At 45.2% G+C, this 144179-nt stretch overlaps 3 protein-coding genes and 1 pseudogene across 5 annotated transcripts; all 4 read right to left on the bottom strand.

Moving 5' to 3' along the window:
• Positions 1 to 38948: 38948 nt before the first annotated feature.
• On the bottom strand, positions 38949 to 57403 carry MAB21L3 (mab-21 like 3). Of its 3 annotated transcripts, none has more exons than XM_074860841.1 (8): positions 57343 to 57403; positions 54003 to 54180; positions 52000 to 52140; positions 49825 to 49896; positions 46955 to 47246; positions 43924 to 44105; positions 42965 to 43159; positions 38949 to 40134 (listed from the first exon to the last, which is right to left on the bottom strand). In XM_074860841.1, exons 2-8 carry the CDS (start codon positions 54048 to 54050, stop codon positions 39901 to 39903), a joined length of 1164 nt encoding a protein of 387 aa, XP_074716942.1. In that variant the 5' UTR covers positions 54051 to 54180; positions 57343 to 57403; the 3' UTR covers positions 38949 to 39900. The 3 variants fall into 3 exon arrangements, with proteins under 3 accessions (XP_074716942.1, XP_074716943.1, XP_074716941.1); XM_074860842.1 differs by lacking the exon at positions 57343 to 57403 and adding an exon at positions 54335 to 54373; XM_074860840.1 differs by lacking the exon at positions 57343 to 57403 and having other exon boundaries at positions 54003 to 54439.
• Positions 57404 to 66778: 9375 nt separating this feature from the next.
• SLC22A15 (solute carrier family 22 member 15) lies at positions 66779 to 109071 on the bottom strand. The gene is made up of 12 exons (XM_074853234.1): positions 108955 to 109071; positions 95606 to 95818; positions 92338 to 92470; positions 91154 to 91318; positions 90035 to 90164; positions 88110 to 88325; positions 86652 to 86792; positions 85793 to 85878; positions 83631 to 83751; positions 82597 to 82669; positions 79106 to 79294; positions 66779 to 76015 (listed from the first exon to the last, which is right to left on the bottom strand). The coding sequence occupies exons 1-12, from the start codon at positions 109039 to 109041 to the stop codon at positions 75929 to 75931; spliced, it is 1641 nt and encodes a 546-aa protein (XP_074709335.1). The 5' UTR covers positions 109042 to 109071; the 3' UTR covers positions 66779 to 75928.
• Positions 109072 to 123338: 14267 nt separating this feature from the next.
• Positions 123339 to 124692, bottom strand: LOC141939974 (endogenous retrovirus group V member 2 Env polyprotein-like; annotated as a pseudogene).
• Positions 124693 to 125079: 387 nt separating this feature from the next.
• Positions 125080 to 127946, bottom strand: LOC141940063 (uncharacterized). Its single transcript, XM_074860839.1, has 2 exons — positions 126619 to 127946; positions 125080 to 125263 (listed from the first exon to the last, which is right to left on the bottom strand). The coding sequence occupies exons 1-2, from the start codon at positions 127339 to 127341 to the stop codon at positions 125180 to 125182; spliced, it is 807 nt and encodes a 268-aa protein (XP_074716940.1). The 5' UTR covers positions 127342 to 127946; the 3' UTR covers positions 125080 to 125179.
• Positions 127947 to 144179: the final 16233 nt, after the last annotated feature.

The following is a 144179-nucleotide window of genomic DNA, read 5'->3' as shown; positions in this document are numbered from 1 at the left end:
TTGTGTCTGTATGTCTCAGAACACAAAGTGGCATTGCCCCTAAAAATACCAACGCAGTACCAGTGCTACAGCGGTACCCCAGTAGAGCAAGTGTCATCTGGGCTGGTCTTGCCAGGCTGGACCTTCTGAATTGCCAGGGACCTCTGCCTCTCTGCAGAGCGAGGCGAGGTAGGCTTGTAGGTGCTGCTCATGGCCTGCGCTGAAGAGTGTTCCTCCTCCCCCAGTGGACCTGGTGCACGAGGAGACTATTGGGTCACCTACATGGCACCTCCCCTGCCCACATCAGTGGGGCCAGGAGTGCTGGCCACATGGGTCCCTTTGCCTGTCCCATCCCCAGGGACACCAGCTCCACGCTGTGCCCAGCCCTGTCTCTGCCACTGATTCCTCTCTAGCCCAGAGCAAACATCTCAGAGCGACCAGGTCTCCTGTAACCACCAAGGGGCAGAGGGGGGATGTCCTTGGTCAGTCCCCATTGTGTATCCTCCACCTCTTGGGTGCAGATGGCAGAGAGACGCCAGTGCTCTAGAGGACAGTCCTGGCAGGTGTCACCAAAATCAGAGCCTTTCTGGGCTACAGGTGGTTGGACTCCACTTGCTCCCTTTTCCCAAACCCTAAATGGAGTCAGCCCTTACCCTCAGAAGATGTTGAAGGACACCAGCAGGACTGCTAGCTCCATGAGTCAACTCCACAGCCCACAGAAGCAGCAGACACGGCCATAGTCACAGCATGGTTTATGAGGTCCCCAGACACAAATCCCTTCTGCAGCATGAGAGAGACTCTGTCACATATGCACCTGGCATGCCCCAGCCCCTCTCCCATCTCCCCTGAGGGCTACATGTTTTTCTCCCCACCTTTCTGCTCACACCCTCTCCACCAGTGGCCTCACTGTGTCACACCTCAGCAGCCTCCTCTTGGCCCTGGTCAGAGCTGACCACCTGCAGACCCAGGAGGAGGAGGATGAAGAGGGGTGGCCACAGTGACTATTTCTCTCCCCACACTTTGGATGCTCACAGGGAGATCTGAGCATGAATGATGGGGCTCTGCTCTGTGTCCCCTCCTGGCTCCCTGTTCTTGCACTTTTAACCCTCTGACCTTTATCCTTTTTCTCCCATGAATTGTCCCCATTTCTGCTGTTTTCCTTTATGCCCCCCCATCCCAAGAGCATTATGATTTAGTTAGGATCAGCTGATACCCAACCTAAGGGGTAGGGTTTTCCCCAGCAGTCCTTGGCTGGTGGCCACATGATTAAAAGCAGCAGGAGAGCGGCGGTGGGAACCCAGTCTGGCATTAATAAGAGCGAGAGGTTGTTGTGTGACTGGCTGAGCAGCAAAAGCCTGGCCAAACAGCGGCATAACAAATGTCGCCGTGTGTAGCAGAGCTCCTCATTAGCATAACACAGATCTCAGTTACACCAGGGGCGCTCCGTCTCCCAGCTCTGCCCTTTCCTAATCAGCTCTCTTGCATAAGGGAACATAAAAGACTGGAGTCTTTTCCTTGCCCCCCCGCAAAAGATGTCTTACATTTCTACTTTAGTTGTGTCTTGCCCATCTCTGGAGCTGACCAGATGGAGCTGGTCAGGCTAAGTGACCTGGGACTGGGTGGTGTGTAAGAGGGCTATCTCGCTTCTCTTTGCTGGGAGCCCGCTTTCCCCATCAGCTGGTGAAGCTGGCAAGGTGTCCATGGGCAGGGAGGACCAGGCAGGATGCGAAGAGTTGTTAGGCTTTGCTACCAAACAGCTCTCACTGCATGGATCTGAGCCTTGCTTGGACTTTGCAGGACTCGGTTGCTTTGGGACCTGCCTCTGCGGCCCTTCAGACCACAGAACCTTTATGCTTTCTTCATGCAGGTGCTTGGTGAGGCTGATTTCAGGCTGCTAGCTGCAAAACTCTCTTGGCTGGCCACTCTCTTGCAAGGTCTGCATTCAGAAGCTCCATCTCAAGGTAGGTCAGTGCTATACTGTACAACAAAAACCATGGGGCTTTACACCATTTGTAGTTTATTTCAACTTCTCCGTGTACAACACAGCAGGGACTTGCTGACACAGCTCAGTAAGCAAAAGGTCTTGCTTCTTCACACTGATAGCAGATGTAGCGAAGGCCTGGTCCTAAAGTCCCCGATGTGAATGTGATCAGAAGTAATTACATAGTTTAGCTATTACTATACCCCTACACACAACAGTCGTCCCCAACTGGAAGCTTGGAGGCACTCCATAACCTTTGTGCAATCTTGGGAACTGATTGCAGTCTGAGGAAGCCGCCGTCTATGCAGGCCAGAGACATCAAAACAGGGTATTGCCCACAACATGTTCTTTGCACGGTATTGTTAGCTAAGGAATGACATATAATATGTGGTCATATCTATCATCTGTTTAGCTACACCAGCATAATTCATACAGTCAAAGAAGTTATGTCAGTAAAATTTCCCAAGTGGACAAGCCTCATCATGGTTTTCTGACAACCACATAATACACTTTCACACTGCTCAGAGCAGCCATCAGACCTGGCTTTCAGTGTAAAAAACCCTCTGAACAAAAGCAGCATGTTAAAGGGTAGGTCACCATCCAAGAGTTTTTCTGCCTTTTCTGGAATAAGGAAAAGCATGAACAGTCTCTGCCTTTTAAGAATATGACTTCAGAATAATTTTTGCCAGGGACTTCAAAAATCATCATTTGGAGCTGGGAACCCAACAAGACAGGCGGTGTTTGGTCTGTATTCATCAGGAGAGTTTGTACTGGCAACTGTATTTCCGCTGTAGAGATGTGACTCATTCAGACCCCAGGTGGAAAGCAGACTGGCACAGGAGTTTCCACAGAGCATGTCTGTTTGCACAGATCTCCACTGGAAACCTCTTGTCTCAGGGCAGGGACTCCCACTTGTGCCCTCAGTAGAAGTAATACATGATTATTTATGGTTCCAAGGATGTTTCTTTTGTGTGCATCCTGAGCAGGGACCTGTGAGGTCAACCACAGCTCCAAAGACAGTGAAACATTTGCTCTGGGGATGAAGGTGAAGCTGTTCAGCGCTGAGAACAGAGAGGCCAAGCTGTCAGTGGCACTGCTGCGCCTGTTGCTGAGGACATGGTGTGGTCCTCATGTGTGTCAGTGACCACCATGCTGTTGGGAGAAGGCACCCAACCACCAACATGAAGCACACCATGATTTGCAGCACACAATTGCTCTGGTTGTGAAAAGCGCTTACCTGCTCTTGAAAGCTTGTATGAGTATGCACGGGGGGGAAATTACAAAAGGTCTACTGTGCAGTGACCACTGTATCCCAGCAAAAGCCCCAGCGCAAGGGACCTTGTACTGGCTTTGCCTTCTACAGGCAGAACCTCCCCAGCAGTAGCACTTCCATGTTAGCATGGATGCTCTATCTAGCTGCACTGGCAAAACCTTTTCTGGTAGAGGCAAGGAGCACCTGGCAGAGTAAACCCTATAGCTGGGCATTTCCCAGGCCACCTGTATGACCGAACCCACCATTTCATTACCACACTGTTGGTGGGTCAGAGCCTCCTCTTTCTGAGTGCCTGAAGAGGATGATACCAGTACAAGAACATGTAGGTGATACAGGCCACGGTCCTGGCTGCAGGAGAAGCACAAGGCGTGCCATTAGGTATGTCTGTGTGGTGGCAGGAAGGCTGCTGTGACACTGCACTGCAGCTAAGGGGATGCCTTTGCAGGACGGGGCCCCAGTGTTAGGTGCCATCAGCATGCCAGAATGAAGGTAACTGCACTTAGTCAGCCAAACACCTTAAACGTGCCCTAGGCTTCAGCCTGGCTAAGGAGACCTGTTGAAATGTTACCTGCAAACATGATTTTGTCTTGCTGAATACAGTGAGACAATATTGCACTCCACTGCAATATTGATGGGGTGACACTGGGTCTTAAGTGTAGGAGGGTTAGACAACAACATTAGAGTGTGTCCGTGCAATAGGTTAGATATGGAGCAATGTCCTGTCAGAAAGTTTGGCCTCACCTACGTAGAAGGGATCAGCCTAGGTTTACTATATTACAGCCTTGCAGAAACCATGGACCAAATCCTGACATTTCATTAGCTTCAAGAGTGGCACTGACTCAGAAAATAGTTAAATGCAATTCTAGTTCTCTGTGGGTGAAAAGGATTGATTTTCCTGTAACATGAGAGGAGCACTGTACCTGGCTTCTAAAGGGCTATGGTATTTGCAGCAGGGATGGGACTTTGGCAGGCCAAGGAGTAGGAGGCAAGAACAAGCCACGAGCTGTATGTGTGAGTCCACAACAACAGATGGGGCTGGAGGCAAACCATCCAGATGAAAATTGGCCATGGGTGAAGCAAAGACCTGCTTGCAAAAAACCTGTGTCTGAACTTGCCCACGCAGAGTGGGTGTTTGAGTCTCAGTCCAAGTGTTCCTGGGAGCTCAGTGGTGTAAGAGGTAAGAGTCAGAGAAGAAGAGATCACAGGGTTCATATCAGTAGAAGGTACGGACCAGGTAACAGAGTCCAAATCCAGCAGCTCCTTTGTCCTGTGAGTCATGAGGAAGAGGGGGGTTTTGCAGAATCATAGCTTCAGGCTTTTGGATGGTTTGCAAAAAGGCATTTTGGTGCTGATGCACGTGAATTGCTCTCAAATGAGCTCAGTGAGTACAGAGCATGGGTGGCATTCGACCTAGCCTAGTTTTATCCACTCCCTCTGTATCATCACCATCACGGACAGTGGAAGAGTTGCCCAGCTGCTTTCCCATCACAGCTCCCGCCGACTGCAATGGGGTGTCTAGAAAGCATGGGTTGTGTTTTCAACCAATCTACAGGAGACTGAGAGGAGCCACAGTAATAGTCTTCAAACATGTGAAAGGTCACTGCAGAAGGCAAGGGAATACCCGTTCTCTTTTGCCACTGGGGAGAGTCAAATTCACGTGCCTAAAACACAGTGAGAAGATCCAGGTCAATACCATGAGCCATCTCTAAATAATAAGGTGAGTGAATCACTTCCTGAGTAGGCTGGAGGGTTGGAGGGCTGATAAAGACATGTCAAAAAACATCTGTCAGGCATGGTCTAGGTTTAGTTAATCCTGCCTTGGAGAGGAGGATGCGTTAGCTGATCCCAAGGTCCTTTCCAGTTCTGTGTTCAGTGAGTTTACCAATCCTCACAGTACCCAGGGACCAACTGCAGCTATTAAAAGCTTTGTAAGATTCCTACTGGTTTGTGTTTCTTCCATTAAAAAAAAAACCAACAACAAAAAAAAAACAACCAACAGACTCACCCATGGTTTATTTAGGAAGGAAATAGTTACTCAGGGAAGGAAAACATCCGCCATTGACTCCATAGCCAATACTTAAGGGAGGACTGTGAGATGAACCAGGTCCTGCAGTGCTTTCCAAAAGCAGGCAAAACTTCTCCTTTGGGAACAAAAAGATACACCACAGCCAACACAGCCATCTCTCCTGTAAGTGCCTCCAGTTTCTTGGACTGGTGGCTTTCAACCCTTCTGATTATAGATCTTCACAAGATTTTCTCCCTTTGAAGATTCAGGCCCCATACAATGAGTTTAAACTAGCCAGCAAAAGGCTTGCTCTCCTTAATTACCTTTCACAGACCTTTCAGAAATAGGGGGTCTGCAGGCCGCAGGCCAAAAGGTCACTTTGCTGAAGAGAGTTCAGATTTAATCTCTTTAAAACCAAGTGCAAGGGATCAGGCATCTGAATGTGATATTGCCTGGGGCCCTACCTTGGATTAGGCTTCCAGGGAGGATTTTGTATTTTGAAACTCTTCTTCAGGACGGACCAAAAAGCAAGCCGTTCAGTGTCGAGAGGACTGTGGACAGGCGGAGTGAAAAAAAAAAAAAGTATCTTTTTGATTAACAGCAACAGACTGGGTTATAAACCCCCTGGGGCTCGTCAACAACCTCATCGTAACTGCCTTGCCATTTCTCACGCACTCGGAGACGTAGCTAGCTGTTTGCTCAGATGCTGGACGTGGTGTCTTCCTAGGCCATTCACAACCCTCACAAAGTACCCTGATGCACACATCTCAGCATGGTGACACCCCACAGCTCTGGACTCAAGGTAAAAGTCTTGTGGCGGTTATATGAGTTCCTCACTGCTGCATTTCCCGGGGGGTGCCAGGGGTTTCTGTTTCAGCTCATGCCCCGGAGGGCTGGGACATGCTGTAGTGCAGCACGGAGCATTGTTAGCAGAGACCGAAATGGGTTGTGCTTGGCAAGAGCAGTGGAAAGGAAAAAGAGGTGACCTAGGAGCATTGCTGTTCTCACTTCATTTTTCCATTGCATCCGCTGCTTTTTTTTTCTATCAAGCCCAAAGAGAGAAACAGAACAGAAACAAAATATAAACAGGTTCTCTCAACATAAGGACTACAGGAGGGGAGCACTGTCAGAGAGTCGAAAGCAAGAAGGTCTGGGTTATAGTCTCCATCCTTCCACTCACCCCCTCTTCTGTCTTTCATCCCCCCTGGACTTGCTTTCTCACCAGCGTCCCACCGCCTCTGCCACTCGGGGTGCTGAGCTGATGTTTGCACTGATGCCTTGACAGGGGACCAAAGAACTATATCACTCACAGGCTGGCTCTGAAGACACATTTTTGGAAATGCCTCAGCTCTCCCCACAGCGTATTGTCAACAGATACAATGGCTCAAATACGACAGCAATTGAAGGCAACAGGAATGTTATTGTTGTCTGTGTTGCTGGGAGCAGCTTCTGGCTGCTCAGAGGGGCCAGGCATCTTTGTGAAGAATCAACAAGCCCATTGCTCAAAGCTCAAACCATATAGAAGGTGCCCGTCTCCTGCGGCACCACCTCCAAACCGCCTTTGGCAGAAGCTGAATGTCACTGGCATCTTCCTCCCCTGACGAAACCCAGCCCTTGCCAACTGGCTCTACGTGGCCCCTCTTTTGGCCAGCTCAGCTGAATGGCCAAGGAGTGAGTGGTCCAGACAGGTCCTGTCCTGCAAAGGAGCAGGCATGGGGAGAGGTTGCTTTGCCACCGCCTGGCCTGTGTCCTACCTTCCTGAGAGCTATGCATGCAGTGTAGAGCTCAGGGATAGAATCACAGAATCATCTAGGTTGGAAAAGCCCTTGAAGATCCTCCAGTCCAACCATTAACCTCACACTGACCGTTCTCAACTCCACCAGATCCCTCAGCGCTGGGTCAACCCGACTCTTCAACCCCTCCAGGGATGGGGACTCCCCCCCTGCCCTGGGCAGCCCATTCCAACGCCCAACAACCCCTTCTGGAAAGAAATACTTCCTAAGAGCCTGTCTATATGTCCATCAGGCAGCCTGCTTTGCCCTTCTGTGCCAGAAGCTGTCCTGCACCACCGGCCTCCTTCCATCGCTGGGCAGTGGGAGAGCTACAGCACGTGGTTTATCCATGCTCCTCTCCAACAGTCCAGAAACTTCAGCTGCCCATTTGCATGACAGTATCATGGTCCGCAGAGAAAGGTTTGCAGAGGACACGATACCAGGAAAGTTCCTGGAGTAGGTCTGTTTGGAGAAGTTTCCCTTTTGAGCCAGAATCTCACCCACAGGACCCATGATGACCGATCTGCCCTAGAACTGGATCCAGGGAAAAGGCATTTATTTTTCTGCATTTGACTGGCAATGTTACTGTCCTGGCAACGGGCACAAGGCAGACCCCTGAACTTGGCTCCCCCTTTGCTGGCAGAGCTGCAGCGGCTGAGGGAATTGCAGTTCCCACAAGCCTCAGAGCAATCATGTGCTTGCTTGCAAGAAAAGCCTTGAAGCGGGAGAACCCTTTACTCAGACCTGGAAACAGAAAAGCCTACATTTCTTCCCTCCATAGCATGGCTCTGAGAATAACAGTCACCACAAACCGCCTTGAAATCAGACTGCAGCCAAAAGCACACTGGTCCTAATGCCGGGGAGGAGGTTGTGTTTACACCCTGCTGCTGCGTGTAACCTCAGGCAAGTCACCGCCTCGGTTGCCTGCACCTCAAACCTGCTAAAAGTAATCTTTCCTGATCTTGCTTTAACTCTTCAAGAACGTGGATTCCTCCAAAAGCCCAGCACATACCAGTCTTTGCATTTAGCTGGGAGATTTTGCAGCCGTGCTGCTACAAGCAGACCCTCTGGGGCTGCGGCCGTGCCCCTTTAAATGCTGCGCCTTTATTTCAAATGGCTCCTGCAATCCTCCTGTAACCTGAGCAGCCAAAATTGGTGCTGGCGCTGGAAGGCAGTTACACAATATGTAGAGGTGAAACCCTTTTGGCAGGGGGATGTGAAAGGAGATACAGGTGGGAGGCTCCGATTGCTGGGGCGAACACCCACAGGTCCCCCGAGGAGCCTGGGAGAGAGGAGATGGACAAATCCACTTGAGTGACTGTCTCCCTCACGGCTGTTGTTCTCCCAAACCATCTCTGCCATGAAGCGTGGACAGATCTGGACAACAAGATGATGACACTGTTGGTAAATGGGGCAAGCCAGACCTGTCCGAGTCCAAAAAGCCACCACACAGGAGACCCGCACAGATGCTGTTCACCCTGCACGTGCTTCAAGCATCACCTTTTGGTGTCCAAAGTTGTCCCGTCAGCCATGTGTTCACCAAATTGTATCGCATCTTCCCTCTCCCAATGCTACCCCAGCTGGGGGAGCGTGTGAAGGCCCCCAGGCAGAGCAGGGAAGGTGCTGGGCGATGTGCAACCTGCCAACCTCCCCACCGCATCGCCCCGGCAAGCGTGCCGTGCCGTGCCGCGCCACGGAGCCGGCTCCTCCGCCAGCCGGAGCCCCGCTGCTCCCAAGGGCAGGGTTTGGCCGCGGCAGGCCGGCTCTGGCACGTGTGAGTGGCACGGCACGTGTCCTGTGTCTTCGCACGGGCTCGCCGGCGTGTGCACCGCTGTGCGGTGGGACTGTACGGGCTCGAGCCGCTCCGTCTCCTCATGGGTGATGTCTGAGGCTGGTCCCACCCCTGCTGCCAGGGTAATTGCTCCAACCTGTAAAGGCAGGATTTTGCCCACAGCATTATTTTTCTCCAGCCATGCAAATTAATTTGCTGGTAACCGAGAAGCGTGATGTAACTGGTGCTCTGCACCATCTACCCATGTTGGAGCTGCTGGGATTCTTGTCCTCCTTCTCTCCCTTCTCAAAGCCCCACAGTTGTCAGCTCCCCATAGCTGCTTTCCCACCCCCAGCCGGAGAGACCCGGCTTCCAGCGCTGCCAGCTCGCCTGTGAACAAACATCCATCAGCTGCTTTCTGCTGCGTGAGCCATGCAAAATATTTGCACCTTGGCTGCAGAAAAGCACTGCACCCTGCTTCTTCCTCGCCCTTGCACAGAAGCTGCCTTGCTTTCCCCTGCCGGGTTGAGCACATTCTTTCCTCCCATCCCACTTCGCTCTGCCCTGCAGCAATTTCCAAAGCATTTTTGTGGCATGGAGACCCGGAGACAAATTCATGAGATGTGGAGATGTGGTTTGTGTCACGTGCCATCAGCTCCGAGTCCTCGCCAGTGCAGGGAGCGGTGGGGCCACAGTGGCGTGGGCACAGGCCATGCTCCTTTCCCGAGGGTCGGGGTGTGCTTACTGTTTCACAGCTGGCTCCTTTTAAGTGGAATTAAATTGCTCTCCGTGAGCTGATTGGGAAAATATTGTGTCTGCGCTCTTTCTCTCAGGTTCCTGACAGTCAAAATAATAATTATGTGGCCTGGGAAACAATGATTATTAACCATAAGCCTGGGAACTGCTTTTGCTATTCAGCTTTATGGGAATCCATACTCCTCCGGTGGAAGGAGATTATTTACCTAGGCCCTGAGAAAAAGCCGAGGAGCCCACGTGCTCCTTCTGGCTATTGTATTACCGAATGCCACGGCATTGCGGCCGGAGAGCGGCTTCCTCTAGCTGTCATTAATCCTTGTGTGCTTGACTGCCTCAGGACTCGGCATCCTTTGGGTCACCCGCCGCTGGGAAGTCGGGCCATTGTTTTGGGGCTTTTGTCCCAGATGGAGGGCTTGCTGGAGCTGAGGAGCCAGGCTTTGCAGGCGTCGTGCCGTCACAGAGTGACTGGCTCGCAGCCTGGCGGTTGCTCAGGCCCTTCCCAGCTCTGCTGCCGGGAAGCCAGCTGGATTTGGACCTGATTTGATGTGGATGAAGGAAGTAGAAACTGTTGTCCCACAAAGACGCTTCCTTATCCGGTGTGCAAAAAGCCAGTCTTACACACAGAGCCGAGATATCAGTTTATTCCATATTTGCACAAAGATGGGTGCTGGGTGGTAATTCCACAAAGCTAGCACACCACACAAAAGAACCTTAAGGTATTTATACACTTCAGACTACATGAATACACATTTACTGTAATGACCATTGGTTAGTTTCTTATCACTTTATCCCTCATTGGTTAGTAACATGCCTCGTCTGGATTTAAACTTACAGTGTGTTTTAATTTTTCTGCGCAAGCTCAAAGGGTGAGGGTCTTTATTTGGGCAGCTGTCATTAGAGCAGGGGGCGTGATTTCTGCTATTATAATGAGGGTAGTTTCTCCAAAGGACACTCTAATCTCTAATTAAGCTGATTTACGGTATACAATTTTACTGAGCTTCCATATTTTCCAGATCTTCTTCAAGGACAGTAGCTCCTGATTAGAAGTTCCTCGCTAAATCATTGCTGACAGTTTAAAGGACAGACTGACCTAACGGGTACATCCTATATGTCCTTGTACTTGATGAGAAACATTTGTATGGACTACAGTACGTCCTATATGTCCTTGTACTTAATGAGAAACATTTGTACGGGCTACTGAAGGACTGGCCCTGGGATGTCCCAGTATGAGCCGTGCTCACGCCGCATGAGCGAGCTTCCCTGCACGCCTGTGGCTGCAAGGGGGTGTCTCCACCACAGCCCTCATGGATGGGATGGGACACCCGGGACCCCCCACTTCCTCCTGGTCCCTAACTCCCAGCCTGGTCTTCTAGTATCTGCAGGGGAGATGCAAGAAGACCCAGTTTCAATTCAACACGTGTATTCCCTTTCTCGAAGAGCTAAAAGAAGGCTTGCAGAGGAGGCTTTTTAATAGGGATGGTGCCCACGGCATGCGTGTGCAAACACGTGCGTGGAAGGAATCAGGACATGCAGGGAAACCCAAACAGGCCCTTTGTTCCTTGCTGTGGGCTTGCAGAGCCCTTTGTGTTTCCTCCTTCTCCAAAAGACACTTGCAGTGGCCTTCAGGAGGTGGGAAGGAAAGAGGAAGATGTGGGAGATCAGTATCAGTGATTCAGCCATCATCAGACCATCACCGTCATGCACAAAACAAGTGGGCACACAGTGACGCTCGAGAGCAAGCCAGCAATAATAAAACTGCAAAACAAGTGGGCACACAGCGACGCTCGAGAGCAAGCCTACAATAATAAAGCTGCACCTACAGGTCAGCTGTCTGCAGGATCTCGAGCTGCCCTACAATAACCAAGCAGCGTGTCTTCTCCCAGATGCCATCAAACCAACCCGCTGCTTCCCTGGCCAGGCCAGAGTGAGCGGGGCTGTGTTTAGGAAGGGCCCCAGCTTAATAAAGCGTGGCACCAACCCTAGTGACTCTAAAACACCCGTACTGTGTTACAGCCTCGAGCTGTGAAGCAGCAAGCTCTGCAAATCGTTTTTACAGTGGGAATCTTAGGGAAAAGAAATCTGAGTGTTTTCCGAGTCAAGGTTCAAAGGGAGTTTATAGCTCTGATGGGAAAGTCTCTTTTCAAGGTTGCCTCTGCCTCAGCACAAACTACACTTTAGGGACAGCTCACAAGGAAGCAAGTTGTGATTTCTTCTGCGTGACGACAGCAGGTAACGCACCAGCGAGCCTGGAAAGAGCTGCCTTTTCTTTCTCTAGGTGAGACCCACAGCTGGGAATGCCTGCATGTGGGCAAGCCCCCATATTTCTCCCAATTCCTGTCCCTCCCAGGGCTGCTGCAAGGCCACAGAGCAAAGCACCCAGCCCCTACCACCCACCCAGCTCTGCCATCACATTGTGACTAGCAGCTCTCCTCCTGGGCTTGCGGCAGGAGCCTCCCTCTCCTGCCCTTCTTCAGGGGCGTTGGGTGCAACCGCAGCATTGCAAGTGGCAGCGGTGTTGTTTTGATGCTGCAATCACTCCTTTACAGTAACTCATTGCTTTGTGAGGTGCTAATGGATGAGGAGAGGGCTGAGAAAGCTACCTTTTATACCAGCCCAGCAGTGATGCCAGAAGCGCAGCCAGGATCTGGAGGTCGGTCTGTCTGATGAACCCCATGAGTGGAGCTGTGCTGCTGTCCCCCCCACTGCCACCCGGGCAGAGGACACAGGGAGAGTCTGTGGGTCTTCCCAACCCACACAGCATGGGGCTGCTTCAGAGACCCCCAAGCTGGTGCATCTCATGGCACGGTGCTGGTCTGGGGCTGTGACACACCAGCGTGGCTCCGTGCCTGAATCCCTGCCCACACCTTGAGTGTGGAGCTGCAGGGACCCAGCTGTGCAGCTTGCCCAGGCAGCCTCGATGCTTTGCAGGGATCATGAAGCACCAGCGAGGCCCAAGGGACCTGCCCAAGGTTCTCCTAGGAGCCTGTAGTCCAAGCTCCGACCCATCCAGTGCCTGGTGACTGCAGAGCCACCCTAGTCACAGAATCACAGAATCATCTAGGTTGGAAAAGACCTTGAAGATCATCCAGTCCAACCATTAACCTAACACCTGCAAAGCGGCACCAGCCTTCGCAGCACACGGGGGGAGCGGGGTGACGCTGCTCTCAGGCATCGATCCCTCCATCTTCTCCCTGATTTTGCCCAGCGAGCAGCGCGCAGGGGAGCAGCGGGACACCCTTTCCCTCCCACGTGCTCGGCGGATGCGGGGTGTGGTGGCAGCCGGACAGAGCCGCTTTCTCCAGCACAGTGCTGCTATTGTCCGGCCGGGGCTCCGGGGCCTCTCATCCCCACCAGGCAGGCACGGTCGGGACCTCGGCAGCCCTGCAGCACGGATGACAAGGCAAATGGGACGGAGGCAAGCGTCCGGAGAGGGCAGCCCACTTTTGCGTCTCCCCAGCACAGCCCCACCGCTTTTTGGACTTCTGTGCAAAAGATGGTGTAAGGAAGAACACCAAGGTGGAGGCTAACAAAAGGAAAATCTGAATGAAGAGAAAGGGGAAAGGAGAGGAGACAACACTGAGATACAAGGAGTGAGACAGAGCCAGCGAGGCAGAGCCGGGCTGGGAGCCGGGGAGGAAAAGCTGTGAGCCCCACGGGAGACGGGCTGCGGGAAGAGACAATGCGATGGAGGGGAAGGAGCCAGCTCCCGCTCTGGGACACATGAGTCCTGCGCAAGCCTGCAATTAGAGAGAGGAGACAGCGTGTCTGCCCGGGCTGGGAAGTCTCTTTCTGCCACGGACACAGGCTCGTGCAGGGGCTGGTGCAGAAACACGCTTCCAGCTCTGTGCCCCTCCACACAGCCCCTTTCGACTTGCACGCCCGGGGGGCCAAAAGCCCCGAGGGCAGACACTGGCAGTACCCGCAGAGATTTCCTCCGAGGTGCAGGGGACTTCTGTCTCCAGTTCCGGGAGGAGGTGTCCAGTGGTGCTTCGTGCTTGCTGTTGTGGCTGCACAGCCGCGCCAGAGCCCCCTCCCCAGGTCAGCCCCGCTCTCCTGAATGCCCTGGGCAGCCCCCTCCTGCCTCCTGAAATAGCTGGTCAAATACCAACATCCTCAAGGCAAGCAGGTCGCTTGACCGCCCGCCGCTTGCAGCCAGCCAGCTAGCTTTTGGGATTTTCCCAGATGAGGGATGCTACGGACATACACAACTCCAGAGCACAAGCTCTGGTTTTAGTGTCCTCCTCTGCACTGTGATTATCCAGCTCCCAGTGGAAAACTCAAGTTTGTTTGGAAGAAAAGTCTCTGGGTTTGGCTTGGAAAGGCTCAAAAAATACCATGCAGAGTCACAAACTTTTAACACAAACCGTGTTTGGCCGGGGCTGTACCAGAAGAGGGAGACAGAGAAGGAATAGGAGCTCACACCTTTTTTGCTACCACAAAGCTTGGTGGGAAACTGCTTTGCTCTCTCTGGACATAAAGGTCCAAGCAAAGAGTTAGATACTCTAAAAGGAAAGTGAATAAGCAGTTCAGCCAGAGCAACTGATTTCCAAATTATTTTTTTTGCTTTTTACAGTTTGTTTTCACTGTCCAGCCAAGAGGTGGATGAAGCAGAGCTCCTGCAACCTTCTGCTGGAGTGACAGCAAAGGGAGATGCTTGGAAAAAGCCAGCAGCTCATGGCAGGAAAAGAAGTGAGACAACAGTGGGTTTTGTAAAATTTCAAATAATATACTGCAGACTTGCAGTGGTTTTTGCTTCCTGCTCAACAGTTTTAAACCAACTCAACCGCTTTCCTCTTCTTCCGGTCATTTTAAGATCTTTTTTCTGAGGGGAAATTAAATACGAGGCGTGGGAGGAGACCTGCCATTTCCCTGCCGTTCTCACCTGCGTGGGAGCAGCGGTAGCGATGAGTTAAGGCAGCACCATGTATTGACTGACCTGTCAGAGGGAGAAGCGTGGAAGATTACCGCATCATATTTAGGGCTGTGCAGCAATAACAGCTAATTTGTTTTTGCTTAAAGAGTGGTTAGGGTTGGTTTTGTTTCATTTTAAAGACATTTGGACTCCAAAGGTCATTTCCGTGAAATAACAATGCTCCTTTCAGAAAGGGGCACCAACAGGGTCTCCGGTACATCCAGTGCACCCGGTCTGGTTTGAAAGACAAGGCATGACTCAGCCGGGCGAGCGTCCCCGGGGGTGCCCTGTACATGGTGCAGCAGCTGGCCACCCCCCAGTGTCCCCGCCACCAAAAGCACAGGAGCTCAGGAAGGAGTTTCAGCTTCTCTGCTGGGATGTGTGCAAGCACCCAGTGCCTATTTGTCAGTAAAATGAGGATGGGCTCCTTTTCCCCCTCACCCCAACCTCAGCTGCACCCTCCTGGGAGCACTGGCAGAGGATGGTGCATCCCCAGCGGGCAACCTACAGCCATGCGTTTCCCTCATCAAGGACGGCATGAGCATCAGATACGACCAAAAATACTGATTTTAAAATAGTCTTATTTGCAGTGTGTGAAGGTTTTCCAGGTGTTGCTCCCTTGAAATGGCAGGTGAACATGCCTCACTGACTCCAGTGAAGTCGGTACCGTGATCTGTAGCCATGCAGGTACGTTGAAGCGAGGTGATTTATCCAGCTCGCGCAGGAAGCTTTCAGCAGAGCTGGGAGAAAAAGCAGGTATCTCAGTTCCCTGCTCCAGTTAGATTACATATTTCTTTTCCTATATGCTTCCTAAATAGCTATTCACTCAGGCTTTCAGCAGGTAGAAAGCAATGGCGCTGTGAAGAAGAAAACTTGAGGCTCAGACTGTTCTCTCTCTTGCAGGCATGTATTTGCTGCAAATTTTCTCTCTGCTGCAGCGCAGCCCCCAGCATCACTTTCTCTCAGTCGAACAGTCTTCAAGTTTCAGGTCATTTTGCTTTAGAAGTAAATTATCTTTTATTCTGTGTGGGGAAAGAATCTGCAGAAAGAAAAAGCCTTTGGGTTAAAAAAAGCTCCCCTCAGCGAGCGCTGCTGTTTGTCACCCTCTTGGAAATTTGTAAACTCTTCTCTCTGTATTTATCTAACTTTGCTATTTTTGGATTTGCCATAGCTGTCTGCGCTGATGATGGCTGTGCAGAGGGGAGAGCGTCTGCGCTGCTTGGCTGGTATTTTTGGCCGGTGCATCAGTCGTTACTGGGAGCTTGGGTATTGCAGGACGATGCAGGAGTCCCGATCCCCAAATCCCTCTGCCTCCTCTTCCTCCTTGGAGAGCAGTGCTGCCCTGCACGCGTGCCCGCAGTGGCTCAGCGGTCCCCAGCCAAGATGGCCAGCGCAGATGCTGCCGGGAGTGCCGGGGGCTGGAGGAGAGGGGACAAGGAGGCCGGGATGGATGGCACAGCCGGCTGCAGTGGCACTGTCTGGACATCTCCCCACCCCAGCTCTCTCGTGGCTGCAGGAAGGCTCACTGGCAGCTGAAGGCGGTCTGCACAGTTTTGCCTCCCAGGGGCATGGCAGGACTGCGATGGTCCATAGGAGAAGGCCGTTTCCTCCTCTGCTCTTCCCAAAGCTGCCCCGGTGACTCCCAGCCAGCCAGCTCCAGCGTGGGAAAGAGCAGCACTGGACAAACACATCCACTGTGCACAGAAAGGAAAGGTCTTCATCAACCCACACCCCTCCACAGGGAGGTGTGGGTGTGCACATACTGTGTATACAAGTGTGTGTATGTACCTTAATACCCTACAGCTTACAAGACACTCATAATAGTTTTTATTTTCTTGTCTTGCCAGGCCTTTGCAAAACAGCTCCAGCTGTGGTTAACCCAGGCTGCCCTATGCTGTGCCCAGAGGTGGGCTGTGTGCGGGAGAAAGGAGCTGGTGGGAATGTCACCTCCACCCTTCGTTTGCAACCAGGATGCCCCAGCAACACACAAACAAATTCCCCTGTATCCCCTAAATAGCATCAGTGCGTGTTTGCAGCTGAGATCAGGGGTGAACCCCAGCACCAGGCAGCGATTCACTCCTGTCCCCTGCAGGCAGCGATGCCACAACAAGGAGCGTCCACCACGGCTCTCCCGTGCTGTCGACAGAGAGGTTTGTCCTACCCCAACCAAAGTCCTGGTCAGAGCCACCGTGCATCTACCAGTCACACTCAAAGCTCTTCCTGATTTCTTGAAGGCTTGTGGGAGCAATTTTTTTCAGATCCAGAGTTTTGATTAGGGCTTGTCTTCCAGTAGCCAGGAGGTCACAGTGTCTGGATAGATCACAACCTGAACATCTGCATCCTATTACACAGCACGGTGATTATTTTTCGACATTCCCCACGTCTTCTAGCAGTGACAGTAGTGATTAAAGCCTGGAGTGGATTCCTGAGTAGCATTTCAACTTCCTTTACTTTCGCATCCTGACCGTAAACAGGAGAAGAGGGCTTTCCTTGGGCACTAGGTCAGGAAGCCCGTGTGCCTTATGGCGATACCGATGCACTGATGAAAGCCCGGAGATGTCAACTGGTCCAAAGCAGCTGAACAAACCTGCCAAGGGGTGCCAACAATAGCAGGATGTCACTGCAGCTTGCAGGGAGGATGTTTCCATTCACTGATTTGGCTCCTGTGCCAAAAGCCGTCCACTGGTCCAAGGAATAAAGCCATTGTCTCCAGGAAGTGACCACAAGCAGACCTTGGTGGCTCAGAGCGAGCAGTGGGGATTTGGTTTCCCATCCACAGTGCCAGAGCAGTAAGAGGAGGAGGAGGTGTGTGAGGTGAGCTCTGGGCAGCCTCGTCCGCAGCTCTCACTTGGTCTGGAGCTCCTGTTACAAGGGGGCTCCATAAACCTCCTCTGTTGGAGACTGGGGCTTTATTGTTCTTCTTGGGGGGAGGGAGGGGAGATGGGTCGGGGAGATCAAAGAGCCAAGAGGAAAAGGATCAGTCAGGTCAAGGCTATAGCAAGAGGCTGAAGCTGCCAACCAAGTACTCCAGCTGGGAGCCAGCCTCAACATTTCCTGACTGAGTAAGGATTTTACTTTCTCTCCTCATTATGCAAGGAGGCATTAATGAGCCCACATTTCTGGGCTGTCGGGTTTGGGCTTATGCAGGTCAACATTCAACATTCAAAAACCTTCTTTCACCATAATTTTCACTGCAAGGTTTTGTAAGGCAGCCAAGAGCAGGAAACTGTCTATAAATGAGCATGACTGCTCCGGGTGGGCCCCGGCTCTGAAAGCAGCTGCTGTCTACGGTCTGGATCCAGCCAGCGAGGAGGGAGGAGGCCAGGCTCATCTAGCCACTCATCCCTTCCCTTGGGAAAAGGGGCCGTGGCACACGCCCCGCACAGCGGCTCCGGCCACTTCCCCCTCGCCACGTGCCTCCCCAACTCTTCCCATCCTTGCCCCTCTTTACCTGCCTGGTATTCCTCTGCTTGGCTGTGTCTGCCTGTCTCTTCCTAGGCATTCGCAGATGTCCTGTCCCCATGTGCCTGCCCGCACGTGCACCCACGTTTTCATGTCTCCTTCAGCCCCAGCCCGTGTCTCGCTCTCAATTGCTCAGGTTGCCTAGTGGCTACATGCACATCTACGTGCATCTGGATTTTTCTGCTCAGTTCTGCTCCTGTGCCTCTCCCTACGTCCACCTGCCAGCACCTGCCTGCATCTCTGCTTGCGCTTGTACATCTGCCTCCACAGGCTCTTTTTGTTGTGGTAAACAGGACAGACACGTGCACCCAAGTCGGCTGGAATCACACAGGCAGAGAGCTGAGAGGGAGGGATGGGGAGGAGGAGGAGGGGGAACGCAAAGGGAAGTGAAAGGCCTGTTGGAAAAGGCCTAAGGGACAACCCACCTTCTTGCTGCCTATGCACTCCTCTCATGGAAATGATCCTGAGATAAGCCTGCTCGTTAAGATAACAACTGGGTGCCCATGGAGCCACAAGCCACCAAGCTGGAGAAGCGCCGCAGCTCTCTTGTTCACCCTCTGAGACAAGAAAGGGCAAGGGTATCCCGAGGCTGTCACCTCTCTGGGGCTAATGGGGGTCGAGGGTGGGGGGCACAGATGTGCACCAGAGGTCGGTCAAAAGGGGAGGGCTGCAGAGGGTTGGAAAAGGTGGACACAGGGGAAAAATACTCCAATTTCAAAAAATTGTGGGGTGAGCAATTAAGGCTGTTTAAAATAGGAGTAATATTACACCCCTTCCTCGCAGAGAAAGGGGGTCTGGGACTGCATGACCTAGCTTGTAAATACCTCCACAGAGCCTTGGTTAAAACTTTGTCCCCCACATGGCGATGCTGGCCATCACATCACGCTCCAGCTGAATTTCCACCTGCAGTGGGGGGCTTCCTCGCATTGCCCATGGGCATGGTGGCGTAGGGGGGAGGAGGAGGAGGGAGGTTGTGGCATCGAAGGCATGGCAGGACTAAGTACCTGAAAGCACTAGCAAAGGGCAGGGGAGCTGTGGCAGCTGTGGGCAGCTTGGAGAGTGCAGGGGACCCCTCTGGGCGAAATCAGAGGATGGAGAGGCCAGGCGAGAAACCCTGGGGAAGGAGGGACTGGCAATGTTTCTGGAGATGTAGCCAGGAGGAAGGATGGAGTAGGCTGGCTCTTGCATCCCGCGTGGCACATGCCACAGAAGTGGTCAGAGCCACCCTGGGGCTCTGGCAATGCTGGCGGCGTTTGCGTGTGCAGGGAGGCCAGGCAGCGGCTGTGCCGAGGTGAGATGCAGGGCTGGGGAGAGAGGAGGAGGCATAGAGGCAGGCACAGCCCTCAAAACAAGATAGAAATGAATCAGCTGTACCAGCTGATGACTAGGGGGGGTCCTGGAAGATGTCAACGTTTCTGTCTCACTTTCTGGAAAATACCCAGCCTCGTACACGTTCCCTGATGGAAAACTACTCCAGCAGAAGTCACGAACGCGGCCGCGCACCGGGCAGGCGGGTGAGCTGGTGAGACTGGCTGCAATGCCCGGCACGGGGGCTGTGCTGCCGGGCGCTGCTCAGACCCGGGGGTGCTGGACTCAGACGCAGTGCACACTGGCCACCCATGGCTTTCCAAGTGTCCCTTGTCCCCCGCTCAGCTCACCCAGGAGCAGCCAGCTCCTCTGCTTGGGTACCTCGGGATGCACATCCATGTCCTTGTCTGCTACATCCCACCCTCCCTGCCGGGGCGACCACCTGCAGACCAGCCTGTGAGACCCACCGGCGCAGAGGGCAGCAGGGTTTGGTCTTTTTCCTTCAGCTGGTATGCTAATTTAAGGGGGGTTGTTTTTTTCCTCCCCCTCCTGCAGCACTCCTGATGCTCATGGGGATTCAGTAAAAGCAGCAAAACCCCACGGAGGGCCTGGCGGTGGTGCCTGGCTCCCCTCCCACCAGTGGAGAGGAGCCCTGTCCCAGGCTCCTGCTCACACTGAGCACATCAGCTGGTGGGCAGCTTGGATTTTCAGCTTATTCCTCGCCTTTCCTCACATGTGATTAGAAGTTCATTTAAGAGACATTTTTAAAAATCAGTGCAGCCAAAGCTAAAGGTCAAGAGGGGGATGCCTGCAGCTGCGAGCGCTCCTGAGAGGAGCACAGCAGCACGAGGGGGCAACTTCACTGCTCATGGGGGAAAGGCTAAAAAACCCCACTTTACTACTTTTCTTTCTCTCAACCACCCATTTAACTCTCCATGCCTTCTACTTGTTTCTTGCTATCTAATTAAATTTCCTCAGATGGCTGTGTTTCAGGGCAGACGGCTGGTGCAGGGGGTGTGCAGGTCACTCAGTCCTCAGCCTGCCGCACAGAAGGAAGGAGCGTGCGTGCGAGTGTGTGTGTGTGTGTGCGTGCACCCCCATGCTCCCCGCATCCAGACTCCAGCCCTGGCTGCTTGGTAAAGTTGGACAGGGACATAGCCAAGGGCATGTTGCAATCTCCACCAGGGGTTAGGAGATAAGCAGCCCTCTCTTAATGAGGACATGATATACCTGGCAAGGCTACACCCCTTGAGGGGAACAACAGGCTCTTTCACTCTGGGTGCTGGTACAGCTGGGAGCAGTCGTGGGACAGAGGGAACCATGGACAATAAATCAGCTCAGCACCACCAGCCGTAGGAAGCTGCCAGGGGTGTGGGGCCACTCCATCAGCCCCACATCGGCTGTTGTTGGGAGACCCCAGGATGCCCCACATTGGATTCCACCAGCAATTGCAGCAGGAGAGCAAATCTGGAGGGCTACCACATTGCTAAAACTGGCTTTTTCAGGGAGGTTCAGGTGGGGATGGCAGCTCTTCAGCGCTGAGGGGAAAGCTGCATTTCTGCCTCCAGTATCTGCTGAGGCAAGCCTATCCCAGAGGGAAAGGGCAGCATTACCACACCAAGAGACCTCTGCTTGGGAGGCAAAGTACCTACTGAAAGGAGCCAAACCTTTACTGTGCTTATCTAAAGGCACTGAATTATTAAGGAGAAGAGATATCTTAAGGCTGCAGGTGGAGCAGAGAGCTTTACAGATGGCTGGTATTAAGTGTAATGGACCGCTGATGGAAAACCACCTGATTGCTGCAGAATGGTTTCTCAGCTGTGGAGCAACACAAAGCAGCTGGAGTGAGTGTGGTACAGATCATCATCACCCCAGGGAACTACTGTTTTTAGTAATCCATTGCAGCCTTTGGGAGCATTACAGTGAACATGTGATGGGGTGATACCCCCCTCCCACCCTGTTGTCTGAGAATATCCACAGTCCAGCCTTTCTTTTTGCTGGATGAGCCCAAAACAGCCTTTCCCTGTCTCACCAGAGCAGGGAAACAGGCCTTGCTAGCCTACAAAGAAAAAGCCTTTCTGAGCACTAGGTAAGGCCAATCAGCGATCCCTGACGTGGAGGCACGGGGGAAACACCATCACCCTGCGCTGTGCTTGCGAGGCTCGCCCGCAGCAGAGGTCCGGGTGGCTACTGCACACACAGCCTGAGGCTTAGCATCTCTGACCAGCTGGGACAGATGTCTGCAGCATTTATTCTGTAAAACTTGGGCTGTTTGTCAGCAATGAGGAAACCCTCAACTACCCTGGAACCAGACTTCTTCCCACCCTACCGCTTCCACGTGATTAAGGTCATGTAAGAGCTGGCTGTCTTTTCCAAGCCTCCTGAATTTGCCAAAATTAGGCTGGATTTGTGGCAACTGGCTTCCTGAGACCTCGGGCACTTCCTGCCTTGAATAGCAGGCCAAAACCAACACAGCAGTGCTTGCTCTCCCAAATTTTGGTATGACTCCTTTAGTCCCACACAGAGTCACAAGTTACAAGACTCATTGATTTTGAAATCTTGAAGGTCAAATATTTTGGCCTTTTCCAGGCTGCTCAAGCAGAACATTGCTATGACACTGGGTACAGGAAAATTTTGGAAGGCGATACCTCCAAGAAACATCTTCTTCTGGTTGCTAACACTGGCACGAGATGATCCTTTGCTATAAAATGGCACCCTGAGGTCAAAGGCATCTCACCTAACATTAAGCACTTGTGAGAGCTATTGCACTTACTACGGGGATCACTGAGTAATGCTTTTAGGGACTTGAAGGGTAGGAAAGGGCGTTACAGCAGGAACAAGAAAGCCTTTGCTCCAAGACTTCATAATCAAATATAAGATGAACAAGAAAAATAAAAAAAACAGGGTGGAGAGGAAGCCAAGGGCTGGAGTAAAGTGTGTTGTGTACCAGACCTGCAGGGACTGAGGCTTTCTATTCCTAATTAGCGGAGTCACTTGTCTTATTTTCTGCTTTAACCACCATATTAACCTCTTAAGTATAGAAGGCTCCTCCCTGGCTATGTACACAGCCAGCCTGGCACCACCATCCATCTCAGCTACATTGCCACAGGTTGTATTTTCAGAACCACTTGATGGGTGAATTAATGGCTGCCTTTTTATTGCTAGCTCCTCAGCTTTCAGGGGGTGAAAAAAAAAAGGTAATAAAAAAAAATCATATGCAAGGCTTTCAAGTGTCACGAAGATGGCTAAAAAAAGCCAAGATTTTTTTTTTTTTTTTTAAGGAATCTGTAGGGTTTTTATTTGCTGCTTAGTTTGAGAAATGTGAGGCTTGTAGGCTCATTTTTCACACTTTCCCCCACACACACCCCAGGCCTGGAAAGATACTTTATTATTTTTAAAATGAAAATGTGGTGTTTTTCATAATTACATGGCTGCGAGCTTTGGAGCTTTACTGGAGTAAGTACTAACTGTGAGTGCTTGTCAGTGCTGCCCAGTGCAGTCACCTGCACAGAAATCTTGAGCTGTCCGTCACATTTAAGATGAAGAGCAAGGTCTCTCATCTTCTCTTTAGGGTTTTGAGAAGTAATATTTAATATGAAAACCACAGAAGTGTTTTACAAATAATTGTGATACTGGTTTGATGTACAGAACAGTACAAATTGAAAAGGGTTGGGTTTGTGTTTTCTTTTAAATGATCACGATCAAGAGGGAAACTACTCAGATTTAAAAGTTTCCCTGGAGGTAACACAAACAAAACCTCACTGGGATGCAGAAGAAGGTCTGAGTGCAGACTAAGGGCAAGACAGCAAATGGTAAGCACATTGTTAGAGCTGGGAAGGGGGGGGGAAATTAAAAATAGGCACAACTGGCTCTTTACATCACCCCGCAGAACTGCAGCAAAGCAGCACTACAGTCAAAAATCTCCCATCCAAGCTGATATTTCTCATAGTGGGAATCCAACCCCCCCGAAGGACAGGGAGGGATTATTTTAACCTCTCATTCAGAGCCAAGTCTCCAGCCACGCTGCAACAGGCAGCACACTGATCCGATGCCGTTACCACTGCGGCACGGCTCCAGCCCCGGCTCCCGGTCCCACCCAGCCCACGACCAGACGGATTTGACTACAGCAGCGCTCCTGCTGCGGGCAGATCTGAGATGGCCCCTTGCACTTGGCATACACCCGCTCTGGCCAAAATGACTCAGCCTCACCCTGGCTTGCTGACGACGCCTGTTATTCTTCGGAAAACCAGGGTGACATGAGTCATTTGGTCACACCAGCGTGAGGTCAAACGCTTTGGGCTCCCTGCAGCTGGCTCAGCCGCCGGTGCTGCACAGACCATCTTCACGCTGCTGGCTGCCACGAGGCCATGCTCATCCTCGGCAGCCCCCGTGCCTGCAGCTGGAAGCACCTGGCTGTGCCATGGGGACACATCTGCCTCGTGGGACAGGAGACACGCGTACCAGGGGCTCGCCAGCACGCTCACAAGAGCACCCATCTCCCCGCCAGCAGCCAGCTGCAGCAGGGGAGCACAATTTTTACGGTGAATCCTTTGAGCAGGGGCACCTGCAGGGGCTAGGTCCCCCCACACCGTATTTCCCGCACCCCATCACCTTGCACACCAGACAGGGCTGGCGGCTGTGCTGCAAGAGCGTGCGGGAGGAGAGGGATCCCTGCCGCAGTCACCCCTTCCCAGGGGCTGCTGTAGGTTTTGGGGCTGATGGCAGGGAGGGGGATTGCTGACGGGACACGCTGCAGCCCAGGCGCCGTCCCCAGGGCTGAGTCCAGGCATGGTGGGCACCCGCAGGGAGTCACACCAACAGCTCTTTGTGCCCTGGTCACCCGTCCCACGGAGCGCTGCCTTCAGAAGGCACCTCACCCAGGGTTGGGCTGACTTACTGACACAGGGCATGCCCTTGCTCAGCAATTAATTTGGATGCAAGTAGCATTTGCATGTTAATTACTCTGAGTAACACCATGTGTGGAGTAAAGAGTGAGTGTGTTTCCCCTACTCTGAAATAACTCCATTTATAGCCAAGCTCTTTGAGGCTCAAAGCAGATATCAAAGTACTGCCTACAGTTTCCCCACGGCATCACCCCAACTTTGTTGGACTGCTGCGTGGGATCAGGGGAGCCCCAAATCAAAGCAGGAGGGCAGAAGCACTGTGCTAAATAACGCAGGGCCCCCCCCCCCCCTGCCATCTACCCTCCCGTGTGGACTTTCCTTCGGGCTGGCACAGCACCACCTGCCTCCCCGAGCTGGTGAGCTGGTATCTGGGCGGGTGGGAAGGAATTTGGACCCAGTGGATCTGATTCCCAGCGCCGCTGTTAAGGAGGCACACGCCGCCATCGCAGCGCTAGCAAGCCAAAAGTCTGGCGTTAGGACTAGCGATCGCATCCAAAGTGCCTGGCTGCATCTGGAGCCTGCGCTGGCTGAGGACACCTCGCTCCCGGCGAGGAGGGGCTGCGGTGCCGTGGTCTGGGTCTGGAAAAGCAGCGGGGGGGGGACAATGAGTGCCCCCCCCAGCTCATCTGTGGGTTTCATAGCTCTTCTGGAGAGAAGGAACAGGAGGGAGCTGTGTTAAAGGCTGCTGAGAAATATTTAAATATTTCAGTTTCCAGCATAACTTGAGTCATTTGGAATGGAAAGTTTCCATTGCCCAATAAATCTAGCACACTCATTTAAAAGGGAGAGAAAGAAGAAAAAAAAAAAAAGACAAAGGACAACTTTTGGTGTTGGCTTGAGGAACATAACAGAGCAGTGGCGGCGCTGACACGCACCACCCACCAGCAGGTACATGATGTTCTTGGCACAGGCTGGGGCCGAGGAGGGGCACGGGGCAACAGGGCAGGCACGGGGCAATGGGTGCGTTTGCTGGCCAGGGAGAGCCTGCTCGGTCATGCTGCACAGCTAACGCAGAGGAAAATTTAGGCTTGGATCAGAGCAGGTGGGAAAAAAACGTACACCTTTGGATGAAATTAAAATGCTTGAGAAGCTTTTCAGGAGGTGGTTTTTTTTTTTTTGGTGGAGCTGCCCAAGACTGAAGCAACACTCTGCATTACCTGACCATGAGGGCAAATTCAGTCCAGGAGGGCAGGTTTTATGTAGGCAATTCCCTACTGCCTTGGCAGGGATGGCTCCAGTGCTGGATTACCCTGAATCCAGGAGCCCTCTCCTTAAAGCACAGGTAGTGGGATGGAGGATCAGCTCCACCTGTCCCAGGTCCTTCTGACACTCCTCACAAGCAGAGCTTGTTCCTAACAGTATGATTTCCAGAGGACCACATTCCCACATCAGGTTTTGGGAGGAAAGAAGGAGATTATGGGCACAGAGGAAAAGGAGGTTTATGTGTGCATCAACTGCTGTGTTCAAGCAGCCCTTGGCCACCCTGATGGCTCCCAGATGCAGGACCCAGGAGGACACCTCAGGACCTTGCCATCCACCGTTGCAGCCCCATGGCGGGTGCCCGGAGCAGGGGGTGACAGGGCTGCAGTGTACCCCAGTAGCCACCACTCTCCTGCAAACTGAGGCCCCCCGGGGGGGCTGCCCCAGAGTAGGGGTATCTCCCTCCGCATCCTTGGAGCATCCTCATAGGCCTCCCAGCTGCGAGAGCCCCCAGCGCCTGCCTGCAGCCAACAGCCCTCCCCGGCGCCTTTCTGTGCGCCACCAACTCCTCTGTCAGAAAAACCTTTTCAGAATTAAAGCCACTTTAGTGCCAGAAAGCTTCTCCCATTACCCGGCTTCCCCTCTGTACCAGCCTCCCTCCAGCAACACGGTGAGGCTCTACAGCCAGAGGAAGAGCTTACACAAGGACTGTGGGCAGGACCCTTGGCAGCACCTTCTTCCCCAACGCCAGAGAGATGTGGGGCATGAGGAAGAACACAGCTGAGGTAACCTGGAGCCCCCCCAGCTCCTTCTCCCCGCTACTCATTGCTCTTCCCAGGGAAGAAGCAGGGGGATTGCACTGCGGCACTCTGGAAGCTGTGGGGCATGAGAGGGATGACCCACCTGCCCCCTCTCCAGCTCGCATGCACCACTCTACAAGTTCAGGAGAGGAGGAGAAGAGCAAGGAGGGCTCCTTCTGGAAGGTGGTGGGCAGAGCTGGAGCTGTGGGAGCTGCACACTGGCCATCACCCTGAGGCTGCTGGCAGCAGGGCCAGAGCACTCCCCTGATGGGGGAGAAATAAATACAGGGAGGTCCCCCTCCACCTGGGGATACAGCGGAAGAGCAGAACCTCCCCCCAGATATAGCATTAGGCCTGCCGGTGTTTTTGTGGAGCTGAGATGGAGGCAGGCCATGGCAGGGCTCTCACCTGAGCTGCCCAGAGCAGGTAGCAGAAATGGGGCAGCGGGCAGATAGTGACAGTCGTCGGGATACTCGTATAAGCTTCGTGCCCAGGCTAGAAAAACAATTACAGCAAATACTGCTATTTCTGGCCAGTCTGAGAAATAGCATCTTTCTAGTCACTCCTGCCCTGTTGCAGGACAACCTTTTAAACAGAGACCTGGGCAGCAGGATGTATAATGCTCTCCTCGTGACAATTTGCATTTACAGCCAGAAACTATTGAAGCTGATGAAAGCTATTTACATCCAAGGCACAGGAAGTGTTGCAGACAGAGCACTACAATTTGACAAGAGATGGCTCTATAATCACCAAGAAGGATTTAAACAAACAAACAGAAAGGAAACCATACCATTAACAATATCAAATAACAGAGAGAAAAACAACACAGCATCACTAAGAGCAGCAGCAGCAGCTTTTCTGCATCCAGGAGCAGCCGTACAGTCACAGATGACTTTCTCAGCCCAGCACATGCTAAGGAGTCAGGCCAGAGGGCTGGGAGAGCTGGGTCCAGGTCTGCCTCCAGCCCAATGCTGCATCACCGTGGGCGACTAGTCATCCTTACACCCCATGCACCAATACAAGCAAGGACAGGCCTAGAATATGTCGTGTCTCCCTCCCCCTTCCCAAAACGATGCACAGTACTACCTGTGCCAAATGGCCATGCTTGGAAGGAGAAACTACAGCTCCCCCACCTTAAAAGTCCTGTTAAATCCAGCTTGAGTCTCACCCAGTCCTTGCCAGGCTCCTGGAGGTGGGCTGATGCTCACAGCGAGTTCATGTCTTGCCTGGGCCGAGTAGAGGGTCTGAGGATGCTTTTGGGGATGTTGTGGTGACGAATTGAAGGGAAATGGAAGAAAGAAAAAGAGTGAGTCCAGGTGATTTTAATGGTCATCTTATTTCAAAGCACTGCCATGTGTTTTACACCACAAGCGTTTCAAATGAGACTCCAGCACCTGCATTTCATTTGACCAGGGTTTTGTTATAAGGCTTTCCCAGTTTGTAAGAGCAGACCACTGAAAAAAAAAAAAAAATCAATAAAAGCTAAGTTTGAATTGCAGCCTCTTTGAGAGTGATGTTTAGATTGAGCTGTTGTCCAGTATATGCAGGTAACCATTATATTGTTCCCACATAACTCTGCTGTCAGCATTACAAGACTCTTTCTGGGCTGACATTAGTGCTTCTGTCTATTAAGCCCTAGACTTTGGCATGTATTACAGTTTTCCTTTATTATTGGTCTCAGACCAGATCAGTCTCTCTGTGAACTGAGAAAGGGATGTGCCTGTTCATACCTCTGAGTTTTGTGGGAGATTTCAGTGTAGGCTTAGCACAGCAAGCTTGTGGGTACCTGACCAGCCTCTCAAAGAGCTATGCCTGCAGTGCCCTGGACACAGGGTAAAACAGAAATGTGTATTAGGGGTCCCCCAGATTGCTTTTGTTGTATTTTAACTACTGAGTCCTTGCTTTCTGAGGTGTCTCCTGTTCAGAAGAACACCCCAGACCCCAGTGCCCTCCTGTTCACTAACCATGTGTTACGCAGAGCTCAAGTGAGCAGACACTGGGTTTGGATGCTAGCACATTTTTCATAAATTACATATATTTTGGATGTAAACAGTCCCTATTTATTGAAGCATTGTTTTTTGTTTTCTTGTTTTGATTGTAGGCTGAAGGTTCAAAGAGATTCAATTTGAGAACACCAAGAGTGGCCTTTGCTGTGGTTTCCTAAATAAAAGGGGAAAGTTAAATACCATAACACAAACAGGGATGTGGTCCCCCAATCTGCATGGAAAGACTCTACTCTTGTTAAATCCTAGCAAATGAAAGCAACCAGTTGCTACAGCTTCTCTATCCTGCAATCACATTAACAGCTTTGCGCAGACTGCCTGGTGAGGTTGCTGCCACCTCCACGTCCCAACCTCCTTCGCATCCCAACCCCCTTCTCATCTCAGCTGCCCTCACATCCTGACCCCCTTCACATCCCAACCTCTGTCAGTCCACCTCGACACGTGGCTGTTGCACACGCAGCAGGCAGAGCAGGGATCATCTCAGCTCTTTGCTCTTGTTTTGGAGTCTTTTTAACAACTCTTGAAGTACTTTTATTTGCTGGAAGGTTGGTACCCATATCTTCAGGGGTTGCTATCCCCTTTCATCCCAAGTCCATGTGTGTCATGGGGTTTGACTTCATCAGCTCTGATGTCTCACTGCTGCGCCTCAGATTCTCCTCGCTTAGTGCCTGGTGGAATGTAATTGAAGCCATTTTCAGAAAAGTTCTTACGTTGCAGCAGCTCCAAGAGGCATATTAAAGACCAGGGCCTCTCTGCATGGGGGATTTAGCAGGATCTCTGCCTTTAAGAGCCTTTAATACAAGAACAGACAGCACCTGGGTGCAGGCTACCTTATCTGACAAAGTCACCAGGGCAACGGGAGGACATTTGATGGGGTCAGTCTCCTCCTCTCAGCAGTGCGCTTTGTACCCTGCTCACAGGGGCAGCCGCCTTCGGTTCCAGCTGGGTGCCCAGGCAGAGAGAGCTTGGGCTCTGCCCCGAAGACATGTTGCCTGTGTACCTATAGAGAGGGACGGAGGAAAGTACAGCCTCAGTCACGCTAGATTGGTACATCCATTATGTAATGTATATCGTACACATATTGCATATGATCATCATCACTTATTAAAACCTTCAGCAAGAAGGTTTTGAGGTGCCTTTGCTGAGAGCAGCCTCCTTCATTGTCAGGGATGCTTTCAGGAGCGTGTGGTGCCACAGAGGGGCTGAGCAGAAAAGTCTCCAAGCGTTGCCGAAGGGCTCTGCCTCCAGAGCAGCTTCCTCAGCTCCTGGTGGGGCCAGGAGCTTGCTCAAAGTCAACGTGCTGTGCAGAGGTCCCAGGGGCAGCCCAGGACTCTGGCTGGCCTGGAGGGCACAGCAAGCATCCCCCCACCATCCTGCTGCAAGGTTAAAGAGTGTCACGGCTAGATTTATGCTTTCCCATGGTGCGAGTGCCCTTTCTCAGTTTCTGTCAGGCACCAGGAGGGGAAGACAGTCTGTTGCCATCTTTTTTTGGTGGTTAATGTTGGATGTGAGTTCCCCGAAGCCATATACCGAGCATCTGGCACTGCCATCCCCTGCGTGCTGGCACTTCATCATCCCAAACCAGGGGATGTCGTTAGCAATCTGCACGGCTGTAGGACTCACGAGGGGTGGGGTGCGAGTTTCTTGTCCATCTGCTCCCGCCTCGAGTGCCTCCTCATCACCCCAAAAGTTGTCTTGAAAGGCTCTGGTGGCTTTCCAGCTGTTTAGATCAGGATCTCCTTCGTTACTCTGAGGGTTTGCGAGGGGTTTGTATTGTGTTAAGTTTCAGGAAGCACGACAAAACTGAAGATCTTTCTATGCCAGGCTCCTGCCCTAAAGTACTTAGTCTCTAGGGAATGGAGAACAGACAAAGGAGAAGGAAGAGGGTACAATATCTGAGCAAAAGATCAAGCTGATGAGAGAATATATTATTCATTAAGTGTATCTCCAGGACAAGTAACAAAGGGAGTGTGGGAACAGAGCTTACAATTATCTTAGGTACAGTTTTAAAAAATTGATATTCCCATTTTTATCTCCACTTTTTTGACAGCTGTTTACTTCATTTGGGATAGGACTCAGCCTAGCCACCATTTCTGAAAGTGGGTATATTTATATGTTCCTACTGGTTTCACTGGTGATGATGGCATGTACACGTGATTAGGCAAGTGCACGCACCTCCTCTGAACCTGCAGCTCCCCTGAGCCAAAGCAGTTCTCTCTACAGATTTTGTCCCCCATCTGGCTTTAACTGTCCGCTGCTTACAGGGAAAAAAACAGGACAGAGATTCCTAAGCTGCGTTATAGCAGCCAACATTTAAAAAAAAATCCTTTTGGCAGGGTTTGGGATACCTGCTGCCCGTTGCAATGCCCATGGACAGAGCTGCAGAGGTCCGAGTTTGTTTCTGAAGTTGGTGGTAGCTGGGGTCTCTCCGTGAGACCTGCCTGTTAAATGGGCTCAGGACAGAGACTGCGGCTGCTTTGACCCATGATCACATTTCTCTCCGGCAGTAGAGATGCCAGAAATTCATCTGCATGTTGCTTTCCTAACCTGCCAACTTTTCTCTTATTGCTACTCTTAATATGAGCCAAATTTGCTCAGAGGAGCTCGCAGACAACCTCCTAGCTGGTATATTCACACTGCAGGGCTCCTGTTGACTTTTGGAGGGTGTCTCCTGCCCTCAGACTGCTGAAGGACTCAAACGACACTGTGCTAAATGTACTGGAGTGGGAAGGAGCTGGGGAATAGCAGTTCAGCTCAAGGACCCGGGCCTCCAGCACAGAGATAATGAGAATTAAGTGGCTAGTGCCAAGGGCATCCCCCTCCCAGAAGTACCACGCTTCAGCGCACACGCAGCTTTGGCTTCTGGCATCATTTACACCCCCTGGGTTTTCCTTCCACGTGCAAGCCCTCAGTTCAAGCCCTCATTTGGGAAGCAGAGCAGACTGAACCAACCCGGGGAGGGGCTGGTGGCTGCAGAGCTACCCCATATTTCAAAGCGGGTGCTAGAACCCTCCCGCTCAAAACTGAGCAAGGAGCCTGCGAGAGAAATCCTCCACAGCTTGAGCCTCTGCAATTATTTTCTACCCCCCTCGTCACCCCAAGTAGAGGCAACTCTGCATTGTCACACAAAATTAAACTTTCTCTTTATTCTCCAGTCTAATCTCTCCCTCCACAATATGATCCCGAGGTTTAATCTGATTATGATCCTTCATATCACACTATAACAAATGGTCCCAGCTGCCAAGCAGTTTAATGAGATACCATGTTGGCTATCAAATGAAAGGCAGAGGAGATACTGCAAACAAAGGCATTGCTTGCTCAGTCCCATCCCTGGGACATGATACACAGGCTGTAAGGAAACTCATACAACTAATGTCATGCCTCTCAGAGAAAAAAACATGCCTTTCTGCAAGAGTTTTGGTGGCAAACCATGCTTTATCAGTCAGGGTAGAAGATGCTGTGCAACCAGCAGCCCTGACATACAAACACGATGTTTGCTGGCCATGGGGGTCTGAATGCAAGGTAGAGAAAATGCAGTTTGTCTTTGTTCAGATGTTATTACATCTGATCTAAACATAACAGCCTGAGACATATCACATGGCGAATCGATATCGTTGTTTGTTAATCCAAATGCATTCAGACACATTTTTTTTTTCTTCCTGACTAGATAAGACCCACCCTTCCCCCTCAGAACTGCAGCCATAACGTAATTCCCTCTCAGCAGCTAATGGCATTCATAAATTACGCTCAAGACCTATTGTTCATTTAATCCTTTTTGCTGCTATTAGCTCTGGTCACTGATCTGTTGCCTCTCCAGTCTATGGTATTTTAATGACACAGCTAGAAAACAGCCAAACTCTTCAGCTTAGTGGTAAAAAGCCGGATTTGTGTTACAAGGAGGGATGGTGTCTACCACCGATTTGAGGGGAAGAAGTGGGGGAGAAACACAGCCCAGAGCTGGCTGTCGTCTGGGGAAGGCAGAGAGGAACAGGCTGAAACAGACTCATTGATTCTGGCCTGAGCTCGGGTCTCACTGAGATGATGGATCTGTTGGCTCACAGCCTTGGGAATTCGGTTCACTTCCAAGACAAGCGGACCATGGCAAGCCTTTCAACCGGCCTAACCTGGTTTGGCAAAGGAAATAATTGACGATAGTCGCTCCTCCTTTGAAGTTGCAGTTATTTTTTAAGGGAACTTGACCCTTGGGTGTGCTTTCCTCTTCAGCATAGGGAATGTGCTGCAAGGATTAGTACTATCTATGTGATGTGCCGTTACAGGAGGCACTGATGAGACCCCATCTGGAACGCTGCAAACCACCCTGGTTAATCATGCTGAGATGAATTACACTTGGAAAAGATGCAGAGCAGGACTGGAACAGAGGTTTTATCAAGAAAAAGAAACCAAAGAGTTTAGTATATCCAGTCATGCTCAGCTAAAGTCAAGGTATCTTATGATTACCCTTGTGATGGTTGCATGGACAGCAAACGCTACAGAGGGAGAACAGCAGCGTGAGTCTGTACTGGCACAAAACTGGACAACGCTGGCTGTGAACACTTTTAGACTGAAAGTTCAAAGAAAACTCCTAATGATCTGTGTGGGTCCAAAACAGCCTGCCTGCCCGAGGAGCCAGGGGCAATGTAACTACCTTTGAAACAGTTCTCTATTCATTCAGGGGAAAGGACCAGAAAGAACAGTGGGTGGATTTGGTGGCTGGTAAAATCCCTCCTAGCCCTGTGTCCTTGCCTTTTTAAAACAGGATCACAGGATTTCATCACTTGATGTTCATTTCCTAAAAAATTCTTTTTGCGAACCATTTTTTTATTTCCCTGAGCTGTGTTTTCTTTTTTCATTCGTTACTAGCTTGGAACTAGACTTTCATAAGCTCTCTTGAATTAATAAAACTCCTTCCCTGGAAAGCGTTACTTAGCCCCCTTGAGTTACTGCACATGCAACCTTGCCCCTCAGGTCCCCCAGCTGCATCAGTGACAATACCAGCACCAGAAGGGGCTATGACCTGGCCTTTGCTGCTGGGATGCAGATGGGTCTAAGGCTGCCAGCAGAAGGCTGTTTGGGTTGCTGGATAACAAATGGCACCCATCTCCTCCAAGGCAGCAGCAGCAAAAAAGCGATGGGCCAGATGCAACTGGGCCGTGGCTTAGGATCAGGCTCTGGACCACCCCACCTGTAAAGTGGTGCCCTGCCAGGCCAACGGAGGTTCGATGCATATTTCTTTGAGCTGTTGGCCTGTGTAGCTGTCTGATTCCAAGAGTGGCTTCTCTAAGAAAAGAAACAAGAAGATATTTGGCTTTTTAATCCTGAAAACTTTAAGTTGCACAAGCCACAGTTGTGCAGCTGGTAATTACCACCTCCCAGGGGAGCCTGAGAAGATGCCATTCTTTTTTCTAATTACTACAAAGCCTTTCAATCTGATTAATTCTTTCCTTGATGCATTTCCTTGTAATTTCTATTTTGTGAGGATGCTAAGGGCAAATTAAAGAATCTTTCCTGTGCAAAATACGTTCTGCATTCTCCACAGGCCTGGTCTTGGTAGCGTCTGCGCATTCCTCATCACCCATCCAGGAGATGCTTTCAAAGCCAGGCTCTGATCCTGTCATTTCTTTCAAAGGTATTGCTTGGAGCAGAACTAACAAATACCTGTGTCATGAGAAAAGCATCCTCCGTTTCTTTGTGCTTCAACAGCTTGGGTCAGAACAGGCTAAAATACATTTGCTACCTGGAGCTGTTTAATTTTCTTTGAGACTGCGCATCTTCCTCCTGCCAGAGAAGTCAGACCCCAAAGAGGTCAAGGTCACCATACACCTCCTGTGGCAACGGCAAAGGTTGGCCTGATAGGGTGAGCAGGATCTCTTACCAATCTTTTGAGCATTGGTGCTGTGTTACTCTCTCATGTGACATTGCAAGAGTGTCAGATGAGAGTGCTGGATGGGGCAGAAATAATAATAAAAAAGATGTTTATCCTCAAAAGCAGCAATCCTAGCCTTGGTAGGGAGAAAAACATTTAGTGTGAAGGCAGAATTAGCCTGTCCATGTCCCAGTTTTGCACAGAGGGGCTGAGCTGCTCCCACTGGAAACAGTTTGCAAGGTACTCTAACTTCATTACTGGGCATCACTCCAGACTAAAGATGAAGCATAAGGAGGGGATGTAGATGGTCTGTAATGGCTTCTGTGTACACCTGGGTCCTGTGACATTAAGGCAAGACGATGTGCACTCAGAAATGACCATTCCCACCAGAGCCAAATGGGTGGCATGAGAGAACCCATCTAGAGAAAATCTCTCTTGGGGGGGGGCAGAAGGAGAAAAAGAGGGAGGCAGAGGTGGCTGGGAGGTAGGCACACATGGGAGTTATGGTTACGTTGCCTTCTCAGTGGGCCTGTGGCCCAGCCCCATGGAGAGAGAGGGCAGGACATGTGCTCTGATGGAGCAGGGTGGTGGCTGTTCCCGCAAGTTCCCTCCTTCCCAGAACCCTGCCTTCACTTTGCTTGTCAATACTCTCCCCAAGCCAAGCCTGTTGGGAATTACTGCAAGCCCATCTTTTGCTGCAGAAAGCAATAAATCCATATCCTGGCTCTTGGAGTTGTTCCCGGAGTTTAGAGACTTTTTACCAGAGTCTTGCTATTTATTAGAAAGTTCTCCCATGGTCTCTTTCCTTCTCTCCTTTTTGGCAATAGAATTTATCATTACATTAATCGAGTTCGCTTATCTCAGTTCAATGATAACTAAGAAGATGCTGATTTTTAAGAGCAAGTGAAATCCCCGATCGGTGTGTGTGTGTTGAGAGAGACATTGCCCTCTAGTGACTTAAAGGCACATAATGTAGAAGAACTAAAACATCACGAGTTTTTTAGGGTTTTTATATGGTAACAGAGCAACACGTTTCAAATTGAAGTTTCTGACAGATGGAGCAATGGTGTCCGTTAAGGGCCGGGAATGCCCCGTCGCTGTAAGGAGGCCCTGAGCACCCACCACGAGCCATCTCAGCATCTCTCGTCCCAGTTAAGGCTCCAGCACATGGCACGACAGTGAGGATCACACACACCTCTCCCACCCAGCCAGCACCTAGCAACAAGCTACCTTGAGCAAGTTACCTTTCAAGTGCCTTGAAAAACACCCTCAGTTAGCACTAAGCCTGAGTGCCATCGCCTTGCGCAAAGACCAGTGGCTAAGAACTCGGCCATGAGTCAGCCAAAATTCTCTCAGAGCTGCTGTTTCATATCTGCTGAGGAGAGGATTGCTGTAAACACATGTCTTATCACAAATACGCATTTTAATTTCTCCCTCTTTTGCTTATGTGAATGCTTTGGGAATTTATGTTGTTCTTGAGTGCTGTCCTTCACGTGCCTGCAAGACAGTTCCCTTTTGGCCACTGTTTGCCCCTTCTTGTTTTAAAGATGGTAATTCAGTTAAGGAGAGAAAGCAAAAAGTCATGACCAACCATAAATTATGAAAGTCAAGAATTCTCCTTCCTTCCTTGATAGAGCAAATACCCATGAAAGCAGTTAAAAAGAGAGGGAGAACCATCGTTCCTTCCAGGTGCTCTGAAAAAAGATAGAGCTTTTGATTAAATTTAACATACTTCAAGAAAGTCTGTATTTTTCAAGATGCTCACTTTTTTAAAAGAAAAATTAAAAATATGAAACATAAAACTCATTCTGTAGCCAAAACACAATGTGATATCCTTTTTTTTGAGGAAAACCTTGGGATAAGGGCATGATTTTGCAATCAGGTTGGATGTGTAAGTGAAAACCTATTTGCAGAAAATTTACTGTGATAAGAAATGCAACAAGTACATTTGGCAAGGTTTTTTATCAGAGACCTCCTGCACAACTCTCCCAGCACCACAAAAAACTGCCTCAGAAGAAACCCACACACACCCAACCAGACCTGCATGAGATGATGAAGATAGGATGTAGTATACCCCCCACCTATCTCTGAGATGAAATAATTTCTTGTATTCCGCCACTTCAATGAACATGTAAGTTCTTCCTTCAAAGCCTTTTCCCTCACCCTTTGCTAGTAGCCAGCTGTGTCATGTCTGTAGAAAAAGCTGGGGATGGTTCCTGTGCCTTTGGGGTCAGTAGCAACGTACCTTCCAGGGCAGACCTTTAGTTTTATATGGTCACGATGATATTTCCTGTGGCAGCATATGCTAGCTGATGCATTTGCCTGTGTATCAACAAGAAAAGAGAGGAAAAAATGAACAGAGTTGGCTCAAAGCAGGACTCCATCATTCTGTGCTTATTTGCTGGCTTTGCCCTGGCAGGGCAGCAGTACCTTCCACCTCGTGGCTCCGCAGCACACGGTGCATGCCCACGATTTCGTTTCACAGCAGGCTGTGAACTGCAGCAACTGAGGACTCTGATACGCAGCTGCAGCTAAGTTAAGATACCACCACTGAAATGCTTTTCCCCCTGGCTACAAAGGGAGAAAAATTCTTCAACAGCCACAACTAAATCCCAAACAGATCATGCATCAGAGCAGTAAAATATCGAACTTGAGATAAAGAGCCCCGAACATTTTCTACTGTCCTTTCAAACCGCTTTTGCCCTCCTCCAACTTCAGAAGCTAGGCCTTCAACCACAAGACAACCAAAACGAAACAGGAGACAGTACTTCATAGTCACAGCTGCCTGATTCTGCTCGGCAGATTAGCATCTCTTTGCTCTTTACGGAAACAGCTCTGCTCACTGCAAACAGGAAAGCCACACTTTAACTGGAGGTGTGTGTGTGTCATTACGAAACTGCCACTTGGGCCCCATTTAGAAATGAGCCCAGAGAACAAAGGTTTAGCAGGAGAAGTTACCTGTTCAAAACAGTTCCACACAAAGCGGTTACCCCTGTGGAGAGGCTACCTGGAGGGTATTCCCAGGTCCTGAGCAAAGAGGGTGCCAGTTTCATGGTAGGGTCAGGTCTGCACACAGTGAGACCAGTACAAGAATGACCACACAGTTGGGATCCTGCCTGACCCATATCTTCTCTGCTAAAGAATTAACTGTAGAAGAAAGTGTCCTCCTATACTTGGGTGAAGGATGAGGAAGTGAATAGAATAGAACTATTTCATTTGGAAGGGACCTACAATGATCATCTAGTCCAACTGCCTGACCACTTCAGGGCTGACCAAGTTAAAGCATGTTATTAAGGGCATTGTCCAAATGCCTCAAACACCGACAGGCTTGGGGCATCGACCACCTCTCCAGGAAGCCTGCTCCAGTATCTGACCCTCTTGGTAAAGAAATGCTGCCTAATGTCCAGTCTAAACCTCCTCTGGTGCAGCTTTGAGCCATTCCCACATGTCCTATCGCTGGATCCCAGGCAGGAGAGCTCAGCACCTCCCTCTCCACTTCTCCTCCCCAGGAAGCTGCAGAGAGCAATGAGGTCGCCCCTCAGCCTCCTTCTCTCCCAACTAGACAAGCCCAAAGCCCTTGGCCACTCCTCACTTCCACCAGCTTGGTTGCCCTCCTCCGGACACATTCAAGGACCTTCACATCCTTCTTCAGCTGTGGGGCCCAGAACTGCACCCAGCACTCCAGGGTTGGCCGCACCAACGCTGAGTACAGCGGGACAGTCACCTCTTTTGCCGGCTGGCCGTGCCGTGTTTGATGCCCCCCCGGGATGCGGTTTGCCCTCTGGGCTGCCAGGGCAGGCTGCTGACCCACACTGAGCCTGCTGCCGACCCGCACCCCCAGACCCCTTTCTGCAGGGCTGCTCTCCAGCCACTCCTCTCCCAGTTTACGCTTGTGCCCGGCGTTACTCCTCCCAGGTGCAGAATCCGGCATTTGTTCTTGTTAAATTCATCCCATTAACCATAGCCCAGTGCTCCAATCTATCTAGATCCCTCTGCAAGGCACCTTGTACCTCAAGAGAGTCAACAGCACCTTCCAGTTTGGTATCATCAGCAAACTTGCTAACGGTGCATGCAGCTCCTGCATCCAGATCACTGAACAGAACTGGCCCTAGAACTGAGCCCTGAGGAACACGCCTGGTGACCGGTCTCCAGCCAGATGTGGCCCCATTCACTACAACCCTCTGAGCTCTGCCCTTCTGCCAGTTCTTCGCCCACCGCACCATGAACCTGCTCATCCCACAGCTGGACAACTTGTCCGGAAGGATGTTGTGACGGACAGTATCAAAAGCCTTAGTAAAATCCAGAAAAACTTCATCTACTGCCTTTCCGGTGACCTTATTGTAGAAGGATATCAAATTAGTTAAACAGGACTTCCCCTTTGTGAACCCATGTTGACTGTGCCTGATGATTGATGAAATGCCTTCCAATAGCACCCAGTATAATCTTCTCCACAGTTTTTCCAGGAACTGAGGTTAGACTAGCAGACCTGCGGTTTCCCAGGTCTTCCCTCACGCCCTTGTTATTCCTTTATTATTCCTCCCAGTCCGCGGGGACCTCCCCAGACTGCCACGACCTTTGGTAGATGGTCGAGAGGGGTCCTGCCGTAACACCCGCCAGCTCCTTTAGTACTCCGGGTGAATCCCATCTGGTCCCATCGTCTTGTGAACATACTCCAGCATACAAAATTAAGCCAGAAAGCAGAGGCTGTGCTGAAGATGCATGGTTAGGCTACAATTTGACACAAGGGGGAGATGCTCTGCCACAGATGGTCATCTTGCAGGCCATCCACTGCAGCAGCTCCCTGGAGTATGGGCTGCAAATCCTCTCTCTGCTACCTCCCTTGGCAAAGGACACATTTATTTACTTTCCTGCACAGGTGTAAGGAAAAAAAAAAAAAAAAAAGCCCACTTTGGTTTATTTTCAGTGATTTAATAACATTAAAACCAACATCCTCTATACTCTTTCTAGAACTCTGTTCTTTCAAAACACTAAAACTGATTTTCTTTTTAAACATCCATAATATTAAAAGCGCTGGGGGTTTTGGAGCTAGCAGCCTTTGAAAAATATTCTCCTTCTGTACACCACCCAAAAATACGTGGGTGCTAACAACTAAGGAAAGACCTGCTCCTCCTCCAGCCTGCTGGATGAAGCCAGGGGTGGGAGTGAAATCTGCTCTGGCAAAGCCCCCTGGTTGTATGGCACTAACACAACTGGCAAAGGCAAACATGAAGAAAACATATTTGAAGCGACTGGAAGAAAAATGGAAGTGAAGGAGAGAAAACCAAGGAGGCAGCAAAAACCACCGTTGCTTCTCTAGCTTGCCTTGAGCTATTCAACACTAGCAGCATGGTTATCTTCGTGCTGGAGCAGGATCCCATTTAATTGGAGATGGAGGCATCAAAGTGCCTCTGAGAAAGCTTCCAGCTTCAGTACACCTCAGAAATGTTCCTCTCCGCAGAGCTGGCCTGCAAGGTAAGCAGGGAATTGAACCTGCTGTCCTTGTGAGAAGCGGGGAGGCAGCAACAATACATGTGCTAGGTTACACAGCCAGTAGGCAGCAGAGCAAGACTTCTTTGCACCATCTTTCTGCTTTGGTGCCACAAGACTAGAGACAGAGAATAAGGCAGTTGCCTGCTCTGACTGACACAGAAAGTTGGGTTTCACTGGCTGTAGCTCCCAGGCAGGCTGTCGCTGTTGAAAGCAAATTAGATCAGCTGGGCATCAAGCGATACCTCCCATCAGTTTTCACCGCCCACTGCTGCCAGCTTGACACTTCTCTTTCACGCTGCATGTGCCAACTGTCTTACAAAGCCAGCTGCAACATCTACTGGAAGGACACGAAGAACAATCCCAGGTTGGGAGAGGAGGTGGAGGATCGGCTCAGGGTTGGGCGAGGAGATCTTTTCCTGCCTTAGTCCAGGCAGAAGACAGGGTTCTCCAAGAAGACTGAGATCTTGCTGGCCACCAGGTCCAGGTCACTGGTGTTGGCATATTTGAGCAGATTGGTATTCTTGACAAAGTAATGCTTGAGGAAGTGCTGGCTTACACACTTGTGCAGTTTCTGTACCAGCCTCAGAAAGGCTTCGGGGAAGCAGCGCCAATCCTTGGTGCGTGGGTATTTTTCACACGTCCAGAATAGCACTGTCTGCAAGAAGCAGATGGGAGAGAAGAGGTGTTAGAGGTTCTGTCGAGGGCTCATACAGCTTACTAAGGCAGTTTTAGTGCTGGTAAATGGCTGACAGTCTTGGAAATCAGAGACATGCACTGCTATCTCCCTGCGTTAACATTCCTGCGATGGAGGGATCACAACTAAAGCCTCCTCTGGGGATCAGGCAGAGCCACTCTGACATGCCTGGTTAGGATCTCTCCCCAGAGGAGCCCCACTCCATTGACTGCAGCAGGAGCCCAAGGAAAATGGTCTTGCTAAAATGATCTTAGCTTATTTGCCATCCTCCAGCGGGAGCCTCTGTAGAAATGCCAGGCATTTTCAGCTGGAGAAAATGGCCTGTTATACAAGTGTAGGAGCCAGTAGGTGCAAGGAGGGAGAGAAGAATAACCAGATTAACATAATTATTTGTTAGCTTCAGCTGTATTTGTAGTGAAGACGCACACAGATCTGCATCCCAAACAGATTTTCCAAGCAACTCTTGCAGGTGCAGGGCATGCTTTCTGGTCAAGTGCAGCCTGTGTTTTTCTGACACGTGATACTAACAGCATGTACTATGTTCTATTCCCCCAAGTTTATTTTATGTGATTTTACATTTGACAAATCCCTAGTTAAAATAATGAAACGCATATGATTATTGCTCTTACAGTATTATTTTTATGTTACCCATGTTGCATTTTTACAGAATTTCCTATGACTGAGAAGAATTTTCTGGAGGTACTTACACTTATTGTACCAAAAAGCCATACTGACTGCCTTGGTCAACCTGAAACCAGTTTTAAAAGTACAAAGTCACTCATCTTGGTTCAATAATTCTGCTAAGTTCCTTAGAATCCCAGTCTTATTTTGCAGATTTGGTAACCCAAAAAGAGACCCACAGATTCTATGAGATGAGGCTGAACTACAACCTTCAGCTCCTCTGTTTCTTCACAGGTAGAATTTCATCAAAATAAGCCACGCTATTCTGGATTGCCTGGTTTGGTTTTTTCCTCCAGTAGACATTGCAGTAGTTGCAATGCTGAGGAATTTCTTCTCAGACAACTTTTCAAATGCGAATAATTTTTTGTTCATGGCTCAAATAACCAAAGACGTTTTCTTTTATGTTGCCAGGGAACAAAAGACACAGTGAGAAATTAAAGATGTAAGTTTGTGAGGTGTACTCCTTGGAGACTTACCTTTCATCACACTTCAGCAAGATCCATGGGCAGCGATTGCAATGAAGTTTCTGGAGGCAAGGAAAATAGTGCTGCTCTTCCAGTCAGGTGCCAAACAAGTGATCTATCCCCAGCATTTACTGAAATGTCCCTAACTGCCAGCTGTCTACTGGAGGCAGAGAGTTGGCTTTCAAATTATACCTAGGTCTTTTCGGACTTCCTGATCTTAACCTTCATTCCTATGGAGGTAAGCGTAATGAGGGTGCTTACTCAGTCCTCTAAGTCTTTCACAACTTCTGGGGGAAGGAGTTCCTCTGTCATACAGGGCCTTCTTTATGTGGAGTCTTGTTTAGTCATAATTGTTAGATGCCTCAGACAGTGGAAGCCTAGTAAGTGAAAAAACTGAACACTAAGCCTCTGCTCAGCTGCTGCTTTCTCAACTGCTGGTTTCTTTCTCTTTTTTTTTTTTTTTTTTCCCCCTTTTTTAATGTAAGTACTGTTGAAGCATTCCTTCCCTCTGGTAAACCAATCCTCTCTTGCAGTAAAAGCCTGAAGTACAGTTACAGTAAAGAACTGAAGAGCTTCTAAAGAGCTTTCTATCTTGATCAAGAGGCCATGCAATAGCACTTCCTGCACCTCTTCTCCTTGAGCCAGAGAAAGAGATCATTACTAATGGTTAAATGATTTTCCACTTTCTCCTTTCTATGACCATTTTTGCACCAGGTTGTTCTTACAGGCACTGAGAAATTTTGCATTCTGCTAAGCTATAACCAGCCCCATCAACTCTTTTTTGACCCTGTCTTGACTTAGATTAGTCCCATGACTATAATAGCATTTGATGGTCGCAACCTTTTCTTTAGGAGAAGTCTTGGCATTGGTTTTGGACACCAAAAGATCAGTAACTATTGTGGGAGCCTGATGGCTTGAGGCTTCAGAGTGAGAGAACAGCCTCTGCTTGGCAGCTCCAGGAGGATGAAGGCTCAGAAAACAGTACTGCTCTACTGTCTGGTAAATGGTGCTGCCTGTGGTCCATCAGTGTCTGCAGCTGTCAGATGTGGGGACACAGTCATAGCAGAGCCTTCTGTCTCGTCTTCACAAATGTTGTTTGAAGCCACCTTGAACCCTGAAGTACGTCCAGGGAGGATGCTACCATGTCTTTACCTCTTTCTTCCCTTTCCACCCCAGGTGAAACACCACCAGAACTGTCAGTTTGCACCTCATTCATGAAATTATGCTCACCTAAGAGACCTTTGTTTGGTGCACATCCACAAAGACAAATGCACAGTTTTCCTCCAAACAGATAGATGGATATGGATGTCTGGGGTAGTAAAAAAGCAGGAGGTAACTGTGCAGTTAACGACAGTATTACAATGCTTACGTGAAGTCAAAACAGAGCAGGAGCCTCAACTCTTAACATTATTTATGTTGCTGCAATCATAACGTTTCTACAGGCTTTAGCTTCTTGTTGAAGTTTGGAACATATTTACTGAACTTCTTGCCACTGTAAAGCAAGGAAATGGTACTGCAGTTTTGACAGTTACTTTAGAAGTTACATAGATGCTACAGTGATTTATGCCATGATATTTTGACATTACTGGATGGAAGCACCTGCAACAGATACTGAGACTGTATCTTGGTATCATGGTGATGCCTACCTGAAGGTGGTAAGCTGTGATGACAGGCTTATTTCCAGCACACCAGACATCTTCCTTCATCTGTCTCATGACCCCGAAGCACTTCATGCGACAACCACCATCTTCATCAAGTCCTTCCATGAGCATATGCTCAGCACGGGAGAAGCACAGCTGCCAGTGATAATTGGAACGGGCCAAAAGGTCGAAACCAAGCGACTGTGGACAAAAGGGGAAGTGTGACACCAGATCAGAGGCAAACTTCTCTGAGCAACACAGAAGAGATGTTACAAAAAGGATGTGTGACATCTCTCAAAGTGTATTCTAAAGGGGATTAGCAGAGGCAGCAAACGTGGGTCATGCTCCCATCCTAATTCCTAGTCAAATGACTGTGCAATTTGTTTTGCTTCCTCCTGGGCTGCCATCAATTACTCCCAGGAGATCCAGCTCTAGAGCCACCAGGTGCAGTACCAGCAGTGCTACTAAAGCAGAGGCACAGCTCTGCAGGCATTTTGCCATGGAGCAGCAGGTCATGCACGAGAGGGGAACAGGTCTGGAAGGCATAAATGGACCTGTAGGAATATAGCAGCTGAGCTGGAGTGCCAGAATCCAGCCACGAGCTTTGTAGGGAAAGATAGGCCAGAGGGAAAACTGCAAGACAGTGGCCCATTTGCAGAAGGCTTACGTGAAACAGAGCAGAACAGCAAGAATGATGCACATCAGCACTGAGCTACCCAGGCAGAGCTGTGTGCCAGAGATTCATGCAATAAAGAGTTGACTCATTTCTTCTTTCATGAGAGGGGAAAAAATCCCAATAAAATCTAACAGAATGCTTTGAAATATCACTTCTCTAGAGAATACACCTTCCAACCATGCCATTGCCTGCCTTGCAGTCCTTCAGATGGGAAACCATTGTCAGGATTGCCAGCCACCTGTGAGGTAAATTCGGGCACAGAGTTAATAGTGCTTTTTATACTGTTCACCTTGATGCACTGCACTTTTTCCTGGGAAGGCCAACGCTTAAGGCAGCGAGGCCACCGGGCTTTCTCGGGCCAGCAAGTTGGAATCTCCACAGCAGGGACCAGCTCCACCTCGACCTGGAATTCTGACGTCTCCACAGCCACCCGGACCACTGAGCTGAAACTCTCCAGCAACGTCACTTTACCTGTGAAGGAATATCAGGAGATGATAATAAAGAGGAAAAGGTCCTTTCCCACAGGCCAAGCAAAGGGCTGTCTAGGGCCTTGCAGTTCTGTTGTTCTGTCTTAACACTTTCTCTTCAGTGCCATAAGCAGAATACAAGAAAAAAACTTATCATCTTAATATACCCTCGGAAATGAGAACAGGGAGAAGATGAAGGAAAAACTAAGTTCTCAAGTTTACACTGAATTACCTTGCCTTTGTTTTTCTCTGTGGGTCCTCTTAGATCCTAGGACCAGCTTCTTAAAAATACAAATAGACAAGTGGTGCAACCTAACATTTCTAATGGTACAGTACAACAAGGAGATCACTGCAGATTAGAGGGAACCTGATGAACACTTCATATCTAAAGATCTCCTTATTCCTTCAGAGAACCTGTGATCAGACCAAATGATTTACCCTTGCTGGTCATTCAGAATGTTTTGTGGGGTATCCTGAAGTTTTGTTTCTGGAGATGCACTCACACAGAAGACAATGCCAGAATTTATGGCCTGTTGTGCAGAACACTCACAGAAAAAGGGCTAACGGCTTGCCTCACTGGGACTGCTGAGTGCCAAAAAGAGTTAGTTCTGCAGTGATTTGGAGGAAAGAAGTTTCCTCAGTGAAAGAAGAGTGGCTCATCTCCAGGAACAACATGCTTTAAGAGAGCAGAAAGGAATGAAAGCTGCAACTATTGGACTTGGTGAGAAGTTTCATGTTGGTCCAGCTGTGTTCATGGAAGAACTTTCTGGCCCCAGCTTTCCTGTTATTCTGGCAGGATCTCTTCAACTTTGCCAGTTGAGCCAGTTGCGTGATCATGCTCTAACCCACTGAAGTAAAAGACAGGGCAGATTACCATAAGCTGGTTAAATAGCAGTGTGTTAACTCACCTCATTTTGGCTGGCATGGGCTAAGGAGCAATTCCACAAGGAGCCCACACAACAGACTTGAAGGGACAGTGATGAACATCATCTACCCTCACAGAGGAAATATCTGCCTACTCCCAATAGTAATTTAGCGTCTCCTCCAGGAAGCACAGGGGTGAATTACCTTGCAAATAGCGGAGTCCATCCCAACCAGAACTTTATAACCCTCAGTAAAATCTCCATGTTATTTCCCTACTGAGCCAAGCCTGGCACCAAAACAGGAGCTGTACTGCTCCCAAGCCCTCAGCAGCAATCCCTAGCAGCTGAAAAGCATTAGAGCAACTGCTGCATCAGCATGTAAATACATTCATGGCATTTCCAAAAGCATTGCAACTGCGCTACCTATTTTTCTGACAATGAAAAGTGAGACACCTTAAAAACTCTGGTTTTGATGGTACTCAAAGAAGTAAAAAATAGGGAAGCAATGAAATCAGGGAAAATTTTCTGTAACTTTAGTAGTACTGTGGGGTGAAGGAAGTTCATTCTTCAAAGAAATGAACAAATATGGTAATTGCTCCTTCTGACTTCATCTTAGCTCATATCCTCTGTGGCAGTCTCCTCCCAGCTGGCCTTACAAAAAAGGCATCAGAGTTATGAGCCCAAACATCCCTCCCTGGTTCCCTTGGAAGTACCTCTCCCGGCTCAACAACTTGATGTACTAGCGCTAGACACAATGGCAGGTTTTCACTTCAAGATAATGACTTTCACATAAGTAAACCCTCAGATGCAAGCCCATTCCATCTGGTCTTTTCTGTGAGCCTCAACGGTGAAATTTCATCCCCATCAATCTTTCCATTTCTAGCATAAGAAATATTTCCTGGAAGAATGCAATGATCTAGCTGGGCTTGACTTTAACATGTTTTCTCATGTGACTAAAATTCAGAGTACAATCAGGTGAGTGGAAATGCCTCCTATTTCTCTGGAATACAGAAGGCCCATATCAGGCTGCTGATGGGTACAGTCATCCTGAAAACATGCTGTGAGAAGAGGCACCACAGTCTGGATTTGATTGTGTCATGGTATCTTAATGTGAAAAGAGTGACACAGACTGTTTAGCTTGGACCAAGCTGAGGGGTCATTAGCTGAAGTCTATAACATGCCTCTAGGATGCTAAGAATTAAGCATGACGATCACTGTTTAGGCAGCATCTTGCTACAGCTGTTGCAGCTATGAAGGCCTGTTGCATGCACCACTGATTGTGTTAGGTCAGTGATCAGCAGTTCCAGTATAAATAGCCACAGGAAATAAACAGGCACTTTGGATTGCTCACAGAGGGATCAGCACCACTGCTGAAAGCAAACTTCCCAAGTCCAGTTCTGCTGAACAGGACTGGAGTAGCCTGGAGGCTGGGGAAAAGAGGACTTGTCCAACAGACTTTGCTTAAGTACAAGTCCTTCTACTTAGTTCCCATCACCTCAGCATGGAAAGCTATGGGCAGCTAAGGTTTCCTCAGAGCATTATCTGCCCTATACACATCTTCAAGCACTTTCTCCTCTGACTTATGCACCTTCCCTATATCCAATTTTCCTGTGCTATCTTCCTTGATAGTCCAGATATATTGCAGATCCCGTTGTACAAAAAAATTTTCCCAAATTCCTAAATGTTCTGAAAATCTGGGTTGCATCTCGGTTGAACTGTGAGGGTGATGTTGCTGGATACCCTACCCAAATTCCTAAGAAAGAAGCAACATCTTGGTTATGAAGAGCCCAAGGACTATTTAATTCTATCTTCCATGCAGGTCTATGTGCATCACTGTAATGGGCTAAAGGTTCCTTGATTTTGGAGGGGTTTGCAGTTTCTTAACTTCTGATCATGTGAGCCAAACAAACACTTCATGTGTGTGATGGTTTCCCTCTATCAGCTGCAGAAGACAGCCAGTTCCCCTTATACCTGTCCGCACTAAACTCACTGGAGAGGTTACAGGAGATAATCGACTTCTCCACCAGCTCCCGGAAGACGATAAGGACTTTGGCTGGAACCAGATCACCTTCGATGTTCACGTCCGTTTCATGCCACTGCTGAAGGCTTTTTGAGAACTGCTCCACCTCTAGCCATTGATGGAATTCCTCAGGGTCCCGCACGGAGGAGAGGAGCTTGGCTCCCTGCACGGTGTAGTAACGCCAGTGCCGTAGCTGGCATTCCCTGTACCCGGTCAGGCCACGCAGAGGGACTGTGATGAGGAATTGGCTGGGTGCTAAGACCTAGGAGAGTGCAGAGAGATTGAGAGAGGAGACAAGGGCAGATCCATGAGCCTGAACTATGAAAAGAGGGTTAAGGAAGTAATAGGTAAAACTGGGCTTTGGAGAGAAGGAAAAGCCATGGTATGATGGGAGCAATTGAATACAGCCAGAACCTGTTCCGTGCCTGTCTGAAGGTTACTTTGGAGATACACAGACTAAAGGAAAATTGTCTTAGAAGGACTCTGATGTGACAGCCATGGCCCATGGAAGACAAGAGTGCACTGACTGATTTGCCAACACACCTGCCACGGTTTCCCCCATCCCTTGTTATTTCTAGTCTACAATTGCATGAGATGTGATAACTAGCAGCTTCTAAAGAGCAGGAAAGCATCAGAAAGCATGTTTTGAGATCCAGCAAAGGGAAACAAAATAGTGCAAGTTATTACCTCAGAACAGTTACTAGAGATAAGCCTAGAGCTCAATAGTAGTAATAACTATGGCCAAAAGGGCACTTTTCTGACCTCTTTCAAAGTCCTCTACAGACATTAGTAAAATAAGGCTATGGCTCATTCATTTTATAAGTGTTTCACTCTGCATAACTGTCCTTTAAGAGACAGAGACATGAGGCAAGTGACATGCCTGAGCCTACAGAGGCAGTGGCACTCTCAGAAATAAACCTAGGTCTTGGCCAGCTGTACTGCATGAAACTGCATCTCCTGCTGAGCAGATGCCAGAAACAGTGTAAGGATGGAAACGGTAACGGGTGGATAACAAATCCACCAGCAGGCTGGTTTGCAAGACAATAATTGGCCTCACTTTGGGAATTACTATTTTCCAATGAAACCAATGCTGAACCAGTATTTGCAGAGCGAATAATGTGACACAAATATGTTCTACTGGCCCAGGGCACAGCCAGACATCTCCAAACACTAGTTTGGAAGCATTTGGTGATCGTGGCTCCAGGTATTCAGAGAGAGCATTCAGACTCCTTCAGACTTTTACCGTGTTGACACAGAAGCTTTTCAACTCCATTTGCTACCAAGTCTAACTGACATTGGCATTAATAAGGTGAAGGTGTTGCACAAGCAGGATGTGAAATGACAGCTGTTGCTGCAAGGTGGTTACCTCGAGGTGAATGAAATGCCCCTGTAATAATCCAAAACATTCTGGTGGCCTTCCTGGTAGCTCAGCTGATTTAAAGTATTACTGCAGAGGTGCCAGAGTCCTGAGGGCACTAACAGGATTTGATGGCCCTGAGCAGCCTTTCTGGGGCTTCTACCCACACCTTCTGCCCCTGAGCCTGGGACCCCCATTTCAGCTCAGTGTCAGGCTATATGGTAGGAGTGCTGGTCTCCAGCAGTGCGACAGCTATGCCTGTGCCTGGCCATAGACCTTGCTGTGCTACCTCCAGACTGCTTTCCCAGCCTGACCTCAGACCTACGTGGCCACTATGGACTTGCCTGGCAAGCAGTAGCCTGCATCTGTCTCTGGTTACCATCACTGGGCCTGATCCTGGCCCCAATGAGTGCTCCTGGCTTGACCTCAGACCTGCCTTATAAGCACAGGCTTGCCTGATGAGCCAGACTCAGTTGAGCCCAGCTGCCCTCCCTAGATCTGCCTCACTCACCGACCATGGGGCAGGTGCTGCCATCTTGTCATGCTCACCTCCCAGCTCCCTTTCTCACAGGGAGCAGCCGGTCTCCTCTGCTCCCTGACAAGAGATTTGAAATACAAAAAATGGCCAGCAAGAAGCACAGAAATGGCAAAGGAAACTCCAGGAAGCCCTTGTTCTGTCAAATATAAAACCATCTAAAGGCAGGACAATACTGGAAGGATGACATCGCAGACCAAGCTGACCTGCACAAGTTAGGTTTGGTGGGGCTGAGAAATCCTGTGAGCAGCTCAGGAATGAAGTGCCAGGCTCCATAAGGAAAAAATACAATGTCTGTCATGCACTTACTGCTCACCTCCCTGCCTTGGCCACATTTGCAGATAAACAGCCATTCCTTCCCATACCAAGATGCTGACTTGCATGTGCTGGCACCCAACAGATTTTAAAGGGAAGAGCTGCAGGTGTTACACGACTTCAAATACAAGTCACAAGGCTCCTCTACCCAGGGCTTACCAAGAAACACCAGAAATCACAAGGCTGGCAATGGCACTGTAAAGCTGGGCCTCTGGTGGCCTCTTGGCCTAAACAAATCCCAGACCCACACCTATGCTCTGTCACATGATGGTCTTACACACCATAGGCAGACCATGGGCCCCAGCAAGTCACAGGCTTACAAAAGAGCCTCCAATTCTGGGGTGTGTAACTTATGGACAATTCTGCTGTATTAAAAACCTGCCTGCAGTATGCTGGGAAAATTAAATACGACCTCATTCTTGCTATCCTGGCCAGGATATCCCAGGGAGGCGGAAGCATTAGGTTAGAAATAAAATATTCACGCTTTGAGCAAAAAAGCAAGTCTCTTGCTGAAAGGATGAAATAGTCATGGGAGGATTGGTTAGGTGGGTGAAGTTGTCTGGAGAAGAGGGTGGGCGAGGAGGAAGCAGGCCCAGGGACCAGCAGGCACCCGCTGGCAGGAAGGCTTTGTACCTGGATGGACGGGTGGAACGGGCGCTTCCCCCGAAGCATAGCTGACCACTTGGCCAGTAAAGCTGGCTGGTCCTGAGAGAAGCAGAAAGGAAAACAAGAAGTACACAGAACAGAGAGAAAGCATGTGCCAGGTCATTCATTCACAGAGCAAAGCTGCAAGCTTCCTTCGAGTCTATCTGTGAAAGGAAAATGCCCCCCTGCCTGCCATGATTGCAGAGTTAAACACTTGGCAATGCTATTGGGCAGCGCTGTACTAGCAATTACCGTGGACGCTAACCTGCTCATTACACCCTCCTGAAGCATCCACAGCTTTTGCATCAGCCCTGCACAGCTGACAGCTGCAAAAAGGGTGGGCCACAACTAAAACAAACACTTAAAAATTTTAAAAAGAAAATATTCCATTTTGTCCATCTGAATTTTACTTCAAATTTTTTATTAAAGATTTTGATTTTTTGTCCCCTGGGTTACAGAAAAGCATCGAATATCTAAAGGCTTTTCTTACATATTCCCCAGCCAGCCCTGCATATTTAGAAGGAGGCTTGTAGCTTCTCAACAAATCTAGACCCCTCACCATGTTAAATTAATTCCTTTTATCCAGAAGCTTAAAGTTTTGAAAAGTCACTGTAAATTTAATTGACAGAAAAAAGATCTTGCAAAATTAAACACAGAATAGTCAATACATTGGCTTTCCCTTGACACAACTCTCCTCTAGGTTATGTCAGCAATTATATTAAAGATTCTATTTTTTGGAAGCAGAACAGCCGAAGCCAAAAAAAATTTTCTTATTAACCCATTCTTTGCTGCCCCATATCTACAGGACAAAGTTAGCCAGGCCCTCCTGGTGTGAATTCCACAGATTTATAGCACTGGCTTCAGTTAAGTATGAGTAACAAATCTGCCACTTTTAAAGAAAATACATTTTGAGGATTTCTTTTAAGCAGAAGTTGTTCAGATCAGCCTCCCGTAATACTAAATTACTGCTCAGAATAAATGCCTTCGTTTTGTTCTGCTTTGTTTTCCAGAACAGCAATGTTACCCTGACCCTGGTCCTGTCAGACCTCATTAGCCAAGCAGGTTTGTTCCAGTATAAGAGGTGGATGGCAGACTATGGCACTGAGGAACACGTGGACTGGGATGTGGCACCGTTTTACATCACTGTGGTCATTCCTATTGGCAAGACGCCCTGGGATATGCGGAATTCCAGAAAAGATATAAATCTGAATGTGTTTATCCCCAGAGCAATAGCCACATTTCAGACTGGATGACTACATTCTGCCTCCACCTCCATACCCTTCTAGCAGCTTGATACACACAGAGTTCTTCCCTTTTGATCCTAGACAACTGCAAAAGTTGCCTCATGCTTTTACATATTTGCTGTGTTTTGATCTGTAACTGGCTGCATTTTAGTCTAAGGGTTGACATAGCCAGAGTATGTAAACTAGTTCAGATGAAAAAGATCATTTTCATCTGAAGTTGCCATTGCTATGATTGTTTCTTAGATCCTTACACTAGTTGTTCTTGTGTTAAGTAGACACTTAGGAAATAACCAGTGTTCTCCTGTCACAGCTGGGACAGGACATTATTATTTTGGTATTTGATGGTCTAAAATGGGGAGGCATTTAACTTCTCCCGCTAATAAGCATACTTCTTCCCAGTAAAAAAGAAGTTCCAATCCATGACCAAGAAAAGACCCATATGTTTCTGAAGGAGCTTTCTAATGTTCATAGAGGAAGAAGGATTTTGGGGTTTTTTTTCTTTTTTTAGTGAGTTGAAAGGTTTTCCACCTGTGAAAAATATGAGTCATAGCTCATGAAGGCATGAGCATTTTTTTTCTTCTTATGTTACTGCTGTACAAGTTTTTCTTTCTGTCTCCCAAAGAGCTTTGGCTTCTGCTTGCAGATTGACAGCTCTGGCAATAGATGCTCTTCGTGAAAGCAGCAGCTGTAAAAAGAGGCTCTGCCTGATTTACCCGGCCCTCTCTGGTGCTCCTCTAGTTGTAAGATGTCTGTGAGCAAGTCCCTATGACCCAGGCAGTCACTAGAACTTCCACAGTCAATGCATCGTCTGTGGTGGTTTGGGTGAGGTACCTGCTCATACAAACACTTACACAATGGAGAAATCACCTACTGATTACCTACAAGCTGCCAGAGAGTATATTAGAGCTCTTGTTCATACCTTAAAATTCTCATTGTGAATGCCAGAGTTGGAGATAGCCTGGAACCGCGTGGCTTTATAGCTGATTTCTGCAGTCAGTTCCTGGATGATAGTCTGCACCTCCTCTACTGCTTTGGAAACCAAATAATTTCGCCGTTCCACCTGTCAGTTCCAAGACAGACACTTCATATTACAGGTAACTGCAGCCTTTGACTCCAGTGGGAAACAGGCAATCGGCGTAAAGCATCCTGAAACATTTGTGCCTGTGCTGCACTGGGAACAAAACTCATCATTCCCTGTGTGTTACAACCAACTTACCATGAGACAGAGCTGGTAAACACCAGCTGGTAAACACCGACAGGCCAATACTAAAGATGGTTGAGCATTAATTGGCATTTCCACGCCAATACCATTGGATGGAAGGGAAAGAGTTATAAATTTGCCATCAACAGTCTCATTCTTTATCCATCTGATGCAGAATACCCAGGTATTCCCCTGCATATACCAGCTATTCTCAGAGCCAGGATATATTTCATTCCAAGAGCTGACAAGACTTCCAGAACTACAGATACTCTGTGCATTAGTCAGGTTGCAGGTGTATGTGGCAGCATTTAGATGTTATATGTTAACATTATATGTTAAAAGTATCCATACTGTCTTCATATCTGAAGTACAGATGAGAGTCTACTCCTAGATGGTGAGAAAGTATCTTTTCAAAGCTGGTTCTACTGGTGACTAAGTGTTCGTGTAACTTGGTGGATAGTTCTTCAATTCAAGCAGTAGTAGCATAATTATTTATTGAAAATTATTTCAATGGAAGGTCTGAGTCTTGGAAGGACTGAGGTGAAGGATGGACAACTCAGAAGAATATAAGATGAACCTGAACCTTCACATACAACTAAAAATAAATGGAGCATAAGGGAATGGTCAAAATCCAAACAAGGAAATTCAACTGGAGGAACATGAAGGAACCATGTTAGTAAAGGACATTTAAATATTTCCCAAAGATCCTTAGACATTTACCAAAGTGAGAAGGAGATTCGGGATTCAGCTACTGTTAACAAAGTTCGTGAACATATTCCTCATTACTTATCCAGAACTACAGAGTGCACAACAATGCATGGCTGAAAATGAAAGTTCTCACAGAAATACACCTATATGTCACCAAAACATTTCCATAGAGAAAATAAACCTTTCTTAGGAGCCCCTTCATGGTACTAGAATATTTCAACCTTTACAGAAAAGAAGGCCTTACAGTTTTCCATTTTGAAATTATTTTTCACTTTGGTGTCCTGCATTGTGTTGGGGAAAGCAGACTATAAAATAGGATCTAGCTAAGTACTGTGATGAAACATTTCAGCTTTAAAAAATGTTATGGCTCACAGTTACTTTTATTAAACAGCATTGTTTCATTGATGATTTTATTCTGATTTACTTCATTTCATAGTGGGAAAAAAAAATCAAGTGCTGGAATATCTCATAAAATAGAAAATGTGGTTCCAGCCTGCATGTGCTAATGAGACATGTTATTTTAATCATGGTATATAGAGACGTATCCTTAGCTGAGGTGACAGACCGATGGGTGAATTCTAACAATATCTGTCTCTCTCTCTCTAGTTCCTACATGCATCTTTCTTAGAGACAGTGCCTGGTGTGATTTCAGTCTTGTTTCTCTCAAGCCAAGACCACTGGACAGGGAGAGAGGGAAGGACCTTTCCTTAGATTAAATGCTGGCAATTACAGCTAGTGTCACATCTGGAATTCCAGATCAGGAGCAAAAATTCAGGACATCTGAAGAAGAAGAGGACAAACACCTTGAAAAATTAGGCTACCAGCTGAGATCCCTGACAACATTCTGCAACAGAAACCTAGAAATCTCATTAGAAATACAGTTCTCATGAAACTTCACCCAATCTTGTCTCCGAAACGAAGACAGCAGGCGAGCAACTAACTGTCAAGTTTGGCACCCTTCAGAATCAACACCTAGTGTGGGAGACAGAAAATCTGGACAGATAAAGCCTTACCTTGCTCTGGATGTAGAATTCTACATCTTCATCTGTGAATGGTTTCATGGCAAGATGGTCTTCTCTGCTCTCTAAAGTGTGAATTCACTCTTCACTCGTTCACCTGCCTCTGGAAGTAGACTCAGAGAGAGCTGCTCAAAGTCTTCTTGCCCTTTGAAGCTCAGGTCACCTAATTCCTCTGTGGATGAAGAAGAGGAGAGAGAAGCAAGGAAGTATGCCTATTTTTTTTTTTTTTTTTCTGGTCTGAGTTACAATGGTGACATCCAGCTACTTTGGAAAACTAGCTCCAATTATTATTTTCAAAGTTCAGGCATTATTGTTCATCTTATTACTTTTAAATGGTGGGTCTTGCATGCAGGCACACACAAAAATATCCCAGCTACTGCTCTGTCTCAGGGCAGATGTGGAAGCATTTTTCAGATTGCGCTGCAGATTCAGTATGCTTGTGCACAGCATTATTATCCCGTGTGCCACAAGTACTTCCCTGCCTCGCTAGCCCTTCACTAAAGCATTTGTTAAACACTGTCAGTTATCCCTTGTTGACTTCAATCCACCCACTTCCCGTCTGAAACTGCATGGGTACTTTTACACTTAGATCATTCATTTGAGTTGTAGTCTGCAGCCTCTGCTCCCCTCTCCTCCCCGCTCCTTGTATCGCCTCTCTCTCTCCGGCTGTATTGACAGTAAATATCCTGCAGCCTGTCCCCTCCTGTAGTTTGCTTTGCTTTCTTTACAGTAAACAGACAGAAAGCTGTCTCTCGTTTTCTGCCAGCAGCTCAGCTAACAACCCCATATGGATAATTCAGAGGGAAAAACAATTGATCAGGCCTCATTGATCCAGTGAGGCTTGGTAGCTTTTAGAAAAAAGGGTACATCAGCACATGGAGGGAAGTGACAGAGTATAGAGATGAGACCCCATGCTGCTAAGCGTCCCTTATTAAGGAAGGCACACTCCACTTTTGAGTAAAATCATTATTTCTCCCTGGAAACTGAACTTTGATATCCCTTGACTGATTTATTACCTCTACAGCAGCTGGCAAAAGGCAGCACTTGGGTAGGCACTGGGTGCTACTTCGGGGCAGCCACTGCTGTTGCTAGTTATCCTGCATGATGTTCCTTATTAACAGTCAAATACTAAGTCCATTCATGGAGTATCAATAGCTGCAGGACATCTGATTCCTCAGAGTCTACAAACCAAACCTTTCTCTGTGCCTCCCAGGCATCTGCTCTCATCTTTTTTCTGAGGGACTTGAGGACTCCTTCACACAGACATGTAGTCATTTACTTCCCAAACCAGCTTCCATGGGAGTTGGGCACTGAAAAAAATGAGCCCCACGATTTTTAGAGAACCATACCTCATCCTTGCTCATGTTAAGACTTACTGGCTCTCTCTCACCTGAGGGGCTAGCAGTGTATGCGAGCTCTGCTAGGGAAGCCGGATTAAAAGGCAGTTCTGAAAGAAGGTGAGTGGAACAATAGGTTAGGGAGGACTTGTAGGGGCAGGTTGGATGGGATTAAGTCCAAACAGAGTCTGCATGGGAGGAGAATGAGCCTTTTAAATGGTCAGATTCCAATAAAAGTGTGTCCCGAAAACATTGACTCCCTTGTGCCCCTTCAGGCTGTAGATACAGAAGACAACACTCCAGATACCTCACTGAGGAAAACAGACATCACAAGGACTCTGGTTTGTTACATGAGGACCAGATAGCACAGAACTCAGGGAAAAAGGAGAGGCGGATGGCCATGTGCGAGGAGGGAATATTAGTGTGGGAAAAACCTGCATCAGAAGGGAAGAATACAGAGAAAGGGGAGTGCAGAGAGAGGAACTACTGCAGACATAAAAGAGGACATAGACCCAAAGTGGGAGGAATCCAGGCTCCTCCAGTGAGATCTGCTGAGCTGATGCAGTGTTGTTGCAGTGAAACCTTCATCTAACTTCAGCCAATAGTCATGGCTTTTGCAGCTCACCCCATTCAAAGCTCAGGATTTCTAGATTGCCTTTTTCTTTTTTTTTCCCTTTTCTCCAATTAAGCACCAAAAACTACAGAAGCAAACCCATGCTCCAGGTTGGTCCTTCTCAGGGAGCATCTATCTTGACAGTGCTTTTATAGGAAAGTAAGATTACAAATGGAGAAAACCCCGAGACAGACCCAAGCTGCAAAGGCTAATAAACACAATCTCCTGAGCAAACATTTCCTCTGAGCCTACAACAACTTAATGCCCCAGGCACACCAGCAAGAGGGAGTGAAGAAAGGCTATTTCTTGTTCTTCACTCTTTGAGCACAGAAGGAAAACACACCCCTCTTGTCACTTGTACTCTCCTTTCTCCAGGACCAGGTGTATTTTGTTCCTTGAAGGAGAACGTTTGTTAACTGTTACTTTTCAAGCAGCTTACACACTGCTAACACTCCCTGAGCTGGAGAGGCCATGGCCTGTCACAGAAATGTGTCTCCACAGAGTATCAGCCAGGGCCATGTGTTCCCATCCAGCTCTCCCAGCCATGGATGGGAAAAGCTCACAACTGCTTCATGGAGATACAAAGCATCCCTCTGAAGCCAGGCAATGACATGAAGATGTAAGCGGAAAAGGTCTCTTCAGTTCTAGCTAGCTCATATCCATCAGGTATCAGGGATCTGAGGCCTGTAAAGAGCTTTTGAGCTTTGTTAATTTAACAAATTAAATCCCCCAGGTACACTTGTTTCTCATGAGATCCCCATCCATGCTGAGAATGGCTACCTTTCTGACATCTCTGAACCCTTTTCTTTTGATTTTTGAAAGGGACTTAAGCCCCCACTGGGGTCTAGGCATTATTCTGAGAGGGAGAAAAACTCTCGGACAGTTCTTGCTGAGGGCACTGCAATGTTCCTTCCCTCTTTGGTGTCCCTCAGGAGGTTATCAGCATCACTTAACATAGCTAGCTTACTACAGACAGTCCCCCAAGTTCTGCTCGATGAACATCCATTGATTTATCCAGCTGTTCTCAAGCATTTTCAAGCCACGCTTCAATATCTTGGTCTTCTCAAGTCATAGTTCCCTGCCTTCTGATCTGCGTAAGTTCATCTGAAATGATTCAGCTGTATTATATCCCCCCATTTGTTTTATTTCAGTGCCCACCTCATAGCACCTTGTAATGGAGTTCAGTTTGTGGCTAATTTCCTTTGTACCTGTATCTTCATTTGCTTATTGCTTATTGGGTATTCTTCTATGAGGATTTAGGGATTTCCTAGTACCTGAAAAAATACTGAATATATATCATCTTCATTCATGTCTTTGGCAATACCCAGAACTGAATGATTGTGGATCTGTGAAACCCACATAAAAGTATTCTGTGAATATATACCTTGAATGGTATTAGATTGGCTCTTCTGTCTTCTGAAGCTGCCAATTACTGATGCTTTCCATGCTTGCCTGGCTTTCCTTTCCTCACTCTTCAGTTTCGTAGATATGACAAATATATTTCAAACCTACAATCAAAAACAATTTGAACTGTGAGCTGTACAACGACAACAAAAAAATCACCAACATCATGTAAATAAAAGCAGTAGCATTAACTGTATGGGGAAGTCCAATATTGTGCCTTTTTCTGTTTGGCAACTATTTAGAAAAACTACTCATACGGAACAGTAAGCATGTATTAAAAAGCCTCTACTAAATCACACAAATGAGTCAGTCCAATGTACCACTTGTGACTCACAGATGATCTGCAGTGGCAACAAATAAGCCCCGTTGAAGATGCTGCCTTCCAGATGAAATACAACCCTTAATTTGCAGTTGCTAATGACCACCCATCACTTCTTGCTCTAATTACCAGAGGCATTAAGTCTGTTGCATTAGCTGAAGCATGTACTTCGGTCAAGAGAGACTACCAAAACAAATCATCCCAGTAGATTTAATAATCTCTGACAGTTCTCTTGCCTTCTTAAACTGTTGCCCCATTCCTCCCCATTAGTGGATTAAGCGACTGTACAAAATGAGTAATTGTAGCTTGAATCCCCTATAACATTTATGCTGTAACAGTCTTTAGCAGTGATGGTTCAGTACTGTTGAGAGTCTCCATTCAGACGATACTAGCATAACATCATCGGGCTTTTTGGGGGCACAAGTTCTGTGAATTTATTTGGGTTTTTTTCACTTTGTCTTTTAACAAGTAGATGCAGGCAAAGGGGATGCTTCAATGACAAAAGCCTGGGATGGACTACAGGGAAAAGAAAGTGCTGCTAATTCACTGTGACAGCATCAGAATCACACATGGATGCCAAATTGAAATGCTTCTCCACTCATTCCCACCCCTCACCGATCAATACTTGGCAGGCTCAAAAATGCTCCAAATGCCTATGCTGCTCGTTCTCACTGCCACACGTTCTCACATTAGCCTTGAGCCTGCGCTTCATATCAAGTAAGTTAAAGATTTATATTCTTTCCAAACTAAGCATTGGATCAGCTCCAGTGGTTTATCAAGCCTGTTACCTTTTTTCTATTTGTAGCCAGACTGGACATATCAGAAAAAGGCAGATGGCTTTTGCTAGAAACAAGTTCTCTTAACCTGGGAAGAGTTTTGAAACCCAAAATTATTTACAACCTGAATCTTTTCAGGCTGCAGTGTAGCATTTCCAAAGAAAGAGATCACTCCAGGATCACTAGCTGAGGATGCAGGACATTCTGAAGAATGCTGAGATTATGATACTGCTACCCAGCACTGACCGGCCTCAACTAGCAAATTCACAAGAATCCAGTCAGTTTTGCAGCTGTTAACAAGCAAGCCACTGGGCAGCAAACATAAGTCATATAGTAGGGGTTCTAGTATTGCCAAGATCACTGGCACTCAGTGCGGTGAGCTATTCAGAGTCTGGAAATTTCCAAGTTCATAATGGTCAGCTCAGAGGGTGGCAGGAAGCTGGGAGCCCTGGCTGCATCAGCTCTGAGGCTCCCAGGAGAGTTGACTGAGATGTTGGGCAGGAAAACTGGCATTTTGAGTTCTAAATCCATGTATTGCTTTCTGGAAGTTCACTGAAATAGTACAAGTTCAGTGCATCATGTTTTAAACAGAAAATATTCTACTAGACCATTTTTAAGCATCTGCAAAGGATATTTTTCCTCTATCACTATGTTTTATCCATCACTAAACTACAACCACTGATCTATTGTTTCATCAGGATGTCCCACCGTCTTGAAAAACTACCTGTGGCCAACAGTCATAAAACCGGAGCCTTCCAGCACTTTTATTTATATGCCTAGATAAATGGCCTGAATGCCAAAAAGGAAATACCCAATACCAAGAAGCTCTCACTGATTTAAACACATGGTTAGAACAACGGCATCTGGAGAAAACATGATGTTTGGCAGAGCACAGTGCAACTGAAAAAACATTTAGCACTGGAAGTCTTGGCAGGTGAGAAAAAGCTGCCTCAGTTTTGATCCCAGCATAGGTTTGCTCGGCCCTTGGTAGACTGATTATTTTCAGCTGTCAAGAAAAGGACTTTAAATCTAGAGGCACAGTAACTCTGGAATGGACAGACCACAGCCAAGATTTACAAGAGCCAAAGCAAGAAGCATGCTTGCAATGACGCTCTGTCTATATGAGGGGCTGAATTACACGGGACCACAGCATTTCCAGGAACTGGTATTTTTTCCAAGGCTGCCCTCCAGAGCACAAAAAACGTTAGGTTGTATTATTTTCACACTTTGTTGTTGTGTCCAAACTGACCCGATTCAGAACTTATGGCTTGAGCCTATGGCTGTTTGAAGTAAATTGAATAAATCCCCAGTGCTAAATGAGAACAGTCACTCCAACGCAAACTCACTTGGGAGAGAGAAGACTCAGACTGGCATCCCTGTTTATGTGCTTCATCCAGTGACTGACTAGTAAAAAATGTACAAGTGTTCACTGGAGCCAGAACTAGAAACCAGGTCTCATATCTCACAGGCCAATGAGAGCTATGTAGCCATAAGATCTATTGCTTTCTTTTGATGAAAATATAATTATTGCAGAACAAACAGGTCAGCTTCAGCAAGTGGTTGACAAGGGTCTCCAGACACAAAGAGCTTGGTCCTTGGGAGCTACCTTTGAGTGCCGGAGATATATTTGTATGGGAGAGGAGTGAGATCTAAAAAAACCAAAACCAAACCAGAGTGAAGAGGGCTGGACAACCACATTTTGCAAGAGGTTGAACCACATTCAGGCAGCTGTGGTTTTGTATGATCTTGGTTAGTGGTATGGCCAATCTACTCTAAAAGCTGTCTGATCAAACTTCTCGGCTTGTGTCATCTCACACACACAGGTAATAGGTATCAAGCTTACAACTAATCAGTGATCCCTAGAATATGTCAGCTTGGACACTGTGTTGTGTTCCCAGGCTAACGTGGCATTGAGGAGAGGATGGAAAGGAGAAGCTGAAGAAGTAATCGGGATAAAGGAAGATTTTGTCAGTATACCTGTAGAAGTGTCTCAAGAATAGCACGGGGAAAGGACTAGACAACCACATGCTTTGGGTGGGAAGAAAGGAGGGGAGGAGAGAATCATTGAGACTGTAGTGTGAGGGATCTGAGAGAAACAATTGCCAGGAGAGAGAAATTACTATAGAGATGAGAATGAGAGTACCAGCAGAAGTGAGAAAAGAAATGCTCTTTATTAGAAGTATTATATATGTACCACAAAGATCAAGAGATTCAGCAGACAAACTAGTAAGAACCAGTCTTGTCTGAGAGAGAATCTCAGCAGAGGCTTCAGTCAAGTCTCTTCAGAGAATCTCTAGACAGATCAGATCATGACCTGCATTGCTACACACTCCAGCTTCAGTCACTGCAAAATGAGCTAACAGCCTCCAGTCCAAGCTGTGTCTAAATGCGTATGCTGTTCTTTTAGTCGGCAACTTCTAAAAACTTGTCATCATCAAGAGCAGGCAGCAGGAGAAAGGAGGAATGCAATTGCATTCTTCAAGCAAACACTTCCTCCTCTATCTTAGACCATAAAACTATACAGCTTCAAGCTAATCCCCATAATTAGCTGCCCAGCCCTTTCCACTTTATTGGCTGTTTTGTGCAGTCAAAGCCAAATTGCCAAAGGGAAAGGGTCAATCATTTGCTCTGCATCTGCTCCAGGCAGTGATAGGACACAGGGTAGATATTTAGAGTAGAACTAGTTAAATGCAGATTCAGGGCACTGAAAGCAGGAGTGGGGGAGGAGAAGCAATCCCGGAATAAAAGCACTGAGAATATGCAGAACACGTTGCTTGGCCAGGCTAGCCCATGAAGGAGCAGCCACCTCTTTGTTCCTTGGGTTTTCATGGAGGGAGGGGAGGGCAGGCAGATGTGTGCGTGTGTGTGTATTTAGGAGGTGAAACAAGGTAATTAAAGCTACCAGTTGTCTACCAGGGACAACAAAGACCTCATCTGAGTGAACATCTACTCCATTCGCTGCTCTCTAACAAACCAAAGGCTAGCAGAGAAAAACACTAAATGGCCACAACTGTAATTCAAAATTTTAGAGAAGATAATGGACCCTCAATTCAAACAACCCAATATCCCTGAGAAAACACCACTGTGCAAGCACGGCTTTCTCCTGCCCTTGTGTATACTGTTTCTGAAAGCCACGCCATCCCAAAAGCTTACCCTCCCTATGTGCCATGCAAGGATCAAAGCATTAAAAATTAATTTCCTAGGAATTTTTGGTTTCTGTATGACATCTTCATGCCATCTTTAACAGAGATGCACCCTGCCCAGCATCACCATTCTAAACACTAATTGAACATAACCCATGATCTGGCAAACTCACACTGGTTTTATAGATGGGAGTTGGGGTGGAGGGTTCAAGAAAGCAACAAACTTTGGCAAGAAAAAGTGACTTACCCAGAGCTGGTGCCAATTTCAGCTGTAGTATTCAAAGGTTCTGTCCTGATAATCACTGCATTGGTAGTGTATGTGTTGACAAGGCTTGCAGAGGCTTGATTCTTCTCCACTTCCTTTAACAAGGTGTTAATCAAACATTTCAAAGTGAGTATCAAAAAAATGAGAGAGCTTGACCCAAACAGAATACGGCCTGTGCGAGCACAAGACTCCCACTGCTATTGAAAAACTGATATACAGCAGGGTGGGTATTGGGCACCTGCTGCAAATGTATCCATGGGTCAGGATATGCAACACAGCTGGTGAAGTGCCTTGATGCAGGTTTAAAATCAGAGGGGAAAAAACAGGATGTTACGTACAAGTAGCCACTTCCACTATTACAAAAAAACAAGGCTGACTACAGAGCAGGAAACCAGCACTGTAGGAAAAAAATGCAGCATTGCAGGCTCAAGCTGGCAAGGCAGACCTTCATGAAGGGCAGTAGAGGTATGCTGAAGGATGGAGCCCTGCTGCCTTCCTGTCACACTGACCTGCATTTGGCTCCTTGATGTAACTGCAGACAGAATACTTCCTGGAACAGCTTCTACTTTTACTTGAGCCTAGAGTTTGGAAGATAGCACCTCATATTTCCCGCTTATTGGATGAGGGAAAGGCTGTGGATGTTGTTTACCTTGACTTTAGTAAGGCCTTTGGCACCGTTTCCCACAGCATTCTCCTGGTGAAACTGGCTGCTTGTGGCTTGGATGGGCACACGCTTTGCTGGGTAAAAAACTGGCTGGATGGCCGGGCCCAAAGAGTTGTGGTGAACGGAGTTAAATCCAGTTGGCGGCCGGTCACGAGTGGTGTCCCCCAGGGCTCGGTTTTGGGGCCACTCCTGTTTAACATCTTTATTGATGATCTAGACGAGGGGATCGAGTGCACCCTCAGTAAGTTTGCAGACGACACCAAGTTGGGTGGGAGTGTTGATCTGCTCGAGGGTAGGGAGGCTCTGCAGAGAGACCTGGACAGGCTGGAGCGATGGGCTGAGGCCAACTGGAGGAGTTTCAATAAGGCCAAATGCCGGGTGCTGCACTTGGGCCACAACAACCCCCAGCAGCGCTACAGGCTTGGGGAGGAGTGGCTGGAGAGCTGCCAGTCAGAGAGGGACCTGGGGGTGTTGATTGACAGCCGGCTGAACAGGAGCCAGCAGTGTGCCCAGGTGGCCAAGAAGGCCAATGGCATCCTGGCTTGTATCAGCAATAGCGTGGCCAGCAGGGACAGGGAAGGGATCTTACCCCTGGACTCAGCACTGGTGAGGCCACACCTCGATGACTGGGTTCAGTTTTGGGCCCCTCACTACAAAAAGGCCATTGAATGACTCGAGCGTGTCCAGAGAAGGGCAACGGAGCTGGTGCAGGGTCTGGAGCACAGGTCTGATGGGGAGCGGCTGAGGGAACTGGGGGGGTTTAGTCTGGAGAAGAGGAGGCTGAGGGGAGACCTCATGGCCCTCTACAACTCCCTGAAAGGAGGGTGCAGAGAGGGGGGATGAGTCTCTTGAACCAAGGAACCAGCGCCAGGACAAGAGGGAATGGCCTCAAGCTGCGCCAGGGCAGGGTCAGACTGGCTCTTAGGAAGTATTTCTTTCCAGAAGGGGTTGTTGGGCGTTGGAATGGGCTGCCCAGGGCAGGGGTGGAGTCCCCATCCCTGGAGGGGTTGAAGAGTCGGGTTGACCCAGCGCTGAGGGATCTGGTGGAGTTGAGAACGGTCAGTGTGAGGTTAATGGTTGGTCTTTTCCAACCTTGATGATTCTCTGATATTCAGGGAAGAGGGAGTAACTACCAGTCAATTGCTAGGACCTGTGTAGAGGTAGTCTACACAGGTAGTATTTGGTGGACCCACCATTCAAAATGAGGTAGAAGATTTCTACCAAATCCAAGTGCTACGAACAGCTTTGGGAGGTGACAAAGGTTTGCAGGAGCTCTTAGAAGATGCAGCAGTTGATCAGGAGAGGAATGACCCTACACTGAACAACTTCCTTTATCAGTAGTTTTCATGTGCACAAAGTGCCTGCATGATGCTTACGCCTGTTCCTCTGCTTATGTTAAGCACACCCAGCAAACAGCTCCATCAGGACGTTAGCAAAGGCATTGACTTGTCCTGGCACGGCCGGTAAGCAGGGCAGCTAGAAGACAGGTTAGGGATCAGGAGTCTCATACTGCAAGATGCAGCATCTGAGAGCTAACAACAATCCTAAAAATAAATAAAAAGCCCCCAAGTTAGAGAACTCCAGCTTTAGGATCTGGACCATTGCTGAATCAAAATAAAGCTAACTCCATTTTTAATTGTTTCTGAACTTTCAGACTTCCAAGTAATCCCATCTGCATGGATCAGTCAGCCTTCCCTTCAAGGAGTCCTCATGACATTCCCCATTGTAGTTTTGACAAGCTACTGCATGGATTATGCAAAGTGCAGAGAAATGAACAAAATTGCCCACTTTTAGCTGCAGAACAGATTGCAGGATTGTCATATCTTAGCTACCTTTCAGTAGCAGAAGTGTGGAAGGGAAAACGAGATCAAAAGGAATGCTACAGTTTTTGTAGTGCATATTACCTCCTCCCTCCCCGAGATGGAGGTATATCTGATCAGTTGCATCTTCGTCATCTTTACTAGAAAAAGAAATGGTGAGAATAAGTCACCCAAGAACCACTTTTTCAAGTATGACATTATATTACCAAGCTTGATCAGTAAATTGAGGTTCCCCCCCTCCTCTCTGCAGCAAGGATTGTTCATTGAGGGTGCTCTTAAAAAGTAATAGATGAGGATTAGAGACCTTTATTCACCAAGATAAGAGAGAATTTGACCCCAAGTATTTGTCTCATCTCTGCGTAACCAGCAAGATGACAATACTGGAAAAGGCAGAGTTGAGTCTCTCTCAGAAGCTTACTGCTTGGAAATAGTCTAGAGTCCAGCAGAAGGTAACTTTAGTTAAATTTGAGCCTGCTGCAGTTGGGAAAAAACTGACTAATTTTGCCCGATAGCTGCTTGGCTGTTATTGGCAAAGAACAAGCACATTTCCCAAAACGAACCTGCTTTCAAGGGACGGCACTATAGTTCCACACCTCCCATTTGATGACTTCCAGAGGTCTCCTTCCTCTGTCGGTGTGAAAAATTACTGACAGCAGAAGCATCGTAACAAAGCAAAGGTTAAAGCTACACTGACTAAAAAAAATCTCACAGCCACGTGAACCACAGTCCTTCCCATATGTAATTTGTGGCCCCTTTCCCCATTCTTGGTGTCTCACCCTGTTTTGCCTTATCTTGGCCCAACTACAACACAACGGCTTAGTTGTGGCACAGGCTCCTGTTACAAGAAGATACAGGCAGTTCCCAAAGCACAGGCAAGCAAAGCTACATTTAAGAGCAGCCCAAGTTAATGCAGTTTCAAAAGAAAGGTGTGCCAGTGTCAATCAGCCCTTGGGAATGGCAGATCATACTGCCATACCCAGGGGCTGCTCACAGCAGTGCTCCTTAAATCCTCATGTAGGTGACAACCAAAGTCTTTCGGGCCGGTAGTTCCCTGCAGCTTGTAGTTGAAACATATTAGAGAGGATGGATCAACAAATCTGAACGGAACTATCCTGAGCACATAACTAGACACATCCGAAAAACTGGGCCTTCAATCATCACCTCCATGGTGAAACAGCAGCACAAGGGAAAATGAAAGTAAAATCCCAAGTATCTCACGTATCAGAAAGAGAGTAAGGCTCACAAGAATCGGAAATAACAAAAGATGGCCTTTGCCTGGTAACTTTAGATCAAGGGATGAACAGTACAAGTGATTTTGGATGCTGGTGTATGCTTCATATTCTAATTACTCTTTCCAGAAAGGCTGATGATGAAAACAGTTGGAATTAAAATGACTTCAGAATACGCTGTTTGAAGCTTCAGGAGATTCTAGAAAGCATATGACAGATGCATCAGAAGAGATACTTAAGATGGTTGCATTTTTCTTTTGCAGTAAGGAATACAAGAGCAAAAGATGACTTTCGCAGGGGTCTGTGCCCAGGAAGCGTGAATATGGAGCATGGCTGAATTATTGTTCTTAGCTCTGTGTTGAGGAAGACTAAAATGCAACGTAACACACGGTCTGGTAATAGTATCTATCATGTAGAGCACCTGTCTTTACTACGTACACTTTAAGATACTCATAGATGAAGTGCTCTGGCATCTGTTCAAGGGACTAGCTATTCAAGGAGAATCTTTAAATTACTTTTTTGGAAGCATATACAGAGGTATGAAAGCTCTGGTACCCAGCCATTTAAAATAGAGCACTGATCCCTATTTTCCAGTCACTTTTTTTGAGATTCAGACAATATTTTCTTTGTCACTAGACAGGAAATGCAGTCAAGCTGTTTATCACCTCATTTCCAGGTAATGAAGACAAATGTTCAAATTCTGCCCTTCCCTGGCAAGGTGTTTAGGCAAAAGTTCTGAGGACAGGGACTATGTTTTTATGCACTGGCACAGCACTTTAAAGAAGGGGTGTTAAGTGCCAACTAGTATTCGTGGGAACTCCCCCGGTACAAATGTTAGTAACACCACCACAGACATTTTGCTATGCTAAACCCCCCAGAGTGTTTCCAGTCTTTCAACATCAATCAGCACAACTGAAGCCAGTAGTAAATTGATTCTCACATTCCACTGGTGCTGGTTTTTGTTAAAAATGATTTGTGATAGATATGGTGGAATATATTGATTAGTACTGACAGTCCCAGTTTCCCAGGCGCTTTGTAGCACTGCCATTCCAAAATGACCTGCTTTCCACCTTGTCAATTTTCTTCTGCAGAGTTCGTTATAAATATCTATTCTATTATGAGAGCTTCAGCCCCCTCCAGAAAACAAAACAAAAGGGTCAGGCAAGTAAAAAAATCAGTACAATAAAAAAAGGTTTGCAGTGTTGCAAAAGGGCTTGTTTTTATTGAGAGAGTTTGTGTCAGGGGAAGAAAAAGGCACAAAATAAGTTACAAAGACATTATATGAACTGTATGAGTCAGAGGCAGTATCAGAGCTGTTACAAATCACCTAAAGTTGGCTTACTAACATAGGTTAGCCCCTGCAAAAGTCTTAAAAGAAAAAACACATTTCAAATGATCAAAATCATTCCGAAATTAAGTGTGAATGTAAAGACCACCAATATTAACTTTTGACTAAATTCATCTGGGCTTACCACCATCACCCTCTCTTAGAAGATAGATATCATCAGTGAATATGTAGTATTACAGAATTATTTTTAAATCTCATTTACAGTTTATAAATTAAAAACCTGATATACTTTTCATACCTCCAGAGAAGTACAGTACATACAGGTAAGGCAGTGTGCATAGGAAATACATTAAGAGAACAGAACAGGTAAGTGCAATTAGTCTTTCAACATTTGTTATGGCCCCTCACCTATGGCAAAGAACATCTTAAAAAGATGGATCCAACAGCTGTTCACAGAACATATGAATATACCACCATAAAAGGTCTATTGTTGAAGAGCTTATGCTGTCTTTAGTTGTGACTTCTCAGATCAAGTATTCTAAACAGTTTTCAGCAGTACAATGCTGAGTTAACAACAGCACACTAACACAGTTAAAGAACAGAAAGTACTTCTGAAACATATCAATCCTTATTTTAACGTGGGAAGGCTCATAACACTCAGAATTCAAGTAATCAAAATTAAATATTTAAAAATACACACACCAACTATATACAACTTGATTTTTGTTTGAAGCAGTGAATCTATACCCCCCGCCCCCTTTTCCCACTTTCCTGTTACCCAACTCTCACCTAGCAAGGACTTTTGATTGTTGGTTCAGATTAAACTGGCACGAGGAAACAATACAACATCTACAGGATCTAGAGACTATACAAAGATTTGTTTTCATGATGATGAAGGGTTGAGCAGAAAGAAAGTCGTTTACCCCTTTGGCTGCTCCTCTGGTGAAGTGGAGATCTAAATTCTGTCTTCTGAAATCAACAGGGACACAGATGTAACCAGACACAGAACTTTGCTATAAATGTCTGATTATATTCTTAGGAGTTTCATTTACTTGACCTAAGACAACAATAACACAGAAAGGGAATACAGTACCAACTACCCACTCACAAAAACTGTCAGCACAAACTGTAAGGACATGATTTGCAAGAAAACCCTGTACAGTCACGCACTGAGCATAACTGTCAGGGGTTTTGGTAGTGAGGGGGCTGCAGGGTGTCCTGTGTGGGAAGAAGCCAGGGACTGCCCTGTGCTGGCAACAGGCAGCACAGAAACCACAGAATGGGCTGGGGCTGGACGGGATCTCTTGAGATCATCTGGTCCAACCCTCTGCTCAAGCAGGGCCACCTACTAAAGCAGACTGCCTAGGACCATGTCCAGATGGGTTCTGAACATCTCCACGCATGGAGACTCTACCACCTCTCCAGGCAACCTGTGCCAGTGCTCCGTCACCCTCACAGTAAAAAAGTTCTTCCCTACATTCAGATGGATCCTCCCATGTTTCAGTTAAGTGTCCACTGCCTCTTGGGCACAGTGGGCACTGACCCACGGCACTCCAGCACCGTCAGAGGAGTTTCTGGCACTTCTGCAAAAGCATGTTTAAGAAAGGGCAGTAAATGCCAAGAAAAAGAGATGACAGTGCTATAGCAGTAGGAGGAAAAAAGGATAAGACCATGCCAGCACAAGAGGAGCTGAAAGGAGAGACAGCTGAGCAGGAGAAATGCCAGAGGAAAATCATAGCCTGAGCAGAGGCTGAGAGTAGACTCGCAAGGAGCTACAACTCTAAAGGGACTGCGGCTGGTGGAGAAACCCACATGAGAGCAGCTGAGTAAGAAACAAGGAGCAGTGAAAGAACAGCAAGCCCAGACTGATCCCAACCTCCCGTGCTGCCTGTTGCCTTGCTGAAGGGACTGAACATCACATGCAGCCAAGGAATCGGAGACCACCGTGGGGTGGGGGAAGGCATGGGGGAGAGAGGGAAGAGTGGTGTCTAAAAGAAAGCAGCAGTGTTTTCCTTAAGTGTGTTATTTATTTTTTCTTTCAATACCAAAACCGGTAACTAAAAGATCTTTAATTGGCAATAAATTAAATTAAAACTCCCCAACTCAAAACTTTTTATTGCCCCCAAGAAGTCATGTCCTCAACTGAGGTTAGTATAAAATTAAGGGCTTTTTGGCCCTTCTGAAAGCAAACTATACACACAGAAGAACCCATGTTTTAAGTGTGTAATTATTCAGCTCCTTCAAAAGCTTAAGTCTTTTTAAATTTAAAATTAAAATGCCTTTAAGAGAAACTTTAGAAGAGAAGGAGGACTTGTGGTCTTTAAGTCATGGATTCCCACATAAATAAAAAAAGGAAATATTTTGTAGTTTCCTAAAAATCAATTAAATACAAAATTGGCAAAAAAGCTCAACTTAAAGAGGTAGCTTAAAAAAAATCAAAGTATTATTAGATTCGGGAAGGAAAGGTAGTGCAATAGAAGTATCCATGTGAAAAATATACTTCCAATTTCTACATGACTTACTCAAATTTTAACAAGAACAAAATAAAACTTGGGTTAGACTTTGAGGAGTGACAAGGATCAAATACTTGAAACCAGCCTTTTAGAGGCATACTTGAAATCACAGTAACCACAATGAATTCTTTATCACAAATCACCCAGCAGTTATCTGCTCTATAACAATTTTCAGTGTCTGCAACATTATTTTTTGTTTTCTACAAACTAACATCAGAAATGCCTATCTCCCAACCAAGTTTCTATCATTCAAAACCACTGTTTGAACACAGATGTGCCAGATACCTCTCATGGAGATCTTTTAAGTAAATGTAACTTTCAATATTGGCAAAGGTTTTCTTACTGCCATACTTTTTGCCTGCCTCCTGATAAAGTAGGTATAATGTGAGCACCTCAGATGTGTCAGTGGGAAGCAGTAACACGTGTGCTAAAGACCTGTTTCCTCTACAAACCTTTTGTAAATTAGGGTGAGCAAGTACTTATTTAAACATACTCCATTCTATAAGCCTGCTGCATATGAGAGGATCCTGACACCCCATGGTCCTGCTTCATTCCACATGCACACTGGAGAAAGCAGATTCGTTCTTTTATACCATTCTTCTGGGGGCAGCCAGATCTCGCTGCACAAACTTTTAGCCACCTGCCTATTTACTGGCAAACAAGCAGCCGTGATAGGGCTGACAATGTGAACTTTAGTTGTAATAGGGATTTAAACTCTAGATGTTGTTATCTAGCAATGCCTCAAACAGACCGTGCATTTTCTAGAAATCTGCTAGATCCTACGAAGCTCCAAGCAAGCTGTTATTAGCAATGCTAATTTGTAAGGTTGATGAATGAACTAACAAATTCCAATGTGCAGTTTTTAACCAGGTTTTATCAGTAAGCTTTGACATTTGCAACTCAGAAGCAAACTGACTCTGTAGATTTCTCTATAATGGTCTCATGATATAAATTCTGCATGTTCTACAAAACCTACACTTTATCTTAAGTCCTTCATTTAACTTCTTTGGTTTCTCAGAAACAAAAGCTACTTGAGCGAACTGAGCTATGAAAGACAAGCAAACAAAGGTCTGTCCCTCTTTCTGTCCCCTAAAGCTCTGGAGATGCTTGTAAATACCAGTTTTAGCAGGTTGCATGGAAGAATTCCAAATGAATGCAGCTAGAACTAGTTTTGGACCATTGCTCTCCAGCAAAAACCACCTTTGGCACTTATATAATCCAATTGTATGATGTTACTTTACACACAGTCCCGTATCAAGTTGACTGAGTAAATTAAAGAAGACTTTTATAAAACAGGCACTTAAAATCAGAACAGAAAAATCTGCTCCCCATTAGGCAATACAGGAGCTTTTTTTAGAATGACAGAAACAGCAAGTTGTACCAAAAATAAGATGAGAGAGTTCAGTAAATTCAGACTGTCAGGGTGAAAGCTTTACTCAGCTCTATTAGGCCTAAATAACAGCAGCACCTGGAAAATCTGAAGGCTACCACAGACTGGACAAGGCATTAAAAATACATAGCATGGAAAAATTCTGTTCGCCTTCCAATTCGACATTTTGGACTGTCACAGATGGTTTCTTGTGCAGGTATCTTTCTTCCACTTAATACATTTTGTAGTAAGATACAAGCAGTGAGACTCAAAATATGCCCTAAGTCTCCTGTCTAGTAAAGAGCTGAATATAGACATTTCTGACACAGGCATTAAGTGTGCCAGGACAGACTAACTTCCACCGTCAAATGACAGCATGGCTCTTGGGCTTTTCTGACATATTTACTGCCAGGCTCACAACCTGCATGCACAGATACCTAGATTCAGCTGTGTTAAAGAGCATGATCAGAGAAGCTCTAACAGGGTGGGAAAAGGTATACATAGCACACCATCCTTCAACTAAAACAAAACGGTACTAACCAAAACTGCATTCAGTGATTACGCAGAAGACTCAGGAACAAGAGTTTTCACTAAAATGTTTCCATCGACACACTCTAGGAAAAGAAAGTTTGTTTCCTCACTTTCCCCTTTTCCTCGGTACAACAAAAACATTCTCTTATGAACTGTTTTTATGTGCTTAGGTGAAACAGGCTGGAAAATGTAGGAGTCAACTGCATTCCCCATGGTTCTGCAAAGGATATTCTGCTAACTTCAGTACATCCATACTGTCTGGAAACCTTGGCGTGGGCTGTTAACTGTGAGCAGAGGAGCCCGTGGCTGCAGTCCTTAAAGCCTTGACTGTAACAAAGATGGCAACTAGCTACAACCTGCTCCACGTTAATTTGGTGTCTCTGGGGAGGTGTGGATGTGTTCTTCACTCAGCACCCTGACCTGAACACCGAGTCATCTGTGGCTCCCCTATAACACCAAGCTTCTGAGTTTCTGATGTGTCAGTGAGTCTCTGAACAGCACTTTCCCAATCCCTAAATGGAGAGCACTAGCTTTGTTCTCCGGGGAAGTAGTTTAAAAGAAGAAACTTGTCAAATCACTTCCCTATTCTATTCAGCCTATCAAAAATAGCCAAGTAGTAAAATCCTTTTAGAGGACTGAAGTATCACTTCACAAGAAGTTGTGTGACAAAATGCATCAAATAAGTCTAATCTTCCTGTCTTTCTAAAGGGAAGCTGGCAAATTAAATGATGAGCATTGATACAGCATTCTCTTTAGTGACATGCCATTCCATAGAAAAACTGAGTCCAAAAGAAAACTGAAGCATGCCACATTTTATATTGATCAAAAGAGCTGTTTCATCACTAAAGTAGTGGTGCTGAACAAAGTTGACATTAAAAAGGAAATGAAACTGGTGTCTCCAGTAGGACGTCCTGGAACCAGTGCTAGCTCTGAAAGGAGAAGCTTCAAGTCAACACAAGCAGCAAGAAGGGTATTTCCACCCAATGGCTACTATCTTGTCTTTTCATTTACCCTTGCCCTATAGTGTTTCTGTTGAATCCTCTATTCTTTCGACTACCTCCAGCTAATTCTCTGCCATGCTGTCTCACATACCTGTCACTCTCCTTCACTTCAAGATGTATTCAAGTATCACTTGTGAGGTCCCCAGATAGCAGAATCCCAAACAGAAGATCTATGCCCTAAGGCAGTATTAAGATCTGACTGATGAGCAGCATGGGAAAGCCTCTCTCATCTCTAGCATAGGCCCCACTAAGTGAGTGGGCTGAAAAAAATGACAGCTACAAAAGCAAAGCAATCCAGGGAAGGAATTCCCATCTTCACGGTAGGTATTCTAGCGCCTGTGCAACACAAAGAACAGTTAACAGTGCAGGCTGCTTAGTATACAAACCTACTCTAGCAAAAAATACGGGATGAGGTGGTTGTATTTCACTCAACTGCAGAAAGGATATTGGGTCTCAGACTCTTAGCATTACAGTGTCACAAACAGTGATCTATCTAGTTCTGCATCAGCCTCTGCTCTCCAGTAGCTCCTCAGGGCAAACTTACTGCCCAAACACTGAGATTTATCAGTTGGGCCTACGCAAACTGCTTATATATAACTTCAAAGTCACAGGTTCTCCCTGACCTCCTGACTTGGGCTTTCAAGTAACATGGTTGTGAGACCCATAACAGCATGCACAGTTCAACTTCTGCTTAGCCATAATGCTCCATCTAGACACAGAAAATGCTGACCACATTGGCTACAAAACACTGTGCAGCATCTCTCCCCCATGAACGCTACATATAGCACAAGTATCTGAGTATTAAAGCACTACACTCTATAGGTAAGAAAAAAGTGATCGTCAGAAAGCCAGTTCTTCTCTCTGAAAAGAAACTAAATGCACCTACGGATTTGGACTTCAGAACACAAAGGAGGTCAGCAAGTAATTGTAAGAAGACTGATACTGCATTGCTGAGCTTCTCCTGAAGGCATTCACTCCTATAAAACTTCTGATTTAACTGGCCAGGGAAAATAGAGAATTCCTATGGCTGACAGAAAAGATGCTGCCCTTTAAAATTCCAAAGGTGCAAACATGGCACAGATTTGAGGTTAAAAAAAGGGCAGCAGCTTTTATGACAAAAAAATTTGCTGATGTTTTCTTCACTCCTGTTTTTTCAATTTTACAGATGTAGACTTAAGATATAAAAGTGCATTAGTGGAGGGGTAAGTTGAATTATAAGTTGATGACTGTCACAAACATCCAGCTCAGGTCCCGCAACGAGTGATATCCTTCACCTGAACCGTTATAGCATCCTACTGTTCTAATGAAAATTATGTTGAGGTGTTCTGTGGCATGACCAGGGCTGCCAGTGGCAGATACTGATAGTAAAACTACGGAGGGAGGAAAGCTAACCCTTCCTGTCTGCCTCTCAGGTGACTTACTCCACCTACTGTCCAAAGAGGGACTGAGGCAGCAAATACTTAAAAATAACTGTTGGGTTTTGGCAGCATGTTAATACTGCCAGGCTTACCACTGTTTGCTTCTAAGTGAGCAGGTTTTATTTATTTAGAAGCCATCAGCAACAAAAACTCATTTTTCCAGCTGTCCATAATTCAAAATGTGAATGCAAAACTAAAAAAATTCTTTGAGCAAATAGATTCAACCTATCCAAGTATTTCCAAGTACCTTATTTGGAGGAATTTTCTTGCATACAAAAGGGCCAAATAAGGCAGAAAGACATCCAGCTGGGTTTAGAAGTGCTCTGCCACATCTACAGCAACTATTCAACAGTCTGGGAGGAAAAAAAAAAGTGAAGGCTGCAGGCTGGAATTCTTCTAGTGAAGCTTGTAACACAGGCAAAAATCACAATACTGACACATTGTCCCTAGGGACTGAAGTTCCCAACTTTGCTCACAGTCAATGCCTGGATCAAGTTCAGGCCAAGTGGGAGTACTGCATGTGTGAATTTGCAGTCTCTGGGCTGCCCTCTGCACCAACCAGGGTACTTGGACTTTGCTCAGCATTACAGTTCCCAGTGAACAAAGTTTAAGCAGCTAGCTGCAAACTTCAGATGCTGCTCTTTCACTTCCTTTCAGAGTAAAGGAACTTCCCAGTTTAACCAGAAAATATTCAGCAGTCAGCTGATTTTTTTTAAATCCAATTTTTAGTCTAACATCCACAAAAATGGCTAGCAAGCTTGATGATATACTTGCTGCCATTGTGTGGCACTTTTCTAGGAACTCCAAGTATAAAGACTAACTAACATTTTATGGAACTCAATCTTAATAAATAGAAACTCACAGGTTAGCGGATGAAGATGACAATGTAATCAAGAAAACTGAATCATTGTAAGGCCTCATCTTTGTAGCTGGAACATTTCATATGTTCATGTTTCGTGTTTCAAGATTCCACATCCCTCTAATGAAGCACTTACAGAAAGTTCAGTGTAAACAGGAGAGTGAAGTTGTCTTCCTCAACAAGGTCAAGTAACCAAGTGTTTGAGCAAGCACCTGGTTAAGAAACAACATCAAGTAACCAGATGCTGTCTCAAAGAGGTTTGCCTTTTTTTTTTTTTTAAAATGAGAACTTTATCTATACACAAGATTAAATAAATACTAGCAGCTTCTTGGCAATAACCCCCAAAGTGTAACAGCAACCCACAATTCCTCTTACCGCTTCAGAGTTAAGTTTCTTCCAGAAATAAAGACACAGATAGGTCTGGAAAAATGAGCTATATATTCTAACACACACCTCACACACACAGTATGTGATAAATACCTCACCTATGTCCCACCCATGAAATTATACCCTTCACAGAACTATTTCACTGCACAGAGAAGTTGCTGAGCTTCAATATTTATAGCAAAGTGAGACAAGGTAAAATAGGCAAAGCTATAAACAGCAGTGCTGAGATGTGGGGAACATGTGGCACACGTATGCGTAAGACAGCCCAAGAAAATGCTTGGCAGATTAAAAGAAGGGGGGGGGGGGGGGGGGGAAATCAGTCGTGTCCTTTAAGTCTCCAGGCTTTATGGTTGCTGTTTTCCGCAGTCCTTCCTCCCAGCCTTCCATTATCCCTAAGTTAATGCACAGCTCATGACTAACCCGTTGCACCCTGTGACTCTATACAGGTGTCTGTGCAGAGAGAGAAACGTTATGTTCACAGTTGCCTCTCCCCTATTCAATAGGCAGAAGCCATTTTAACATACAGTTTCAGGAATTTGTTCCCATTGGAGTAGCACACAGCACATTCTGTGACCACTTTCACTCCACAGAAAAAAAAAAGTGGATGTTTACCAATTTATGCTGAATCAAAATCAACCACCTTGAAAATAAAATACAAACATGTGCACTGATGATCTGTCCAAATCTGTGTAAGCCTAGGTAATTTCCTAGGCTTCAGAAATGCATCATCCCATCCTTGCTGTCTCACCTGGCTTCAAATGCAGTCCGTTCATGTGAACCACAATTTGAATTGCTGTCTCGTACGGAGAGCATCAGTGGTGTCATTAGTCTAACAGTACTCAAACCCCTCTCCTAGTCAGGAAAAACACAGGCACTTGCCCAATTACATTCCCTGACAGGCGAGGTCCCCAGTACTCGTCTTACAGCTGGACTGACTGGACAAGTAAGAAAAGGCATAAAATAGGCCAGTGTTTCTTCTTTTCATTACTTGATCATATGAGTCTCTTCATCAGCATCATAAAACTCCTCATCTTCACTTCCACTCCCTGCAGAACTGTCTTTGTCTCCAGACTAGAAACAAAAATGAAGTCATCTGTTAGTGCAGAAGCCACTGAATCAATTTCAAAATATATAAACACGAACCACTACACCTCTGTTGGAATGCTGGTAGAGAAAAAAGTAAGAAAAGGCGGGTCAAATCACTGTGTTAACGCTTTGTGAAAGACATTATGTGAATTAAGGTTTCTTTGTGTCCTTGGTTCTTCAAAATCTCTTTAAAAAGAGATAGGCTTCTAGTGGATGGACTTTCTTTGCTCCATGAATACACTAGAGAATACATTCAGGAGAGAGACTGGCTAGAATGGTTCTGAAGTGATAATCTACTCAGCTTTCTTAATTTAAGTCTAAGGTCCCTACTCTGTGGTGAGCTACTGGAAACAGAGGCTCAGAAGACACAGATTACTTGATTAGGTAAAAGCTTCCCCATCCTGAATTATTACTTCTCCATGCGTGGCGTGGGCATTTTCCTATGCACGTTTAATTAAAAAGATCCCCCCTGCAATACTAACTAAAGGTGTTACAGAAAAGGGAAAAAACATTACCACTTCATATGTTCAGAAAGTAAACTCCCTGTCTTAGTCATACCTACTCCACCCAGAGTCCTTTTAACAACAATTTATATCATATACACAAACTAAAGTCAGCTATTACAGCTAATTGGTTTTTATTTGGACAGTGTAGCATTTTTCCATGGAACTGATAGAAATTATTCCAGTTAAAAAGAGTCTCTTGCTAGTATAAACTCAATCTAGTTTGAATATTTAGGATTTTTTTCCCAGTATGCTTGCATCCACCCTAAGACTTCTGCCTGCCTAGTCATATGTGAAGAAGGGTGAGACAGAGGGTGAAAAATAGAGAAATGGAAATCATGTTTCTGACTGACAGTACCATGCAAGCAAAATCTGTAGCTTTAGATCTGTCTTCAGAGGAGTTTTGCTACAGCAATGTGCGTTAACTGCAAAGGAATTTCAAACAGTTTGAGCACTAAGACCTGTCAGAAGATATAAAGGGAATCATGTTATGCTTTTTTCTGGATTTCTAAAATTATTTGAGGAAAGTCAGGCTATCACTGGATGCTGTCCAACTTGAATATCACATTCATTTATGTTAATAGGGACAAAACCTCCATTCTGGGCAACCAGAACACATTATCTTGAAAGTGGTACAAAGGACAATGGATTCCACAGGGGGAACTCAGCGTATGCCAAATAAATTCTACATCTTTCTTACAGCAGCTTTGTAAGACCTCTCCATGGCCTTGTCGAATAGGGTTAATGTTTAACAGCCTTCCATTTTATCAGCACTTTCTTTGTGAGCTTTAAAATAAACCCCTAATGTGTCACAGTCACTCCAGATACAACCTCACTGAAGTTACAGGTTTACTTCAGGCCTGAACCAATGACTTTTTCATTTGGATTCAATAATTTTTATCTGGAGAAAAGTGTTCCTGAAGAGTGGTGTTTTGGGTTTTTTTTCTTTTGTAGATCCTGTTCAGGTTGGGATTTTTAAGAAGCCTCCAGAAGTGCAAGCAAGGAAGATTTAAACCTGATAAGACTACTTGACATAAGTGAACCAAGTTGTGCAAATACTGATAGACAGACAATACTTGTCACCCCAAAGGGCAATACTGACCTTACTTGGTTAGAAAGGAAAACAAAAATGTGACTTTCCCCCCTCTAAGTTGTAACACCTACACTGTTTGCTAGAATTGTTTTTTGTTAGTAAGCCATCTGCACAGTTAAGATGTAATAATGATGTAATTACCAAAATAACAGCTGGTGTAAACTTGATGTAAATGTGTATGATGGATTTGCATAGCCAGCAACAGTGTGGTGCCATAACACATTATCCAGTATGGTTAAAAATGTTTATAAAATGTGCATATAAAGTAGCTAAAGTATAAAATTGTTTCAGGGCTGCCTCTTTCAAGCCTTCTTCAAGGATGCTTTTGTCACTAAACTCTGCTGTCCTGTCAAAAATTATTACAGCTAAAATTGGTAAACAAGGCAACATGTTGAAGCCTTTGAAAGGAAGCAACTGTTCTCATTCTAGAAATAAATGTTACTCTGCCCCCTGGTTTCTGTGAAAGAAAGTTTATGACTACCTGTGAATCTCAGACTGCTTGACCAAAAATGAATCAAAACCAATCAAATGAAAGTAAAAGGTTTTTTAAGGATTCTGTCTCATCTCAGCCAAATGGGACAACTAACATTTTTTGTTATGAGTTGCCCTTCAAGTCTTCTGACCACTTATTTAATTTTTATTAGTCCACTGATACTTAAAATTCTGGGATCAGGATTTAAACATTAAAACCTTACTCAAATTCTAACACCCGCTTCCAGCTCTCTAGTTACTTCTCCCTAATACCACTCCGTTCACAGAGGAGCAGCCACGTAAAAAAACCTCCACAGGACTGGAACATGTGACACACCTCAGGAGATGTCCAGAAGTTTGACAAAATGAAGTATGAAGTGATATGAAAAAACAATATTCAAGGAAACCTCACTGAAAACCATCCTGCTGCCACATTTATTTATGCTTATGCCTGGGAGTTTTGTAGTTCCAACGTTTTCAGCAAATCTCATTTCCTTCCCAGAATCAACAGTGGGGTAGATCTCAGAGGTTAGTCTAGCTTTAATCCATTTAAAGGCTCTTTAAGATAGACCTAACAACTGACATTGCAGAACAGCCAGTGCAGGTCAGGGCAGAAGTACAGCGTGCAAAGAGCCCATCACAAACAGGCTTGTTTTCTTTAGCATCTAAGGCTTCTCAAACTTCAATGGCCAGCTTTGCATGAAGCATGCTGCAGCAATCCGTCTTAAGAGATTAAAGAGGCACAGACACCACCGAGTCCTTTATCCCAAAGGAAAAGATTGTAAGCTTTTGGCCTTGAAGGGATGAATTAACCCAGCTATGTTTCAGCTTGCATTTCCAGACAACATTTCAGATGTGATGGTAAGGCTACTAAACTATCTTCTGTACCTCCTTGGGGCCTATTCTCCACAGGCCAAGAATCACTATCCCCATCTATTTAGAGTGGCATATTCGAGCTGACAGCTGAAAAACACAACAGAAAAGTACTAAGAAAAAAAATGAATATACCTGTGAGCCATCCAGGGCTTGCAATGACATGGCTTCATCACCCAGCCTCCAGTACGAGCATACCTGCAGATCTGAAATAGTTTCTAGCAAAGGGCTGTTTAAGGTCTCTGGCAACAATAAACTTAAGAGTCCAGACAAAAGACCAGTCGCTCCAAACACAATGTAAGGCAGAGACCACTGTACAGATTTCTGGAAAAAAGGAGAAAGAGTGTTAGGTTGAGATCAGTTCTCTCTAGTTCATACTGCATATTAAAGTACTTAACGCTTGCCAGATGGAATGGTTGTAAAGGTTATGTTCATATTTAGCATAGAAGTTATCAGTCCTACTTTTTTTTTTTAAACCAATATTGTCAATTGTATCTTATCAATACTATTAGATCCACACAGATTTTGGGATGGACTTTAAAAAGAAATGCCTGTTGAATTTATATTCAGTTCTTGTCCGTAACATATGTACTTTTTAACACACGCAACATCTCTTTGTAGCAGGGAAGGTATATTACAGAATCACAGACAGATTGGTTCGAAAAGATCTCTTGAGGTCATCCAGGCCAAACACCTACTCTAAGCATGACTACAGCCAATAGTAAGCCAGGTCAGTCATAGCTTTGTGTAACCAAGTACTGAAAAAACTCCAAGGATGGTGATTCCCCCTCTGAGTAGACTGTTCCAGGGCTGCATTAAGCCTCTCAAAAGGAGTATTTTCTAAATTTCCTATCTAACCCCCAAGCCAAAATCTGTGGCCACTGACCCCTGTTGAACTGTTCCACACTGCTGGGAAGGTCAAAGGTACAATATTCTCTCAAGCTTTCATCTGAAGCCATGTGGTCTAGGCCCCTGACCATCTTGGTTACCCTCCACTGGACCCTCCCAGACTTTTCAACGTCCCCCTAGAACTGGTAGGGAACACATACTGAATTGGGTCTGATGTAGCTCAGTGTGAAGTTTGCCTGTTTGTGAGGAGAGGACACTACTACCTCCCTTTTAATTTGTCATCCACTGTTGTACCCAGGTCTCTTCCAGCAAGGCTGCTATTCAGCCAGTTGGTTCCCAGCCTCTACTGACCATCTAATTAGTCCACACCAGAAACCGAATTTTATTCTTGTTAGCCTTCATGGGATTTCTGTTGGCTCAAAAGGTCCCACTGGGGTCAAGATCTACCATTTGGTGTGTCAATCATTCCTTATTTTGCACCCTCTAAAAATATGAGGAGGATGTATTCTGTCTTATCTTCTACTTATCACCACCCACCAAATACCGAGCCTGTCGCTATCCCTTTGAGGCTGGTGGTCTATGCAACATATCAATCTAATATTCCTTTCATCCAGGACACACTTCCTCAGCTTCCAAACAAGAATATTGTGGGACAGTGTCAAAAGCCTTACAAAAGCCCTTCCCGCTCTCCTCCCTTTCCTCATCCGTATTACCTTCTGTGATGAAATGGCTGACTACCAAATCAAACTGGCTGAGAATGAATTGTCCTTAATAAATTCATGTTCACTGATCTTAATTACCTTCTTGGCCTTCACATGCTCAGAAACAGACTCTGAGAGAGGTCATGTCCCATGATCCTCCCAGAGACCGAGGCTGAGCAGCTGAATCCACCTTCTGATCTTAGAGACTCATGTAGCATTAGCTTTTTTCCCCCACAGTTATCAGTAACCTTTCTCTACAACAACAGTTTATCACAGATGACAGACACTTGCCTCACTATCACAGCCAGCTCTTTTACCACCTCTTAGGGAATCCTATCCCACGGAATGGAAAGCTTTCTGCTTTCAGTGTTCTTGAACCTACTGCTCCTCCACTGTTTGCTGGCCCTCTGCTTCCTCAACTGTGCTGATATGGGTCCTGGGGTCAGGCTTTGCCTATGAATACTAAAGCAAAAGTGTTAAGTATTTCAGCTTAATCCATCTCATCCACCAATAGCATGTCCATCCCATTCAACAAGGGGCTAAACATTTTCTCTAAACTTCCTTTAGCTGATGGAATCCCTATTTATGTTCCTTGCTAGTTTTAGTTTCAATTAAGCTTTGGTCTTCCTGTCATCATACCTGACAGCCTAAATAATGTTTATACTCCTCCTTTGGTACCCGTCCCTGTTTTCACATGGCTTGTTACAAAACTACACCGGGGAAAGGTGTGTGCAAAAGTATGAGTCATCTACAATATAGCTCCAAAATGTGTACATTCACTTTCAGATGTCTGATAAAGCAGGCTCAGCTAAAAAAAGGCAAGAGTTTCACTGTTTGTTTCAAAAAATCACTTCGTATAGTAAAGAGCAGTTCCAAATTGAGAAAACAGGCTGTGATCAAATACAAGAGCAATATTTCATCTCTCATCTCAGCAACTAACTTTTCACATTTCCATCCTTTTTATAAGATCGCCAGACAAGATACTGAAAATGCATTAAAACAGTTGAAATTCCAAACCACAAAAATTCTTAATTCTTTCTTCAAATCAATGTTCGTTTGTTATGTAAAACAGAGCTATCTTCACTTCCATGGTACCCCTTAAAATGTGATGATACAAGCTTTAGGTCTCCTGCAGTGCCAAATCTCTGCTAGATACAACATAACGGATGCCCCAACCGCTACATAAAAGCTGTCTCTTAAATTTGCCTGGGAGACCTGCACCAGTCTTGGCTTTGCCTGTTGTACCCTAGAGGTGCTCACACTCTCACCTCCCCAGTGTTTCATTCTGCAGATTACAAGGCTCACTGTGCTCATCTGCCCTTTTGCTAGCCCTCTGCCTGACATAAGATGGCAAATAGCAGAGGAAAGTTATTCCAGATGAAATCTGTCGCATTAAAGGAATTGTCACTTGACCTCAGCACGCACTTTGTGCGAGAAACTGGCACACTCTTTTACCTGCATAGGCATAAGACTATAGAGCAAAATAACAGTATCATCCCCATGTTTCATTCTTCAGAATTTTTCTTTGCCTCGACAGACTGCTGTGAAGTTTCTGTCCAAAAACCTCGCTGGTATATTAGGTCTACACCTCATCTTCCTTAATTGAAAGATAAAGCACTTTGCTGATAATTATAATCCATGGATATTCAGTGAAGTGCACTGACAGTAAAACCAATTTACTCTCAGAAATATGAGTTATTGAGCCCATATGCTTTATCTTGATGCAGTAGACCTTTTGACTACATGGGGTTTTTGCTATAGCTCGCTTAAGGTTTTAAAATTGAGTACTGCCATCTTGGTATTTTGAAATCACTGTATCGCTGAAGTCCACTAGCTAAGTCCCAAAATTCTTTACAGGGCTAAAACACTTTCTGAACTAAGTAATGTTGAGTTTTTGTCTACTCACACAGATTATATCGCAATGCCTTCGACCTACCACAATACTGTTAAGCCACACTATTTACATATCTTAGTTTATACACATAACTTATCCAAAATATTCCGACCTCTTTAAGCCTCTGATACATCAGAGCCACAAAATTAAAATATACATAACAGTGGGAAATTCAGACAAACCAGTGAAGGGACGAAAGGAGCAATGATTCCACCAACACGGGAAAACATGGAGCAGGCACCCATTCCAACGTTCCTAAGAAAACAAAAATCATTAATCAGTGACATGTGCACAGGAGAAATTGTGACTTTTCAAAAATGCCACTGAGAGGAAAAAAATAAATCTCAGTCGTGACCCTGACCACATGAACTGGCAAAGAAAAGTCAAACATAACTGAAAGCTTCCCAAGACAGGAATTAAAACATATGTTTTGTGCTTAAAGAGAAGCAAAAATCCTCTGCACATTCAGAATTCTAACATACATACACATATATAGAGAAAAAAAAACCGTGCTATTTCAGTTAAAGCATCTTGTCTCTGCCTGAAACTTTGGCTAAGTTCCTTTATCCAAATGCAATTTATCAGCAGGTTTGCTCATTAAAATCCAACAGTATAGTTTCACTGGTGGCTGATGATCGACAATAATACGTGGTTAAAATATCTATTAAAAATTGCACCCATATGATAGTTGCTTTTGTCTGCTCTGTCAGCACCAGCACGGGGTACTTCTGCCTCTAGTGAGTGAACACTTACTGTTGCTTACATATGGCCTACAAAGCATCAAGTTACTTCTACAAAGCTTATTAGCCAGCCATCTTCAGTGTTGCTGGTTAAGCAAGCATGAATGTTTAATAGAGTTGTCTGGTTTATAAAGCACAGAAAAAGTTACAAATATCACTCATTAAATAAATATCAGCAATACTATTGTTATCCTCATCAGCGAAGAGAGGACTGTGAGCATACCAAGCAGCCAAAGGACTATTTTACTGTTATATAAAGAATATGGTTAGTCTGAAGAGAACACTGCAAATTTGAGGGAAGAGGAAGTGAGAAGAGGATAAGGGAAGAAATTTAGCATACAAAACTACAGATAATCATTTTATGTAACTAAAAATCTCTAATGAAAAGGTATACTTAATAGAAAAAAAGTAGAGAAGTAGAAGGTGATCAGGTAAGAGAACCAGAAAACAAAGACCTTAAAATTAACTTGTGTTACCTGATCACTGTGGGATAGAGTTCTGACGTGTAGATGTAGACAATGTTAAATGCAGCACTGATTGTCAGTTTCCCCAGCAAAGACAGAGAGCGACTATTCACCACTGCAAACACTCCAGTATCTGACAGAGAAAACGTGACCCTTGTAAGGCACTTAAATACATCTCCGTCATAATTTCAATCACGCAACAGTATGGAGTGAAAAGGAATCTACTGAAGAACTTGCTATGACAGCCAAGCATTCTTCTATTAAAGGACAGGATTTGTCAGAGGTGATCTGTACCTTCAGAACTCTAAAAACTCAGGAGAATCCAAGAAGCCTTCTTTTAGGTGGCAATAGCAGGAACCATCCAACATAATTTATATTCTGTGTCTACAGATTTATTACCTTTACCTGTGCAATCAAATTTGTACAAAGAGGAAAACTCTCTACTGTGAAAAAATAACTGAAAAAAATTGATTTTAAATTCACATCAGACTTGCTACTAGGCCAAAATTGTGTCCATTCTATTAAATATAATCCAATAGAAAAACTGTGTTCCAGAGACCACGGAATGGAACTATTGCTCAGTACCAGCAAAAAGAGGAACTGAGTTTTCCTTTCCTTGTCCTCAGTGTTACAATAATCATCATCTTCAAAGCACTAAAATCCCGCATTAAGGCTCTACTAAAACATCAAATTTTAGAAGTGTAAGATAAAAATCCTATAAACATAGTAAACGCTGAAACTAAAACTCAACATTTTCTGAGTCTACCACTAACACAATACTAAACTAGTTCTCTCGATAAGTTGAAGAAAAGAATATTGGACACGTTTTTCAAAAGCGAGCAAGTTTTTTTAGTAACAAGAGCCCTATTCAGTGTCATTTCCATAGCGTAACACGTTTCTAACATTATTACTCTGGAAGAAAAACCAAAGACAGAAAAACACTGTAAAGAACATACCAAATATCCCATCCAGCTCAGTTTTGTCAGAACAACCAGTGCTTATTCACTTATACTGGGCATCAGAACACGCATTAAACACCTCCCAAGGAAGGAAGGCTACAGCGTAAGCCGTTACTGCTTTGAACAAATCATGCTCAGTAGAGACAGGTGCTTGCTTCTGGCCAGTTAACCATTTCACTTCCTAAGGCACCTTACTCCTGGCTGACTTTGGCAGCTCAGCACGCAGCTGATTTCCTGCAGTCTTGCAGTTCTGTCCTCTGAAAATCTTTCTTTTCACATGTTATACTTGGATGATATGCAAAAACTGCTTGATGAATGCTACCAGCCTAACCAGAGTGTCTAGGCTCAAGCATCTGGAATACTTCTGGAAACTTGAGTTGCACCCCTTTAAAAAAGTTTTACCTATTAGATTCATCTAGAGCAACTTATGCACTCTCTCATCATAAATGTTTAATCTTTTTGAATCATGCTTCGAATGTTCGAAGCATTTTCTCTCCTCATGACAGGTGTTATACATGCACAGATCTTACAAGCCAAGATGAATTTATATATCTCGTTTTAAAATGAAAAATTGCTCACTGTGCAATTTTGCTTCCATTATTTTGAAAACCATTCGAAAATGAAGGAACATTAGTGTGTCTTTACAAAAAAGACACTTCATTTCACATTTCTTAAACACCCCTTGCTTCAGAAGATTTTCAGAATGCTCCCTGAACTGTAAGTTATGTGCCACATTACTAATACTACAATCACACCAGTCTTGAACATTACAGAGCAGTGAGGAAAAGATAGAAACTTGCCCCAAAATTCAATTCTTAGGATCTTTTGACATTGGTCTTTCACTTGGAGAGATACATACAAGTTGCCTGGGTACTACTTACACTGACATATCATTTAGCTAATGGAGATAATCACAAAGAATGACGTTTCATGGGGTAAGTCACAAACACTGGAAAGAAGTGATTGGCGTGATCAGAAGTAAAAGGCAGAATCCAAAGACAAAAGTTCAATTCCAAACCTTTCTAACAAGCTTTCCTTAAGGTCTTGGGAAGGTTGCTGCTTATACTTTTTGTGACTTAGCTTCTCTGGCTTCAAAAATTGACACTCACATGTAATATGAGCCTAATCTACTGGCAACCATCACATTCTTATGCTGTAGGATGCTGTGTTTACCAATTCTTATCACATACTTCAGAAATAAGAGGAAATATTTACCTTTCTTTTTAGGAAGAAACATGACAATAAGACAAGCCAATCCTCCCAGGAACAGAAACGCACTCAGTGTTCGCTTCCGACCAAACCTGATGTGCAAGGATAACAAAGCTTTATTCTGCATTAGATCTGTAGCTTCCAGAGCAATGAGTCCTCTAAATTCACGTTGTCTCTATTTGCAGTTGGAAATTCTGAACGCCATCTCCCACAAACACTTCCTCTCACGCTGCTTTTAAACAAGCTTCTACTGCACTCTTAAAACGAGCACCAAGAAGTCTTTATGCAGCAGCTGACAATTTCTAGGATTTTGATTTGCTTCCCACTGTGTGTGCACATTTGTAAAGCTCCTCAGGAGACATGTAGAGAAGAGATTGGGAGGTGAATTCTACAAAAAGTGAAAGACATTGTCCAGAGTATCACGGCTCAGGAAAAGGCTAAATATCTGAATCAACAGCTCTGCTCACATGCTAGTGCACACAGCAGCTATTACACAAAACCACGCGACAGCTTCAGTTGAGTTTAGTTGCAACAGCTTTGAGGTAACAGCGAGAATGGGGATTAGGAGACAGAGGTGGGAAGAACGCCATCTCGTGTTAGCATGGAGTCAGCACAGCGAGGTTCGACTGATCTAAGAGATCAGCCTCATCTCCGAGCCAAATTTAGATGGCTCATCAGTGAGTGAGCTACTGAGAACAAGCTAAACTGTTATTTGAAATAAAGATGTATCACTGGCACTTTCAAACTGAAGCAGGAAGCCCCACACAACGGATATAAGCTAGGAGAATGCAATATACAGGAAACCTATCTGAGAAAAATTGTAACAACACAAAACCCTGAATGGGTTAATAAATTTCATACTTACCATTTTTGGTTAATCAAGTAAATACAGATTGGGTACGCTGGGATTTCTATCAACCCTGAAAGGGCTAAATTGGCATAAATACTTCCACCTAAGTCACCCACATTAAGGGTAAGACCGTAGTAAACCAAGCTGCACACAAACCTGCAAAAGACAGAAAAAGAACAAAAATCAGAGTTGCTGCTTTGCCTGCAAAATGAAAGCACTGGTCTGACACAATACACTGCAAACTATATTTAGCATTTCAGAAGATGAGTCTAATGTTTCTCTACAAATGTACGATGCTGTCTAGGTAAAGAAACTATTTTTGTCTCTGCACAGACCCAAATCCTCAGTTAAACTTAAGACTACACATAAGAATGTGCATAAACCAGAATAAAGTTAAAATATGATCATGATTGTGTTCGACTTGAGAAATTATGTCGTTGCCCTTTTTGTTTTTATGAGGTTTCACTTGCATCCATACTTTTCCAATTGTGTGTAAACACCTTCTCGAACAGTTCAGATGATACTTCACCTTCTTTTAATTTCTACATCCTGGTGCAGTTTTATCCATTTTCCAACTCTGATTTTTTTATTTTTCTTTTGTAACCCTGACTGGCTGTCATCTTTACAGAGAGGAAAGGAACATGTCACTAATTCATTCTGCAGGAAATCAGCAATTCTCATTGAAGGAACAGAAAAATCAACTATTCTGTAGCAAGCTTTTGGAAAAGCAACAGGAAAACAGCTCTGTGTTATCTGCTGACAAAAATAATGCCTTTTTTTTTTTTCTTAACCAATACATCTTCCCCAAATATATGCATTATAAAAACAACTGTGTGAACAGTAATGCCAGAAGACTCACATACCACATCACACATAAGGTTTATTTCAAAGCAGCAGCAAAAGAGCTCAGGGTTAGCAGAGCTCTCTGAAAAAAAACAGGCACTTTTGGAGTTAAACGTCTACTTATGACTAGAGGCAGCATCATGGGTTCCTGCTCCTTCCTACAGCAACTGCTAGCACTGGCAGCACTTTCTCTTAAGAAAATAAACACATTCAACAAACAAGGTAGGCCACCCACCTGCTAAGGGGCTCCTTACACACAAAACAAAGACTAATCCTTGTGACTGAAAGTACTGACAGAGCACTAGGCCGAAGAGGAGGACAGCATGACTAATCTCACCAGCCTTTCAGGGTCAGAAAGGGAGAGGTAGTTCTCAACTATTTTGAGACTCAAGAAGCATGACAGAAACACAAAGATAAAACACCTCAGAACTAGACCGTAGAAATGGCTTCATGTTAGAAATGCACTAAGGAAATACTATAATACAAGGATCCTTTTTAGGTACAGTGTCCCTAATAATACAGGCTAAGACTAAGTACAATCTGCAGGTTGAGCCAATTCTCAGCAACATGCTCTCTCAAAGACTTAGAGACAACAGGAGCACAGCAGGGCCTACAAAATACTTCAAGTACCAGGTAAACATCATGATCAAGGTGCGTCCCAAGAGAATCTTGTATCGGAACAGATCCAAGAAGCTGCCAGCCTCTCTGGAGCTCCTCTCTGCTGGGAGTTTTAATGAAAAAGTGCACTTCTGCTTGCGGTTCCTCTTCGCAATGAGGTAGAGGGCATCTTCTGCTTCATTCAGCCGGCCTTGTGAGTAAAGCCAGCGGGGGGACTCTGGAATGAATCTGAAACACACACACACATACACAGACAGCTTTAGGGTTTTTCTCTTCTATGAGACTGGACTTGTCTACAGAAATAAGGCTGAAATACATTTTCGTATAAAAAAAGAATTTTTCAAACAACCCTTCAGGTATAAAATTCACTTACTGAAACAGAGACAAAGCATGATGAAAGGAAAGGGAACGTAAGTCATATGTAATTTAGATACCAAGAAATTACATTGAATATGTACACACACCATAATACAAGTTACAGTATCATTAGGACCCTGTCTTCAGAGAATTCAGAGGCGCCACATTACTACAAGTAACACAGGATGTTTTTGTAACACCAACTAGTTGTCTTCCATTTTCCAACTTTTTCCCAAATTCTTTCCTGTAGACAAGAAAGCAGAGGCTGTGCAAAGATTGTGCTCTTGCTCCCTATGTGCACTGTTCACTTGATAGGTCTATAACTCCAACACAGCCTACAAAACAAATCTATTATTTTCAGATTCCCAGAGCTAATTTAAACTTCAGTCTTTTGCCAGAAGGTTAAGATTTTTGCCTCTGACCTGGGATAACATTTTTCCTTTAAATTTAAAGGAAAGTGATTCTGTGCTTTTATAAAAGAAAAGAGCTTAGAAAGGAACATGTTTTCTTCCCCATGATAAAAAAAAATAAATATCTGGTAGTATTTTCTGCACAGAGTAATTTTTAAGCAATGTGACAGGGAGACAATGTGAAATCTGGAATAAAAAAAAATCCTTTCTTACAGTAAGATAGGCCTCTGAACACAGCTCTGAAGTCCCAAGAGTAAAGCACTTCAAAAAATTGTACATATCACTCTGAAAGTTAAAAATTTTTTTCCAAAGGCCCCAAACACCACTAAGTTTTGAAACTTCAAGTGCCATCTCTGCCCTTCACCTCATGAACAGCCTCTAAGACCTTTCCCTGAGTTCTGATGCTTCCTTTGAAAGGGTGTGTTGATTCTTCAGCAGAGAGCTTTATTCAAAGAGTTAGTTACTGAAGTTAAATAGTTGTTGGAAGGAAAAAAGCCTTAATTTAAACAGCAGCTAAAGTTATTTTCTTCTTTCAGTTACTGAGGTTTTGCTATCAGGAAGTATATAAGAAAAGAAGTGCATACTGCATCATACAGCTTTCAGTGCTGAAGTCCACAGACATAAAACCCCTACTATCTTAACAAAGAAGCCATCCTCCTATCCACATATGAAAAATAAAAGGAAGGTGCCCATTTTTTCCTTTTGCATGTCACCTTTAAGACTATATGTGCAAGCAATGTTGATGGTGTTCCTTCTGTGTAATTATAAGAGAAACATCACGTTATCACACAACTGCAAAAACATTTTTGTGTCTTTTAACATGTATATACAGTGTCTTGTAGCATACCAGACAACAGTTTAGATCATCTACATGTACCAGTTAAAGAATAGGATGTGCTTCTACACCACTCTAGAGACTTTCCCATCTAGAGTAATAATCCAGACACAATACAACGTACACTTACATTTTCAAATACTGCAGCACCGCTATTTAAAGAAAGCACAGAACTTGGGGTGGTAGAGGTTGAAATACCTTAGTTACACCATTTCATGCCATCCTATAAAGGCACCTTGACTTAGTAGTTTGGTTTGTTCTTTTATTTGTTTGTTTGTTCTTTTTCTTATTTTTGACATTTTTCTTGATGAAACTTGGTTTGAAAAATAACTTACACAGAGAGAAGAAAGACGACTGTTCCTTCCAGGTTAACCACAACAGCCAGAGTCCTCCAGGACCGAATGAAGTACCCTAATAAAGCATACTGGGCAATTCCCACAGCAAAGAACAAGCCACCAATAGATCCTAACATACAATTAAAAACAAAAAACATTATCACTCCCTTAAGGAACATTATGAACTCTCAACACATGGGATCAGAAAGAAACTAACACTTCATTAAGAAAAATTCACTCAGCAATACAGGCAATATCACAGCTATTTGACCAAATATTTCGTCCTTCACCCATACAGGGCAGAAGTATGACATCTAACTGCAAAGATCAATACAAGTCCCAAAAGCACTCTTTATATCCTCCTCACCCAAAGCCCCATAAACAAGTAAGTCTTGTAATTCCAAATATAAGTATGTTTTAGATTTCTCTGTGTAAAAAGAAATACTACAAACCATTAGAAAAGCAGTATTTTTAGAAATACATAGTATTCATTTGTAGCTCTCATCATCTGTAAGATATCCTGTTTTGAAACAGTCTCAGCATGTTTGTCACTTGTCACAGACTAAGCCAGGCCCCAGAGCTGTGATGGTACAATTTATACTCATATCTGAAGGACAGCTTCAGCACTAGCAACTAAGACAGTTAAAGGTGTCTGTATCTTTTGTTTTAAATTCTAAGGTTGATTAGCACATGGGACTTTTTTTTTTTAAACACATAAACAACAGTTGTCTCATCATCCCATTATATAAAACCACTTTTGGATTCTTTTTGAGAAGTGCCAGGAATTAAAGAATTGTATCTAGCATACAAACACTAAGCTGTTTAGCAGAGCCCAAAATTCTGATGCATAGAGCTCAGCCGTCACAAACCTTGGAAGAGTATTCAATTGTGTAACGTTCGCAGGGGATGTTTCAACTGGACCTTTGTCAAGTTGAGCAATTCAGAAATCTGAATGGGCCCAAGTCACCTACTGTGCTTGTCTGAGGTTCATATAAAACAAAGCAGGGCTCAAAGACTGTGGTCACATGGTTCAATTCACAACTGCTATGGTGTTAGCTTTGGTGTGTGAGACTGAAATCTATAAATTCTGATAATAAGATAGTGGCACTCAAACTTTACCTGCTAATGCCCAATAGGCAGTACCCACACACTCATTCAGTAGAACAAAGGCCACCAGTGACATCCCACCATTCATCATCCCTACCAAGAAGCGAGAGATGGCAAAGAATTCATATGAGGGTGAGAATCCATTTGCAATGGCAAACAAGATGTCAAGAGCAAAACCTGGAAAACAAGGCAAAAGGTTTCATTTCAGAAGAGTACCTAAAGAAAAACAGAAGCATTTATCAGTATCCTTACTTGATGTTCAGTGATATCTGTCCTAAGTAATCACAGTCAACAACTACAACACAGGTTTGGGCAGAAATTTAAGTACCTGAAGTCAATATCATAAAAGGAGGGACACAAAAGTATGGTTTCTGATCTGTAACTTGCAGTACTAAACCTTCAAATTCAGTTCACAGCAGAAAATTTGTTCATATACTCGGAACTACTGTCTGGCTTCAGTTAAGATGGCTTGATATTTATCTCCATACAGAAGCCGCAGATTAAATATGATCAAGTATCTCCCCCTACTCTTAGAAAGTAGCCTGTACAAACTAGAGAAGAGAAACATTACCGAGGGACAGTACATGGGGAGTTTGCACTGCATAGCAGGCCCACCTTTATCTGCTTTGAATGAGGTTGTTCCTTTGAAAAAAATAATCCATTTTTTTATTCTACATGCTCATCCATTGACACACAACTTTATAAATACATTCATAAACCATGAAGTTCCAACTGTTGTTTGATCTGGGGACAGTAAAAAAAGCTTATGAGCTTCAAAACATGAGGAGGATCACAAATACATAAAAATTAAATCATGCAGATAGAAGATAAAAAGGTGCAACAAATTCCTATCAGGTTACACATGTAAGAACATTGCTAACAAGTTACTAAAAATATTAACTGCAACCTGTGGAGATCCTATGAGCATGACATGCATGAGTGCAAGCCCTTACAGTATGATTCCTAAATCCAGAACACCTCCCAGTGTGATTGGTGATTGAATAGTTAAATACTAATTTCTCATCCCTACTTATATTCCTGAAGTATACCGGAAGTACAAAACAACAAAAAAATCAAGATCACAGCACATGATTCACTGCTGCGTATCAAGCTCTCAGCAGAAACTGGGCTCTTGCACTGATCTTCAGAGACACAACGCATCCACTTCATTCATTTTGTTAGGTGGCAGTAGTTACCTGTGAGATAGACTTTCTTCCTTCCGAAGCGGTCCGAGAGCTGGCCAAAGGAGATTGCTCCAACAAACACACCACTGAAGTAGAAAGAACTGGCAGCACTGACTTTGTACGATGTGTTGCCAATTAAAAACCACTGGATGGAGGTAGAAAAAAAAAAAAAGGTGAATTACCCAGAATCCAAGCAGTTCAGCAGTTCACCAACAGCTAACAGTTGGAGGGGGATGATACAGATTTTAAGGAAGATCAAACTTTGCCTAAATCTCCAAAGCATCACATTCAGTCAGTCATCAGACAGTCACCAAAACACAACTGCTGCCTCCCAGACTCAGCAGGTGGTACTAACCAATTGCACAGTTCCCCCAAAATGCAGTCTTTGATTCTGAAATCAAGGACAGATCCCTCAGAATACTGTATTTTTTGCAGCCTTCTCCCACTCTCCTTTTTATTCTCTTTTCTCACACAAATCTATTAGCTTAAACAGACTGAGTCCTACCTCCTGACATATGTCACTGCGGTGTGTAGGCACACTATGCAAAAATAAAAACTGTAGTTTATGTCCAAAGATAATCCTGCATATGCTCCTTCTCATGAACTGTCTTGTCACTGAGAAACACTTTGGTAGCATTAGACAGGTTTTCTGGTATTGCAAATACTCATCTTTTTTACAGTGTACTTTGTGTCATTTCCCGTTCTTCTCAATTCCAAATACAAACCTGATGTTTGTACACTGGATTCTTACAGACTTAATGTCTCAGGTTGAACCTGACAGGAAATTCTTTCCCCCACAAAACCGTGGAATGAAAATATGCTGCACTTTCAGTGTTCAAAAGTTATTTCCTTTTGTATTCTAAAACCTTCACATCTTATGTTCTTTTCTTTTTCTACTCCTCTTGCATCTTGAGATAATGTTTCCTTTTAGTGACACCCAACTTTTCTTCCTGTGCTGGTAAGCTGGTGATTATGTCATTATCCCTGCAATAACACTCTAATCTTCTCCTCATAATCTTCTCTTCCTCTACCAAAATCCCATTAGATATCCTTTCTAGCAAAGCTTATATTATTTCAAAGCTGAGTTATAAACTACCTCACCATGAGAACAGAGCCATGCAATTAAACCTCACCACGATTAGGGAACTAACAAAACAAAATCATTCAGAAGCTCCAAGAAAATAACTTGCTTACTCTCTGTATATGCTTCATTTTGAATTGCCACTTTAATGGTGAGGTGTTTACTGATACGGTAGGTAATGTGCCCATAAAGCATCAAGACTGACAAAATTCAATTCTAAAACTAACCATGTGACCACAAATCAGCTTTTGAAGCTTCTCTAGATTTTAAAAACAATTCCCAGAAAAATACAGTTGTATAATAATAGCATATGAGATTAATTTTACCTTGAAATAACATGGTCAGTTTGTTTTGTAAGAGCTACAAGAATAATGCCCTAACTTTTGGTATAAAGATTTAAAAAAGCTGCCAACACTGAAACTCAGTGACATCAGATGCTTTCTGAGTCATTCAGGGATTAAGGAATAATTTAGTTGTGAAGCAAAATTTGTTCTGCAAATTAATCTCAACAGCTAAGAAGCCCTTTAAAGGGCTGAGGGCTTTGCTCCTCTACCTAAGGCACGTTACATATCATGCTTGATATTCATAAATGAAGCTTTTTACATCAGAATATTTTTCAGTGTAGATCTGCAATGGTCATGTTATTACAAAGTGACGCCACAATATAAGCGTTAAAAACATCCTCCTCAAATGTAGAAAAAGCTTCTTTACAAATCAGTAATGAAATTAGATAGTGATGAGCTATCCCCCAAATAAGTGTGATCTTCACTAAAATCTTTGTATTTAGCACATAACTCAACTTCCAAATATACCACACATTCAACTAACAAAATCTGAAAAAAACCTGTATATCAACAGTGGGAAACAGGAAAGGTAACAAGATTTTATACACATGGGCCTTTACTGAGAAGTATGTTAAAGAACTACAAAGCAGAATCTATACAAGTTGCCTTGGGATTTTTTTTTAGTTTTGTATTTTTCAAGTAAACTTCATTCTTTACCTGCATTTCTTATTTATGTCACTAAAATGCATAAGAATCTTTATACAATTTATGCCCTAAACCACTGCTAGGCTCCACAAACATGTCTGACTTGTCAAGTTTAAGAGAGTAAAAGATTCTTGGATAAATTAAAAAGCAAAAAAGAAAAAGCCCAGAGAACGTTTGAAAACCTGACTGAGCTTTAAATAATGCTTAAAAAAAATCCACAGTCCATTAGGATTTTAATTTTAATAGTGGCATAAGTACTCATATCCTCTTTATTACCATAATAAGAAGCAATGCCTGTTGTGCACAACCACTTGGTACTATTCCAAAGCTGGCAGTTTTTATTAATATGCTCACAACCAATAAAGTTAAGTGCTTTACAGGACTAATTCAGATAGCATTAATGCCTCTGGACAATAGCCATGAATTATCAAGTGGTACTACACTCGACTTGACTGTACAGCTCTAAATTCAGGTCTTGTAACAGATGCACTCAGATAGGGCTTTTGCACAGGACAATTCGACATTAACAGATCCTGAAGGCCCCAGGAAGGGCAGGTGTTTCACACATTAGAGCAGAGTCTGGAATCGTTTCTGTAGGGACTGTGGCTAGGCCATGAAAGATGACGCTTACAAAACAGAGGCCACACCAATAAAGCTAAAACTTAGTTTGGGATAGGAATGGGGGGAGGTGCTTTGTCCACCTGATTCCCCACTGCCCATGTCTTCCTTCACATCTGGAGCTGCAAAAACTGCAGAAGCCACTTCCCTCCTCTATAGTTCCTCCACTGCTTGCTAACTGTGGGACAGATGCACTACATGCATTTGACCTTGGCAAGGGAATCACAAGAGGTGGCCAGAAAGAGCTCAGGGTCCATAAAGGACTTTGAGCATGTTAATACAATGAATGACATGATTCCAGCTCAATTGCAGAACCAGGCTACAGGATCCAATACGTCACTTCCACATGGAAAAGGTAGGAAGTTTTGGGGCAGAACTTTGGTCAAGAGCTGCGTAACAAAATAAAGCTAGTTTTTGTTGCCAGTAAAGATAGGAGTAGATTACCTGTTCTCTATCTGGAGGTAGCACCTGTTTCATTTGCCAAAACATGCATTAGTACTGAAGAAAGCAGCAGTGCAACCAGCCCCCCACCAACTGACCCAGTAAGATTTAATACTCACACGTGAGGCAGCAAAACCCATTTCAGACTTACCTCAGAGACTATTGATGTGAAGCTGCTGCTGAAGTGCACATGCTTATGCACCTCGCTGCCATTGGCGGTCAGAAGCCATTCCCCAAAAGCTCTCTGCTCACTCGCTGACTGGTTGCTATGGCTCTGATTAGCCGAGAGCTCTTGGAGATCCCAGTGGTAGGGAGGAGTTGCGCCCACCAAAGCGATGAGGATGGCTTCAGTGGCCACGTAGAGCTGGCATGAAAGACAAAACACATCAAAGATGCTAAACGTACATCCAAGCAATACTTCCTCTGCAGCTGGATCAAATCGGTGTTAAAAAATATTATTTTGTATTTGCCTTCTAACACTACAAGATGCCATGCATAGCCCCCATCTACCAAATACCACATGCTAAAGAACTACAACTTCAACATGATGGTTCTTGCACTTTTTATCTGTTGATTATTTAGGAGAAAAGAAGTTCCCCTCCTGACACCATTCCCTCAGAGGCCCCCCAACTCCCACACATAGCGAGTACCCCTCCTGAAGGCATGAATAGTTGTTAGTAGTATTAAGGAGACAAAATAAAACTATTCTTTAATGCAAGAATATTACTCTATCATATCCTTTCATTCCATCTGTATTGTTCATTCCTCTAATTTGATATTTGTAACAGATGTTCTTCTCACTGTTTCATATCTAATCTTCCCCTGTTTTACCAAAATTCTTTCCTATTTTTTAATCTTCTGTGAATCTGTTTTACTCTTTAAGAGACAGAGGCACACATGTGAATGTACATATGTGGTTTTTATATATCTACACATTTATACAGACACACAAGGTCTAAATACAGTGATTAACAGCTGGCTTTGTTTAGGAAAGAATAAAACTGCTGGAAACCCAGACATTTCAAGCCTGGTCCAGAGCTGGGTGCTGCTGCATGCTCAGAAGAACATTCAGAGGCCACTGCTTTAACAGGCTACATTAAAACCCAGTGGTTCTATGTCTGAACATAGAAGTGCCACGGGTTCTGCAACAGAAGACAGATGATAAAGTCTTCTGAGACACAAAAGGAGTTGCTGGTAACAACACAAAGATCCCTCACTCTTCAAATAAAACTGCCTCTTGTCTCAAGCCCTCACTGAGGAACAGTAACTCAGCAGAGTAGCTCACGACAAGAAAAAAAAAGGAAGAATGTACCCACAAGAAATGTGTTCTCTCAGAAGACTGCTACACCCTAATTCTCAACACTGGGAAGACCATAGATAGGCACAAGTGTGAGGACCTCTGAATTCTGATGCAAGCAACACCAGGTAATCCTGTTCTGTACAACAGCTGAGCAGTCAAGAGTTACGCCCAGATCTGAATGAGAATTACTAATAAATTAATACAGAGACCCCCAAGTTACTGCCTGAAAGCATTTTCTTTCCATCAGCTCCTTACTGCATTCTACATGATAAACTTCTACTCTAGTGGCAGGAAGTAAATAAATATTTTTTTTTAAATAATTCTTTTTCTATTTTTAAATATAAAATTATTTAATATCAAAGGAATTTGAAAGAAAAACTACAATCTGTTAACTATGTTACTGTTTAAGCTAAAGAACAACTTGTAGATAGACAACAATGAAAAGAACTCATCTGTGAAAGAAGGCAATGACTAAGGCTACTTGGGGAAAGACGTGTTAAAAAGCTGAGTGGCCATGTTGCTAGGGATGTGTAGATACAGTACTCTCAAGAACAGTTTGAAACTACTGAGAAATGAGAATTACAAGTCATGATCTGTGGAGCACCCCTGTATTCTGACTTGCTCAGACAATTCCGTGTCAGGACTAAGTGATAACATCCTTGCTTTTGTCTTGTGAAATAATAAGCATATTTTTGAAGTAGTTCAGGAAATGAAATCCTCAAGGCATTTGGTTTAGAGAAAGAAAGCGTAACACTTCTCATTCTTGCTCTAGGTGAAACCCACCCCAGCTACAGAAAACTAAATCAAAAAATAAGTGATTGCAAGCACACAAAGAAACACTACAGATATTTTTTCAATAAAAAATTCAGCTTTAAGCATCCTATTGGCTGCAGCAAGCACGGCTATAACAAAGACAGAAACACATTCAACTATCTATTGAATCAGAAAAATGTATGGAGACATGATGTTATCAAATAGTATAGCTCTATATTCAAGTTCACTGGAGTCACTGCTGACAAGACTTTTTTCAATTGATCATCTGCCTTGTACTTTGGGTAACAGGTGTGGTAAACCTCTTTGTTTCATGCAAAACCCAAACAAAAACTAAACCCACAGAACACTCCCAAAATTCATTTACAATTCTGAAGACAGAAAACATTTTCTAGAAGTGGTCTTAAAAACACAAGGAAGCAAACTCTAAACTTAAATTCAAAACACAGTTTTTATCATTCAAGTAAGTGGCAGGAGTTTGTGTTAACGAACCTGGAGATTCACCCTCAAGAATTCTAAATGCTTGCCCTTAGCAGTAACATAGTCGTGCAGACTGGTGATCGATATAAAACGCTAGCAAATCAAATAGAAATACTATGCAACAACTGTATAAGGTATAAAATGGCTACATTATATGCACTGTGGCAAACAAAGCCCTTCATTTTTCATTTGTTCTATAACCCAAGTCAAATTTATGTCATTTAATGTATACCTTCTATTCATAAAACATTTTAATTGGCTTTATGTGGATGTTAACAGTTCCCTACCGAATTCCCTGTACTGATCTGTATTAATCAAGATGAATACCAAGCACAGGGGGAGGAGGCAGCAGCTCATAGCCACTGATGATAAAATGCTGAGAGTTTTGTTCATTTGGTTTATGCTTCTCCTATTTGTTTATATTTTCTGTAGGTTAAAATTTTATAGTCTGTCTAGATTAGAAATCTAGGGTGTAAGGAGATTTATTAAAAGGCAACACCTTAACCTGTAAACTTTCATTTTCTCTGCAAAGTAGAAGGGATTTTAGTTACCCATTTATATCTATTTCATTAACATGTTTTGAAATTAACTTAACATTTTGAAATTAATATTAGTAGAAATGCCTGGAATGTCTTGACCAGCTTTCTTGGTGCTATTTTTCATAATAAATTACTTCCAAGAAAAACACTAAATCTCTAATAAGACCAGCAAGGGAAAGAACTGAAATAGTTTCATTTCTGTATAATAAAACACAGACACAAAAATAATTTAAGAAACTCTTTTAGACCTCATAATTTACCCATTATGAAGCACAAATGAAAAACAAAAGCAAGACTGAAACTCTACTAGGAAGTGCTTTTAGCCTTTTTAATCAGCTCAGCAATTCACAACCAGCCTGGTCATTCTAGACAAGTATCAGCTGAAGCATTCACTGGAGAACAAAATAATGAGTAAGCCACTAACTTCTGACCTTTCAAAGACAGAAACATTAAAACTCCACTTCGGGGACAGACAGAAATTAAGGAAGAACAACAAATGACCTTGCTCTGGTAGAAGCCTACGATGAAGAGATGGTTACACTTTAAGATTAGTGTCATTTCTCCCGAACCCATGACAAGCAGCTGAAAAGCTGGAGGGCCACCTCATTTTTGAAAGTCTGATGAGCTCATCTGCTCCGAGTTATTTCAAAAGGGTGATTTGCAAATAGCTTCATTGTACATGTTTTCTGAGAAGACTGTCCAAGTGGCAGCTAACCCCTGCATACACGCATTTGCCTGACGGGGCCACGGGAACACTGCGCACACCCTGTACCTGTACTCCTGCCTACCTAATGATGACAAAACCTGCGACAGCATTGGTGAGAGGACTGCAGGACACATACCTAAGCTCTCAACTCTTCAGCTCAAGTTGCTTGAATAATTGCCTTGTAGTCTATCACAAGAAAATGAATCTACCCTTTTTCCACCAACATGCAGAAGTGATCTTTACCAGCAAAATTCAGTGAAGTACTTTCAGCTCTGCACTTCTGTCACTAGTGCCATTCTAGAGATCCAGTATTTCTAGGTAAATCGATCCCATTTGAGATTTCTCAGTTATTGTCAATAAATCCAAGACAGAAGGCATGTCAGAGTCTGCTTATAACTGGAGAGCAAAACAGAGGGTGGAATGCAGATGGTGACAAAGCCAAGTCAAAACAAAGCTTCACAAAGGGTTCTCCAAGAATAAAACAATATTCTTCACACAACAAAATCATGAGTGAATTTAACTCTGAATATGCATTAATTTGTGCCAATAACATGAGATTCTTTACCTCTTCCACTGCTCCATTCTCCCAAACACCAAAATACACAAATAAGAAAACTTATCATCAAGAGACAGGTTGCTACTACTTCCTGCAAGCTAGATTTCTCCACAGTGCTATAGATACAGATAATGAGTTTGCTGTTAAGAAGTCAGCTGTCAGTCTTGTACTGAAGCAAAATCTTGCAAGACAATTATCTATATAGTTTGCTCTGGGACAGATGAAACAACTTACAGGATGGAAAAGAGCTTGATAGGATTCCTCTACTGTGGTATACCAGTGTCTTTAATAAATTAGCACCTAGTGTGCTACCTACCACAGAAACATTAAAAATGACAATACATTTTTTTCTTCAAAATAACGTAAGAGGTACAGGCAACGTACATGATACTAGGGAGACCTGCAATTTGCTAGAGAGATAGAATGGAGAAGAAGCAGGTGCTACAATGCTTCTGGCATGTTACAAAGTACACCACCCTGAAAAAAGCTCACAGCCTTGCCCTACAAAACATCAAGTTCAGTGACAGAAAACCACAGAAATTTTACTATATGTTTAAACAGTTAGCACAACAGCTGACTGCACGCTGGCAGACTGAAAACAGGAGTCCAGAACTGTTTCAGACAGTATAGCCTAAAGCATTTGCATTTTTGTAGTATGCTGGACTACGTGCAATGCTGCTTAAGAAAGGCAAACACACTTCTCTAGCATGGACTCAGACTGCATCTCAAGGGGCTGGGACAAGACTTGCCACTGCTATGACTCGATCACCCTGAGCAAGGGAAACAAAGTCACCCTCACATCACTGGTTGACAGGCCTCTGAACGTAAGAAGTTGGAAGTATTATTTTTCTGCCTTTAAAAACAAAAGACAGAAAGCTTAGGTGCCTTATTTAAATATCTACAAATAAACTTCCAGTTCCTCTCTGCCAAAAATGCTCACACACTGGTAAGTTAGAGAACCAAGCCAATAAACAAGAACCAAAATTACACTATAAATAATACTGCTGCTTGAACAGGAATATTCAAGAAAGTTAAATTACATTAATGTGCAATCAAGCACTAAGACTCCTCAGCTGAACACCAGCTATAGCGTTTGAACAACACCACATCAGAAGCACCACTCTGCTCTTCTTATAAAGGACTTCTAGGAGAACAAAGCAAAAGAGTGCCAGAAGTTCCTATTCCAGTTTATGAATGTACTACAAACCAGCCCAGGTCTGAACCATCTCAGTGGCATCATAGGGTAACACAAAGAAAAAGTCAGCAACTGCTGGTAAAAGCAAGCAGGAATTGTGGGCTGACAAGTATCAGGCAGAGTTTAGTCCTTCCACAAGCATGATTATTGTTTTGTCTGCATTTCATCTCTGTCCCTCCTTCTCTCTGTATCTTCCAGGCTGTTTTGGCTATCAACATATCTGGGTCACAGCCAGAATCATAAGAGACCAAAGTCCTCGCCTTAGCACGCTGGTTTGGGACACTGCCAAAGAATATTGGGTGAGCATCTTAGTCTCACAGAGGGACTTCAGCTAAGACTATGAGAAGATCACGTTCTCAGCTGTGCTTGGACTTCCTCCCTACCAAATGACTAAAGCACTTAGCCTGGTAAAAAGATGCAGTAAAAGCATACACTGATTAGCTCAGAAGCTTCTGCTATTTAAGTATCCAGGCTAAAAGGCATCGCTGACATTTGTATAAGCTGCTTTCATTCCTTTATTCATTTTAAGGACTTGCCTGAGGATAAGCAATTTGATCTACTTGTGTTTTGTTACTTGTTGGGTTTTTTTTTTTTTTAAATTAAGAAAAGTCTTGGGTTTACTGCTATTTCAGAGCAATATGGTGCTCCAGAACTGAAAGAACATTTTTTTCCAATTTTGTAATGGAACTTGCTAAGCCAGTGATTTTCAACTTACAGCCTACAGGCCTCAGAAGTCCATGAATTACTTCTTATAGTTCTGGGAAAAATAATTAAACACAAAGCTGTCAGCAGTCTTAAATTCACTGTACAAGGATTTAACATCTTCAGTGGGAAGTCTGTAGGGGGTCTGCAAATTGAAAGCGATTGAAGAGCTCTGGTCAGCCTTTATATATTTTTAAGACACCAATAACTGAACAGCATATCACAAACAGAAAGCTGGAATAAGATATACATAGAACTCTCTTCAGCTTACCTGAAGATCTCAAAAGCTTCACTGTGCCTTCCAAGGCAAACTCTTAACACCTTTTCTCCCCAAACCCACCAGAATTAGGAAAATGACCAGGTGAACACAAATACAATGTTTAACCAGGTTAAGTTCCCAGCTTAGTCAGAGATCATATTGTAAACAGGCAAGACCTAGAAAACAAATGCCACTGCTCCAGAGGGACTCCAGTCCCACTAGGCTGGTGCTTGCAAAAAGCAAGCAGAGGTTTTACCTAATGCTGCATGTGAAGCACTACATTACCTATAAACAGCAGTTACATTAACTACTCCAGTTAAAAAAAAAAAGGCATTTGAACACACAAAACTATTTGGGTCAGAAAAAGTAACAAGTTGGAAACAATTATTCTGAGTTCAATTACACATCTATCAGTTTATCGCCTGAGAGAAAAGGAAATTAGAGTCTCTAAAATGGAGGAAGTGACAGTGAAGAAAGCCTTGATGATGTGGCTTGCTAGTGGAAAAATACAGGTAACTTACTGCCTACAAAACATGGGAAGTTAGAGACTGTGTACACATGGGCAGGGAAGAAGGAAAGGGAGATAATGTGTCATAATGCAAATATTTTTAATCCACACTCTCTGCTATCCAGTAGAATTAGGCCTGTTAACTCCCAGGCTCATCTTCTGAGAGGGCTCAGAGGACAGACTGGCTAGATGGATTGTTTCAACAGTTGCCAGGCTGAAAGCCACCTTGATCAACAGCCGAAGATGGGATTGCTTCAGCTCCCACTGAATCCAAATACCATCCCATTGCACAAGATATTCTACGTAACAGTAACTTTATTGTTAATAATCTGAAAACATCTCCCCATATGTTTTACCCACACTCCATATAAAGATGTTGTTAACACTGTGCCTCCCAGGCACCTTCTACTGCCGGCTGTTAAAGAGTCACTGCAAAAGCAAGGCATTCAGCCACAGCTAGAGCAAGAGCCCCAGAGCAAGTTGCTTCTGACAACTTCACTCTACATAGCATGTAGTCTTCACTTTTTTAAAAGTTTCATTTGTTTTTTTTTAAATAGACAGGACAATCTGCTTCCTTCCCTCTGTTGCTAGGCCTTCAGAGAGTGTACTTCTCTGTGCATCTCCCAAAACTCAGGCTTCTTGCTATGCCCATCAGCAATAATTCTGTTAAGGTCTTTACAACGGCACACGAACAGGCATCTTCTAGGACTGAACTGCACAGAAACTGAAGTCAGCCTTGTAAGTTAAATTGCAAAAGCGGACGAGGTGTGTTTATATGGATGCATACAAAGAGTGAAGGTAGCAATCACTAGAAGAGCAACACAACCTGGCAATTGTGAATGACACTTAGAACCACCTAAATGTGAGTTCAATTACATGTGCTCTGCAGTTCAGACACAGCTAAAGAAGGGAAGGTCTCAAAGCTACAGCTCATGCTTCTTCTATACTTCCAGCTTGCTCTGACCATACTTTTCCCCTGCATACAAGCAAAAATTTACCGCTTAACTGTATGTATGTATGCATGCACACACTGGTTTGGATTAAGACACAACATAATTTTGAAGGATGATAGAGATGTATGCTGCTGATAAGGTATTCATGACTCCACTCAGGATTATTTTTGAAAGATGATTGCAAGCTAGCTATTTATATTAATCAGTAAGGAAACAGTTACTGGAATTTAGACTTCTGTGTTACATCAGAGAGTTAAGGACCCCACTTCTACTGAAGCATGTCACAACTCAGCATTGTTATTTCAGGTTTTCTGCAGAATACAGCACAACATCTGCATCAGCTGCATTCAAGTTTTTAACATTATAACTATAATACCAGAAGAGATAAGTGATTGTTTCTTTTAAAGAACAGTTAAGGATCTGAAAGTAATTACAGAAAGACAGTCCACACTGAGTCTTAACTATATTTCCGATTCTTCTGGCAGCTAGGTTTTATTTACAAAAGGCCACTAAAAGATCAGGGAGTCATCTGAATCATGAAATTAAATGTAATGTGACCAAAGAATTACCTTTTTTTTTTTTTTCCTTAAAAGATTCACCCCCATTGTATCAAATGGTAGGATTTGTCTTCACTTAAAAGTTCCACCAACTTTCAGATAGAAATATTCTTAGCTAAATGAGTAGCAGCATATCTTTCTGTGTGATTAGTTTACATACTTAGGCCCACCTAGTTTATTTTTCTTCCCAAGCAGAAATAAGCTATATCAGAACAAGAAATTATATTCAATGATGCAACTACTCTAAAAGCCTTCATCACTTCTACAAAGAAAGCAACACCACCCTTTAGCATAAACATGTTCTGAGTAAGATACAATACACAAAAAGATGTGGGAATAAGAAGTTTACCTCAAGAAATAAAAATTTGGGCCCCTAATTTTTATGTTTGTATTCACGCCACATTTGAAACCACCCATCCACGTAAGTGGCTGCACATGTTTGACACACATTCTGCAACAGCTTTCTTGAGAATCACAGCGACTTAAAGGTTTTACTTCTCCCATAGACATAAAAAGCCAAACAGTGAGGAAATCAAAGTGAAGAAAGGTTACCTGGGAATTCTGTAAATCCTTTTTACACCTGCCACCTTGCTTACATACTTTACAGATACTTATAGTTGAACTCTAAGTTACAGTGCAAATAACTCTGGGTAAACAGCATACCTGTCACGAAGGCCCTGGAACACCTTCAGCACCCTATACAAGCAATTGAAATACAATTTGTGTAATACCCATCTCTTCCCTTCATTTTAAATTGTTCATTACATTTCAGATTTGTTTTGCACTTTCTACTCAGATAAAGTCCTAACAGTGTACATCATCAAGGACTGGGAGTAAGCTCTCCAATTTATGACCAATTCTGGCTGGTGCAAAGAACAGTTTAATAGACTCAAGCAGACGTAAGTATTAAAAGAAGATTCACTGACAAAGTATTTCATTACTGTCATTACAACTACAGAGTGTTGTCTCATGCCATTAAAGAGGTAGAATGTGAATGGGCGTAGATAAGAAATGTCAAGAAACAGAGTTGAACAATGCTATGTATGAGATCACATCTGTATCCTATCTGAAGACAGACACTACTTCCTTTGAATTATTCCTAAAGATTTGGGATAAGCCTGCCTTAAACCACATGTCCCAGAACCTGCTTTCCCTGAAAACGTTTGTGCAGATGAGCTGATCAAAGAGCAGCTTTCTGCACTGGGATATTCTAATGGTAGAAGTCAAAAGGCAAAGAGATGTTAGTCAGAAGGCAAAGAGATGTTAGCAGCACCACTCATTACGGCTGCACTGCATCAAGAATGCCTTTGCCTTAAACTATTATTCAAGGAACTCGATGTTACTATCTTATGGTTTTCCATCTTTACTATAGTTAGCAATAAGTCCCTAAGATGGAGAGAAACAACACCCTTGGTTGCTGTGCAGTGCACATTACCCAACTTAAGACAAAGCCTTTCTCAGCTGCGCAAACAAGACAGCCCTTTTAAGGGAGGTCTGACATGTTTTAAGAACCCTTTTAACAGATATATAGTTGGAACACACTTCCATTCTCAGACTTCTGCAAGTTGAGTTTGGACTTAGGCAATCGTGTAGATCAGGTTCACTGGCAAAGGCAAACCTCTTTCAACTGCGTATGCTGGGTCACATGAGACCAAGAAACTTTTTTTGATATGCTTGTATGCTCTCAAGCATCTGACCAAGATGTGAGATTTTGACTAATGTTGCTACACACCCTAAACAAGGGCCAAAAGACACCATTCTTTAATAATGCTTCAATATAATTTCTTCAAAAGGTAGTGAGCACCTTTCTAGTAATCAATACGTGTCAAGCAATTACTTTTAGTTCAAAGTAAAGTCCTAAGTATTTTAAGAGTTACCAGCTCCCTTTATTCCTCCCTCACTCCCTTAAAGATACAATGGAAATGCAAGATTAATCCAGCCACAAATTCACATCATTAGTCTATCCCCACATTCTTCAGGTAAATCTTGGCTTTGGGCAATTCCATAAATTTTTGGAACAAAATGTTTCTCTACATTAGCTGTCATCACTCCATTATAAAGGTAGCAATCACTGCTACAGAAGATTCCTAAAAATCTTCCAAAGTACTATTAAGTTGGTAGTGAATAAGCCAGGCATACCTTAATACAGTAAGAACTCAACAAGTTAATGAATAACAGCAGCAGGTAGCAGAATAAGATGATCAGTGAAGAAGTGAAATCAAGTACCCTGCAAAGATGAAAGAAGCAGCCCCTGAGACTTAAACTTAATCTAGTTTTACACTGATGACTTACAAATACATTTTTCCAACTACAAGCAGCCTGGAGGTTTTTTTCCAGTGTCAGTAAACTCATTCCACAGATCAAGTACTAGTTCACTCAAGCCCATACTGACATACGTACAATTTGCCTCAAAGGAGTTCTGTGAGCTGAACTATGTTTATAATTAGAATTCAGAGGCCAGATATGTTGGTATATCAGTAAAGCTACATGGTAGAAGTAGTTTACTGTAGAAATTTATATGAGAAGAAAAACACTAATATGAAGGAAAATACCTATGAAGTATGAAACTCAAGAGATTAGAACATGAAGACATGAAAAAGCACAAAAGCCTACAAGGAAAGCCAGAACATCTGCTGGGAATCTTAGGGGGCAGGGAAAGCTCAGTGTATCGGCATCAGAGATGAAGGGACTTGACACAGCAAAGAAAAATAGTTTTCACCCATGTGGTATTCTTAACTTTAAGAATGTAGAAGTATTTTTATACCAATAGGCCAACGGGAAAATACAAGCCAGCTGAGGGAACATGTGGGAAGGGACAGGGAAACAAGCAATAAAATGGAATAACCAGGCCATGGCAGAGCCAGTGACACAGACTAACACGCGTTCTCATTCTGCAGCCAGATGCAGCATCTAATCCACTGAAGGAGCCCAGGATTACCTAAATCTATGTCACACACACCAGATACAGTACTTACCTTTGGGTCCCTCCTCCAAGGATGGATGATAAACCAGACAAAAGACTTAACACCGGTCATGGAACCTGCCTTCGCAGTCTTGCTTCTGCACATCCCAAGTGACACACGAAGTAACTTGGCACCAATAGCGGAACACAGAAAGCAATCAACCACCCAAGCAGGAACTAGTGGTGTAAATCCAAATCTATTCACAGACTGAAAGACAACAAGCTTCAAATCTACATCTCTTACAAACTCCTGCGTCTGCATGATCTGAAGCAAAGTAAAGCTATCCGTCGGGATGATCCTCACTGGTAAAGTTCAAGAATTAAAGATAACACAAGAATTAAAAAAACAGACCTGCAAACCTGCTACCTTTCTTTCTTTAGTTATTTTGAGTTAGTTCTGGGATTTATGAAGATCTTTGTTTACTTCTCCCACGAGAAATGGAACTTAATCCGTTAAAATGAAAACAAACAAACGCATTACAGAACAGCTGACCCACACTATTAAATACTCTGGGAATACCAAGCACTTGTCATGGTTGCAGTTCCTTCCAGAACATGACTAGCACTGGAAGAAAAAATATTGCTTCCTTAATCCCTAGTCTTCATAAAGTATACAAATTTTCTAGCCAGTCAGCCAGGAGAACAAGCTCTAACCAATGTCTGATTTTAAAGGATTAATCAGCTAAATCAGTAAAAAAAAAAGAGGGAGAAACGGTACAAGGAAACAGAAACATACAAAGCGTTTGCTGTTCATCATCATAGTTTTGCAACCAAACACAGAGTTCCCAACTGACAGGACTGGCCATCTGAATTTTCTTTGGTCATCTCATAAAGCTTCTTAACACTTCTGCCAGTCCCCTGGCTGACAGGAGAAGATCTTCAGTCTCACTGCTCATGACTGGAAGTTCTCGATTACTATAAAATAGTGGTCTGCAGAGGTGGGAGGACATTTAAGTTCCCCTTCTTCCTTCCTGCAGCAGGTAAATTTCCACAGGGGCAGTAACCTGTCATTTGTCAGCCTCACTGTATTCACTACCATTAAGTTTTTGAAGAGTTAACATGGAGTAAACCAAACTTCTGTCAGATTCAAACTATACGCTTAGGCCTGACTGTGAAGGTGCACATATCCTCATCTCCCCTCCCCACCTCATAGGAATAGGCACAAAGATGAAGCAAAGCTGGAAGTAAAGATGACAAACCTGGCTGCAGAGCACATCACTTGGTCATGCAGTCTCTGAATGATATTATAGTACTTTACTGTCACTTTGGAGTCCACTTTTATCAGGAAACTTGAGAGCTCCAGTTTTGTATCTCACAGAATACAAACCTGACTACCCAAGATGTAAAGCCTTGTCCACGTACCTAATGCAGGGACACTGTTCCTACATTCTAAGAGTTAAAACAAGGCAAATCAAAGTACCATAAGCAGTCATAGCCTTTCAGCTGGTTAGATGAGAGCTTCTGCACACCGATGTATCAGCGACCACCTGTAGCTTTTCAAACATTTCCACCACAAACAAACCACACGCAACCTAGAAATCACTTGCCTGGGTCATTAACTCCAGGTTGTGTAGGATTCCCAGCAGTCTCTGAGAGAAGTCACTGTCAGACAGTTTAGCTCATGGAAATCTCAGTTTAATTTCACTTCAGCCGGCCCTTCACCTGACAAACTGCATACTCCCAATCTGCTGGCCGAGTGAGGCGTAACTCCTCCTGCAGCGCGGCACTGATTTGCCCCAAATTCACTCCGCAGAAGTTCACTCTGCCTTTGGACAGAGGTCACCTTTGCCCCAGGAGCGCAGCAAAACCGCCGCAGGCTAAACCCAGCGCCGAAGCGCAGCTACCGCCACCAGCAGCAGACCTCCGACACCAACCTTCGCACCAGGCAGCGCTCGCCGCCGGCACACCCACCCAACGCCCTGAGAGGACCCTCACATCCCCCTCCCGGCACTGCCTCCCCCACCGGCGGGAAACGGGAGGGAGGGAGCGGGGGGGGGCGTGCGGCCTCTCACCTGGAGGAGCACGGCCAGCAGGACGCACAGATACACCTGGTAGGGCCCCATCTGCCCCACCAGCGGGAACGCCTCCTCCACCTCCATCCCGCTCCCCGACCCGCCGCGCAGCTCCTACCAGCGGCCGCCGAGCAGCGCATCCCCCGGCCCGGGGCAGGGCGGGGCGCGGAGCAACGGCCGGGCCCTCACGGAGGAGGAGGAGGAGGAAAGGGCGGGAGGTGCGAGGCGGCGCCCAGGCGCAGGCGCCAGCAGAGCGGCTGGAGGCGCGCACCGCCCGCCCGGCGACACGCGCGCGCGCAGCCTCCCGCCTTCCCGGGCACCCGCCGGGGAAGCGGAAACGCAAGGGCCGTTCCGAGCGCTGGCGCACGCGCAGCTTCCGATTCAAATAGTGGGAGGGGGAAAGGGAGGGAGGGAGAGAGGGGTCTGTGAGGAGTGTGTGAGGGGGGTTGTGAGAGGACTGCGAGGGGTCCCTGTGGGGTGCGTGAGGTGGGGTGTGAGAGGACTGCGGGGGGTCCCTGAGGGGTGCATAAGGTGGGGTGTGAGAGGTCTGTGAGGGGGTTTGTGAGAGGACTTTGAGGGGTGCGTGAGGGGGGTTGTGAGAGGACTGTGAGGGGTCCCTGCGGGGTGTGTGAGGTGGGGTGTGAGGGGGTTTGTGAGGGGTGCATGAGGTGGGGTATGAGAGGACTGTGAGGGGTCCCTGAGGGGTGCGTGAGGTGGGGTGTGAGAGGGGTGCGTGAGGTGGGGTGGGGGGGTGTCTGTGAGAGGACTTGAGGGGCTTTGCGAGGGTGTGTGAGGGGTGTCAGGGAGGCAGTGCAGAGATGCCCTGGGCAGCTGGGTTGCTTACAGCGAGTGGGCACAGGACTGAGGAGGTAGGTGCTGGGCAGGGGGGTGCTGTTCCTCATGGGGTGCAGCAGCTGTGATCGTAGTTGTTTGGAAGTGGAGGGGGAAAGAGGCATTGCCTCTGGACCCTTGGTTAGACCAAGGTAGCACGCTGGCCCTGGGTCCATGCTAGCGAGGTGGTTCTGGGTTTTATGGCATTCACCACGCAGCAGCTGAGCTCTGATCTAGTTTCATCATAAGAGCACAGGTAGGTTAGAGTCTGTGCTCAGTGGGTTTGCACCTTCATTGAGCGGTGTTAGCCCTGTGTCTGGGAAGCCCTGCCCACATAGTGCATGCTGCTTAAGTTCTGTAAATTCATGCAGGACCCCTAAATACTGATATACCTCAACTGTGGAATATTCTGTTATTATACTTCATAGCATACTTGCTGGTAGTTGTAAAAAAACAAACATGGCATGAGACTATTATGTAGGTGCCACTAGAGTTGAGTTCTGGACCTGGACAAATCTTGCTGTTCTTGATTTAATGCAGTCATCATAAAACTGTAGTTGTAATGTGTTTTATGAAAAGTAGTTGCCATTTATTTGGAGAGCCTTCATTGTGAACGTGTGGTAAAAGTTCTCAGAATTAACGAGGCTGGTTTGTGAAGGAACGTGAACTCCACTGAGTAGGAAGGGAAGGGAGATAAATGCATGTGTGAGATAATAGTAGTGATGCAAAGTGGCGATGAGCTTCTCATGGTCCATTTTCATTCCACCTTCACAATAAAGCTCCAAAAACATGAAACAACTTAGATTGTTGAGACTTTTCTACCTAGTGGTACCAAAAAGCAGCAGCAATGTCTTTATGCTTATGGCTTTTATTGTATGAACAACAGCTGGAGAGAAAGGAAGAGTTGTGCAGTGAGGTGTGACCTTTAGGACCATGCCAGGAGCCTGGGAAATAACACCACTTCCTTGCTGTAAAAGTCTTGGCAAACTGACAAGCATCAAAGCAATTTACTCTTCATATGAAATTCACCTTTGCCCTAAGCACTTCTTTTCACATTTTGAGGCTTAGTACAGATTGATTAAAGGCAAAACAGCGAAGGATTTCTGAAATGTCAGGACCTTTCTGGTGTTCACCCAACCACACTCGTCTCGTTTTATTACTCAGCTGAGATGCAGAGGAGGTGTCCTGGTGCTCAGGACACCCTGCATTCCTCTCCCCCGCACCCTTTCCACGCTCCCAGGCAGTTGGGCCGCGCTCTCTGGCAACCACGGCTTTATTCCAGTTTGCCTGGTGCCGGGGAGGGCCACAGCCTTCGCCATCACCTCTCAGCCCCTCTGTGGCTCTGGAGTTGGGGTGAGCAGGGTTAGAGGAAGGGTTAGGGGAATCACTGTGCTCCCTTCAGCCCCCCAGCACTTCCCACCTGGGGAGTTTTTCCCTCCTGTGTTCCCTGTTTCTTTACAGCACCCTGCTGCATGAACCTCCATGCAGTGCTGCCTTCCATGATGCTCCAGCTCCGCTCCTGCCACAGCTCTGCTGAGATAACGCCTCGGAGTCCCACAGCCTCCAGTCCGGACCCTACTGAGGTTACCCTGGCTTGGCTCTAGGCATGTCCGTACAGCACAGCCTGTGGAAAACAGCTGCCAGGGAGCCGTCTCCTCCTGTGCAGGTGCTTCCCAAACAGAGGACCGTGAAGATGACAAAGAGACTGGAGCATCTGTTATGCGAGGAGGGGCTGAAAGAGCTGGGACCATTCAGCCTGCAGCAGAGAAGGCTCCAGGAAGAACTTCCTGATGCACATATGTGCTGGGTTTGTGTGTGTGGCAGGGTTTTTGGTAGCAGGGGAAGGGGGCTACAGCGGTGACCCTCGTGAGAAGCTTCTTGAAAGGTCCTGTGGCTCCAAGTCGGACCCACCACTGGCCAAGGCCGAGCCAATTAGACTGGCTATTAGGAAGTATTTCTTTCCAGAAGGGGTTGTTGAGCGTTGGAATGGGCTGCCCAGGGCAGGGGGGGAGTCCCCGTCCCTGAAGGGGTTGAAGAGTCGGGTTGACCCAGCGCTGAGGGATCTGGTGGAGTTGGGAATGGTCAGTGTGAGGTTAATGGCTGGACTGGAGGATCTTCAAGGTCTTTTCCAACCTTGATGATTCTGTGATTCTGATTCTGTAATTGGCAACGGTGGCTGCGCTTCAGTGATAATGTATTTAAAAAGGGGAACCTGGGAGGAAGAATTGGAGTTGTGAGGAGGAGTTACGAAAAGGACACCTCTGCAAACATTGAGGTCAGTGGAAGGAAGGAGGAGGAAGGGGGGAAGATGCGCCAGAGCATGGAGCCCCCCTCTATCCCGTGGTGAGACGTCAGGGCTCCCCCTGCCACCCATGGAAGAAGAAGGGGAGGGGTGGGGGGAGGTGTTTTAAGATTTGGTAACGCTTCTCACTGTCCCATTCTGTCTGTTAAGTGTCATCGTTGTTAGTGTTTTGAATGAAGGTGATGTCTGTGTTCCCCTAAGGAGCCTGTCTTTTGCCTGTGACCGTAAGGGGTGAGCCACCCCTTTCTGTCCTTATCTCCATTCCTGAGCCTTTTTGATGCATTTTTCTCCTTCCCAGCACTGAGGGGAAGGAGTGCGTGAATAGCTCCATGGTGCTCAGTTGCCCTCTGGGCCTAAACTGGGACAGCACAAATACCTGATGGGAGGGAATAAAGAGAAGGAGCCCAGGCTCTTCTCAGCAGTACCTACCAACAAGGCAAGAGGCAATGGGCACAAATTAAACCATGAAACTCAATCTGAATACAATAAATTTATTACTGTGAGAGTGGTCAAACACTGGAACATGTTGCCTGGACAGCTTACGGTGTGTCCACCTGTGGAGGTAGATACTCAACACCCAACTGGGCACAGCCCTGGACAACCTGCTCTAGCTGACCCTACTTGAGCAGAGGGGGTGGACTAGATGGTCTCCAGAGGTCACTTCCAACCTCAACCATTTTATGATTCTGTAGTTTGCATGTCCCAGCTATGAGTGAGCCTCTCATATTCCCACTTTATTCTAAACCGTACAAATTTTGGTCATGCCCCCAAAAAAGTCTGATTTTAGTAGGGATTTGGCTTTTCGATGTTTGCAGGGAAACCCGAGTGTTGGCAGAAAGGGGGCTGTTTCGGGGTCAGCCTGAAGGATGGGACTTGGCAGGAGTGTATCTATGGGATGCTGACCAGGGGTATGGAGCAAGGAACCCAGGTGGAGTGTAGCAGGAGGAGAGGAAGAACTGCCTGGCTGAAGTAAAATACCCATTAACCATCACCCTGAACGCCAAACGTGCAGGTCACCTCATATCACATTCTGCAAGGACCATAGGGTGAATTTAGAGGAAAACAGGCGTTTTCATCTTCCTGATTTTCACTGACAATGAAATGTGTCTGCCCCATGAGGCCGGTGGTTTTGGAAAGGATTGGATGCAACGTTCAGAGGTTTCAGCAATTTGTCACCATGATGCTAGGGCTGCACTCCAGTTGGCCAGTGATGTCTCCTCACTGGAGCACTCACATCTTCACAGAGTATTATTGTCTGTGAAGATCATTAATGTGCAATTTACTCCCTCCTCCTCCTCATTAATAACCATGTCAAATAAGAATAGTCTTAACAATCCTGTCTGTGGGGAATTTTTCTTTTAATGAGAGTGATTCAGTCTTCTTACTCAGATGTAAATATGGTATCCCCTAGGTTTTCCCACATTGCTTCCCCACCCCCCCCCCCCAGTTACTCCTGCTTCATGGGTTTGTTGCTCTTTAGAGGCTTACACATCAAATTCACATGGGCACCTCAAGACTGAGACAGCTGCATGGCTTCTTTTCCAGCCTTTCTGAAATAATCACTCCAGATGTGTTCTGTATGTTATGGAACATATATTATGTTCCATAATAGTTCCCTTTCTGTCTGTCTGTAATGATGACCCAGAGTATTCAAAACACTAGATATATGTAAGTGCAAAGGGATAACCCTTAGCTAAGTTCCTCTTAAATTTAAAAAAAAAAAAAAAAAAAATCTTAGATTCATTGGCATTGTGTTTCCAGATTTGTTGTATTCATTTGTAGTTGATTCTGACACAGCTGTTAATTTTGCCTTGGAAACACAACCAATAATAGTTTGAAAAAAGACCTTAAAAGAACTATTGATGTTCCCACCTCCTAGGTCGGGATTTCTCACCCATTCAAAGGGTGCCCATGCAAATTGTTCATTCAGCACTTGGCACAGCTGAGATCTAAAGAAGATCTATTCCTGGTGGAGGAGGTTTCAGCTCGTCCATCAGTGGACCTTGTGAGTAAGCCATGAAGCTCCTTAGCCCAGGCTGCTGTGGATGCCAGAAGATCAGGCAGGTTCAAGTGAAGGCTCGACAACTACAGAGGAGGAAAGTCCACTGAGGTTTAGCTAATGCAGAGAGGAAACACCTCCAGCTCCGGAAGGTCCCTGAGAGACAAATTGTTCAAAGCTGGTATCTGGAGGAAATACCCTCTCCTCTTACACTCCTGCCTAGGCACCTTTTGGCCACAGCAGGAGATGGGATTTGGGGCAAAAAGGACATTTGCTCTCATGCTGCACAGCCGCTTTTGTGATCTCGCAGTTCGTCAGGTTCCCATCCCCTTAATTTAGAGGAGGTTTCCACCACATCAGCTGAGCTGAATGCTGGGCGGGGAACGACTGAGCTCTGACTGGGGCAACGAGAATGGCAGCTGCCGGAAGAGGCGGCAGAAACCTCTTCCATAAGAACAGAAAAGGGTTTTGGTTCATAAAACCAGTTACTATTAAAGAAGCCTAGGGCTAAAGGAGGGTCCCTCCTTCAGGACAAAAATAAAGCAGAGGTTCTCTTGCTCCCTTAGCTTCATCTGATCCACAGCAAGAGGAGAGGAGCAGTCAGAGGGGTTGATGGTACCTGCCAGAATGCCTGCCTTTGCTGGCCTCCTGTTACGGAAAATGAAGATTTTTCCAACCAGACTAATCAGCTGCACGTTGCAGCTGGCTTACCCCATAATACTATGCAAAGCTAGCATATGGCTCATTACAATATACCCTGACTAAGTGTTCAGCCAAACAATCCACCAAGGCATTTTTTCTTCTCTGATGTGCTGTTTGCACTTTTTGCAAACAAAGCAACAAACAATGCCTTTGGAGGCACTTTTCAATTTTAGATGAGGCTTGGGGATGCTGAATTTCTGGCTATACTGTGAATGATGTTACAAGCTCATTCCCTCTCCCTTGCTAGATGGACAGTTGTCTGTTGCAAACCAGCTGCAGTTCAGGTTCCAGAAGGATCTGAGCTTCCTCACACATCCTGTATCGCTGACAGTGGATAGTTGGTCATGTCGCAAGGTGCACATCTGTGTCCAACACGCTTCTTGGCCTGTAACTGCCGTCCTGATCCTGCTCGGTTTCTCCCCACTTAGACATGACCTGCAGTGCGTGCCCTGGGGTGGGAGCTCTGGTTTCACCACAAACACCTTCAGGGGTTTCAGACTGACTTGATTATGAACCACCCTTTTGTGCTTAAACATACTAAAAACTTAGTCATAAAAAAAAAGAAAAACAATGTAGTCGTAAGAGGCAGGATTGGCCGTTGTGGTCTCCCAGCAGTGGCTGAGACAGAGGTAACAATGTTGAACATAAAGGTGAGTGCTTGTATCTCAAAATGGTTCTCTCAAATGGTGTCGCGCTGCCTTTGAGAGAACCCACGTGTTCTTCGTAAGCTCTTTTCTTTCCAAGCGGCCATCATCTGGCTGGAGCAGTGCTCATAATCTTGACATTTATACCCTTCGTTCTCGGCCTCATCACCAGCATACAGAAGACTTGTGTGGACTGCGTCTCTACTGAAGACCCCACAGAAGTACACGGAAGCATTTACAGGTGGTTTGTCTGGCAGAAGTGACAGCGCTCTGGATTTGGAGGCAGAGAGAGCAGTTGGCAGGTGGTATCTTCCTCACAATGCCCTCAAAATGCAAAAATCCCTTAGCAAGGACAACTACATGGATTTCAGCAGCTATTCCCACCTGACGTGTGCCATGTAGTGCACTAGTGATATTCTGCTCAGTATGTCTGGCCACCATTAAATTTCTTGATCACTGCTACTGCAGGTTATCACAGCAGTAACTTATTCTTCAACAGCAGCTCCAAATTGCAAAATAAGGCTTTTGGTCCTGTCCTGCCCTTGCAAAAGAAGTGTGATAATTTGGGAGAACCCTTCAGAAATGAAGGTGTAAAGACAGCCAGACATCAGACAGGTGCTGCTGAGTGTCAGGTAGATGCTCACAGTCAAAATTAGCAGAAGTTTGGAGACTTAAGAGCACTGTGGCAGTGACATGGAAAGTCTCACGAGGCCCTACTTGTCTGACCTGATGGGTTGGCACAGACTGTGCTATATGGGCTGGCAGGAGCTCAGGGCTGTCTGAATTATGATCTACCGAACTGTGTAGACATACCTTAAGCTTCTGCACAGAAAGAGAAAGCATCCATGGGTGATGGGATTCTGCATTTCTAGCTCTAGACATGGGAGGCAGGGGATACTCATTATGGCAATAATCAGGATGCCACACAGGCATTTTCTATAGGTAGTAGTAGGGGATTTCTCCAACAAACAGGTTTGCACCTTGGGGGAGTTCCCAAGACACAAAGGTCTTGTGGACTTTGTTTCTCCAAAGAGCTGTAGTTCTCAAAGTGATCTTGGGATCCTGTAGGAGCATCTACAAAAGATGTCTGCAAGGGAAAACCCTCACTCAGTAATAGCAGGAAGGGACAGTGCACAGAACCAGGGTTTCACAGCAAAGAACGCTTCTGAAGCTTGTGCAGCTAGGAGAATTTCAGGTCCTTCCCGTTACCCAAGGAAACAGGAGGTTTCAAGTCATCCTTGTGTTCAGACATTACAGTTGATATGTGGGGAAAAGAAAGACTCGAAACCCCTTACCCAGCAGAGCATCGCAGAGAAAGAGCTGGCTTTGCCCTGCAGCTCCTGGACACCTACAGTCAGAAGGATCTCTCAGCCATCCAGAGTACCAGTTTTTATTTTCTCGCCTTGATTGTTGCTTCAGAAATTTACAGTCTGGTGCGAGACATGAGTCAATGAGAGCAGTGAGGGACAGTGAGACAGGGAGGCAGGAATGTGAATGCAAATGAATACACAAGTTAGCTGGATGCAGAAAACACGGAGACGATGGGTTTTGCTACTGAGGTAAATGGTACACTACAAATGAGATAAATATGCTGGCACTGAACTGCTCGTTACAGCTAATATGTACTGGCAGATTTCCACAGGCACTCAGGTGGAGAGAGGTCCTGAGGAAGGCTTTCAAATGGAGTGGATTTGGACTATGTGGTGTTTTCTCCAGCAGAGGCGATGGCTGGGGCTGTTACATAGCTGAAAGGAGGATGCAGAGAGTTGGGGATGAGTCTCTTTAATGAAGCAACAAGCAGTAAGACAAGAGGGAATGGCCTAAAGCTGTGCCAGGGCAGGGTCAGACTGGCTCTTAGGAAGTATTTCTTTCCAGAAGGGGTTGTTGGGCGTTGGAATGGGCTGCCCAGGGCAGGGGGGGAGTCCCCATCCCTGGAGAGGTTCAAGAGTAGGGTCGACATAGCGCTGAGGGATCTGGTGGAGTTGAGAACGGTCAGTGTGAGGTTAATGGTTGGACTGGAGGATCTTCACTGTCTTTTCCAACCTAGATAATTCTGTGACTCTGTGTGATTCTGTATCCTGGATGAGAAAGCGCAGACTGTGTGATAGCTGATGTTACAGTGCCCTGACAGCAGGAAAGATGCTTCACTCCCTATGTGCTAAGGACCTCAGGAAGCCTGGAGGTCTCAGCTGTCCCTTGGTTCAGGACAACCTGCAACCCACTGCAACAGGATGGACATCCAGCTGGGGTCAAAACGTTCAGCTGGTTGTGTAATAAAACATATATGGTATTTGTTATTCAAATCTCAAGGGGAAAAAGAAGTTGTGGTCAGGACATCTTGTTAAGTAAACTAAGCATAAAGAGAGACTCTGTTAATACCAGATTGTGTTGTAACTAAACTATGTTGTGGCCGAACAGTTTTGTAATTCTCTTATGTATAGAATTTCTAAATTTTTTTGCACTTTCTATGCAACCTCAGGTTTAAAAAGAAATAAGAAATAAGATGTATGTACATAGTTTCTATTGTTAAAATCAGTTGTTAGATGGGAGCTAAAATGGCCCCCACCTTCAAGCCAGACAGTGTTATGTCCAGACAATGTTATGACTAGACTATGGTGTAGCCAGACTTATGACTGCAAAAACACCTGTGCTGAATCATCCCCCATAAATGGAAGAACCCAAGAAAAGCCCAGGAAAACTTGTTTACAACTTTGCAGACCCCTCAGGGTACGCCCATCATGAATATGGATGAAGACAACACTATAAAGGGACTTGGTTCTGTCGTCTAAGGTGTGTGTCCTGTAGAGCAGAGACTCCTGGTCCACTCAGCGCTGTTTTGCTCACTCGCAGCTTGCTAATAAAAATTTTATTGACCACTAAAAATTGAGAAGTGGTCATTTCCCATTAGATTACAATTAATCTATAACAGTTGTACAAAGAAACAATATGGCTACATCTGAATTTTGGAGAAGGTCAGATCTGTACCAAGGCTGGCTGTCCCACCGCTCACAGTCTGAACGTTAGTAGTGGTTTGGCGAGTCTGGGAAGGAACTTCTGGGTTCAAAACACTTCAGTCTCACCTGTCTCTTATTACGCAGATAAAACCAGCTTTAATGTAAGCTTAAATCACCCAGATGCCAAAGTTGAACATAACCATTGAAGTAATTCCTAAGACCGGCTCAAGAACAGGGTTTTGCAACTCAGCTGGGCAGGATTTGTGTCCTTTTTTTGTACAGGGCACAGATTCTCATGCTCCTGCTCAGCACCCTCAGCCATTCGCACTTCTGGAAAAAGAACTGGGTGGGAGGAAAGCAAAGCGTGCCCCAGAGCTGAGGTGGGGGCGAGGCTCCCTCCAAGCCCCAGGGCTTGCCCGACGCAGATGGAACAAACGCGGGAGGGCACAGGCCTTCCACCAGCACAAGCGCCGCGCAGAGGCACGAGGAAGATGCCTAAAATCACCTTTCAGGACGGGGAAAAAAACAAACATAAATAAATCAATAGCAGTGTGTGGTTCCCTCCGCCCTCGGAACAAAGAGTGCCTGCGGCGCCGGCCGGGACCAGCAGGGAGCGGCCGAGCGCCGCCGGGGCCTGGGCTGGGGCCTGGGCCGGGGCCTGGGCCGGGTGCTCCCCGCTGGCAGCAGGGCCAGGGCCGCTGCCGACCTCGGCCTTGTGGCGGTCGGGAGGGTGGTTGCAGGTGTAAATCTCCCCGTAGCGCTGGGGTCGGTTTTCTCCCTCACCCGGCACCTTTTCTGCACGTGCGAGAATTTGGCCCTGAATTTAGGGAAACGCGGTGGGGAGCGAGGAGGAATGCCGGTTCACCGGGCGTTTTAGTTAATGGCTGCAAACTAGTTGTGTGGCCATATGAGTGCCAGTTCCAAACCACTCACACAGTCAAGCATCAGTCGTCTTGACGTGTCTCCTGAAGCAGGAGTCACATAGGGCATTGCAACAACTTGCACATCTTGCTCCTTAAATATGCTATTTTAATACGTCCGCGCAGGCATGTCTGAAATCTGGGCTTGAATTCTGTAGCCTGGATTAATCTTTGTCAAAATATGCAGGCAGTCTCATCAGACGTTTCTGGCAAAAGATACACAAATTTGCTGTTCAGACTTGTAAAGATCTAGTTCTTAATTGCTATTACTATCAGTTGCTGTGCCCATCACTGTACCACACTGTACAGGCATGGAGCTATAATACACAACAAAAGCCAAAGAACATATTTCTACCAGAGGTGAGAGAAGCAGCAGCTCTATAAAGGATCAACTTACTCGACATGGCAATGCTACGTACCAAGCTTACCAGCATATTATTGGTCACTTGGCCATGATGGTCACATTTTCCAGACTGCTGGGGAGTATTAAATTGCCGTAACAGGTACAAAATACCTGCAAAATTTGTTTATGATGACAAAACCTGGGCAAGGGGCAGAATGTGGCTATTCCAAATCTAAATGACATAGTTGAATTCCTGGTGGTAAATGCATGTGATGTTTTTATACCTATTTAAGCCTCTGGACTATAGCACAGAAGCAAATTTGTCTTGAGTTAACTTAGTCTGAATGGGAGAAATCCTTCCAGAAAACTGAAATGGTAGAATCCAAGTCTTGTGCGTCAAATTCAGAGACTTTTTAGAAAATCCGGACAATGCTGAAGTCTGAGAATCACCGTTGTTATCCAAAAGGAGAAGGGTGGGTCTGCATTAAAAATACATGCTTTTCTGGTAAAATGCATTCTAGAGGAATTCAAAGTATGGTTAGCAAGAAGCAACCAAATTTCTGATCTTTCTGGATTTGTATGATAGAGGAGAGGGAGATCTTAATTCCACTAATATTTTTATCCTGGGAAATTTGTGGGTGATTCCCTGAACAAACTTGGTGACTGCTGCACACATTCCAGGCCAGATTCTGTTCTCTGTAGGTCTGTTGAAAGTGTGGATGGTCTCTCCGAAACTTACCATTGCTGTTCTGGGTGGATTTCTGTAAAAATTCTTACATAACTCCATGAGAGCGGGTTTGGATGTGCCCCTCAATCCAGAGCCATGAATGCCTGCACTTCTGTTCCCATGAATGCCTTATGGTCACAGGGAAGGCATACTCTACCCGACTTGAAATGAGCTCATTCTAGGACCTGCCTACTCCCGTTAACCCTTACCAGGTATCATTAGTATGCACTTCATATAAAAGTGGCTTACTGGGTGTGACCAAAGATCAGTACTGTCTGCAGCACTGACCGGTTGCCAATATCAAGGGAAGAGGGAAAGCATACCCCAAGACTTCCCAGCCCCCTTTCACAGTCTTCTTGCAATGTGTGGCTGGTTCAGCTGCAGCTGATGCCTTTATGCTTAGTAGGTCTGGACAAGTTTTCTTCTATTGTCCAATCCCCTTCAGAAGTCCTGCCAAGTCTTCTGTTCACTGTGTCCTGTGGCAAGGATTTCACTGTACAACTGCATGTTCTGTGAAAGAGGGATCTTCTCTTGTTATCCCAGGACCTGCCACCTGCCAATGCCATGTTCTTCATTTGGGGAAGTGGAGGACAGTTTACATTCTCCATGCCACTTGTAGTTTTATAACGTTTGACAGGCACTGTTAGATCTCCCACTATTCTTCTGGGACAGTGCACAGAGGGAAAACTTCCTGGGGAAAGCTCCTGAGCTGGAAATGCAGGGAGAAAGTGCATAAAAGGTTCTCAGATGTGTGATTTTCTGTGACCAGCTCCCAAATCACTTTGCTCAGACCAGAGCTGGCCGTTTGGAGCAATCTGATTTAGGACTGTTGCTATAAATGAAATGAAATGAAGCTGGAGAGGACTTTGGTGCCAAAGGTGGTGGTGATGGTGCTGGATTCAAGCTACACATAGCCTTCATATCGACAGGCTTCTCAGTGAAGATAGCATGCAGTGCTCCTGCTCCATTTCCTCCTTCTAGGAGTACTAGATTGTGAGAATAGTCCATCCAACCGAGTTCAGTGTCACAGTCCTTCTGATAGCAGCAAGCAGGTGGGCAGAGAAGGTAGGATACACATTCCTCTCCCCAAAAGTCTGGAAATCCACATGCTGTACTTGTCAGCTGGCCCCAGACCCTGCAGTTCTTCCTGGAATTGCTCTGCCCATCCACCCCCAGAACTGTCTCCAGGAGACCTGTGTGGAGCCAAGGGAAGATGTTTCCCGAGCAGGAGACAGTTCACACAAGCGGCTCTATTGGATTCTGGTGACAAGCAACATTAGTAGGAACAGACATCAATGCCAAGCCCCAGTAGGCAGCAGCAATAGAAAACTTCCCTTCTGCTGTTTCCACTACTGCCACTCAGGGCCTGAGGCCTCCTCTTGGAGACCAGGTTCATTCTTCATCACTTAGCTCCTCAATGACTCAAACTGCCAAAGAGGACATCTGGTAGCAAAGGGAGCTGGTGCTTTTTCTGAGGCAGAAAGACAGTATCTTTATTAGCAGCTGCATTTAGACTTCTAACTAATTTCATCTAGGCCACTGAACAGTTGGAGGATGACAGCAACTCCACTGAGTTTTGAGGGTACAAGTGCACCTAAAGGCTTCAGCTGTATTAACATGTTTGGCTACTGTGTGACAGATCTGCCGTCGGGTATGAATTCAGGGATGGTATTCTAAGAGGAACTGGCATTTTTGATCGGTTCATTGGTCATGGCACCTGAGGCAGGAGTTTGCATAAGTCTCAGACCCTATTTCCAACGCCTTTAATGATCACAGCCACTGAAGTGAGTTGTGTCGAGAGGGCAGAGGCTCTATTAGGAGGGATAAAGGAAGCACAAGTGTGAACAGCTGTGTTACTCTTCACTGGGACTGGGATATCCATCCTAACCCCAGTGTGAGCAAGAGAAAGGGCTCCAAGCTTCTCAGGAGAGAATAACTTCCTCACTGCCTCGCAGTTTTTTTTTTTAAATCCTCGTATGTGGATACTGTGAACTGAATTCCACCCTAGATTACCAGATCTCCCAAGAGGTAGAGTGGAGCAAGAATTCAGAAATCGGTGTAGGAAGCTTAGGGAAATGGCGGCCATGAGCTAAACTGGTTTCATAAGATTTATGAGATGCACAGGGAGTCAGCAACAGTACTGGAAGATGTTTTTTTCCACATGTAGCCATGAAGTGGACTGCTACTATCCCTGGTCTTGTTGCAAAGTGAGAGAGAGCAGTGAACAGAGAAACAGATACAATATTTGATGACAAAGGACCAGAGCATAGCATGCTGTGGACTGGCAACCTTCCTGCAGGGAGGGGGCCAGTGGTAGAAAACTCCCAATGAGGGTGGACACAGTAGGACAACAGTGATCTAGGAGAATGAAATAAAGTTTCTACAGGGATATGGATTTTAAAAAATTGTTGAGATGTACAGGAAGCCAGAAGGATTTTAAACAGGGATTGTAGGGGTTGCTCAAGCAAAGAGAATCCTGATCCGGTTGATGCCTCAAATGCATGCCACAGTTTTTACACTGAGGGGAGAAAGAAACCGGCTTCTTGGACTTGACTTGCTTTGCTTGCTGTGTAATGTGTTTCTAAGGACCAGTTTGTGGAGCTGAAAGAGATCCATCGGACAGGAACGGAGCATAGTGAAGTGATGCTAACACTGACGTGCAAAAACAAACTCTACAACTCGGAGAGAGTTATAAAGCAGGTATGTTTATTCCAGCCGGGGTGCAATGGGATTTCTCCACAAAGCTTGCACACCGTCTCTGGCAAGTAGCCAAATATTTATTACACCAAAGCATACATATTCATTAGGAAAGGCTGGGTTATTACAATTAGTTCAGGGGATAGGCGTGATTATTATAATCATTTCTTTGATGGTCAAGGGGAGAAGTATATGGTCCTCCTCACGGTGTCTGCTTTTTCCAGGGCATGTGCTGTGAAGCAAAGTCCAGGTGTCTTCTTCCTAAATCTGCGAGATCATCCTCCCTAGATAGCATCTCTGAGTCCTTTTGTTCAAGTTTAAGTTTGCCTAAGTGCCCATTGAGGGCTTTGAGTGAGTGCCCATTGAGGGCTTTGAGTCTGCTATCAGTGAGTTGTCTTTTTAATTCATACCCCAGGGCTACCTGCTACTTTTTATGATAGCCAGTCCCCAGACTATCTGGGTAAGCTACACTGAATCCACAAAACAGTCTGGGCAAGCAGGATTCTTAGGCAACGTTCAGAAATCATCATATGTTGTTATAAGTAAATAATTTGCAAGGAAAGTGGACATTTCTCTGTATCTATTCCCCCCTTTTCTTTCACCTCTGCAAATTCTTTTGCTATATCATGCCATTCCCTTTAAGGGTTTTGGCAAAGTATGCACCACTCTCCACCTTTTTGTGTAGCTGATGTCTTTTCCAATCCTCATAATGGTTGCTAGTATACTTGCATATCCACATAAAACACTGTAGCATGCAACATATCAATATTCCTAGAATAATTATTAAGACACAGGCTATAAAGAGCTGTTTTAACCATGTTAGGTCTGGTAGCCAAGATGTGAGTTTCTCCCATAGGTTTATAAATCCTGATGATGTATTGTCCTGAGTTATTTGGTGTAGTATTTTTGACTGCTGCCATATTTGGGTCATATCTGTTTCAATTCTTTTACCTTGGTTGATGTATGAGCAGCAACTTTGATTTATTATCAAACATACTCCTCCCTCTTTAGCTGTTATTAAATCTAAAACCATACGATTTTGTAAGACTACTTTACTAAGTGAGGAAATTTGTACTTGTAGCCCCTGGATGGCATCCACAGTGGAATTTACTATTTTTTTCCATTGTGGCTGAAATATTTACTATGGCCTTTTCTAATTCACTGACTCCTAATTGAGGAAAGAACCATCTTACAAAACTATGATAAGCTGTCGGTCTTTTTATAAGAGGGTTTTCTAGAACCCTACACACCTTCCGCCAAGGGGTCTGTATAAATCCAGGTGGGGGATGTGAGTGGTTATATATTTTGTCCTGGGGAATGACATATCCCAGAGTGCAATCCCCGTCCCAATATTTAGGCAGAGATTTCCTTGCCCTTCCATCCCCACACAACCACCAGTGACCATCAGGGATACAGTCATAAGAATAGTTGAACCATGGTCCTTTCAGTATAGCTGGTGGACAAGTGCTGTTAAGGGTGGCATGGAGGGTTTCTCTTATTTCACATTTGGTTATATTTTCTAAAGGAAATCTTCCAAACTTCAGGGCAAGTCTTATTATTTCGTCTGATGATGGTTGGCTTTTCCAATATTTGCAAATCAAATTTAAGTGGATAGCCATTTTTGTTCCCACAAGAATGATTGGGGACTGATTCCTCAGGAGGCAGTGGGCTCTGGGAACCCCAACACATGGTTTCCCCTGAGGGTAATTGCCTCTCCTGTTGGTCAGGGCCACAACTAGTACCCAAGTTCCAGATTATGTTATCCCCTGTGGGCAAAGTGGAATTATTTAAGCTATCATGGGGCCAACTCCATTTGTTATAAGACACTGGAATTCCAAGGAGTGGAGTCTCTAAATTTCCTCTGGGGAGAGCAGTGCATACCCAACAATCAGAGAGGTTAAAACTTTCGGCGATTGTTTGAGTCATTTTCAGATAAGAGTTTTGATCCCATGCACCTACGGTCTCTACCCATAGTTCAGTCATGTTGATAATCAGTGTCCATCCTTTCGTTGGATTTGGAGTCTTAGGGGTCCAGTCAATTTTGATTCCCATTGCTGTTTTGGGGCTCCTTTGACTTGAGTGTGATGTATCCACGATGATCGTTCTTTAATCTTGATTGCTGTATGGGACGTTAACAACACCTGGAATGGACCCTCCCACTTTGGTTCCAGAGGTGAATCTGAAAAAGATCTGATACATATCTAATCACCAGGTTTAATGTTGTGTACAGGCCCATCCAGACCTCGATCTCTGGTCCCTAGGACCACTTTCTCTATTTCCCGCAACTGCTTTTGTAGGTTTATAACATAATCAGTTAATATTTCATTCCCAATCTGAGTTGATGTCCCCGCCTGTATCATATATGCTCTCCCGTATACTATTTCAAAAGGACTTAATCCCTCCTTAGTTCTGAGTTTGGTTCTGATTCTCAGAAGTGCTAAAGACAATGATTGGGGCGAAGGCAATCCAGCCTCCTGACCTAGTTTTACTATTTGTAATTTAATTAAATGATTCATCTTCTCTACTTGACCACTTGCTTGTGGACTATATGGAGTATGTAATTGCCAGTCTATTCCTAGAAGTTTACTAACCCGCTGGACAATTTTTGCCACAAAATGTGATCCCCGATCTGATGAAATTGTTGCTGGAACCCCAAACCTTGGTATTATTTCTTGTAACAATGCTTTAGTTATTTCCCTAGCTTTATTGGTTTGGCAAGGGAATGCTTCTGGCCACCCAGAAAAGGTATCTGTTAGGACCAGAAGGTACCAAAACCCCCCTTTTCTTGGGAGTTCCGAAAAATCAATCTGCCATTGTTGTCCTGGGTAATTTCCTTTCCCTATCCGCCCGGGTTGAGTCTTCAGTCCTGTTTTAGGATTATTTTGTAAACAGATTTCGCATTGCTGTGTCACCTGCTTGATGGTAGTATACAGATTTCGGGCAACTGTACGTTGATTTAGATACTTATATAAGGCCTCTACACCCGAATGGGATTTTCTGTGTTCAGCCATAACTATGGCCCATAATAATGCAAATGGTACTATTATTTTACCTTGAGGAGTCTTTGCCCACCTGCCCTTTTCTCTCATCCCACCTAAATCTTCAATAAGTTTTTGATCCTCCCTAGAATATTGAGGTTCACCATCAATTTGTATTTTACCATCTGGGACCAAAGACTGCACTTCTACCTAACCTTCTTCAGCCACTCTTTTAGCCTCACGATCTGCCATAGCGTTGCCGAGTTCATGGGTGGAGTTTCCTTTTTGGTGAGCCTTACAATGCATTACGGCCACCTTTTCAGGTAGTTGCACCGCTTCCAGGAGTTTGAGGATTTGCTTAGCATGCTTTATATGTTTTCCTTGTGCAGACAAGAGTCCTCTCTCTTTCCATACTGCCCCATGGGCATGGACCACTCCGAAAGCATATTTAGAGTCCGTCCATATATTGATTTTCATGCCCTTGGCCATTTCCAGTGCCCGAGTTAGAGCTATTATTTCTGCCTTTTGGGCTGAGGTATTTGGAGGAAGGGCTTTAGATTCTATTACCTGATCTTCGGTGGTTATCGCATATCCTGCCTTGCGGATACCTTGTCGGACGAAACTGCTCCCATCTGTATACCAGGATTCATCAGCTTCCTCTAATGGCTCCTCTTTGAGGTCTGGCCGGCTGGAATAGACTGCTTCAATCGTTTCCAGGCAGTCGTGTGTCACAGGTTCTCCTGTGGTCCCACTGAGGAAAGAAGGTGGGTTGACAATATTAGTAACGTCTATTTTTATATCATCCTGTTCCACTAGGAGAGCTTGGTATTTCAGGTACCTTTGGGGTGAAAGCCAGTGTCCTCCTTTCATGTCTAGTACTGCAGACACCATGTGGGATACTAGTACTGTGATTTTCTGGCCTAGTGTGAATTTCCGTGCTTCCTGGATATTTAAAACTACTGCTGCTACTGCTCTTAAGCAACTAGGCCATCCTTTGCTTACTTCATCAAGTTGTTTAGAGAAGTATGCTACTGGTCTTCTATCTGGTCCCAAATTTTGGGCTAGGACTAGGGCTATTCCCTGTTTCTCGTGAGAGAATAACCAGAAAGGCTTCGTCATGTCTGGTAAACCCAAAGCAGGGGCATCCATCAGCTTCCTTTTCAGCTGATGGAATGCTCTGTCTGCCTCTCCATTCCAAGTGAGGGTTTTCGGATTTGATTTTAATAGTTCATAAAGGGGTTTTACTATGTGTCTGTAGTTATATATCCACAGGCGACACCATCCGGTCATTCCTAGGAACGTGCGGAGCTCTTTAGCTGTCTGTGGTCAAGGGGTCTGACAAATGGCCTCCTTCCTTGCAGTCCCTAGGGCTTGTTGACCAGCCATGACCTCATATCCAAGGTAAGTTACTTGCTGCTGAGAGACCTGGGCTTTCTGTGGAGAGACTCGATAGCCATTAAGTCCTAAAAAAATTCAGCAAACTAATCGTCCATATTATGCACAGTTCTTTAGTCTCTGTGGCTATTAATAAGTCATCCACATACTGCAGGACTTCTCCCTTTCCATGTGGTTGTTCCCACTGTTCCAGGTCTTCGGCCAGCTGGTTTCCAAAGAGAGTAGGGCTGTTTTTAAATCCCTGGGGTAATACAGTCCATGTTAATTGTGTCTTTCTTCCGGATTCTGGGTTTTCCCATTCAAATGCAAACAATAATTGACTTTCTGAGCTCAGAGGCAAGCAAAAGAAGGCGTCTTTTAGGTCTAGCACGGTAAACCAGGCTAATTCAGGTACTAGTTTGGTCAATAGTGTATATGGGTTTGCTACAACAGGATGCAGATCCTCAACAAATTTGTTGATAGCCCTGAGATCTTGTACTATTCGATAATTACTGTCTGACTTTTTGACTGGTAAAATAGGAGTGTTATATTCTGATTCACACTCCTTCAGTAATCCAGATTTAATAAACCGGTCAATTATTGGTTGAATTCCCTTTCTGTCCTCTATTTTAAGAGGATATTGCTTAATTCTCACGGGCTTTGTTCCCTGCCTTAGTTTGATTACTATAGGGGAGGCGGTTTTTGCCTTTCCGGTATCTCTGAGGCCCATACCATCGGATGTACTTGGTCCCGTACTTCCTCAGGAATCTCCTTTCTAATTGGAGTGTTTATGAGGGCTAAGCTCAGAATTTCAACCAACTGTTTATCCCCAACTCTAATTTCCATTTTTCCTTTTTCGAATTTGATTTCTGCCTTTAATTGCTCTAATAAGTCTCACCCCAATAAAGGTTTCGGCGAATTTGGCATGTATAAAAATTTGTGTACTCCTAATTGTTTTCCTAATTCAAATTTTAGAGGCTTCAGAAAATACGCCTTTTCACTTTGGCCAGTAGCTCCCCTTACCGTTACAAAGTCATCATCTAAAGGTGTTAAGGCTTCATTTAAAACCGAAAATGTTGCTCCAGTATCAACTAAAAACTCTATATTGTGCTTATTACAACCAGTGGATCCGCTAGGGTAGACTCCCCAGGTTCCAATCAATCATCCTTGACATGGGCTTGTACCCTCCCTTTTCCTTTCCACTTCTCATGACACCCGTTTTGCCAATGTCCCCGCTGCTTACACCATGCACACTGGTCCCTTCCTAAAGGCCGCTTGGCTCCCACATTCTTAAATCCTCTATTTTCCTGTAGTGCTGCTACTAAAGCCCGCTTTTCTTTCCTTCAGTCCTCCTCCTCCCTATTACTGTATACTCTCCATGCTTCGTCTAACAAAGTCTCCAAATTCCTATTCTTTGGTGCTCTCAGCTTCTGCAGCTTCTTTCAAATGTCACCTGCTGATTGTCCTATAAATAATGACACTAGCTGTTGCATTCCCACTTCCGATCCTGGATCTAAGGGTATGTGCAGCCTCATAGTATCCTGCAGTTTATCCAGGAATTCTGATGGAGTATCTTTGGGTCCCTACCAAACAGCATATAGAGTCGACCAATTAATTGCTTTCGGTATAGCCCGCTCCATGCCCCTTACAATCCAATCCCTATATGCTTTTAGCAATTCAATGTGGGCTCCCTTGTTAGGGTCCCAGTGTGGGTCCTGTAAGGGGAAGTGATCTTTTATATCTCCTCCTGTACTTTTGAGGTGATCAGTAGCCAGATCCTGGGCTGTTTTTAATATTAATTGTTTTTCAGTTTCTGTCATGTGAGCCAATAATGTATATCACTCCAATCAGGATCATGTTGTTTTATTAGAAACTGAAAATGCTTGGTCACCCCGACAGGGTCATTTCGATACCCCTTTGCTACACTTTTCCAAGTTTCAAGATCAAAGGAAGTGAATGGGACTGTTACTCTGACAGGGCCCCCATCTGGCCCCACAGCCTCTCTCAAAGGAGCCTGCAAGACCATTCGTTTCTCCTGTCTCCGAGTGTGAGAGGATATGGGGCTGTGAGGTGGGGAGCCTGGCTCTGGCTCCTCCGAACTTTCACTCTCCTCCTGCCGGCTTCTTACCGGTGGTTTATACTACTCTGGTAAATCCTTTATTTCAAACCCTTTCTCTTTCCCCAGTTTTGTGCATCTCTGTCCTATACTGCATGATGAACTTTTCAACTTCCCTTTCCCTTCCTTCTTATTTTCCTTCTCCGGTGCCAGCACTAGTGGATCTTGTGGGGGTGCCAGGCCACAGTCTATCTGATATTCAGGATGGTTTTGGAGGGTGAAAAACATGTCTGCATAGGAGACTCATCCCACTTCCCTTCCCTCCTTAAAAACAGCATAAGTTGTAGCAGGGTGTTGTAATTCAAAGTCCCGTTTAGGGCCCATTTCTCCCCTTCATCCAATTTATATAGGGGCCACCACTGGTTGCAATATTTTATCAGGGTCTTTTTGTTCATGCTTCCACTTGGAGGTCCCCCTATCTTTTTCCATTGTGTTAGAGTACAGCCTAGGGGACTCTTTCTAACTATTCCCCCACTCTGGCCACTTCCCATCTCGTCTATCTTACCAAAGAAACACTTAAAATAATATCTCACTCGGGCAAATGGTACAAAGGTACACTCTTACCACAGCGTATGCACCCTAACTCCAAACAACAATTAACATAGAATTACTGCCTCCTCGTTAAAGGAGATACCGAGCAAACAAACAAGCAAGCAGCACCGATGACACAGCGGGCAGGCACTAGGACGTGCTCTGTACTAAGGAATGTTAACTTGTCCTGTCCATACAGTCTCAGACCTCCATTAAAGAATTCTTTTACTGATTCTTTACACTATCTAAATTTCCACAAATTACTTGTATGAGCTCTCCCAAGCGCTCTATTCTATCCCAATCTGACCACTTCTTACAATTTTCACAATAAAAAAATCGTTCCTAAACCCAACCCAAATGTAATTGTCACAAGTAAAACACTCAATAACAAAGATTGGGTTACATGAAAAAATCCCGACACCCATGTATAGGAGAACAGTAGTTGACAATAGGTTCAGTTAACACCATTACAGACTCTGCCATGCGCTTTGTTTGTCTCTGACCGCTTCCCTCACGGGATAACGGAACTGTGGATCAGAACTCCGCACTCGCTTTGCAGCTGGGCTGCGTCTCACACATGCAAAACAATCACACAATCACACGAAGAGGCCTCTTACACATATTACTCACACAACATAAAATAACAAATACTACAAGCATCAAAACACTAATTATAACAGTTGCCAAGGTCGCGTTTCCCAGCATAAATCGTAAACCATGAGCCATTTTGCCATTTATCATTCACCACAGATCCACACCTAATCGATACCGACTAAATTATTGTAAATGGTACCAGATTTTATATTTGATGGCAACACGGCAATGCCACACCACTCCCGTAACCCCGTACTGGGAGTACCCAAGTCGACCTAGGATACCAATGTGGTCAGAGGGTCAAAACCACCCTGCCACCCACGGGCCCACCACCACTTGGGGATGCGAGCACCAAGGCTCTTTACCTCGCGTAGGATGTCTCCTCACGACTTCCAGATCCCCCCCTTTTTCAACATACCTGGTCCGCTGACGGATGGTCCTTGTCTGCCTCTGCCGAGATCGAGAGAGCGAGGGAGGTTCTCCGAGAAAGGAACCTCGGGGTGCACCTAGAATGTCCACCTCTCAACCGCTCGCAGCCGGGCAGAGAGGGTCCCACCTGGGTCGCCAAAATTGACGCGCAGAAACAAACTCTACAACTCGGAGAGAGTTATAAAGCAGGTATGTTTATTCCGGCCGGGGTGCAACGGGATTTCTCCACAAAGCTTGCACACCATCTCTGGCAAGTAGCCAAATATTTATTACACCAAAGCATACATATTCATGAGGAAAGGCCGGGTTATTACAATTAGTTCAGGGGATAGGCGTGATTATTATAATCATTTCTTTGATGGTCAAGGGGAGAAGTATGTGGTCCTCCTCACGGTGTCCGCTTTTTCCAGGGCATGCACTGTGAAGCAAAGTCCAGGTGTCTTCTTCCTAAATCGGCGAGATCATCCTCCCTAGATAGCATCTCTGAGTCCTTTTGTTCAAGTTTAAGTTTGCCTAAGTGCCCATTGAGGGCTTTGAGTCTGCTATCAGTGAGTTGTCTTTTTAATTCATACCCCAGGGCTACCTGCTACTTTTTATGATAGCCAGTCCTCAAACTATCTGGGTAAGCTACACTGAATCCACCAAACAGTCTGGGCAAGCAGGATTCTTAGGCAGGGTTCAGAAATCATCATATGTTGTTATAAGTAAATAATTTGCAAGGAAAGTGGACATTTCTCTGTATCAACACACTGTAACATTTCCAGTACCCTGACTCAAGTATCTCTGCATGGCACAGTGTGGATCTACCAGCTCATTCAAAACCAACTTACAACTCTTAACTTTGACATCCACTTGTGTAACAGACTCAGCCATTCTGGGCTTGCCAAGAGGGACTTTGTTATTTCTTCACTGGACATTTTTTCCTAGTCAAAAACTCGACGTCAGTTCAGCCCTGTTCCGTTTAAGTTATAGTGGTGGGAGAGGGAAAGCTACCAATGTTTGCTTTCTCTACCAAGAACAATAATGTTGGAAGCACTAATGATGAGTAGGAAGGGTGTTTTCATAGAAAACATGTTGCCTACGTTTCATCTGAGAATGCGAAAAAGACTGTGGTTGCCAACTCTAAACTTGACAGGTTGCTGCCAAAACAGAAGCATTGCCAATAAAAGCAAGGAAAGATTTGCTAAGAATACAGGCAGAGCTGCCTTTGCTCGTCATGAGTGGAGAATATTTGGGAAGTGATTAGCCCACAGTGCCACTCAGAACAACTTTATTGTATGTGCCATATGGACTGCAACCCATACATCTCTATAGTTTATTATTTGATAATAAAGAAAGAAGCAGAAAGAATTTAAGTGAAAAAATGCATATATATCTATGTAGACTGAAAGGGAAAAAGTCAAAATGGAAATGGAGAGTCTTTTTTTGACAGGGATGTGCTGCTATACTTAGAAGCAAACAGTCAAGAAGTGGTAGCCCCCAGATTTGACCATGGGGAGGTGAGAAGAACTAGCCATCAGCCATCATGGATGATAGAGGTCCTGGGAGAGGGAATGCAACACTTGAGGTACAACTGAACAGCCCCTTCTTCAAAACCTGCTGTGATTTTAGTAGTCTGAGCAGAGTCCTGTGTTCCACTCTGGCATGTTCTGGCCCATCTCGACCACTAGTTAAGTTATATCCCTAATACAAAAAGAGGAACACCACTCCAAAATTCAGATGGGGATCTGGTTCTTCCGCTATTTGAAAGTCACAGAATCACAGAATCACAGAATTGTCTAGGTTGGAAAAGACCTTGAAGATCATCTAGTCCAACCATTGACCTAACACTGACAGTTCCCAACTACACCATATCCCTCAGCGCTAAGTCAACTTTACTCTTAAACACCTTCAGGGATGGGGACTCCACCACCTCCCTGGGCAGCCCATTCCAATGCCTAACCACCCATTCTGTAAAGAAATGCTTCCTAATATCCAGTCTAAACCTTCCCTGGCATAATTTGAGGCCATTACCTCTTGTCCTATCACTTGTTCCTTGGTTAAAGAGACTCATCCCCAGCTCTCTGCAACCTCCTTTCAGGGAGTTGTAGAGGGCAATGAGGTCTCCTCTCAGCCTCCTCTTCTCTAGACTAAACAACCCCAGTTCCCTCAGCCGCTCCTTGTGTGACATGTGCTCCTATAAGTCAATAGAGACTTGTTGATTGAGTTAACTGAGAGCTGTGATCAGAGCTAGGTCAGGTCTATGCAGAAACCACAACACCCGAGAAAGTTAGTTCCTAGGCTTTAGGTTGGGAGATCAAGCTTTTCCCTATGCCAGAAAAAGCTGGGGCCAGATTTGGATAGTCTAAGGTATTTTCACCCCATGTGCCAGAATGTACCTGCTGCCACCCCATCCATCCATCCATCCATCCATCCATCCATCCATCCATCCATCCATCCATCCATCCATCCTTACTGCCTCTAAGTGAGACTGTTTTAAATATATACTCATTAATTGCTGATTTCTGTGGAGTTCCAGTTGGGCTCATTGAATGAGTTCCATTCCATTCCCAATTATCTGTAAATAAAACATAACAGCTACACAGACACCAAAGGAGGGGGAAGGTAGAAATGGAAGAGAGAATAGTCAAGGGAGCTTTTTGGATGCAGTTGAAAGAGGTTTGTCCTTAATTCATGCTATACCAAATCAGTATGAGGCTCTGGGATTGTTTTAGATTGAAAAGTTTCTTGAAGTGATTTGAATCTGCACTTTGAAGTTTAGTCCATTTCACATCAACTGGACATCCTCTACCCCGTGGTCGGTACTTCCAAAACCATATGTATTTTTCTAGTGTCAATCTCAGATTATCCAAGCAACACCAGACAAGCCATTTCACCTCTGTGCCTCCATTCCCCACCGTCCCCCCCACCAAAAGGAAACAGATTGTTCTCCTTGCCTACATGCCAGGATTTTCCAGAACCTACATATTTCCTTGTTTTGGCACTGATCCAAAAGCTACTTAAGGTCAACGCAAAGTTTTCAACTGATTTCCCTGGGCTTTACCTTAGTTAATAAATATACTCTGAAGTCTTTGGACGAATAGCACTGTAGAAATGCACTGTTAGTACTAGTGCATCTTACGCTGTCTTCAGTCAGTTCTTTGGCTGACAATAATCCCACAGAAAACAGACTGAGTGAAAGCCAAGTGTCAAGCTCCAGATTTCACCCATTGTCTTCTAAAACAACTGACTTGTAATGCAAATTGTTCTGCTTTGTTAGGGATGAAGTGTAGCAACTCACCAGAAGTGTTTATTCCCAGGGATAGGCAAGATGCATTGCACCCAGGCGGGGAGATCTAGCTTTTTGTTACATACTAGGCAGTGCAAACCCAAAGAGAGCTTCCCTAGTGAGCAGAACAATTCTTATTTCCTAAGTAGGGAAGAAGAGGCAATGACAGTTTAAAACCAAGCTCCTGGCAGACAACAGGAAACTTCCCATTAGCCCCAGAAGTGCCCAGATTTATCTAGTGAATCGGTAGCACAGGCAGGGAAGTGACCCAAACCTCACATGAGCAACAGCAGCTCTGCAGATTGGTCCCATGACTCTGCTCCTTTTAGCATTGTCTAAACTCCTTGCATTCATTTAGTCGTGTTGATGAATGGTTGCAACTTTGGCCATCCGTCAGTGTTGATGCTGGGAAACGCTATGGAGGCACTTCTGGCCTTTTAAGTCCCATTTGGTTTAACACTGCTCTGCTGAGGTCTCTGTTTAGTGCTTAAGACCTTACAGGCGTCTTTCTGTAATACTGGAAAAGAATCCTGCCAGACAGCGAAATCCTGCAACATTTCCTCAGTGTCTCCCAGGCTATAAGGCTTTACCTCTTAACAAGATTGCCGAGATGAACAGATGCGCCCTGACCTGAAAATTCTCAGCATTTTAATCAGTGTATTAACACACAACACTTGAATTGTCAAAATTATTTACACCTCCAAACCACATTCCTTTTGCCAGGCAGTTGGAAGAAGTGTGATGAATGTCTAAACAAAGGCACTGACCTGTATGTGAGACTCAGCTAGCTCTTTGAATTGTACACCCTGCAACGTTGCTTGTCAAAGCAGGACAGAGGTAGCAGTCCCTGAGTCTGAACTGCCACTCTGGAGTCACACCAGCCACCACAAACATTTCTTTCTGGCCTAGAAGAGGTGCTACATACAGAGAATCCCCTGTAAGCTTTCAGTGGTGCCACTCATGCAAGTGCACCGTGTCAGGTGGGTAAGCAGGGAAAGTCAATAGTGCTGCTTCTCACAAGCTGCTTCCCAGGGCTGAGCAAGAGGGGCAGCATTTATGGTCAGATAAAAGTCAGGAATTGGTAGGTTTCAGGGCACATTTCTATGATCTGTTAATAAGCAGGTTCATCCTGAGATCCTGTTACAAAAATGTGCTGCAGCATTCATCCTCAGGGGTTGTCTTTGAGGGGCAGAGGTTGAAGATTTCAGTTTCTGTAGCCTAGGATGTCTTTGAGAAGCTGCCAACATCTTATTGCTGTCTGTCAAGTAATACACCAAAGCCATCGTTTCATCTCAGAGAGGACCCAGGGAGAAGAGAAGAAGTGGGTAACGATAATTCATTATTAGACCTGGTCTGTTGACTCCTTTCACCAGTGGATAGTTTGGACATCAGGGATGAAAGACATTGCTTCCAGCAGGAGGGACTTGCACACACATCTGCTTGGCACTAACAAAGTAACTACTAAACAAAGTGGAGACTCCAGCCTTTGAGCTTTGTTTGGGGCCCGAGGCTCACAGTGCCTTATTTGCAGTGATTTTGAGGATCCAACAAAAGACATCTGTTCTGATGTAGCAGTTTGTGTCAAAGTGGGAAGAAAATAAAGGGCGAACTGGTAAATCAGTGTACACGTGTGTATTTTAATGCTGGCTGCCATATCATTGTAAAAAGACATCTTCATCCCTAAGGAGACTACTTCTCTTTTATAGATGGAGCCCTTTCTGGTTCTTACCCAGTGATCATGTGGCAATATGGAAGAGGATGACTGCCTGCAGCCCTGTGAGATCCACGGCAAGAATGAAACTACATGGAAAGAAAGTAACTTGCAGAAATGGTGCAGGGATACTCTATTTCCAGTCTCAAAATGACGTACCCAAGTGCTAACACTGTTAGTCAAGGGACACATGGACACAAAAGTTCCCTTTCACATCTCACTGGAGGAAAAGGATAAGTAGTGAGGGGAGACACACTTGTGGGTAAACACTCCCACACCCACATGATATAGGAAAGCCTGCATTGTGATTGGCGAGTACAGTGGCCCCAGGGCAATTAAAAGTTTAGAGAGCTGCTTTTGGGGAACTCACAGTGTATTGGTGCTTGTACAAATGTAACACAGAAGAAATGTACACTTATAGCAAGAACAACAATAAAACTGGCATTGACGCTCATTAAAGATCCCTGCAGGTGATCCCTCCTCTGAACTGAGAGAACTCCAGTTTGTCCAGAGACATAGACCCAGGCTTAGGGAAAGAGTATCAAGGGCTGCTGAACCGAACTGAAAACAGCATCAGAACAATGGCTGCTACAGTAGAACAAGTGTATTTGCCACAACTAACAGTTTTCATGAAGCAGGAAAGCCAACTAATAAATCATAATCCAGTGCATACCCCACGGAAACAATTCAAGAGACAAGGAGGATAACATACAGGTCGTGAACAGGTGTGGAAGATGTTGGAGAAATAGCACCATTTCACCTCCCAGTGGGGTACCTTCTGTGGAAGGAAGGCACAGCTGTGTAATGGATGGTAAACTACATAACACAGACTTCCAGCAAAGAGGCTTTCCGTAGTGTGATAACAGAGCCAGGGAGATTCACACATGCTAGGCACATCTCTGAAGACTGACATTCAGCTACCATTGTAGTAACTCTGCTCTAAGATCAATGGCCAATTTGATTTCTGCTGGACTGCACACCCAGCTGCTGTGTAATACTAACAAAAATGATAAGCAGGAAAATGAGCTGGGAGAAATACATCCATGTGCTGATGGTATGCATTGATCAGTGCAGGGCAAATGCAATTCATTGTAGGAAATGCATTATTCTGTACAAGAAACGGCAACCTATTATGTGCTTGAAGCAGTAAAACACATCCCGCTCTCAGGAAGGATTCAAAGTATGCCACAACCACGCCTCAGAAAAGTCAGGAGCAAAACCACAACAGCAGGAAGAATTTCAGTATTGATGTGTGCAGCGTACTAAAGCAAACTTGTCTGGGTGCCAGCATCTCCCTGAAAGTTATAGGCATGATGACTTCTTTGTGGTAGACCCAGAGAAGCAACAACATTGGGCCACTTCTCCTGACAACAACCAGAAAGTTGACTGTTTTTTATTGCCATGGAGTTGACCAGACAGGACATGCCTGACAGTACCAACAGGAGCAGCATGATAAGGGCTACTCCACAAGGGAGGGCAGGCAGGGAGCTGAGGGTGACCCCAACACAGGCAGAGCAGCACCTTCACCAACACGGTCTCACAGGAGCGGTGATAGCCCACTGGCAGTCCCAGACAAGGTGAAGTGATATATTAGGTCAGGGAGCCCGGTCAGGAGCAGTAGGAGATGGGGTCAGAGCCAGGACTTGGAACAAAGCTGCTTACAACATAGGTCTGACATCCAACCTTAAAAACCAGCCAGTAAAGCAGGATGAGGCAGAGGTACACCAAGGACACAGCCCAGCCTAGATCTAGGTACCTGTGCCCTGAGCTTATATAGAGTCCTTGGGCCTATGGGCAGAGGGTGTTTGGGCAGAGAGCCTGATAAAGGCTGGGCAGGGCAATTAAAGGCAATTGGTGCCCTCAGGTCCTAATAGCACCCAGAAACACCCTTTTCAAGTACTGAGTATTTCAAACTTTCAGTTTGAAAACCTCAGGAAACAAGCCATGCTATTGCTTAGACTATGATACAGGATCATGGTGGAATGCCAGAACATCCTCATCACGTGTAAGGATGAAAAGGTTATTGTAAATCTTACCCCGCTCTGTAGCAAAATATTTCAAGAAGCCCTGTGAGGCTAAGGTGAAGTTAGATATTGACCTCTTTGTGCCACCTGTGAGACTACTGAAGTATTGCGTTCTGCTGGCCTTGACCATCAAGCCAGCAAACAACAGCTCCACATCTATAGCCATTTATAGACTTTTAATGACAACGTGAAGAGGAAAAGCCAGTGGCAAGGCAAGCCCTGGTTGTATAGTGAAAATTAAGTGTGCGGTCTGCTACACTCACACACAGCATTAAAATGATAACTTCTGCAAATGACTGGACCCTTAGAAACTGAGATACATTAAGGATGTGATGGGAATCTAGGAATTTATGAGAAGAGACAAATATATTCTGCCTGCACCACTGAGAAGTGTACAAGCCCTTGAATCGGGCCGCACACCGTGGGCACATCTACTGTATTTCAAGTGCAAATCTAGACATACACTTAAAACCAAACTTGTCTCATGTCATCAGCACACACGTAAGCAGCATCTGCCTTCAGTGTGGGCAATGGGAGACACGCTGTTTCCAGCCTGAGGCTGCCACCACGATTCATGTGTCCCATCACAGTGATACCACAGTGTTGGGCAGATAAGAACTCTGTTCAGTCCTTACGGTGCCACACACCGCGAGGGTCCTTGGGAATCGTAGGTGGCCCAAGGTTGGAACATCCTTATAGCAGCGTGATCAGAGGAGTCACAGGCTGGTGATGGACATACATGGAGCGTGGTGAGGGGAATCCACCACAGTTTTTGCTCATTTCCTGAAAGTGCATAAACATAACCAGTGAAGCAGCGTGAGAACAACCAGGGAGTTGCAAAAAGACTTCTGAAAGGAAATCACATGGAAGGAATCAAACTTGAAATGCTACAATTTCTGGGACTTTTATTTAAGAGATCCCTAAACTAGTGACACTGGAAAAGGTCCCTCTCTGTTTATCTTATTTTTTACATTCTTCCCTAGTCTGCTGCTGCTGGCCACTGCTGGAGGCGGGACACTGGGCTTGAAGTACATTTCATCTGATCCAGCATGGCTATGCTTGCAGGATGTGTGAAGTGAGTGAAGAGTGTAGCAACTAGTAACAGAATCTACACAGACGTAAAAAAGGCAACCCATCTCTAGAAAGGGCCAGAGGGGCTGTTCATTGTTCAGTGACAGGATCATGAAAAGTTACTCAAGCAAGGACTGTGATCAGGAAGTTGACGGTGAGTTTTGCAAGGGCTGACATACCAGACCCACCTTACTCACACAGTGGATCAGAGGCCACTGCAAGACGTGACTAATTAGCACTAATTTGGAACCTCTGTTCCAGATGCTGCCCCTTTAGAACACAGCAGTCTTTGGGAAGATAGAGTCAGTAGTGGAGGCAGCCAAGCAACAGATGACAAAAACAGAGGGAGTAGAAAGGGACGCATGCCAAGCCAGGCCATCACAGGACAACCTCCCTGCGTAACAGAATCGCCCAGTGTAAAGACTTGGCCAGAAGAGCAACACTTCTTCACCTGAGAAGTAGTCTCCTGCAACCCGTGGCAGGTATGATGTGTGGGATGCAGAAAGGGCTATCAAGATAGGCAGGCCACCATTACAGCGAAAGAGTCTGAGACTGTGCTCAGGAGTAGGTCTACTTCAGCTATCAGGTAGTTACACAAAGGGTGACTTTTACGATTCGAGCTACAGTGAGATGTAAATGCTGAGGTAGCTCAGGACAGAGGGGCAAACACCACCAAAGGCAATGGAAGAGAAGCAGCAGAGGACACACCCAAAGAAACAAGAGCCATGTCCAGAAATGGGAACACTTACAAGTAGCCTCTGCCATCAGCTTGCTTGACATAGGAGAGTTGGGTAGAAAAAGCTGTGAGAGCAGCAAGAAGGGTCAGCAAAATGAAGGAAATCATGGTCCTGAGAACAGCAACAGTGCAAACAGTGGGTAAGAGAGGGATTCAAAGTCTGGCAAACTTGAGAGGCAGTAACAAATGTTCATTCTAGATGGGGCTGTGTGCTGGTAACTGCAGGGTATGGCAAATCAGCAAACATTCAAACAAAACAGAGCAACAAAAGCAGGTAAATAGAAGGCAGTAGCAAGCTGCATGGGCCAGGGAGCAGTGAGTGCAGGCTTGGAGGAGGCTAGAGTTTGGAGGATGCCCTAGGAAGTCAGTCCAGCCACATGCAGGTACCACGCCTGCTGTAGCTGAAATGCCTCTAAAATAGCTGTTGCCAGTGAAGCAGAGGTTTAGTCTTAGACCAAACTATTCCTTGCTGTGTGTCCTACTAAGCAGTGCATGAAATCATCTCAAAAGCTGTACTCCAGGTTAAATTCACTGCCAGTGGCCCCAGAGAGATCGAAGGCTCTCTTCCTGCCTCGAACTGCATCAGCCCCAGGACAGGGCAGATTTCTAGAAGAACCTCAGGTCCAAAACATACCAAACCATACCAGGACCCCTTGATTTTCCAACTGAATTGGCTTTTGGGCTGCTGAGGGGGAGCAAAGCCTTGCGATAAGACACATTGAAACAGCCGACCCGAAGCCCCAGTCTCTAATTCTTTCAAAACAAATAGCATGCAAAAAAGGAGCAGGTTTTAACCAGCCTTGGTTTGCAGCCAACATGGGCACATGGTTAGCTTTAGCAGGACTGGACAGCATATGGCACAGCGACCTGGCTTGTTGTGAATAATGGAGTATAATAAAACCTGTCAAACTGCTATTGGCAGCTAGGGTGAGGAAAAACTCTCTGTGCACAGACAGTTTGAGAAATCATACTTGTCACTGCCATGCAAAATATTTCATGGCAGTAAATATACGTTCTAAAGCGCCTCTCAGGCTAGGGTGTTTTATCCTCAGTTCCTGAATTTCTACAGGAATCCTGCGCTACTGTGGGGATGGCAGAGTGGGGAATGCTAACAGCTGGGAGGAACAAAAGACAGGTGCACGGGGAGGGGAAGGAGAAGAACAAGAGCCAAGAAGCAGGTCCAGAAGCAAGAACAGCAGGAGGAGCTAGAAGGGGTGGTAGGAGGACAGAGGAGAGTCATGGCCACCAGCAGGTGTGTTGGCTGAGAAGCACATGAGGGGGCTGCCTGGTGACAGGGATGGAAGATGGGATAATGGTGTGTCCTCAGCCTGGCAAAGGGAGGAGGAGGAGGCAGGGTCCTGCTCAGTGGGCAGCACTGTCTGGCTCGGTGATTGAGGAGGATCCTGTGAGTGATGGGAGGGCTGCATTTTGAGTGCTAAAGCTTGAAGGCAAGGAATCAACAGAGGAGTTTCTTTGTAATCCATCCACCCACCCAGTACCAGAAGGGGAATGTGGGATGGGGGAACTGCAGCTCTTTACCCGTGAAAGTTCAGCCAGTGCCTGGCCTCTGCGACATCTCTGCAGAGCACGTGGGGCCATAAAGTGGCCTTGCAAGTGCAACTCTGGCTGACGGGCAGGGGACTCCAAGTTCCACCCCCAGCCTGAGAAGGCTGAACAGAGCTCTGCCAGACCAACACAGGTCAGAATTAACCTTGAATTTTCATGTCTTGAGTCATCAGCCTGAGCTTTGATTTTAGGCTGCATCTCTGGACAAAAGCAAGTACCGCAAGGTTAAGGGCAGCTTGTTTGTGCCCTGCAATGTTCTTCTCCCTTTGGCCTTGGCCTTGGCTGGTTTCTGCAGTTGTCCTGCTCCCTGACAGCATAACAGGGAATCAGGAGCACTGCTTAGTCATTACATCCCGCCGTTTCAAACATCAGTCTTGGTTTTTTGAAGAGAATGCTGAAAGTGCCTCCCTATAGCCTCAAATGACTTAAAATGTTGCTACCGCTGCTTGGGGCAGCTGGTTTGTAATATCAATGGCCTGCCTTAGCTGTGCTAAATGCACTTACAGGGGAGCAATAGCAACAACCTGGAATTCAGAAAGTCTACAAACAGGCAGCCCCATTTTAATTAGTTGAGTACAGAGACTAATTAATATGCAAATGAGGAGCTTACCAATATTAATCATCTGTTTTACTAGGCTGCTTTACTAAAGAGTATCTAACGAATTTGCAGGTGAAGTTTCCATGACATTAAAAATCAGCTAAACACCTATCTGAGAAATACTCTCCACTTAATATACGGGAAAGAGAGAAAGGGAGAGCAAGGCTTTGTTTTTTTGGAAGGAAAACAGCAGTGACTAAAACTAATTTTGTCTTTGGCAAGTGTCGCATCGGCTGACTGAGTCAAGCTTTTCCAAACCCTAATTGAAAGCATTTCAGCAAGCTGGACACCAAAAAGCACTTGGACCAGTAGCCACGCACGCGCGCGCGCGTGTGTGTGTGTGTGTGTGCACGCGCATATCTGCCTGTGAAGCAAGATGATTGACTAAAAAATTACTATCTACCTTTGACATTTCTCAGTAGCTGTCAACGCTGTGGAACGTAACCCCCAAGTAAAATCACACTGGGGTGTATCTTCTGTGATTTTCCTATCTCTATTCCTGTTACAGATGCCTTAAAACACGGTAACTGAAATCCTGCCCCTGAGCTACGCCACTCTTTACTCTGCTAGGTTTACATTTTGCACTTCGCTGAGCTTCTAGGTGAGTTTGGTAGAGCTTCTTGTCAAATTCACTCTCTGATTCTCATGCATTACTTCAATACAATTCCATATGGGTTCCCCTCACTGCCCCAGGGAACGCAGAAATCAAATAAAGAATGTTTTCATTTCTAACAAATCTGCCAAAGCATTTCTGTACCTCCTGGTTTTCTTTTCATATCCCTTTACCCCCATGTTCCCTCTATTAAAAGTGTAGCCTAAATTCTTGGTGTGATGTGTCCCTTTAAATGACTGAAAAAGTGAGAGTGAGATTTGCAAATCTCGAGTCACAGGTGGGACTAAAAATGCGCCAGCAAGATACTTCAAAAAATTGAAGACAGCCTTAAAAATGAATCCAAAAACACTGGCTGATCTTCAGTGCCAGTGAATGGAGCTTGGCGGGTGGTTTGGATTAAAGAGGTCCCTGAGGTTGCAGAGCTGGAAAATGGAAATAGCTCGGCAGCACCTGCCATCACTCCTGAGATAGGCTTCTCCCTCCCAGCTGACCATGTGGAAGATACACATTTCATTTATTCTGAAACAAGACCTGGGTTGAGGCTGCCCTTGCTCTTCATTCACCTGCACTTAAGTGACAGCCAAGGCATGTTTCCTTCCTGCGCTGGGGATACTGAGATGAGAAGGATAGCTGAGCCCCATGCTCGTTCCCAACATCATCTGAAAAATCCTACTGCTGCTAACTGGTAACCAGTTTTCCTATAGCTGTCTGCAACATGGAAAACTGCTTTAATTTTAGTTTTTGCATTTAATGCAGGAGCATTGCTCGTTGTTCCTCCCGGCACTGTCTCTTCTCATTACTCCTTCTATGATGCTTTTAGCTCCTGGGCTCAGGAGCTCTTGGGGCAGTGCTGTAGTGCCAGGGGAGCACCAGGCACGGGGGTCACACTGAGGTGCTTGCAGGACGTTGTTGGGAACAGAGGAGTTGCAAAGGACAGGCAGTGGGTGCATGTCTCGAAGGCCTTGGTGTGCCTGGGAGTAAAGAAGGGAAGCAAAGGTGGGGAAGTGAGGACTGGGAGATGTCATGTTAGTGTGGGAGGCTCTACAGGCTTTGAATCCACCTGGAGAGGAGGCTTTACTGCTGACTGCCCCACTGTTGTGAGTGTGTGAGCTCTGATACTCCTCATTGTCCTAGCTAACTCAAATCCAGTTTTTGCAGGAAGAGGTGAGGTGTGCTTTTGAACCAAGGACACTTCCCTGGGTGTTTCAGCTCTTTCTGAGGGATTGGGGTATTAGGCAGGTGCGTAGTCTCTCCCTCTATACTCTGTGCAGTACAAAGGACATTGATTTCTTCTCTTTCTTCTTTCATAATGTTTCTGGGTAAGGCTTCCCTTGTTTGCTCATGTCTCACCATCACTTGGAGAAGGCCCTCTTCCTGATGGCAGGAGTGTGCTGGAGGGACTGCGCACCCCTCCCCCCTCAGCCTACCCTGTCCCACCTTACACAGCCCCCCCACCCCCACCTCGGGCCAGGCTTTCCCCAGCCTCCTGTCACAACC

Source organism: Strix uralensis, chromosome 2 (genome assembly GCF_047716275.1).
Source record: "Strix uralensis isolate ZFMK-TIS-50842 chromosome 2, bStrUra1, whole genome shotgun sequence".
Taxonomy (NCBI): Eukaryota; Metazoa; Chordata; class Aves; order Strigiformes; family Strigidae; genus Strix; species Strix uralensis.
Note: the sequence above shows the minus strand (reverse complement) of the source record. Positions and strands in the feature narration are given on the sequence as shown.

Bases quoted from the DNA above. Each gene is read 5' to 3' on its own strand.
- MAB21L3 (XM_074860841.1), bottom strand. From the start codon at position 54,050: ATGAAACCATTCACAGATGAAGATGTAGAATTCTACATCCAGAGCAAG. The intron at 49,897-51,999 runs GTATGAACAAGA...TGCTTCTCTCAG, and splicing joins TTCACAATGAGAATTTTAAG to GACCAGCCAGCTTTACTGGC. The intron at 40,135-42,964 runs GTAGGCATCACC...TGCTTCTTGCAG, and splicing joins TCACAGCTTACCACCTTCAG to ACAGTGCTATTCTGGACGTG.
- SLC22A15 (XM_074853234.1), bottom strand. From the start codon at position 109,041: ATGGAGGTGGAGGAGGCGTTCCCGCTGGTGGGGCAGATGGGGCCCTAC. The intron at 95,819-108,954 runs GTGAGAGGCCGC...CTTTCATGCCAG, and splicing joins TGCTGGCCGTGCTCCTCCAG to CTCTACGTGGCCACTGAAGC. The intron at 91,319-92,337 runs GTAACTACTGCC...CTTGTTTTCCAG, and splicing joins GAAGAAAGTCTATCTCACAG to GTTTTGCTCTTGACATCTTG.
- LOC141940063 (XM_074860839.1), bottom strand. From the start codon at position 127,341: ATGACCGGATGGTGTCGCCTGTGGATATATAACTACAGACACATAGTA. The intron at 125,264-126,618 runs GTAATAGAATCT...GATATGTATCAG, and splicing joins CGATAACCACCGAAGATCAG to ATCTTTTTCAGATTCACCTC.